Genomic DNA, 110,605 nt, shown 5'->3' with positions numbered 1-110,605 from the left:
AGATTTGTCGTGTTATAACGAGGTGTGACATCATCAAAGTTGCCGACTTGAGAGTGCACATGTTTGGAATGTCAACATTTGGTTCATGTGAAGTACTGTACACCTGTCACTCAGAACATTCCGTCGTCCATCAGAATTTGGGTGCCCGTGTCATGATGAAAAGGAAGAATATAATAGTGTGAACACTGTAATGGGACAAATATTCATATTTTGTGTATAGGTTTCCAACTTCCAATTTCATTTTGATTTTTGATGCCAACCTGCAAGAATTATGTTGAGAATTGTGCGTCTAAACATGTCTGTTCACTCATGGAAACCCTGCTGATTACCAAAACATGTAGGTGTTAAAAAATAGGGGACGTTTTTTAAGGGAAAAATTAATTTTAAAGAAAAATAATCAATGATGAAAGATACCAATAGTTTTTAGACTCGACCCAGTTTGGGCAATAAGTAATACATTACACTGACAAAAGTGTCTTGTGCAAGTTTTGACATACCAAACTTTCTGCTAGATCACTCACGTGTGAGAGTTTCCAGAAGTATACCATGAAGGAAGATGGGTACATTGCTGCTGATGAAGCACTTTCACATACTTGCCCTGTATCATTAAACTTTTAAAGACAACCCAATACTGAAGTAGAACATTTCTGGGAAAAATATCTTGCTGAGAAGACTTTACATTTGCATCCAACTGACACTTTTTTTTATCAATTTGAAGTGAAAGAGAAAACAGCGTTAGAAATTGGCACTAGTCAGAAAGTCCTTTCCACAGTGCCTAATAATTCATAAGGACTAGAAGAAATTTGCCATTATTAAGGGTTTTGCTATGTGTTCTCTTTATAAGGACTAGTGGACTAAAACAGTTAGTTTCTATCGCTGGAAAACAAGCCCATGAAATATGCAGGAGTTATGGTTATTGTTATGGAAAGCCCTTTCACTTTATTGCCATTTTGTTTCTAATTAACAATTTAAGGCACTGATGAAACATTGATGATGTTTATGCTTCGTTTTGCAGCCATGGATTCCAGCACGGAGGATTCCGATGCTTATGTTCCAGGTAGGGATGGGTATTGGAGGTTTAAAATGTATCACAATATTTGCAATGCACATGGCCGTATTGCGATACCTATCATGATATATTGTATAATTCTAAATTTTTAATTCAGAAGCAATCTGATACATTAAGGTATGAACGGAAGTTCATAAATGGAACAAAACAAGATGCTGGTTCAACATATTGTTTACTCATTTAATAAAACCACAGCCATCTTGGGGCTAAGGATGCTCGCTCCTGGACAGGGAATGCATATATGTATGATATCGTGATACATATCGGATCGTGAGTAAGGTATCGTGATACATATCGGATCGCACAGTTGGTGTATCATCCCAGCCCTACTGTAAAAGGCGCCTATGCTTCGTAAGAAGTGACTTACGGGATCAAGTGGTCATTCTCGCTGACTTGGTTGATGCATGTCATCGTATCCCAATTGCGTGGATCTTTCCTCATGATGTCACTGGATTGTGTGGTCCAGACATGATAATTTACAGACCGCCGACATATAGCTGGAATATATTGCTGAGTATGGCGTTAAACAAGAAACAAACAAGCAAATCTTTAGTGAGGCTTGTGGGGGTGAAAGCATATATTATCATGATATATGATTGTGTATCATCACAGTAATTACAACCATTTGAATAACAGATAAACCATATGTTGACTCATATGAAATCACACAGTCAACATGATGGTCGTTGAGTTGATCACCTCTCGGGGCTCCCCTCACTGAACCGAGTTTGAAGCTGGATTTTCAATTGACTACAAATGTTTCTAACCTGGTGATATCTGTGTATTTTGATGCTAGCAGGGGAGGGGCTAGATACATTTTACACACTCGTAATAAAAATAGTGTCTCACGGGGACTCGTGTAGTATTCTATATTTGTAACCAAATACTTTTGAGTCTAATAGTCTGAACATGTATTTTGGCGTTATTTTCAGGAGGGTTAAGTCTCACATATGGACTTGAATAAGCTGATCATAGAAATCTTAGATCAGACATGCGCTTTAGACAAGTGGCTAAAGTCTCAGAATGCTTTTTCACTGTTCCTCTTTTTAGTTTCTGTCAATATTACAATTTTTCAGGGTTGTCCAAGCCAGGAAACATGCGTCAGAGGGTCAAAGGTCGAAAAACTCCTGAGGTGAAGGCCAACATATCGTTGGATCGACCAGCAGTGGAAGACCTGCCCCCTGGGACAAATATCCTGCTTCATGATGTGAGAAAGTACACTTTTATTAAAAAAAAATCAGAAATACGCTCCTACGCATTTAAAATGAGATTTAACAACAAACAAACAAACAAACAGACACGTGTATATGCATTGTGTTGTTTCCAGCTGTCCCAGAGTCTTGATACCCACTCACAACGTCGCCATCAGAGGAAGGCTTCCTTCAAGGATCTTAGAATGGAAGACAAGAAGAGGGTGGCGAACCTCATCAAAGAGCTGGCAAAGTAAGTATGCTGAATTCCTTAGGACCAAGGTCCCCTTTCCACAAAGCAATCTTAGTGCTTCAACCATCCTAAGTCTATGTTAAAGTATGGGAGTTACTGTCGTCTTAGTGCTACGGTCATTTTGTGGAATGGAAGTCAACGTGGAAGGATAGTCTGGGCTCACGTATCAATAAAGCAAATAGAAAGAGAGAGGGAGGAAAATACCGGGAAATACTTCAATTCTTCTAATAACCTGTAGATCTGAAAACACATATTTGTCTTCTATGAAAAGAACCCATGGGGGTTCTGAGAAGGTCTAGGGGATTCTGAGAAGGTCCAGGGAAATTATGAGGTCCACAAGGTTCTGAGAAGGTCAATGGGAATTCTGGAAAGGTTTCTGCAGATTCTGAGAAGGTCCATGGGGATTCTGAGAGGGTCCATGGGGATTCTGAAAAGGTCCATGGGGATTCTGAGAGGGTCAATGGGAATTCTGAGAAGGTCTTTGGGGATTCTGAGAAGGTCCATGGGACTCTGAGAAGGTCCATGGGGATTCTGAGAGGGTCCATGGGGATTCTGAGAAGGTCCATGGGGATTCTGAGATGGTCCATGGGGATTCTGGGGATTCTGAAAAGGTCCATGGGGATTCTGAGAAGGTCCATGGGAATTCTGAGAAGGTCTTTGGGGATTCCGAAAAGGTCCATGGGACTCTGAGAAGGTCCATGGGACTCTGAGAAGGTCTTTGGGGATTCTGAGAAGGTCCATGGGACTCTGAGAAGGTACATGGGGATTCTGAGAGGGTCCATGGAGATTCTGAGAAGGTCCATGGGGATTCTGAGAGGATCCATGGGAATTCTGAAAAGGTCTCTGCAGATTCTGAGAAGGCCCATGGGGATTCTGAGAAGGTCCACGGGGGTTCTGAGAAGGACCATGGGGATTCTGCTTGGTGACTTGGCTGATTGTGTGTCATATTGTGCCTTCTTGAAATAGATAATTAAGGATCCCCATGCAGAAAGTAAGCATGAAAGTTGAGGGTCTTTTTCATTGCCTTAATGTTAAATGTTAAAGAGTTAGAGTGTCCCTCGATTCAAATACTGTAGAAGCAATCCCTAGGACCCCACTTAATTTTGAACACCGATTTGAAGTTTTGATAGCATTATCATGATCTTGTGTTTCTCATCGCAGGGCAGGGGATGAGAAAGAGAAGGTCTTGTCCCAGCTGCACGAGGAGCGAGAACAGTATGATCAGCAGATTCTGCAGCTGGTAGCCCAGCAGGAGGAAGTGCTCAAGGAGAAGGAAGGTAAAGTCTGGGCACAAATTCATGGGGTCTTTGTCGTAACCCTTCTCTTGATAAGAGGGGCGGTTGGGTAGCCTAGTGGTTAAAGCGTTCGCTCGTCATGCTGAAGACCCGGGTTCGAATCCCGACATGGGTACAATGTGTGAAGCCCATTTCTGGTGTCCCCCGCTGTGATGTTGCTGGAATATTGCTAAAAGCGGCGTAAAACCATACTCACTCACTCACTCTTGATAAGAGTTTTGTAAATCTAAGTGGTCCCTAGATTCAAATACTATTTGAGCAACCTCAATTACCCCATTTCCCCCTTTATTTTGAACACTTTATGCTTCCATGGCGCCTCTATGCCATGTACAGGAGATTTGGTTGTAAGTGTCCTTCAAGAAGTGCTGTGGCTGTTTCAGATGTCCACGTGAAGTTGTTCGAGACCCAGCAGCTGTTGACCAAGTACCAGGAGCAGATAATTGAGGACCACAAGCACAGGAAGCACAAGGTGAGATACACATAGAAGGGCCAGACCCGTGAAGATCCGGGGTAGAATAGGTCTCCAGCAACCCATGCTTGCCGTAAAAGGCGACTATGCTTGTCGTAAAAGGCGACTAACGGGATTGGGTGGTCAGGCTCGCTGACTTGGTTGATGCAAGTCATCGATCCCAATTGCGTGGATCGATGATGATGATATCAATCACTGGATTGTCTGGTCCAGACTCGATTATTTACAGACCGCCGTCATATAGCTGGAGTATTGCTGAGTGCGGCGTAAAACAACCAACCAACCATAGAAGGACCAGAATACAGGAAAATATGCTGGGCTTCATAGAAAGAATATGTAACATTTCCTATAGTATACATTCAGTTTACTCACGTTTCTATTTCAGTCTTAAACAAGGCCTGCCACAGAGCATGTACTGATGTAGATGTTATTGCTATTATCTCCATGCTGATGTTACCAAAGCTGATAGTACAAATATATATCTACAATAAACATGGCCCAGTAGTCGACGGCGCCAAATTTCACTGTGCAGAGTTGTGTCCCTTGGGAGTGCCAGAAACCTGTTATGAGGGTTCAAATCCAGAAAAGTCCAGATTATGTTTGTTGATTTTTCAGCCCATTCCTCCGACATCCAGCTGGCATGCTGTGATATCACTGAGCTACTGTTCAGAGCCACCTCATATCCGACTCACTCACTCTTACCACAAATCTCTCTCTCACAAACTTATATGATAGTTAGAAATCTGTCCACAGACAACACCTCCGGTGGAGGACAATCGCCACTCGACACCACAGAGCTTGGGAGCTGAGGTGGATACAGATAGTGTCTAACATAACTCACGTTTACAATGTCTCTCTCACAAACTTATCTGATAGTTAAATCTGTCAACAGACACCTCCGGTGGAGGACAGTCGCCGCTCAACACCTCAGAGCTGGAGAGACATGGACACTGATAGTGTCTGCCATAACTCATGTGTACAATGTCTCTCTTACAAACCTATATCATAGTTAGAAATCTGTCCACAGACACCTCCAGTGGAGGACAATCACCGCTCAACTCCACAGAGCTGGAGAGACGTGGACACTGACAGTGAGGTAGGACAGTACCAGGTATTCCATAGTTCAAAATACCATGATAGTCAGGTGTCAGTGTCAAAACCAGTGTTTGAAATGAACAATGAAAGACATCAGTGTTATGAGTGCAGTGCAGTTTTCCAAATCAATCATGGAAGTTAGTGTTACAACCAGTGTCGAAGGTAAGGGGTCCTTATTGTCACCCTAATGTTAAAAGTAAAATACTTAGTGGGTCCATAATTTCAAATACTGTAATGACAAGCCTCAAGGAACTCAGGACCCCATTTGTTTTCGAACACTGATAACCCGGGTGTCAAACCGTCATGATTCATATGGTCCCTTTAGGAGAACATCTAGAGGACCTCCCTTAATATCGAACAACACAGGGGCGGTCGGGTAGCCTAGTGGTTAAAGCGTTTGCTCATCATGCCGAAGACCCAGGTTCGATTCCCGACATGGGTACAATGTGTGAAGCCCATTTCTGGTATCCCCCGCCGTGATATTGCTGGAATGTTACTAAAAGTGGCGTAAAACCATACTCACTCACTCGAACAACACATTATTTTCTCACCAAACTGGTAGACTAGAGTAATTGTACTTTTTTTATGTTCATTTATAGATAATCTTAAGAGGTTCACTTATCTACTTTTTTCTACGACTACACAGTGTTACTGGTATACTGCAATAAGCTTTTCAAATGATTTGTATTGCAATAAATTATCTGTGTTGTGGTATATTTGGTAAAAAATATATCACAAATGTCGTTATTGGTATTGTTTAAACTAAAAAATTCATTCACAAATGATGTTTACCTTTGAAATTGATCAATCTCATTAAAATGAGATCTCTCGCTAGTGCTAAACAAATTTCTCAGGACCTCCCAGTGACTAACAAGAAGTCAACATTGGCCAGTCATTCAGGGATTGGGTCAGAAGTGACCATCGGGAATCTGGAGAAAGTACTCGGATAATTGCTATCTTTATCAAAAGAATGGTCTAATATGCTGAAAACCAGTGTCTATCTGTGACATAGCTAAAGCATTTTACAACTTTTGGCTACTTTTGAGATATAAATTGCGAAACAATTTATCGAGGACACTAGCCTGGTGTTATCAGTTTCAATACCTGTGCTTGTAGACCTCGGTAGGTCTTGGATCCTTTCCCCAAATTAAAACAGAGGGATTTGGCCAAAATGTGTCAGAATTGTTACCTTGTTACCTTTGTCGCTGTGTGTGCATCTGACTGCACTTCGTAACATTATGACAGGACAGGCAGACTCTAAGTAAACGTGACTTGTCGTTGTTTATCATACAATAAAACACTGCAGGGAAAATAAACCACTAAGGGATGTGTTCCTAGTGGTTTAATCTCCCTGCAGTGTTATGATAAACAACTCCCCCTCTTTCTTTGATATTGTAAAACATATCTTGGGGCTAATACACTCCTACTTTTTTCACATCTAGGAGTGTTTCAAACTGAGACCAAAGCCTGTGAGGGACATGCATGTGGACAACCAAGAAGTGCCCACACAAAGGGGGGACCCAGCACTCCCCCCTGACCCCCACAGGCCGTACACCTCCCTCATTGACCAGGAGATAGCTCTGCACAGACAGCAGGAGAACCGGCCACATGGCATGCAGCATGAAGCCCTACCTAGCACTAGGGAATATAGGCCTGTAGCTCAGGGTGGGGCATACATGCCTGTATCAATGAAGCAGGAGTATAGACCAGTACGGGATATAGAATACAGACCAATGTCACATGGGGAATATGGACCTGTTTCACATGGGGAATATGGACCTGTTTCACATGGGGAATACAGACCTGTTTCACATGGGGAGTATGGACCTGTGTCTCATGGAGAATACAATGTTATGAAACATGGTCCTGTTGCTAATTTGCCCAATGGTAGACCGAGAAACGGGAAGAAAAGTTCCAGGAAGATGTTGGGGCCTCTTCGGGAACCGATCATGTCCAGTACCCAGAAAAGTTCGCAGATTTTTGACGAGATGTCTTTCAACTCTTTGCCAACTATTGCCAGCGAAAACTATCAGCCTCTTCCTCTAGATGATAGTCCACGTACGACATTTGCCTTAAGCGGACATAATGGTTTCCATGATAACCAACCAGATAACCGAAATAGGAATCGTGTTGGTTTTGTGGATCACCCTGAAGATTTAGACAGTGCAAGGGTTCACTCTCCAGTGTTGGAGGTGGAGAAGAATGTGGCTGGAGACCGCGAGTTCATGGAGTATTACAAGAAACTGACTCCGGCAGAGAGGAAACGAGAGTTGCTGCGACAACGTGCAGCGTTGTTGGAGGAACAAATTCGACTTAAACACGTTTTAGTGGAACAAGAAACTCAGCTCCGGGAAAAACAGGTGCAGTTGAATCACAGACAGCAACAACAACTGCAGGAAAAAGAATTTCATTTCAAGCCTGTTTTGACCGACATTGATGACCAAAATATCCAAAGTAGACTTGGTGATGTGAACTTTGTGAAGGGCACAAGGAATGGTCAGACAGACAGACACAGTGGACAGCCGAGGTCAGTGACAGAGACTGTGGCGTCGGGGAACAGAGGCATAGAGGATCTGGCCAAGAGACTGGAGTACTCTGGGTTGTCCCTCTCTCGGTCTAACAGTGGCAGTGGTGAGAATACAGAACTATTGAACTTGTTGCCAGTCATTGGGGAATATATTTAGTTCTAAGCCATTTCCAGACCACGGTTGGGATACAGGCGACCCAGTCGCTTAAGGTGCCTCAATTCGCTGTGCAGGGTTGCATCCCTTGGGCAAGCCAGAAATCGATGATTGTGGGTTCGAATCCTGGTTTGCCCTGCGGTTTGTCAGCACCATACCAGTGGTAAACATCTGAGACCTGCCTCACTTCTGTCTTTCCTCCCACAAGTTGTGACATGCATAACTGGAATACTGTTAAAAAAACAACATACTCACTCACTCTAAGCCATGTTGGTATGATGTTAGAGGGAGTGAGTTTGGTTTAAAGTTTGTTTTATGCTGCTTTGAACAGTATTTCAGTCATAGTGCAGAGCATGGCAACTAAATGTGGCAGGAAAGCCCAAAGTGATGCAGGTCTAGGACGTTTGCCACTTTTGTGAAACCCACAACCACAGGTATGGTGCTGACAATCCGAGAATCCGACGCAACTCTGAACAACGAATTGCCTCTCACGACCCCATACTAAGTGATAGATGCTCATGATATTAATCACTGGATTGTCTGGTCCAGACTCGATTATTTACAGACCGCCTTCATATAGCTGGAGTGCGGCGTTAAACAACAGCAAACAAACCAACCTTACTAAGTTGCCGGGGCAGTCTGGTAGGTGAGGCTTATGCGGATCCAATTTCCAACTTAATTAGTTGCTCACTCAGAATCATATTAAGCCAGCAAATTAAATGTTCTCCAAGTAATGAAATATTTGCTATGCATTGAATTTAACACATTTCATTTGTTTTTTTTGTTCTGTTTATCAAATTCACCTGGCAAATAATCGACAGTGTACTTTGGGGAAATCTTTAATCATGTTAATCACAAAATTATCAATTTCATTCTACCCCACTGCAGCGGCAGCTGAATTGTTAATAAGTAAGGGGCTTCGATGTGATGCAAGCAGGGAAGAAAATTTGTTCTGTATGTTGTGTATTTGCAATTACATTATTTAGAGAAATGTTTGCTCATGTGCCTCATAAAAAAAAAGCTTTTGAGAAGGTTGTGCATAAGCTCTGATTTTGACACAAATATTGATCTCTGCAAGGCTTAGAACTGAATTTAATTTCTATTAGGACATGCAATCCGTAGCGCCGTGAAGGTACAGGCTATGTCATCGTATCCCAAATGTGTGGACCGATGCTCATGATGTCAATCACTGGATTGTCTGGTCCAAACTGGATTAAGTACAGACTGCCGTCATATAGCTGCAATATTGCTGAGTGCGGTGTTAAGCAACAAACAAACAAGATCGATGCTTACGATGTCAATCACTAAATTGTCTGGTTCAGACTTGATTATTTACATACACCATCATATAACTGGAATATTGCTTTGGTGAAATCAACAAACAAACCAAAACAAACATTATATTCCATAATTCCTGGTAGGTTATAAGTTATTATCTGTGTAATCATTTATAGTTTAATTATTATTTTGTACTTAGATATTTCAAGTCAGAAAGGCAGGACGAAGCAGATGAAGTCAGCAGGCACGTCCCCCATCAACAGTCGAGCAGGAGTGTCCATCGGAACATCACCGGTCAGACTGGACACATCAGGCCGACTCACACCAGACATCCCGGACTTGATAGACGCAGGCACAAGTGTTTCCTACAGACATATACCCAGGTGGGCAGGAACTTGATAGATGCAGGCACAAGTGTTTCCTACAGACATATACCCAGGTGGGCAGGAACTTGATAGACGCAGACACAAGTGTTTCCTACAGACATATACCCAGGTGGGCAGGAACTTGATAGATGCAGGCACAAGTGTTTCCTACAGACATATACCCAGGTGGGCAGGAACTTGATAGACGCAGACACAGGTGTTTCCTACAGACATATACCCAGGTGGGCAGGTACTTGATAGATGCAGGCACAAGTGTTTCCTACAGACATATACCCAGGTGGGCAGGAACTTGATAGATGCAGGCACAAGTGTTTCCTACAGACATATACCCAGGTGGGCAGGAACTTGATAGACGCAGACACAGGTGTTTCCTACAGACATATACCCAGGTGGGCAGGTACTTGATAGATGCAGGCACAAGTGTTTCCTACAGACATATACCCAGGTGGGCAGGAACTTGATAGATGCAGGCACAAGTGTTTCCTACAGACATATACCCAGGTGGGCAGGAACTTGATAGACGCAGACACAGGTGTTTCCTACAGACATATACCCAGGTGGGCAGGTACTTGATAGATGCAGGCACAAGTGTTTCCTACAGACATATACCCAGGTGGGCAGGAACTTTATAGACGCAGACACAGGTGTTTCCTACAGACATATACCCAGGTGGGCAGGAACTTGATAGATGCAGGCACAAGTGTTTCCTACAGACATATCATGCATATACCCAGGTGGGCAGGAACTTGATAGATGCAGGCACAAGTGTTTCCTACAGACATATACCCAGGTGGGCAGGAACTTGATAGATGCAGACACAGGTGTTCTATACAGACATATGTCTAGGTGGGCAGGAACTAGATAGATGCGGACACAGGTGTTCTATACAGACACATGTCTAGGTGGGCAGGAACTTGATAGATGCAGACACAGGTGTTTATACAGACACATATCTAGGTGGGTAGGAACTTGATAGATGCAGACACAGGTGTTCTATACAGACACATATCTAGGTGGGCAGGAACTTGATAGATGCAGACACAGGTGTTCTGTACAGACACATGTCTAGGTGGGCTGGAACTTGATAGATGCAGACACAGGTGTTCTATACAGACACATATCTAGAGGGGCAGGAACTTGATAGATGCAGACACAGGTGTTCTATACAGACACATATCTAGGTGGGCAGGAACTAAATAGATGCAGACACAGGTGTTCTGTACAGACACATATCTAGGTGGGCAGGAACTTGATAGATTCAGACACAGGTGTTCTATACAGACATATGTCTAGGTGGGCAGGAACTAGATAGATGCAGACACAGGTGTTCTATACAGACACATGTCTAGGTGGGCAGGATCTTGATAGATGCAGACACAGGTGTTTATACAGACACATATCTAGGTGGGTAGGAACTTGATAGATGCAGACACAGGTGTTCTATACAGACACATATCTAGGTGGTCAGGAACTTGATAGATGCAGACACAGGTGTTCTATACAGACACATATCTAGGTGGGAAGGAACTTGATAGATGCAGACACAGGTGTTCTATACAGACACATATCTAGGTGGGCTGGAACTTGATAGATGCAGACACAGGTGTTTCCTACAGACACATATCTAGGTGGGCAGGAACTTGATAGATTCAGACACAGGTGTTCTATACAGACACATATCTAGGTGGGCAGGAACTTGATAGATGCAGACACAGGTGTTCTATACAGACACATGTCTAGGTGGTCAGGAACTTGATAGATGCAGACACAGGTGTTCTATACAGACACATATCTAGGTGGGCAGAAACTTTATAGATGCAGACACAGGTGTTCTATACAGACACATGTCTAGGTGGGCAGGAACTTGATAGATGCAGACATAGGTGTTCTATACAGACACATATCTAGGTGGGCAGGGATTCCTACTCAGTCTCAAGAACTCAATGCTTGTCTTAGGGACCAACCTTCGATATTCTGTGTTGAGGGAAAGAGGGGCCTGCCGATATATTTTATTAAAAATAATTTGTACCAGAATATACAGATTTAAAAAATATTTTTAAAGAAAATTGTTTGGATGGATGGAGCGGTGTCCAGAAAAAAATTTTGTTTAACCCAAATTGTTCGGGTTCTCATTTCAATGAAAAAGCCATGATACATACCTCCCAAATATGAAGAAAATGGTGTCTTGAAGCCGTGATATACACCTCCCAAATATGTAGGTGACGTGGCATGACCTAAATACTGTTCGCGGCTGTATTTAACTATTCACACTCTTGGAGGAGAGCTCCACTGAGATTGCCATTCACAGGAAAGTTCAAGACAATGTGAAAAATGATTGGAATTGTTTCTACCTATCCATTAGTCATGTTAGCTGTGATTGATACTACAATACCAGGAATTTCTAGCCCTGAAGCATGTATTCCTTGATGAATAAATACTGGAATACAGTATTTGACGACCGTTGGACTTGGAATATTTAAGGACTTTTTTGTGGATTTTTTTACAATGGAATTAAAAATGAAACATGCGGCAGACTTTATGATGATGCGAGCAGTGCCTGAGAACCAAAACTAAAAAAATTTTCTGTTTCAGGTCCCCTCAACAGAGTAACCTCCCCTTGCCCTTCAACCGCCAGAGGACCAGTCCATCACACAGTAAAGGGGCTCCGTCTCCAGGGTAACACTGCCTCATCTTGGGCCAGCAACTAGATGAATAATTTTTGAATACCTCCACCTTATAGTTTTGTCACCGCAGCTTTCGTGCAAGGAGAAAAACTTACTTGACCCTTCCCTGACTAGAGATATATGGAGATAGCCAAGGCTTAAAAAAAGAAAAGAATTGGTTCTCAAGCAATGATTTTTGAAAATATAGTGTGGGTGGCTGTGGTTTGGGTTTTTTTTTGCTAATTCAAACTAGTATGTAACCCCAAATAAACAGTTGTATACCATCAACCTGGGAAAGGGATTCATTCACCTGATGAAGGAGTAAGCATATACTCCGAAACGTTGTGTTCCTCATTATATAGAAGTTGACATCCATAAATTCTCTTCCTTACATCTCATTGTTGATTTCCTTCATTTCAGTGACAAGACTCTGGCAATATTAGAACTAGTCAACTCCATTGAGAAGAACGAGGGTTCGCTAGATGGGAGTGTCCGCTGTAAGGAGGCGGACACGTCACTCAACATTCAATCCAGGGACCAGTCATTGTCTGGCAGAGAGGAACAGGCAGAGGATCTAGAAGAGAGCAAAATTCTAGAAGAAGTATTTTTCCTTAAGTGATACCTCCCTTGGGGATGAAGACACCATACAACAATAGCATGAAGTGAATTGCGTGTATGGTTGGTGGTGTAAAAGTGTAAACAATACTTGTTGCACATTGGGATCAGATTAGGATACTTACACCGACATCTGAGACTTAGACTGGAACCAGTTTGTGTTCGGTAATCGTGAAATCTCATTGAAATCAGATCTTACTTCTTGCTAACCCTAAACAGAGATCTGAGGACATCCCATTACGAGTCAACTTATATCCGACCAGTCAGATCGTCACTTACCAGATCAGGAAAGTAACAGTAAGTTTTCTGATCATGCAGCCTCCAAATGGTTCACCAGGGTAGTCCAAACAACAGAGGGGATAAATATTTGAAGCGGAAACGACTTTCCCAGCCCTTGGAAAGTACTGCCATACAATCTCATCCATCTATTAGACATTCCAGAATGTTCTTTTGTTCAGTTTTCAAAATTTGAATCGATATTTTTCCAAGGTAGTTGGGAATGGAAATTGCATGTTTGAAAATAGTACCGTAAAGTTTGAGGAAGCTGCTTACTGATTGGCCAATGTAAACTTCTTATTTGTCATTTCATTGGTCAGCCAAATTCGCGATAGGTTGTTCTGATGTGATGGGATGTCCTCAGATCGTTGTTTAGGGGTAGCCTGCACTAAGATCCAATTTCAATGAGATAGATGGTCGTGTTAGGTTTGGTGACGACCGATCGCCTGTAAAACATTTGTGTGTATGAAGGTGAATTGTGTTAAATAAGGGGGACACCCTCCATTGGTTATAACAAATCGAGGGCAAATTCTGAACTGTGTGTTTGTGTTTTTACCAAATCTTGTAATACATCTGGTGGTTGTGCTGTGTCTTGTGTCTCGTGTCTTACAGATTCAACTAACAGAAATAATGGAGAGTCATCTTGATGTTCAAGGTACTCATTGTAACTTATTTAAACTCTCGGGGCGGTCGGGTAGCCTAGTGGTTAAAGCGTTGGCTTGTCACGCCGAAAAGACCCAGGTTCGATTCCCGACATGGGTATAATGTGTGAAGCTCATTTCTGGTGTCCCCCGCCGTGAAATTGCTGGAATATTGCTAAAAGCGGCGTAAAACCTTACTCACTCACTCACTCACTCACTCACTCACTCACTCACTCACTTTTTAAACTTTCATTTGGGACATCTAACAATAAACACACAATGCCATTTAGAAAGTGTAAATGTTCTTCCAAGCTAGGACTAGGAATTGTGGGAATATGATAAATAATCACTCCCTTAATAACTACCTGTATTTATCCTATTTATATGTTTCGTGTGATTACAATAACCCTCCTTTCCAGTGCTACTGTCTCTTGCATGCAAGACATGTCCAGAGTACTCACTGAAGCATTGACTATTTAAGTCAATAACCATGACAAGCCTACTCAAGTGCAACCTCAGGGAGTGTGATGAAAGCGTCCTGTAAAATCCCCCAAGGTGATAATTATTGTCAATCGTAAATAATCAGGAAGTTTCACAGATTGGGCTATTTCGGCATTTACACAAGAAAGAATACTAAGGATGAAGGGGGAGAAGGGGCAGCCTAGGGGTCAAAGCGTCAATCGTCACGCCGAAGACCCTGGTTCAATTCCCCACATTAATATAATGTGTGAAGCCCATTTCTTGTGTCCCCAGCCGTGATATTGTTGGAATATTACTAAAGTGGCTTAAAACCTTACTCACTCACACATTCATTCAGGATGAACCATGATATATGCAAGCCGTAGAGTTTACTTATCACATCCCCATGTCAGAATGATGAGATCTGATTGGTTCACCGGATCTTGATAAAATATTGTCTCCCGCCTTGGAGGGGAATAAATTTCTTATTGCCCCCCATGGGCAATTCAGGCTGCATGTGGATTTCTGAGAGGTAGAATAAATCCCTTATACCCTGCTTCAAAGCAAAAAGACGCACCCTTTTTCCGAGTCCATGGAAGTCATGTGACATAGCGCAAGCTAACCTCAGCTCAATCGCACAGCTGTTTTCTATCAATTTTAATTTGTTTGAATTCTTTTACAATGTCATATTTAAACATGTCGGTAAGATAAATTTGTTGTAGCAAGATCACAAGGGGGTACGTGGGGTTTTATGCATTCCCCTGTTGGATTTGATGACACTCGCCTCTGGCTCATGGTTACAAACCTAACATGGGACGCATAAAACCCATGTACCCCTCGTGATCCTGATACAACTTATAATATTAATCTATCTAACAAAAGAAGGGTTTCTCTTTGGTCGGACAGAGTGTAAGAAATGCTCCAACTTAATGCGGGGTGGTCGGGTAGCCTAGTGGTTAAGGCGTTCGCTCGTCACGCCGAAGACCCGGGTTCGATTCCCGACATGGGTACAATGTGTGAAGCCCATTTCTGGTGTCCCCCGCCGTGATATTGCTGGAATATTGCTAAAAGCGGCGTAAAACCATATTCACTCACTCACTCCAACTTAACGCTAGCTATAGAGCCTAGGCTTCAGCGTTATGGCTACCAAATTCTACCAGTTCACCTCTCTGCATTTCGTGTATTTGCACCCATGAAAATGACCTCACAACTGTAACATGAAGTCTTGTTATCTGCTGGTTATCGTGTGTAGACAGACTCAAATATTTGTGTGGAAATGAAGCAGCATCATTATCGTGATTAGGCCAGGCTTTTTCGGCGGGTCCGTAATCTGAAAAATAGAAAATGCCTGGCCTTGCCTTCTTGTTGTGTGACAGTGATAAGCTGGAATGTTTCCTTCTGTGGTTACTCACGTAGGTTTAAAAAGTTAAAAGAATTGGTCCTCAGGCACTGGCTTTTGAAAATATAGTGCGGGCGTTGTTGCTGTTTTGCTTGTTCAAACTAGTATGTAACCAAATTAACAGTTGTGTACCATCAACCTGGGAAAGGGCCTCCCAACATAAACAAGCATACCAACTCCTATTACCGCAGGGTTAGAAACTAACAGTTTTTGTCCACTGGTCCTTATAATGAAAACATATAGCAAAACCCTTAAAACGGGCTAATTTCTACTAGTCCTTAGGATACCTTTACTATTGGGCAGTTTGGTAAGGACTACAGGACTAGTGCCAATTTCTAATGCTGTTACCGCCGTGACCATAACACGAGATAGATACACAGTAAAGGAGTGCTCGTGGAAAGGGAAGTAACTGCATGTTATGTTGGATCGCATTGTTTTTAAGTATTTTTATTTTCTTTATTATTATTTTTAAATGGAAATAAAAACAAAACGTACGGCAGACTTTATGAGGATGAGGGTGGTGCCTGAGAACCAAGACTCTTTTTTTTTAGCCTTAGTTCTTTTGATGCAGTTTTGTGCAGTCGAGAAATTATTGTAAATTGTTTCACTGCATGTTCATATGAAACAGATGTTAGAGAAAACTGATTACACATGAATCAAGTGCAATTCTCTTTTACCTCTCTCAAACTTGCATTTGTAATTTGAAAAGCATTATCCCGTAGGTTTTTCTAGCAGTTACAAAATATACTTGCTTTTACAAATTGATTTGATTGTATATATTTGCATGTGTGTATAGGTATATACTCACTGCCAAAAGAAACGCGTACCATAGAAACATGTAGAGAAGTAGGGACACTAAGAAGAGACGTTTCCAATGTGTACCACTTAATGACCAAACTAACAATCAGTCAAGTGTTACCACAGAGTGTCTTTATTATCACGATATGCTGCACATGATTTCCAAACTTTACACGTTAATACAAATGGTGCATCTCGAGTCAGGGATCTATGACATCACATGTGATGTGTTCATGAGCGTCAGTTCACACAACATACCAGTATGTTCGTTTGTGCATAGAACCAATCTGAAACCTCTTGAATATGAATAATCCCTTATATACTGACCAACATGTATGGTATTCACGTTTCTTTTGTTGGTGAGTATTTCAGCATCCATGACTATCACAATGGTTATACATGTACAGGCTTGGCTTGAAATCATGCAGTACATTTTTCCAGTATTGCAGTAGTATTCTTGCCACATGTCTTCCGCCAATATCTTTCAACTCCACTACCCTGAATCTGTATGGAGTTTTGTTAGAGACAGAATAAATAAGTATGTGTCTCAAGCAAAAGGCGTGGCAGGATGGTAGGCTGAGAGCCATGTGAGTTGTGGATAGACAAGTTATTGTTTTATTGTGTGAATCTGTGACTTTTGCCACTAGTCGGAAGTCAGAGTCTTGTAGAATTTTGTCTAGTAAGCTCAGCAAATAGTCTATGTAGTATCACTTATATCTACTGAAATTGGTGCTCTCAGCCAAGTTTGGGCTGGTAGTAGACACAAACGTTTTCCTCAAACTGGTTATGTTTCATGAAAAAATACAGGTCCTTTTTGAGAGTGTCCAAAAGTAGGGCTGGGACGGGTAACTCGGGTACTCGGGCTGGGTGGGTCCTGAGTAGGACCCGGGTACCCACAGGACTACCCGGACCCGTGGTTAGTCACGTGATATATTGTTTAATGACAAAAACTTATTGTAGCTCAGTGGTTACACTACAAGTCGCTAATGTTCGCATTTCTTTCTGACGATGCACGCATTCCTTTTGAATTGTGAATGTAAGTAAAAGTAAAGATGTGAGTAAAGATAAAGCTTCAGTCAACTTCAGTGAACACATGATCTGATTGTTTGATACATGTATCTAAATAGTTTTAGCCAGTGCTGCGGAAAAACAATTACCAATCAGACATTTTGTTTCCTACACTTGAGACTTGCAGTGGATACCTGGGTAGGGTCAGGTAATAGGGGGTCGGGTGCCCGGGTAGGAAATTTGGACTCGTCCCAGCCCTATTCAATAGTATTAATGCTGTCCAGTAGTATAGAGGGTGTCCTGTTATACTGAGGGTGTTCCATAGTATTAATGCTGTCCAGTAGTATAGTGGGTGTCCTGTCATACTGAGGGTGTTCCATAGTATTATTGCTGTCCAGTAGTATAGAGGGTGTCCTGTTATACTGAGGGTGTTCCATAGTATTAATGCTGTCCAGTAGTATAGAGGGTGTCCTGTCATACTGAGGGTGTTCCATAGTATTATTGCTGTCCAGTAGTATAGTGGGTGTCCTGTCATACTGAGGGTGTTCCATAGTATTATTGCTGTCCAGTAGTATAGAGGGTGTCCAGGGTGACCTGGCAGAATGGTGTTGTCTGTGATAGTCTACATGAAAACCTTTTGAGTCCACTAGCACAAACATGGCTCTTAAAATCATTATCACTAAATTTTAGTGTTGTTACGGACAATATTTAGCTGAGCTTACTAGACAAAACAGAATTTGACTAGACTCAGGCTTCTAACAAGTGGCCAAAGTCACAGACTTTGATGATTTATGCTAATAAAACCGGCTTCCATTCCTTGTGATATCACTTGTGCCAAAGTCAGCTGTTGAAGCTGTGACTGTGTAAGCCTATAGTGCATGTACAATCTTCTTTATACCTCCATGGCAGAATGATGAGTTCTGATTGGTCCATGTGATCTTGTTAAAATACTGTGTAACCCGCCTTGGAAGGTAATAAATCTGTTATACCCCGCCACAAGCAAGTTCTGAGAGGCAGAATAAATCCCTTAGACCCTGCTTCAAAGCAAAAAGCCACACGCTTCTTCCGAGTCAATGGAAGTCACGTGACGGATAACAAGTTAACCTCAGCTCAATCGCACAGCTGTTTTCTATCAACTTTGAATTTGTGTTAATTCTTTTACAATGTTAAAACATTAAAACGTGTCGGTAAGATAGATTTGTTGTAGCAGGATCACGAGGGATACATGTTTGTTTGTTTTTTCGTCCCTTGTTAGGTTTTACAACACAAGCCCCCAGCTCGTGGTATAAAACCGAACGGGGATGCATAAAACCCATAGGCTGATCTTGCTACAACTTATAGTGACCAAGCAGAATATTACCAGTGCATGTCCTGGTACAGTGTCAGTGTTCGAAATCAAGCAAGGTTCCAGGGTTCCTTGAGGTTTGCTCCTGTAGTAATTGAATCTAAGGACCCCCTAACCTGCAGTCTTAGCAGATGGGCAATGGCAAGACCCTTAGACTTTCATGCTTCAAAACAATATAAGGCCACGCCCACTACCGGACTACTGTTCCATTATACGCTGTTAATAGAATGGGCTGGGCTTGTGTTGCATGAAGTTATTATTGTTGACTTATTTATTTATGTTGAAGAACAGACTTCAATATGTTTTTGCGTTTATGGAGGTCACTTGTTGAATTGCCTCATAATTATGTGCTTACGATGTATGCTTAGCCATGGAAGTTAGTCTGTGTGAAAGTTTATGTATTTGAAATTTAGTTAGTTGATGATGCATCATGATATTAAAGCATTAAACTGTCTACCTCTTGCTATGGACAACATGCCATCACATGTACTGGTACCCTTGAAGATCCGGGTTAGAACTGATCTTCTGTTCAGTAACCCACACTTGTCGTAAGAGTCGTATAACAGGATCAGGTAGTCAGGCTCCCTGACTTGGTTGATGCATGTCATCATATCCCAATTGCGTTGATCGATGCTAATGATGTCAGTCACTGGATTGTCTGGTCCAGATTATTTACAGACCTCCGTCATATAGCTGGAATATTGCAGAGTGAGGTGCTAAACAACACACAAACAAACAAACAATCTGGCCTTGAAAAATATGCTCTTTATATTTTATACATTGCAAAATTATGTTAGCCCACCTCCTATTTTAAAATTCCTTGATCCGTTCTTGAAATTTACAATGAAAGGGAGCCATCAAGTGATACCAAAAGGTTTGAAGTCCTAAAGTCATGTGACCTGCTCATGGCATGCTATGACCTATGGGTAGAAAACATGAACACCGTTAAGATTAAGCAGCACTTGCAATGAGCACTCAATGGCTACCTGTAAAGCTCTGCATTAATTATCCCCCATGCAATCTTGCCAATATTTAGGAAGCAATCCTTTTGCAACAGACCTTTGCCCTGTTCAATAGAGTGATTTTACATCGAGGAATGCCATATGTATGATATTACCATAGAGTGTAATAACCTTTCAGCTTTGCACATGTGTATTTTTGTAATAGTATTTCTCCGTGTTGATTAGTCAGTTGAAGGAATATGATGTCAATTTGCTTCACTGCATACTGGGGATGTCACGATATGATATATAATGTGATACTTAATTCGTTGAAATTTTGCATACCGTAATAAGCGCCCCGCTCTAAAAAGCGCTGACAGCGATATTTGCTAATATAGTGGCTAGTGAACAATCCCAGTTCCTTCTGATTAAATTCTGAAAAAATATATCTGTCGTGTATAATACACACAGACTTTTCTTTAGTATCATTTCAGGCTGTCAGCATAAACCACAAAATTTACGATCTTTCAACTGTTTGGGGTTTTTTTCACCAAAATTTATTTCTAATAAGAGCCCCCTATTTCTAATTTTGAGAGCGCCCTGGGTGAATATGGTATAAATTTCATAGGGCATTAACACTATTAAAAAGGCTTGAAACTTCCTGAATATCGGGTCTCATATTTGAAACAAAAATCAATAATTTATTTCAGATACAACTGGAGTGGCAACTAAGCATTTTCTGTTTTTAAATACAATAATCCCCTGTTTGCAAAATACCTCAGATGCGTAACGGAATTAATTAATCAAATATGAATGAATAGGTCCATGTATGAAACCATACAGAATAAATATATGAATCGATACATTTAGGTGTGTATCGCGTATCAAACATTGGAGAATATTGTCCATTCATCGATGTATTGGTGAATCGTGACATCCCCATTGCATTCAATACAAGAATGACACTATTCACTGTTCATGACGTCATAAATTGGAGTTACTTCAGTGCGGAATATATGTAGTAGGGCTGGGATGGGTAACCTGGGTAGTCAGGTAAAATGGGTCATGAGGAGGACCTTGGTACCCACAGTACTACCCGGACCCGTGGTTAGTCACGTGATATATTGTTTTATGACAAAAGCTCACTAGAGCTCAGTGGTTACACTACAAGTCGCTAATGTTCGCATTTCTTCTGACGAAGGCAAGGGAGTTAACTGACTATGAAAGTCCAGTTTCCAACTTGGCTGAACTAGGCTGGCATTATGGAGTTATATTTTGGCTGGATTAACGAGTCTATGCATCGTTCAATCTAAATCATGTAACGAAACCGACTTCCAGTGTGTAAACTGCTGTGCACATTTCGGTTGATTGCAGGATTTGCAAAGAATGTGTGCTGAATGTATCTTTTCATGTTTTTTATCAAGGTACTCACATAATTTGATGCACTTCGCGAAGTAAGACAATATAGATTTTAATTTTGAAAATCGGACAGTATTGACTTTTTTTCGAAGCAAATGCAAGTGATAAGAGAGGTGGAATCTGATTGGTCAATAGGAGGGTGATAGAAGGGACATAACTTAATCAACACAGGTGGCTCTACGATAGAGCCCAGAAATTCCAGCCTAGTTCGGCAAGGGTGGAAACTGGACTTTTAAAGTCAGTTAACTCCCTTGCTTCGGGAAGATGACATTCATTTTGACTTGTATGTGTTTGTATGTATGAGTAAAGATAAAGATTCAGTCAACTCCAGTGTATGACCGTTTGATACGTGTGTCTAAAATGATTTTTGCCAGGGCTGCGGTAATACAATTCCCAATCAGACATTTTGTTCCCAACTCTTGAGACCTACAGTGTGTTGAGGGGTTGGTTAGGTACCCAGGTATTAAATTTGGACTTCTCCAGCCCTAATTTGTAGGGTTTTGCAGTCACTGACTTTTGCCACTATTCTGAAGCCAGAGTCTCATAAAACTCTGTTCGGCCAAGTGAGCACAGCTAATAGTCCACATAATTCAATAGTTCTAATGAAAATTATCCAAGTTTGGGCAGGTAGTCTTAAGAGTTTTTGGCAATCTGTTTTTATATATCTTTCTTCATTTTCTCTCTTTAAATGACCATGAATAACTATAGTAATGACAGATCTGGTGTATTGAATTCTTAAGGGTAGTATATATATAGAATTATCTCCACCAAACTCTGAATTACAGACTGTGAAGGACTGATGTAATCCCAGGCAGTTGAGCTTTAACCTGCTATGAAAGCATGGAGCTTCAAATGCAAATTTATTTCAGCCTCCAGATTGGATTTGCATGAATGTATGTCCGATGTCATGTTGGGCCCGATCTGAATCACCTTTATATAGACTTTGCCATGTTAATCATTCTCTGCTAACCGATATATGTATATTCTCTGTACATAAACTTATATTTACTGTTAACCAATGTTTGATAAAATGTCCCAGATATGGCCTGTGTGTTCTCTTCTTTCATTTAATCTCCTTGGAAGAAGGTGGCAGTAGGGTAGTAAGGTGGCTAAGGCGTTGGCTTGTCATGCTAATGGGTAAAATGTGTGAAACCAATTTCACATGTGAGTAAATTGTAATGGTCCAGGAATATCATGGCAGGGACACCAGAATGGGCTTTATAATTGTACCCAAGCCTTAAATTTAGGACTTCAGCTTGACGAGGCAAACATCTCAACAAGTGAACTCTTATATCAAGAACTGGGCAGAGTTGTCTTCACACATCGTCAACACAATTCATACCTGATTTTTCTATGTCGCACCTTCAGTGTGAAAGGTGTGTCAGTGAAGACACTCTAGTGAGTATGGTTTTACACCGCTTTTAGCAATATTCTAGCAATATCACGACGGGGGGGGGGGGGGGGACACCAGAAATAGGCTTCACACATTGTACCCATGTGGGGAATTGAACCCGGGTCTTCAGCGTGACAAGCAAACATTTTAACCACCAGGCTACCCGACCACCCCCCCCGACTCTGAACATCAGCCGGTAAAACTCAATAACCTCTATGTGGACTCCATGAAGCGTGAATCACTGGATTGTCTGGTCCAGATTCAATTATTTGTAGACCAACATGTAGCTCAGTGCGGCGTTAAACAGTCAAACTGTCGATTGTGTTGTTTCTTGCCAGTCGGCAACATCAAAGCTATCACAACAGCCTTTCCCCAGTGGGCTGACTGACTGACTGAGTATGGTTTTACGCCGCTTTTAGCAACATTCCAGCAATATCACGGCGGGACACCAGAAATGGGCTTCACACATTGTACCCATGTCGGGAATCGAATCCGGGTCTTTGGCGTGACGAGCGAACGCTTGAACCACTAGGCTACCCGACCGCCCCTTCCCCAGTGGGGGATTCCAGGTTAGAAATAACATGGGTCCAATCAACCTATGTGGACCCATAAAGATCCGGGGAAGAATAGGTCTTCAGCAACCCATGCTTGTTGTAAGAGGCGGCTAACGGGATCGGGTGGTCAGGCTCGCTGACTTGGTTGATTCATGTCATCGATCCCAATTGCATAGATCAATGCGCATGATGTCAATCACTGGATTGTCTGGTTCAGACTCGAATACTTACAGACCGCCATCATATAGCTGGAATATTGCTGAGTGCGACGTTAAACAGCTAACAGACAGACAGATCAACCTATGCTTGTCATACCAGGTGAGAGTTGGGTGGTCTGGTTGATTGCGTGTCATTGTATCCCGTGTCATTCCTCATATCAATCACTGGATTGTCTGGTCCACAGGCATGGTGTTACAGCTGAAATATTGCTGAGTGCATTGAACATCAAACAACACAAACCAAAAAATTCAACAAAACACCAGCCGTTTCGAATGGTTTTAATTTATCATTCTCTGAAAGAACATGACATTTTCACTATATACAAAAATACTGGAATTTAATGTTAATTTGTATATGTACAACCTATATACATTGAATATTACATGCACACAAAGATGTGACAAGTATCAATAACTGCTGATTTGCTTCCTAAATACCAGATGTGGCAGCTCCCATTGTTTAGTGGTTTTCTGCACAACAGTAGCTTTTGAGAACAGCCAACGACAGCTCCCATTGTTTGGGGGTTCTCCGCAGAACAGTAGCTTTTGAGAACAGCCAATGACAGCTCCCATTGTTTGGGGGTTCTCTGCACAACAGTAGCTTTTGAGAACAGCCAATGACAGCTCCCATTGTTTGGGGGTTCTCTGCACAACAGTAGCTATTGAGAACAGCCAACGACAGCTCCCATCGTTTGGGGGTTCTCCGCACAACAGTAGCTTTTGAGAACAGCAGCAGCTACCATGACAAGCTCCCTCTGATATTGTCAAACGAACATCAAGTAACATGTAGAAGTGTCTGAGAACCAGCACCTAGTTATCCTCTCTGATTAGCTAACAGCATTCTAATTGTAACACAATCAAACCTCAGAGATGAGTTTCCAGTTTCAATCTGATAAATAAAAAGGTTATAATCCAATACCCATACAAGCATACGTCTTAGCTTGGGTGGTTACGATGCTGCTTGGCGACAACTAATTGTGTGTGATTGACAGTGATGAGGACGTCTGTTTAAAATATGAACATTTTAGTTAGCGTGACTGAAGCCAAAATACAGGATTTATGGCAGAGATGTAATAGAGGTAGAGATTTCGTAAGAATTAAAAAGGTTATAATCCAATACCAAGACAAGCATCCGGAATCAAGTGAAGGTGTATCATATATTAACGTCTTAATTACATAAATGGTTACAATAGTAATGTTAATTTGTAGACTGGCAAACAATTCAATCAGCAACAATTTTATCATTTCAAACATATTCCTCTATCAAGAGCTACTGCTAAAGAAACATATACTGATGGACAAAAGTAAGGGAACAGCAATGTCGTAGCATATACCAAATTACAAATGTCTCGTATCACCCTAATAAGTTAATGGTTAGTTTGTGTTCACAAGCAAGCTCTGGTTATTTGAGGGGTAAATACCGGTATGAACATACCAACATGTTTCTATTACTGTAATAGGCAGTGTTTGAAATTAATGGGGGATATGTCTGGTTTGCTTTTGTATAATTTGAATCTGAGGAACCCCCTTAATAATTAAATTTTAACATTAAGGTTATGACAAGGAGCCCTTGTCTTACATTATTACTTACAAACAGTGATAGCTGTTGCATTATCCCTTAATTGTGTCGAAGAAATGCCCATCCAACAAATCAGCTCTTACGGTATTTCTCTCCATCACTATATATATATATAGGGTCTGGTTCACCAAGGATCTGATCTATCACTGGTTGAGTATTACATTGATGAATATGTGAATATAAATAATTTATCTGAACTACTGCTAAGGAAGAGAATTTACAGATGTCAACTTCTTTATTATGAGGAACACATTTCGGAGTATATGCTTACGCCTTCATCAGGTGACGAGTGAGTGAGTGAGTGAGTGAGTGAGTATGGTTTTATGCCGCTTTTAGCAATATTCCAGCAATATGACAGCGGGGGACACCACAAATGGGCTTCACACATTGTACCCGTGTCGGGAATCGAACCCGGGTCTTTGGTGTGACGAGCAAACGCTTTAACCACCTAGGCTACCCGACCGCCCCAATCAGGTGACTAAATGCTATGAGGCAGAAGACATATACCGGTATCTGTACCTGCGTATTTTCTGCCTCTTAGCATTTATTCACCTGATGAAGGCGTAAGCATAATAATCCGAAATGTGTTCCTCATAATAAAGATGTTGACATCCGTAAATTCTCTTCCTTCTGTTCATCACTTCTAAATGCCTTTCAAAGACTACTGCTAACTTGTAAGATCTCTATCACTTGAGTATTTATGTCATTAATGAACATATTACTTCATCTACAGCAATCTCAGCAAATCAATCTTTAACTTTATAAAATTAATATCACTAACTTCCTAAAAAGATAAATCAATCTTGGCAAGTCATCTAATTACCTACATCAGCAAATTGTGAAACCTTGACTGATCTACACATAAAAATCTTTCGAAAACCTTGACTATTTTATACCAAATTCCCAGTAGGCTGTGTATTTGCGTAAAATACTAAATACATGTAAATACAAAAATTCATGTAAATTTTCACAAACCAAATAGTATAACAACATTGAAAATTTACCCAATGGAACCTGTATTTCTTAATGATAATGATAATGATAATAGTAATAAAAATAATAATAATAATCCATTTATATGGTGCTGTACTCCATGCATAAGCATACTCGAAGCACATAGACATTTAATACTGGTCAATGGATCAGTGTGCACTCAACAGTCATTCTCTGCTCCCTGGGGAGTATACAACCCAAGCTGCCTGTCAGGTGCTCGAAGGTTAACCACATTGCCATCTCATCCTACCGGGTACCCACTCACTGCTGGGTGAACAGAGGCACATTTTGAACAAAGTCACTTGCCTAAGGAGACGTCACATATGGTACACTGTGGTTCAGTGTGGGGCAGGACAGAAGCCCTGGAAACTCTCAGGAGCCAAGCTGGTGAGCGCAGTCACCCATCCAAGGACCCTCTGCGACTGACGTTGCTTAACTTCATCGAATTTGTGACCTGTGCGCTGTGCATAGGACCACGTGCCAACACTGACAGATCTCTACTTACTGATCAAATGCAGCCATCCTACAAGCATGAGTGAGTGAGTGAGTGAGTGAGTATGGTTTTACGCCGCTTTTTGCAATATTCCAGGAATATCACGGCAGGGGACACCACAAATGGGCTTCACACACGGTACCCATGTTGGGAATCGAACCCGGGTCTTCGACGTGACGAGCGAAAGCTTTAACCACTGGGCTACCCGACCGCCCCTACAAGCATGAACTCCACTACAGTGAATAATGCATTAAAAAAAACATTTGTCCCGCTTACTGTTTACTAGACATGTATGTCGCTGTTGTGAGTTGGCAGCACACATACAAATCATAAGTCACCCGAAACAGCATTTTAAGAATTATCTGTAAAAAAAATGTCCACTCATTGGTGCAAAAATACCCAATAGATGCAGTAAAAAAGATATTGAATACCTACGAAACCTATTAGTACTCAATGAGAATGATACATTCTAAGTAAATACTCAATGGCTCAAAATATTATCTGTAGCCCTGTCTGTACATAAGAACATTTGATATGACAACACAACCCTGGCTGTGAGTAGGTTCATTGTCCCTCGACCTGCAGAGACAGTGTTGTTCTGTGTCTGTACAATCTTATACAAATCAAATCTTTAACTGCAATACAATACTCTCACTCTCAATCATCAGCACAATTGACAAAGCATTTAGACCAGCATATCTGATTTCTTTATTCCTAAAAATAAATAAGTAAGGATAAGATTTATGGATGAACAACTTCTATATTACAACTAAACCTACATAACCTAAAAATGAAGTTAAACGACCAATTCCGAATGTAAATAATAAAGGCCGTACAATCATATTGATGTGGATATGTTATATACGCTGTCGTTTCTGAGTCCCAGTGGAGGAATACTATGTAATGTTTGTTCTTTTTTGTTAAAATCAAAATTTCCTAAACCAAGATTGTAAATAAATGAAGCCGAATCATTCTTAAAACTGATTCTGATTGGCTCAAGAACATATGCATCCTTCATTTGGATTGGCCGGGCAAAGTTTGCTCTGGAATCACCTTACCTTCTACAGAGGGGTTGTCAGATCACCCAGCAGGGTTTCGTATCGTATCGTATCGTATCGTATCGTATCGTATCGTATCGTATCATAGTAAAAGATCATATTTTAAGGTGACGGGCGTCATCTCAACTACTGCAGCTGATATAAAATGTCTGAAGACTTCTACAATTGGCTTTGCGAACTGTACTGATCAGAATCAAACCCTATGTGACTAGCAAACAAACTAAGCTACCTACCCCTCATACTAAACCTGGCAGAGTGCGGGAATGTGGCTTAATGACTATTCAAGGAGTTTTTCTGTTCGATCAACCATGTCAGCTTAATGTGGGAGTAAAGCCGTAAGTGATGCATGTCTTAGACTTTTGTAACTTTGCTGAAACCCACGCACACGGGTACATCGCTGACAAACCTAGAAACAATCAAGGGCAAATCTAGCTCACAAACTCAAGATCAAAGGATAATGGCATGCTCAGGGGAGACAACTGTGCCAAGCAAATAAACTGTGGTGGCGTAGAAAACTGGCCTTATTCTGAATAGGAAGTTAAACTAATGGGATCCATTTCACGTGACATTTGATTCAAACACTTATCAAAAAGTCCAGAGCCCTGTTCCACAAAGCGATCTTAGCGCTACGATTGTTGTAAGTCAGTGTTAAAGAATGGGAGTTACGATCAACTTAGCGCTAAGATCACTTTGTGGAACGGGGCCCTGTACTTATACATTTATTTTGAACATTATCAACCATGCATCAACTTTATGTAATATACCATTTTCAAGGTTTTTGAAATTTGGTTTTAAGGGGAGGAGGTTTTCAGCATCATATTCTAACTTTTGAAAAAATCTCAAAGTAAACAGTTATTAGACGGCTGGATGAGAACTGAATATTGGACGACACAGTAACAGATACATGTATAACGTGAGATCTATCTGCCCTCAGCAAGCACCAATGGAACTAAATGTAACTGATGTGTCATGAAGCAAGGCAAAGCTCATTTCAAAAATGGAATTTAATAGGGCAGTTGTGAAATTTAAAAAAAATTAAATTATCCATTATATGTTAATTTTCACCAAATCAAACATATCTTGAGCGTGATGGTCGTAGAATTTTCATTATATAGGAATTTGAAACTGTCAAGTGTTGAATTATTGACAAGGCAACTTGGTGTCACCTTACACATACATGACTGTTTCATAGGACTAGAGTTAACAGCGTTAGAAATTAGCACTTGTCCTATAAGTACTTGCCAAACTGCCCAATACTGAAGGTATCTTAAGGACTAGTAGTGAGTGAGTGAGTGAGTTGGGTTTTACGCTGCTTTGAACAGTATTCCAGTTATATCGCGGCGTGTCAGTTAAATGTGGGAGGAAAGCCCGAAGTGATGCAGGTCTCAGACGTTTACCACTTCGGTGAAACCCACGAGCACGGGTATGGTGCTGACAAACCTAGAAACATAATCGGGGCGAACCGGGATTCGAACCCACAATCATAGGTTTCTGGCGTGCCCAAGGGACGCAACTCTGCACAGCGAATCGTGGCACCTTAGACGACTGGGCCACCCGTGCCCCCCTTAAGGACTAGTAGAAATTTGCCATTTTTAATGATTTTGCTATATGTTAACATTAAAGGACTAGTGAACTTAAAAAAATAATAATTTCTACCGCTGGTTAATCTGTCCAGCCATGACAGAGTCAGGTTTTCTTAACTTCTTTCGATTAGGATGTGTTGGTTTATTCTACAGAACTATCTATTGATCCCTTGCCAGAGATTAACAAAACCTTTAAGATATATTAAGTTATGTTTCTAAGTACTAATCTAATTGTTCTCATCACGATAGTTGGGATGCTAATACACAATATACAAATTTGCAAGTCACGACTTCACGTTCTAGTATGCACTACGTACCACCTATGAAAATGATTTATGGGGTGGTTGCTATTTCAAGTAACGAATCAAGCAACGGCCTGGTTCCAGCGGGAGGGATGACAGTGAGATGTCCGACCAATGAGTGTTCAGATTACATCTCCCAAACGGCAATGGTTCCTGCTTGACAACGTGTTTGACATGTGACGTAACCTCGCGGATGTCGGAGCTACATGTTGTCTCAATGTCACAAACTTCATGAACGGTGCAGGGCTCATCGATTGTCTGGGAATCAAACACTGCTTCATCTTATTCGATTACCAAAATACATGCATCACTCAGCCTTAGAAGTTCGTTATTTTAAGACGAGTCGAGAGGCCTGTGAAAATCCTATTTCATTACCCTCAGAGTTTGCTGCTTTTGCTTCTTGAACGAGACAGAAATGTTTGTTGTTTACATTTTCTGTCAGTTCTAATTTGTAACAAAATTAAAGCATTGAGAACTGGTTCAGAATTACAGCCCTCATATGCTACGAGTCAATGAGGACTGGATCATTGGGTTTTCACTTGTCCTCAGCACAATTTGGTAGCCTCGGGCTAGCAGGCTAGCGTGATTTTCGAAGTCTGGTCGCTACTACCCACACAGCGGCCGTAAGTATTTACAAGTTTGGAGGAACGTTGTGTATACAAAACTGCGAAGTCTTGACAGTGTTAAATCTATGACACAAAGAATGACGTCTCATCATTAACACATATAGAGGCTACACGTATAAATTATTCAGATCACACAACACACTCCCTTCATATCAAACGGAAAACTCAGCAAAACATTCCGCACACCATATTCGCCATGGTTACTACCCTGCTCCAATAAAAAACCCTGACCAAATAAAAACAACCCAACAAATTTTCATTTTCAAATAATTCCAATAATACAATGCCTCTTCAAGTTAGATTTTAGATTCATTATATAGGACCCAAATGAGGCCAAGATAAAAACATTCATCAGTGTAAGACGATCAAGTAAATCCTGCACAATATTTTTCCGACCTACCAACCAAATTTTTCAATGTCAAAATCCGTAAGCAAAAGAGTGAGTTTGGTTTTACGCCGCTTTTAGCAATATTCCAGCAACATCACAGCAGGGGAAACAAGAAATGGGCTTCACACATTGTACCCATGTTGGGAATCGAACCCAGGTCTTCATAGAGATGAGCGAACGCTTTAACCACTAGGCTACCCGACCGCCCCCCTAGTGCAAGAACTAGGCTGTTCGTGTGACCCCTCCTCCCAACATGGCAGTGATATGGTGGTTCTACAGCCTACAGTTGAATCAGTCAAGGCCAACCAATAACATGACACACAGATGCTGTCAACAAAATTCAGATAGTATCTGAGAAAAACAGAATCATCTTGAAAATATAACATACTGAACAAAATAAGTTGGGGAATGTGACTATTTTGGGGGGGATATATTTTTGTATTGAAGACTGAGCACTCAATTCATTTTTTTAAAAGTTTTAATTATCAATTTTTATTTCAGAATCCCCAGGACAAAAATTAGTTATTATTTCAGAATCCCCATGACAAGAATCAATTATTATTTCAGAATCCGCATGACAAAAATCAATTATTATTTCAGAATCCCCATGACAAAAATCAATTATTATTTGAGAATCCCCATGACAAGAATCAATTATTATTTCAGAATCCGCATGACAAGAATCAATTATTATTTCAGAATCCGCATGACAAGAATCAATTATTATTTCAGAATCCGCATGACAAAAATCAATTATTATTTCAGAATCCGCATGACAAAAATCAATTATTTTTTCACAATCCCCATGACAAAAATCAATTATTATTTCAGAATCCGCATGACAAAAATCAATTATTATTTCAGAATCTCCATGACAAGAATCAATTACTATTTCGGAATCCCTGACACAAGATATGGAGAGACTGGACCCGGGGTGATGCAACTCTCCTTGTGTATGAACAAATAACCACATGACCACAGATTTCATAAAAATTTCCCCCAAAATATTTATGATCCGTAACTTTTTTTTGTTCAGGATAGTACACATGAGGTATACAAACCTTCAAAAACCAATTTTAAAAAACCAGTATCTGTTCCCTCTTAATGAAAATTGAATAAAATCTGATTATGGATAACAAACGCTGTATAGAAAAGGTCCTGTTCACATCAACAAACATTCAGGTGAACACCCAACAAAAGTAAACAAAGGGAGAGAAGCTGCTTCAGTGGCCCAAGAGTGAGTGAGTGAGTATGGTTTTACGCAGCTTTTAGCAATATTCCAGCAATATCACGGCGGGGGACACCAGAAATGGGCTTCACACATTGTACCCATGTCGGGAATCGAACACGGGTCTTCGGCGTGATGAGCGAACGCTTTAACCACTGGGCTACCCGACCGCCCCCAGTGGCCCAGGAACACCAGCACTCGACAAGTACCCTGCATCAGGCAATACGCAAATTTGAAAAATGTAATGTCGAGTAGGAACCGACCATTTTATATTCTAGGGGGTTGGGGGCTAGTATTTTATCTCCCTCCCCTCCCCTCCCCTCCCCTCCCTGCCCCCACCCAAAAAAAAAATTGTGATAAATCTAGAAAGCAATAATTATGCTGTTGAAATAAAACATATTTGTCTGCCACAAGAATATATTGTCTAAGATGTTTTTTAAAAATAATACATTTAAATATTTATGCTATTAGTTTTAACTAAGAAAAATTCTGGTTTTGCAGTTATAGCTGAGTGATTGAGTGAGTGAGTATGGTTTAACGCCACTTTTAGCAATATTCCAGCAATATCACGGCGGGGGACACCAGAAATGGGCTTCACACATTGTACCCATGTCGGGAATCGAACCCGGGTCTTCGGTGTGACAAGCGAACGCTTTAACCACTAGGTTACCCGACCGCACCTCAGTTATAGCTGAAAAAATACCTGCACCAAATACCAGAGCCTCCCTCCCAGCAAACCAAATGGTCAGTCTCTAACATTAGTCCATTAAACCTCTTATTACACAATAGTTTTATCTGTACTAACTTATTTTCTTCAAATGTTGATGTCATGGCTGGAATTGCCTAGTTTTATACTCTAGAATGGTTTTGAAAACAATAAACGCAGCTTTTTCGCAGTCTTGATGCACAACTGAATGTAGTGTCACTAGGTTTTCATGTATCACATCAATGAAAAAACAATAATTTTACAGTTTATTTCCAAACCAAATACCAAATGTCTATTAGTACATTTACCTTAAACACTTCACATAAAATAAATATAAATTTCATGTAGCCAATCTTTTACACTGTTATACAGAATTGGTGCACTGTCTCCTGTTTAGTGTTGGTATTGTATTAACGTTATGAACATGTAATCATCTTACCTCACTGGCTTGAGTAAGTGAGTGAGTATGAGTTTTAAGCTGCTTTTGGAAGTATTCCAGCAATATCACGGCAGGAGACACCAGAAATGGGCTTCAAACATTATACCCATGTGGGGAATCGAACCCCCAAGACTCCAATCTGTTATGATAAATTACAATTCACTGACTCCCCACCATAGCTTCCTGTAGGAAGTGATGTCACCACCTCTATCGCTTCAATCGCAAACTCAAGGTCAAGGTCGTGAAAGTAGTATCTATTCTAATGATGATCATAAATTCAAAATAATCACTAATTCTTGCACAATCATCAGGTGATATGTACTTCATGTATGTGATGCCTCATTCTGCAAACTGTGAGTTTATAAAACAACAGATACCAACGTCAGTCTCAACTTCATCCAACACAACACGGGAAAACAAATGGAATTCTTCAACAAATATCTTAAACAGAAAACACACAACAATTCTTTAAAACTGACATCCTTTTCCCCAAACAATGATCTTCAAACCATCCTCAAACTTCATCCTCAAAAAACACTCAAAAAACACTACATGAGATGAAAGAAAGAGGGTCAATGTTTGTTGTTGTTGTTTAATGCTGCACTCAGCAATATTCCAGCTATATGACGGGTACCTGGGTAGTATATTTGGACTCGTCCCAGCCCTACCGTTTAGTGAATCGGGGCTCTGGTACAGAACAGAATATAAACCATGTACAGGAGCCACTGTCTACTGTCTACATGATATGTACTATAACGAGCTGATGAGTGATAGAGGTCCGACTTCTAGTCAACATCTGCATACAGAAACAATGACAGAACTTGAGCAAACCTTAGTGAACGGAGTACACACTCCATGTCATGTACAGCAAGTTTAAGGTGAGTGTATTCAACAAATGAAAGCAGATTCAGAGAACTCAGACCAACAAAGTAATCCTGTCACATGTCGTACCCCTTAACATTACAGCAGCCGGAGCACGACCCCTGTCGTGTGTCCAATACATTACCAAAGACTTATCACAGTTACCATGGTTACAAACGTCGTCGCTCCAATAATGCTACCCTGTCTTAGAGAACCAACCCAGCTTAACGTACTTACAACGCCAGAATTTTTTTTGGGGGGGGGGGGTCAGATTTTGGGCCCAAAAATTTAGGCCAGTACATTTTTTAAATTTTCTCTCGCAAGTCATAATTCGTTGTGTTTTGATGTTTTTAAAATAAATTATCAACTGATTTTAATCATGGTATTTTATATAATTTACTTATAGAGAAAAAGATTTTTATTTTAAATATTTTGATTATTTCTGGTCTTTGGAATAAAAAACCCTGCTTTTCATTTTTCAAATTTGTTTCAACTTTTAATTTTCAGGAGTCGGTGGATTCGTAAACCTACTTTTAAAAAAAGTCTGGCCTATGGGTACAACTGCATATCTGAAATGCTACTCTAGACCGAACTAGCATCTGTTAATATCATCCCATCACAGCAGGCTCTACATCCGTCCTATATCACCAATGTTTCACCCCACAATCATTGATTATCATGTCATCCCTCATTAAATCACCAACAATCCAAACTCAACATAGATAAGAAAACTTAGGCTAAAAAACTAATAGACATAGTTCTCAGGCACCATCCTCATCATCATAAAGTCTGCCGCACGTTTTGTTTTCATTTTCATCTTAAATTTTTTTTTTCAAAATCCTAATACTTAAAATCAAATTTATCGAATATAGCGCGCAGTTACTTCCCTTTACATGCGCATTGCTTTACTGTGCGGGGCAGTAATAGGAGTTGGTATGCTTGTTTGTGTCGGGATGCTATTTCCCCGGTTGATGGTTCACAACTGTTTGTTTGGTTACATACTACCGTACTCGATGTAATAAGCACCCCGGGCGCTCTCAAAATTGGAAATTGGGGGCTTTTACTAGAATATTATTTTGGTGAAAATAACTGAGTTGAAAAATAAATATCGTTATTTATGCTGAAATATTTATGTACGAGAGATTTTTCCATACTTCAATTACCCATAATTAAGGGTGCATATAACACATGAGTGCTTATTATACGCAAATAAATAAGTCTTGTGTACATTGATCAATCGGAAGGGGTGCTAATTGGGATTGTTTGCTAACCAATATCTTAGCTAATGTCACCGTGGGCGCTTATTAGAGCGGGGCGCTTATTACGTCAAATACGGTAGTTTCAACAAGCAAACAAACAAAAACAACCGCCCACCCGCACTATATTTTCAAAAGTCATTGCCTGAGAACCAATTCTTTTATTTTTTTAACCTTACAAACAATCTCAACCCTTCCCACAAATATAAAAAGCATTGATCTAAATCAGATTCGGTTTCCTTCTATCAGCATTTCCAGAACTATTGTAAGAAGTTTTCAAGAGAATGAAACATGAACAACTGTCATTCGACTGAAGACTCTTCCCCTAACAACTAACAGATATCAGGGGAAACTAAAATGTACATCGCGATGGTTACAGACATGTCAGAGAGGACAATATTCACATGAATCTGGGAGAGTGTGGATATATAAATAATGGAAAAAAATAAACACTGGTAAACGTCACTGGAACCAGACAGGGATTCAATAATTCAATGAAGCATTTGGGCCCAACGAAATGAATTCTTGTTTTCAAGAAGAAAAAGTATCGTACTTACCCATGCACAATACGCACCCTAATTATGAGCAATTAGTGAGTGAGTGAGTTGGGTTTAAGCCGCTTTTAACAGTATTCCATTTATATCATGGCGTGTCAGCTTAATCATGTTAATGTGTGAGGAAAGCCCGAAGTGATGCAGGTCTCAGACGTTTACCACTTCGGTGAAACCCACGAGCACGGGTATGGTGCTGACAAACCTAGAAACATAATGGGAGCGAACCTGGATTCAAACCCACAATCATAGGTTTCTGGTGTGCCCAAGGGACGCAACTCTGCATACCGAATCACGGCGCTTTAGACGACTGGGTTACCCGGCTCCCTACAAGCAGTTAAACTGTGGGAAAAATTATCTCTCGTGTATAATACGCACTTTTCTTTCTGTATCAATTTATTTCACATGAAAAATTATTTCCATTTGTGTTGTTTTCCTTTATTTACATCACATGCTATCATTGACGCCATTCAGAGAGCTATTGACACGGTCACTTTGATGTATAAATAAATGTCGACATGCATCTCACTTTTGCAGTTGTTGCATATAATTGTGCAAAACAATATGTAAAGCACCAATATGTTCTGATTTCAGCTTTTGTAAAAAACATGAGAAAAACGGTCACATGATATGCAAATTAGCCTGTGGCAGTGGAGTTATACGAAGTTATGTTACTTCTAAAAACGGCAATTAATTAAAAACCAGATGTAATTTTAAGATCTCTGCATATACTTTTTTCAGAAAATGTTTATGAATTAAGTTCAGGTAGGAAGTTGTATTTTCATTCAAAAGCTGGAAACATCGATTTAAGTAAAGGTAAGTGTTGTGATTTATGCTTATACATCAGTGGAATTAACTACCGGTGATGTCCTGTCACACCATTCCTTGTATGGTCGCACGCTTGGCTGGGGAAAGTGAGGTAACATTTGGTTCTCGTGAACAATACGCACCCCTAATTTTGGTGTTGACAAATTATGAAAAAAAGTGCGTATTATACACAAATAAATACCAAGGTGTTTGTGAAAAAGGTATAATCATATTTGACGTAATAAGCGCCCAGGACGCTCTCAAAATTAGAAATAGGGGGCTCTTATTAGAATGAGTTATTATTTTGAGTTGAAAGATCATAAATTTCGTGGTTTATGCTGACAGCCTGAAATGTTTATATACGACAGATAAATTTTTCCAGAATTCAATTGCCCATAATTGGGTGCATATAACACACGAGTGCGTATTATACACAAATAAATAAGTCTTGTGTACATAGATCAATCGGAAGGGGTGTTAATTGAGATTGTTAACTAGCCAATATATAAGCAAATATCGCTGTGGTCGCTAATTGGAGCGGGGCGCTTATTACGTCAAATACGGTACAATAAAATGTTGACTGAATTTGAGGAAGGTGGTTGACAAGGAGTTCGTTCATTTTTAATAGAAAAAAGATGGTTGAAGCTCACAGGAAACTTGAAACAAAACTCAGTTCATAGTGAACGGTAGATAATATTAATATATTCCACTTCTACACAACAATTTAGGTCTTGTCTAAAAGATTTTGAAATGTCAAAAATGTAGGAGTCAAATTGACAAAAAATATATTGACATCAACTTAATGATATTGAAACAAATTTTTAAGGTAACCCTATTTTTAAAACTAATGAAATTGGGTCCAGTACCTGAAAAAAGGTCTCCAAAATTTATAAAAAATGCTTCTCACCTAAGTGGAATACGACGTAGTTTTGGACTACGAATACTCCCCCCCCCAAATTCTCCGAAATACTGCATCCTCTATGGATGTGTGCATTATGCTTGGATGCACACTATAGTCAAGGAAATACAGTACACACAAGGCTTGTAGGAACAAGCTGTTGATAGGTTCAAACTGTTCAAGGAAAATCAATATTGAAGTAGTGGGAACTCCTGAGCAACTAAGATTCATTTCACTGTCATGAATGCAACATGACCCTGTCACCACTCGAAACCTCGGATACGCTCCTTTCACTCACAGACACTCTAAATATGTAACACAGCACTTGATTGGTTCATGGTATTCTTGGATCACCTCTGTGTGGTTTTCATTGGATGATGCGTCCAGCAGTCTCCCGGGCTGTCATTGGTCAGCTCCACTTGGGGTCGTACTGACTCCAGTTCGGGGGAGGTGAAAGGAAGACCCTCCTACCCTTATACATAAAGCTGATGACGCCTCTATAAGCTGCTCGAGGTACACCAGCCTGCAACATGAAGGGGTGAGTGAGTGAGTGAGTGAGTGAGTGAGTGAGTGAGTGAGTGAGTGAGTGAGTGAGTGAGTGAGTGAGTGAGTGAGTGAGTGAGCGAGCGAGCGAGCGAGTGAGGTGAGGTGAAATTTGGTTTAACATCGCGTCCAAGATTATTGCACTTACATAGCGACGTGCATGTATGTGTGTGTGTTTGTGTGGCTGCTTGTACTAGTCCGGACTGATGCCGATTTATAGTGCTAGCTCACTGAGATACCATGCCGCAGTTTAACATGAATACTCCACTCAGACACAGTATACTGACTCCGAGCCGACCAGTCCTTGTTTTAGCCCCTTAATGCCGATCGGCAGGCAGGGTAACAACAACTATCTTTCAACATCTTTTGGTACAATATGGTCAGGGGTCATTGTAGTTAATTTAATCTGGGCCAGAAAACGAACAATGTATTTCCCTGAATCCCATAGAAACAAATTATAAGCAAAATCTAAAAAGAAAAAGTCAAAAAAATGTATCCAAACATCTGTGAACAAAACCACAACAGCAATTTATTCACAATTGTGAAGAGTGAGTGAGTGAGTATGGTTTTTCGCTGCTTTTAGCAATATTCCAGCAATATCACGGCGGAGGACACCAGAAATGGGCTTCACACATTGTACCCATGTCAGGAATCGAACCCGGGGCTTCGGCGTGACGAGCGAACGCTTTAACCACTAGGCTACCCGACCGCCCCCACAATTGTGAAGAGATATTCACAGATGAGTTTACAATGTTAATGAGTTTGAACACAAAAAAATATTTTATACTGACCTTGAAATCATCCATGATTCCAAGTTTTTTGGCGAGACTTTTGAATTCATCTTTCGTGTTGTACTGTACCCTGACTGTCCCGTAATCACTCTTGCTCTGACTGACGACCTCGGCCACGGACAACAGCGGGGACTCGTACACATGCTTTACAAACTCAGTGTCATAACGCTCCTGTCACAAAGATAACAATAATAATTATAAGACCATTTTGATCATGGTGCCATTTCGTTCAGCAAGTGGATGTTCATGAACCTACATTACTACTATCCCTGTCAGAACCCATCCTTACAGACCGCCGTCATATAGCTGGAATATTGCTGAGCGCGGCGTTAAACAACGAACAAACAAACAAACAGTATCCATCCATGCATCCATCCATCCATCCACCTACTAAAAAGTCAAGAAGCGACCCTGAAATATTGTGTTTGTACAACACAAACTTTCTAAATACCCATAAAATTTGTTTGTTTGTTTGTTTGTTTGTTGTTTAACATCGCACTCTGCCATATTCCAGCTACATGACGGTGATCTGTAAATAATTGAGTCTGAACCAGACAATCCAGTGATTACTGTCATGAGCATAGATGTACGCAATTGGAATACAATGACATGCATCAACCAAGTCAGCGAGCCTGACACCCAATCCCGTTAATCGCCTCTTACGACAAGCATAGTCATCTTTTACAGCAAGGATGGGTTGCTGAAGACTTATTCTACCCAGGATCTTCTCGGGTTTAAAGACAGATTGAAATTTCGGTACATGGTACAATTCTACTTTAAAATACACTGCCGAGCAAAGAAAGTATAGATATGAAACCTATACACCCGTGTTTCATGGTGGTTAAAATGAAACAAACAACAAATGGTTATTAAAGCAGAGTCGCCTTTTACAAATACAAATGCCCGCGAAGACAGCAGCCAGAGATTCACGTACCTTCTCCAGATATGAAAGATCTAGTTGTGTGAAAGGCACATACTTCTGGTTTAACTTGATGAACTTTAAATGTTTCTCATAATATAACCCCCTGAAACAGAATAAACCAACGTTTAACAAGCAGTGCACATGACAATAACCAGGTCAGGTGAAATGGGCTATTATATGAGTAGCGGAACCACAACAGAATAAAGCACTGAGCAAACTCGGGGGTTGATTCGCAGTGGAATGAAAAAATGAAATCTAAAGTTTTCTAATCACCTTTTATTACCCCACAATTATATTTTTATATACAAAACACTTTAAAAAACCACTACGCGAATAAAGTAGCATTTCCTTTTCTAAATCAGTCCCAATATGACTGAAGGTTAAACTAAACCCAACGATGTCAAGCTGGCTATGACGATCATCGCCTGTTTAATGACATCTAGCCACCACTATGGTTGATTAATCAACATGCTTTTATAATGAACATTCAGGAAAAGCACATGCAATTCAGTGTTCTCCCCGAAGCTGAATGCGTTTGAGACAGTTCATTTTCCGAAAACAAATATAACAAACAGTCAAACAGTTTTCCTGAACGTTCCTCCGATACTCTGAAATCATGTGCACCTCACACGTCAATCCGCGAAGTAAAGGACATTGCTGTATTTTGGCTACACAACCGACAATCCACGAACAGTTCTTAAGTCCAGGGGTCATTGTCTATTGTTACCAATTCTTTAGAAGGGTCAACGTACTGGGCCTTGAAGACCCACTTGAAACAGTGAATAACGTTGATTTTTTTTATCCACTCTGCACATCTTTGGTTTTGTTACACTAACTGATGCCACGATTCATTAAACATGAGTCATAGTCTTGCTGGGAAACGAAAGTGGTAAATATATAACAAGGTGGATGGTGTACTCACTTGCTGACCCCCTTCTTGCCAAACGTACTTGTCCTACAGATCTCGGGGCGTATACACTCCCGGCCCTTCCGCTGCTCTGGGTGCCGCATCCAGTCATCCCAGAACCTGGAAGTACATGTCATCCAACATGTCATCCAACTCACGTGTCACCCTGACTCACGTGTCATCCTTACTCACATGTCGACCTAACACACATTTCGCCTTGACTCACATATCACCCGACTCACATGTCACACAACTCACATGTCACACAACTCACATGTCACCCGACTAACACGTCATCCCGACCCACATGTCACCCTGACTCACGTGTCACCCTTACTCACACGTCATTCAACTCAGGTGTCATCTGACTCATATGTCATCCTGACTCACATGTCATCTGACTCATATGTCACCCTGACTCACACGTAATCTGACTCACATGCCATCCTGACTCACATGTCATCTGACTCACACGCCATCCTGACTCACATGTCATCTGACTCACATGTCATCTGACTCACATGTCATCTGACTCACATGCCATCTGACTCACATGTCATCTGACTCACACGTAATCTGACTCACATGTCATCCTGAATCACGTCATCCTGACTCACATGTCATCTGACTCACATGCCATCTGACTCACATGTCATCTGACTCACACGTAATCTGACTCACACGTCATCCTGAATCACACGTCATCCTGACTCACATGTCATCTGACTCACATGTCATCTGACTCACATGCCATCCTGACTCACATGTCATCTGACTCACACGTAATCTGACTCACACGTCATCCTGAATCACATGTCATCCTGACTCACATGTCATCTGACTCACGTGTCACCCTTACTCACACGTCATCCAACTCAGGTGTCATCTGGCTCATATGTCACCCTGACTCACACGTAATCTGACTCACATGTCATCCTGAACCACATGTCACCCTGACTCACATGTCACCCTGACTCACGTGTCACCCTTACTCACACGTCATTCAACTCAGGTGTCATCTGACTCATATGTCATCCCGACCCACATGTCACCCTGACTCATATGTCACCCTGACTCACACGTAATCTGACTCACATGTCATCCTGAATCACATGTCACCCTGACTCACATGTCATCTGACTCACATGCCATCCTGACTCACATGTCATCTGACTCACACGTAATCTGACTCACACGTCATCCTGAATCACATGTCACCCTGACTCACATGTCATCTGACTCACATGTCATCTGACTCATATGTCATCCTGACTCACATGTCATCTGACTCATATGTCACCCTGACTCACACGTAATCTGACTCACACGTCATCCTGAATCACGTCACCCTGACTCACATGTCATCTGACTCACATGCCATCTGACTCACATGTCATCTGACTCACACGTAATCTGACTCACACGTCATCCTGAATCACACGTCATCCTGACTCACATGTCATCTGACTCACATGTCATCTGACTCACATGCCATCCTGACTCACATGTCATCTGACTCACACGTAATCTGACTCACACGTCATCCTGAATCACATGTCATCCTGACTCACATGTCATCTGACTCATATGTCACCCTGACTCACACGTAATCTGACTAACACGTCATCCCGACCCACATGTCACCCTGACTCACGTGTCACCCTTACTCACACGTCATCCAACTCAGGTGTCATCTGGCTCATATGTCACCCTGACTCACACGTAATCTGACTCACATGTCATCCTGAACCACATGTCACCCTGACTCACATGTCACCCTGACTCACGTGTCACCCTTACTCACACGTCATTCAACTCAGGTGTCATCTGACTCATATGTCATCCCGACCCACATGTCACCCTGACTCATATGTTACCCTGACTCACACGTAATCTGACTCACATGTCATCCTGAATCACATGTCACCCTGACTCACATGTCATCTGACTCACATGCCATCCTGACTCACATGTCATCTGACTCACACGTAATCTGACTCACACGTCATCCTGAATCACATGGCACCCTGACTCACATGTCATCTGACTCACATGTCATCTGACTCATATGTCATCCTGACTCACATGTCATCTGACTCATATGTCACCCTGACTCACACGTAATCTGACTCACACGTCATCCTGAATCACGTCACCCTGACTCACATGTCATCTGACTCACATGCCATCCTGACTCACATGTCATCTGACTCACACGTAATCTGACTCACACGTCATCCTGAATCACATGGCACCCTGACTCACATGTCATCTGACTCACATGTCATCTGACTCATATGTCATCCTGACTCACATGTCATCTGACTCATATGTCACCCTGACTCACACGTAATCTGACTCACACGTCATCCTGACTCACATGTCATCTGACTCACATGCCATCCTGACTCACATGTCATCTGACTCACATGTAATCTGACTCACATGTCATCCTGACTCACACGTAATCTGACTCACACGTCATCCTGAATCACATGTCATCCTGAATCACGTGTCATCTGACTCACGTGTCATCTGACTCACATGTCATCTGACTCACATTTCATCCGACTCAGATTTCATCCAACTCACGTGTCACCCTGACTCACGTGTCATCCAACTCACATGTCATCCAACTCACATGTCATCCAACTCACATGTCATCCAACTCACATGTCACCCGACTAACACGTCATCCCGACTCATACGTCACCAGACTAACATGTTACCCCGACTCACGTGTCTGGCCACTTGGGCTCCAGCTCCAGCCAGGTGGCTCGCTCGATCATCCAGCCCAGGCCGGGGAAGAAGTCTGTCCTGTACAGCAGCTCTGCCAACACAAGGATCAGGCTACAGAACAATGTCCATGACATGAAGTCAGCAATAAATAGATTACACATCTAGATAAACGTATGTCATGAACTGTTTAACATTCATTGAGAAACTATCCTAAAACGTGAAGAATTATTTCCATTTGAGCATTGATACTCCAAGTCCAGTCATCGAAGCCCGACAGACAGTTAGTGATATACGGCCACTTTGACGTGTAACGCTACAATGTCATGCTCCTCACTGTCACAGGTGTAGTATACGTATCTAATTTGTTTGTTTAACGCCGCACTCAGCAACATTCCAGCTATATGACGGCGGTCTGTAAATAATCAAGTCTGGACCAGACAATCCTGTGATTGACATCATGAACATCGATTCACGACATTGGGATCGATGCAATGCATCTACCAAGTGTACCTAATTATGCAACACAATATGTTAAGCACACCAAGGCTTGCATTAGGCATGTCTGTTCTAATTTCAGAATAAGTGCACTTGTTTACAAACAAGAGGAAAGTCCGGTCACGTGACAAGCCACCACCCACGTTGTCATCATTGCAGCAGAAACGGAATAAGACGAGCACAGATGAGTAAGATCTATTGTTTACAAACAAAGCGTCAGAATGGTTGACGTCCTGTCCCTTTAAGGAGGGATCCGGGGATCCTTGGAGTCTCCTGTGGTACGTATGTGAATCTAGGGAGCACTAGGTTTGTAACTTTTGACATAAAGGTCATGACATGGACCCTTAGACTTTCATGCATAATTTTCAACACTGAACGGTTTTGTTTTTGTGGCCACACTTAATTCCACAGAGCTCCAGATAAGCTGCGTATCTGCGTAAAATACGCATCAGATGTACAGAAATACGCAGTAAGATAAAATCCAAGCATATCAAATACGCAACGAACATTACAGATACGCTACAAAAATAAAACTTGTGCGTATCATCAGAATATTGTGAAGTAACCCTGTGTATTCGATCAGCAAATCAGAAACTTATTTTGAAATTATAAACGGGCATTAGGTCAACCTTGCCAAACTCCACGATGACAGTTACATCATGATCATTTGCCATCACACTCTTGTGGAAGTATCGTGGTATTTTTGAGTCCTACAAAGCTCTCGAACCCACACGACACAAGTTTGCAGGGACTAGATGAATAGTGTTTTTAAATATTTAACTTTAATACCCACATGTGTAAAAACTAGTTGGTAACAGAAATTTGAATACCCAGATAGAATTACTTATACCCAATGATTTTAAAATGCATGGGTAACGTACCCACAACACCCAAAGCTTATCTGGAGATCTGTTCCAAAGGGCACGACAAGACACCTTTATGAGTGCCCTGTGGCACACTGGAAAGAGAACACGTCTCCCTGAAGTTCTATTTACCCATCCACCTACCGGAGTTCTCAGAAACCATGTTCTCCTTGCCGTTGTCGTTCCAGGCAGACACGCACCACAACATAGGGTCAGTCTTCATCACACGGTGCGTCGCAGCAAAGTATTCAAAGAAATCTGGTGATATGTCTAAATCGTCTGCAATGAAACAAAGGTGAGTGAGTGAGTGAGTGAGTTGGGTTTAACACAATATTTGAACAGTTTTCCAGTTCTATCACGGTGTGTCAGCTTAACATGCAGGAAAGCGCGAAGTGACGCAGGCCTTAGACGTTTACCATTTTGTGAAACCCATGAATACAGGTACAGTGCTGACAAACCTAGAAACAATCGGGAAGCCAATGGAACAAGAAGACAAATGTCTCTGAACTGTTTCATGTGATTTCTTCAGGAATCTCACTTACATGCACTTCAACCTTGTTACCATGGTTACATGAAGTCCTTGAGAATAGCAACATATACATCTTGAAAAAAGCTGTTTCTTTATGTTCTGAATTTCTGTGTATCTTTTGGCAATATCGACAGAGGGCATTGATCTCATTTTGACAGATGTCTACTTTCATATGATGTCTAGTGTTATTGATACGCTAAACATAACATAGCAGAGTTTTACGTCCACTGGAGGAAAGATGTTTCAGGAAAGATGTAACACTAGAAAAGCGAGGGGATCATTAAGTAATTGAATGAATGCTGAAACGACAACCTGACAGACGACTGGAGGGACAGGCGATGCACCACGACATAAAGTCACTTGACTGTCACTGAGGCTGCTAAAACTCAGCCACTGTGTTGAGGTAATTAGTATTTATTACATCTATACTGATAGCTTCAGTAACAGATTACAGATTACAGATAACAGATTACAGATTACAGATTACAGATAACAGATTACAGATTACAGATTACAGATTACAGATTCAATGCAATGCATGGCTGTCAAACAAAGACAGTGTTAGAATGACTTATGCTGGCTGTGTGCTCTGTCAGCTGATAACTTTTTGTTTGTTTGTTTGTTTGTTTGTTTGTTTAACGCAGTACTCAGCAATATTCCAGCTATATGATGGCGGTCTGTAAGTAATCAAGTCTGGACCAGACAATCCAGTGATTGACAACATGAGCATCGATCTATGCAATTTGGATACGATGACATGCATCAACCAAGTCAGCGAATGTGACCACCCGATCCCGTTAGTCGCCTTTTACAGAAAGCATGGGTTGCTGAAGACCTATTCTACCCCAGGTCTTCACGAGACGAGCTGATAATTGGAAACCCCACCTCATCACTTCAACCACGGGGGCCACAACATCACCGACAGAGGATCTTACCTTCTACAATGATGGCTGTGGAATAGTTGAAGACCGTAAATATCTGGTTTAAAGCCCACTTGTAATGGCGGGCTATTTTATAGTAGCCAACAAACTTCTTCTGTGGCCAGGGAAGGTTGATGTTGGCTAAATTAGGTTGCTGAAACAAATACAGCTCTTTAGCATCACAAAAGATTGACAGTGTTAGTGTTTGCTTATTTGTTGTTTTACGCCGCACTCAGCAATATTCCAGCTATATGACGGTGGTCTGTAAATAATCAAGTCTGGACCAGACAATCCAGTGATTGACATCATGAGCATTGATCCACGTAATTGGGATCTATGACATGCATAAACCAAGTCAGCAAGCCTGACCACCCGATCCCGTTAGTCGCCTCTTACAACAAGCGTAGTCGCCTTTTATAACAAGCATGGGTTGCTGAAGACCTATTCTACCCCGCATCTTTATGAGTGGACAGTGAGCGACAAAAATAAACCTGTGAAGTACAGACGATGGGATGTGACTCGCTTACTTTGACATGTTTGACAAGTTGTTTCTTGACATATCCATCTATGACATCCGCCGTCTGTTGGTGGCCGCAGTCCTGACTGACCACGATCGGGAACTTGTCACCAGGTGGACGATATCTACAACGAGTGAGTGAGTGAGTGAGTATGGTTTTATGCCGCTTTTAGCAAAGTCGCACACAAGTCCTTGAAGTACCGTCCTGCATTGATGAGTTGACCAGTTATCACCGCAGGGATACAAATTTGAGATTTGTATAAGTATATTTATCAGGCTCTGAGATAACAAAACAAGCCTTAAAACATGTTAAACTGGAATATTTTTCCTCTTTTGGGGTTGCCAGATGTGTAACCATGGTAATAAAGCACAAAACATATCCTGGTTCCTCACTTTATGAGCTGGTCGAGACTGCGGCTAACAGTCACCCGGTCACACGCGATCATCAGGATGGCGATCTGGTTCGGGTGAGCCTCATCCTTGTTATCTCTTACAGGAACATTTTTTCTCTGGTCTGAAAGGCGAAAAAAACAACCTATTCTTTGTTTGTTGTCTAACACCGCACTCCAGCTACATGACGGCGGTCCGTAAATAATCAAGTCTGGACCAGACAATTCTGTGATTGACACATGACTCAAAAGTGATTTTTCTGTCACATTGTTATCTCCCCTGTACCCATGACTACAAAATGGCAGCGTCTGACCATGCTGACTTTGACAAGAGGGGAAATCATAGGTTTGGCACCACTTTGGTCTAAATAGCTCGCAATATATTGCAAGACATATCACAATACGGATATCCCAATATATCGCAATACCTATCACAATACAGATATCCCAAAATATTTCAATACACATCACAAGACGGATATCTCAGTAGATCACACTACGTATCACAATATATCACAATATATCGCAATACGCATCACAATACGGATATTGCAATATATTGCAATATGTATCACAATATATCGCAATACGCATCCCAATACAGATATCACAGTATATCGCAATACGCATCACTACGGATATCGCAATACGTATATATGTTTCACGATAAAGATATCGTAATATACATACCAATATATATAGCAATACAGATATCCCAATATATCACAATACAGATATCGCAATACAATGTTTTGGCCAATCCAGCCTTACCAGCGAGGCAGTCTGGACCCGCCCCGCCATGGATTGAGAGCAGGATTGAGGCTACATGAAGCTGGGGCAGCAATCAGCAAGGTCACTGAGTGTGACCCCCCTGTGAGACAAAAGCCAAAAGCGATCCACAAGGATTTATCTCGGATCTCAAATAAAGCGCCCTAGGCAGGCAAACTGGGAAGACAAATATCATTTATTTTTCCATAATTTAGATTTAATCATATTTTTTTAATGAAACACAGAGTATTTTAATATTGCATTACATGAAATGATGTAAATCTTAGATAGAAGCAAATACCATCACTGGTCCTGCTGACAGTGACATACAAGCCACCTCTACAAAGTGGTAATGTTATTTCCTATGTTGGTATGTTTACTGATAAGTGTTGAAGACTTGGGGCTGAATATCGGCTTCAGAAGGGGTCTAGATAGATCCCCGGATTCAGGTCTTAAATGTTTACCACTATGGGGAAACCCACAAGCTTGTGTACAGTGATGACAAAACTAGAAATATGCTACTCAAAACTAGCTGAAGAACCCCCACAATTGGATGACTGTGAGGTGAGGTGAAACAGGGTTTAATGCCGTGTCCAAGATTATTGCACTTATATAGCGACATGCATGCATGTGTGTGTGTGGCTGTTTGTACTAGTCCGGACTGATGCCGATTTATAGTGCAAGCCCACTGAGATACCATGCCGCAGTTTAACATGGATACCCGACTCAGACACAGTAGACTGACTCCGAGCCGACCAGTCCTTGTTTTAGCCCCTTAATGCTCAATGCCGCAATATAACACGAATACCCCACTCAGGCACAGTAGACTGACTCCGAGCCGACCAGTCCTTGTTTTAGCCCCTTAATGCTCAATGCCGCAATATAACACGAATACCCCACTCAGACACAGTAGACTGACTCCGAGCCGACCAGTCCTTGTTTTAGCCCCTAAATGCTCAATGCCGCAGTATAACACGAATACCCCACTCAGACACAGTATACTGACTCAGAGCCGACCAGTCCTTGTTTTAGCCCCTTAATGCCAAGAGCCAGACAGGGTAACAACAAGTACCATCTTTTAACGGCTTTTGGTTAACGCAGCTGGGATCGAACCCTGGACCTTCCGTTCTCCGGGTGGACGCTCTACCACCAGACGACGGTGCGGTCTGGATGATTGCAATACCCACCAGCCTGGACAGATTAACTATAGTCATTTAAAGAAAATACCCGTGCCCCAGGCACTTCGAACAGTGTAATACATCCTCTGTGCCCTAACCTGCCTCCTCCTTGAGATGGCGAAGCTTTTGAAGTAGCTCCTCATTTTCCGCAAGCTGACTTGATAAGTCCTTCTCAAGTTTACCAAGCCGTGATTCTAAAGCTTCTTTTCCTTGAACATCAGTGACCTGAAACAGAGACCAAGGTCATAAGGTGAAGGTCAACACTATGAGTCAAGGCCATAAGGTGAAGGTCAAGGTCATAACTAAGTTAAGGTCAAAGTCTCTTAATGGTCACTAATACAGTGTAAAAAGGGTTGAGTCAACTAACTACAAACAGCGAGTGAGTGAGTGAGTGAGTGTGGTTTTACGCCGCTTTTAACAGTATTCCAGTAATATCGCGGCGTGTCAGCTTAATGTTGGAGGAAAGCCCGAAGTGAGGCAGGGTATGGTGCTGACAAACCTAGAAACATAATCGGGGCGAACCAGGATTCGAACCCACAATCATAGGTTTCTGGCGTGCCCAAGGGACGCAACTCTGCACAGCGCATCGCGGCGCCTTAGATGACTGGGCCACCCGTGCCCCCAACTACAAACAGGAAAAATACATTTACTATTTCTGAATAGCAACAAGCATGGCATCATATGAGTCCATTATAATATTCCAGTCCCTCATTCCATCTGTGCTAATCTCTTGGTTGGTTGGTTGGTTGGTTTGTTGTTTAACATGTTTAATGCCGCACTTAGCAATATTCCAGCTATATGACGGCGGTCTGTAAATAATCAAGTCATGGCCAGTGATTAATATCATGAGCATCGATCCACGCAATTGGGATCGATGACATGCATCAACCAAGTCAGCGAGCCTGACCACCCGATCCCGTTAGTCACCTTTTACGACAAGAAACGGTTGCTGAAGACCTATTCTACCCCGGAATCTTCACGGGTCTCGTGACACAGGGCATGCAATCCCTACAATGGCCTCCATTCTGTAGCAGACCAGCTTTTATCATCCAAAACTGGCTCCATCAGGAGATATTACTTGGGTGAAATCAAGCGATATCTATACTGTAGATATCGCTGCAATGAAATTACATCACAATGCTTTGCAGCCCATTGTGACATCATTGGTTACCATGACATCACAATCAAATGACATCACTTATGGCTCTGCTACTGAAGCTGTTAGCAGTACTTTTTACACTTAAGACACCGCTTATTACTTTCTACAAACTGAAAAAGTTGGAAGAATGATGTTGGATGATAAATAAAATAGAGAATCTCTCCCTCATGTCTTTTGATATCAAATATATCAACACTCGTTGATAAAAGTGGAAAAAAACCCTTGGCAAACCTTGGAGTTTTTCAACTTTTATCAACTCGTGTTGATATATTTGATATCAAAAGACACTCGGGTGAGATTCTCTATTTCTGCCCAATTATCAGAAAGCATCTTCCCCACAACACCAAGTCAGTCACTGAAACATGCCTGCAATGATGACGCCTCAATCCATCCGCTCTAGAGGTACACAAGATCTCCCCTACTTAACTGTTGCTAATCACACGACAAAGGACACCTCACAGCCAGAGACCTCACAGACCGTCATTGCTAGACTCCCATTTCATCAGTAACTAGCCTGTAATCTGTGAACATCGGCTTTGTGTACTCATCGACATGTCACACAATATACTGGACTGTGAGCACATATGTACGCATCTAGGTCACTAGGCTTGTTTGTTTTGTTTGTATGTGTGTTGTTTAAGGCTGCACTCAGCAATATTCCAGCAGTATGACGGCAGACTTAATAGTTGAGTCCGACCAGACAATCCAGTGATTGACATCATGAGCATTGATCCACACAATTGTCAAACAGAAATAATAAATAAGCTTAACCTTATATATATATATATCATAAGATATCGTTCAATAACCATCAAATAGCAAATTCCTTTCAACTGATTTACCCACCTGAACTAGAAATAAAGGAGACCAGTGAGACCACCTCATCTGTTTCATATTTAGATAGATGAATAAAGATTCAGAGTGACAAAACACTCTCCACAAAACTACGACGAGAGGGATGATTCAACATTCCACTTGTCAACTTTCCCTTCAGGTCGAGCAATATTCCAGCAGCTCCAGCCTTTTGTGTTTACACTTCACAACTTTTGAGATGCAATCAAGCATGCTCTTTCTACCAAGATTTCAAAGAACGTCAGAGGAACAATTGACTTGCCTTTGCATGTGTTTGTGATGGGTGTCATAAACACATGCCCATGATATAGTCGGAATTGTACAATCGAGATTTCTACTGAATATGGTAGGGTTTTGTCACTTTTATTTACTGTTTACACATTACATGGTGTTGCCATAATTATCTTTGTGGTGAAAATGCTGCCTATTCCTTGATCAGGGAACTGTTTCACTTGAGGGAATATTACAGGGCACTTTAATCACACTTGCTGAGATCACAGTTACGTTGGTTGGTTGGTTTGTTGTTTTACGCCGCACTCAGCAATATTCCATCTATATGACAGCGTTAGAAATTGGCACTAGTCCTGTAGTCTTTGCCAAACTGCCCAATAGGTATCATAAGGACTAGTAGAAATTTGCCCTTTTTAAGGGTTTTGCTATATGTTATCATTATAAGGACCAGTGGATCAAACCTGTTAGTTTCTACCGCTGTATGACGGCAGTCTGTAAATCGTCGAGTCTGGACCAGTGAATCCAGTGATTGATATCATGGTCATCGATCCACTCAATTGGGATCGATGACAAGCTTCCACCAAGTCAGTGAGCCTGACCACCCAATCCCGTAAGTCGCCTCTTACGACATGCATGGGTTGCTGAAGACCTATAATACCCGGATCTTCACGGGTCTCGCAGTTCGGTTGATTTGTGATGCATGATCCCTGGTTGGTTGGTTCTTGTGGGGTTTTGTTCTTGTTTAATGTCACTCTTAGTAATATTCCTGATTTATGTCTGTAAAGAATGAGTGAGTGAGTGAGTATGGTTTTACGCCCCTTTTAGCAATATTCCAGCAATATCACGGCAGGGGACACCAGACATGGGCTTCACACATTGTACCCATGTCGGGAATCGAACCTCGGTCTTCGGCATGACGAGCGAACACTTTAACCACTAGGCTACCCCACCGCCCCTGTGTAAATCATGAAATGCCAGGCTGCCCTCGGGATCCACAAAATCTATAAGCTGCAGGCCCTGACTAAACTCACAGGCTTATTGTGAGTAATACATTGACATGTGAGTGAGTGAGTGAGTGAGTGAGTGAGTGAGTGAGTGAGTGAGTGATGCTGCCAACCACCAGACTGGATCATTTACAGTTTGTTTTAACACTGCTTTGAACAGTCATGCATCTCTTACACGTTTACCACGTTCATGAAGATTCCAGGGTAGAATAGGTCTTCAGCAACCCATGCTTGCCATAAAAGGTGACTTAGGGGATCGGGTGGTCAGTCTCGCTGACTTGGGTGATGCATGTCATCAATCCCAATTGCATGGGTCGATGCTCATGATATTTACAGACCGCCATCATATAGCTGGAATATTGCTGAGTGCGCGTTAAACAACAAACCAACCAACCAACAACTTTCATGCAACCCACAAGTACAGGAATGGCACTGACAAACCTAGAAACATAATCAGGGCAAATCTGGGATTCGAACCCACAATGACAGGTTTCTAGCACGCCTAGCATCTCTGCACAGCACCTTGGAAGACGGAACCACCCATGCCGTGTTCCACTGATGACTTTTAATTATCTAAAAGCTTGCAGGAAATACTTCGGCCTATAGCCAATCAATAAATCATCTGATATTGCCCTGCAAGCCCTCTAGAGACAACACCCATATCTCAGCAGTAAAGTGAGTTCAATTAATGAAAATCATTGGATTACACGTCAAGACATCCCGTCTGACACGTGACCAGCACTGTTCTGAGGTCCTGCCCAGAGTCCCATTCCACGATCGTAGCATTTTAACTGTCGTAAGTCAAAGTTAAACTGGTAAAGAGACAATTAAAAGAAGCCCATACATCTTTGTCAAATTCGAAACTGTCATTTTTATTTTTTTTGAATGCGACATTTCTGTGATTACGACATTATTCTGTCTTCCGCAACATTTAGAAAATATGGCAGGCACACCAGTAGTCCTGCACAATGACTGTGGAATATATTTATTTTATGAAAAAATAATAATCTAGAAACGCATACAAAAGCAAGTCTAGCCAGCTCTAGCTAGCTCCATACCACATCAGCACAAGGAATTTTGTTTTTATTTTTAGAGTCAAGAAGGATATTGTGTAATATCACCTGATTCTTTCATATTACAATACATGCAATAGTTAATCTCTCATGCCATGACAGATTAACATTACCAATATGAAAGAATCGGGTGATCCTTAACTTCTTTTGAGTAGTATATAAGATTACAGAGACTAAATGTTAGTCTAGCACACCAGTGAATCAGTACAATAAATACATCGTTTCACACCGCTTTAAGGAAAGTCATGGTGGGGAATACGAGGAAATAAGGTTCACACAGCTCAGCCATGAGCTGGGAATCAAACCCAGGACTTTGGTATGATGAGCTATATTTTTAACCAGAAAGCTACCCTCCCCTTCTTACACAGACAAATCCTGTCTAACACTTTACCAGAATTTATAAACCTCCACTGATGCCTTCCTATTGTTCTCCAGTCAGGTTAAATCTAATAAACAGGTGAGGTGAGGTGAGGTGAGGTGAGGTGAGGTGAGGTGAGGTGAGGTGAGGTGAGGTGAGGTGAGATGAAATTGGGTTTAACGTCGCGTCCAAGATTATTGCACTTATATAGCGGCTGCTTGTACTAGTCCGGACTGATGCCGATTTATAGTGCTAGCTCACTGAGATACCATGCCGCAGTTTAACATGAATACCCCACTCAGACACAGTATACTGACTCCGAGCCGACCAGTCCTTGTTTTAGCCCCTTAATGTCGAGCGCCAGACAGGGTAACAACAAGTACCATCTTTTAACGTCTTTTGGTATGACGCGGCCGGGGATCGAACCCCGGACCTTCCGCTCTCCGGGTGGACGCTCTATCACAAGACCACAAAGGCGGCACCTAATAAACAGGGAGGTTATAATATCCCCAGGACATTTGCAATATAATATGTTATAATGTGGCCGGATTTTATATAATATTCTGGGTTTTATTAATACAAGTTCCATTTAGATTGTAACATAAGAATCTTTCACGATAGAAACTTATTTTGCATTTGAACATAATATAATGAAATGTAATATCAAATGACAAATGTTTTCATTAAAATCCTGAGCATTGAACATCTGTAGCCTAGGTTACAGAGGTGCTGATAAATCCCAATTCTTTTAAACATGTCTTTTTCAAGTACTGTAAGCCAGCAACAGATATTTAACACCCGTTTCCAAATAAATGTTGTTTTAAGTTACTTTTTTTGTTTAAAAGTGAGACTAAACACGCACCCTCAGGTTTTTTATCATATCTAAAACCCTTTTCCAAGGATGAAAACCTCGGGGCTGACGTACTTTTGTTCTATCCCGCAAATATCATGGGTTTAAATATCATAAAAACCCTCTTTATCCTACACATAAATACTGGTCATCTGCTACTGCCCTACAAGTCCCCTGAAGACGACAGGCATATTTCAGCAGTCAAGTCTGAGTTCCATGGGATGGGATGGGATGGGATGGGATGGGATGGGATGGGACTAGGGACGGGACGGGACGGGACGGGATGTGTGTGTGTGTGTGTGTGTGTGTGTGTGTGTGTGTGTGCGTTATGTGGTGGGGTGGGATGGGGATGGGGTGGGGTGGGGTGTGGGGTGGGGTATGTGGTGGGGTGGGTTTGGAGATGTGGTGGGGTGGGGGATGGGTGTGGGTGTGGAGGGATGGGGTATGTGGTTTGCGTGAGAAAATATGTCCTTGACCGTGACAGAAAAAACATTCCGTAATATCCGTCAGTTCGTCAAAAGCGGGTTCGCTATAAACATAGTTTACTGCATTATTTAATAATCATGCAATTTCTCTTACATGTCTTAAATCCTGGCGCTTGCATTTCATTTTGAAAATTTAGTTTATTGAAACTGACATAGTCATTCTTTCCGAGATTTTGCGGGGCTGCACTGTGTTAATGGGAAGCTATCATGGCGGAGTAAATCAAGTCAGATTATGGGCGGCCTAATGAAAAGAGGACGCTGTCAAGAGAGACGCCTGAAGCAATGGCTGTGTCTTCTCGCTATAATCAGGGCAAGATGGTCTATTAGTTAGATAGAGTTAGTGAAATGAATACTAAGCATTTGGAGCAATCACAACACAAAGTAATCAGTGTGTCGACAACAGTCACCGAGCAATCATTACTTCCAACAATGTTGATTCCTTGTATCACTGCTTGTCTCATATGACGATAGATGATCTGAGGTGAAATGGGTTTTAACGTGACTTTCAAGATTACTGCACTTACGTAGCTACAAGTGTGTGTGTCTGCTTGTACTAGTCCAGACTAATGCTGATTTTATAGTGCTAGCCCACTGAGATATCATGCTGCAGTTTAACGTGAATACCCCACTCAGACACAGTATACTGACCATCTTTTAACGTCTTTTGGTATGACGCAGCAAGGGATCGAACCCCTATCTATCTATCGATCCATCCATCCATCCATCCATCCATCCATCCATCCATCCATCCACCTATCTAGTCCCACTAAGCCAGATTCTAGACATCACTGCATCAACAAGTCCTGGGAGACGTCTATCAGAGGAGCTACAACGTGTCTGCAGCCAGCACACTATCTATCTATCTATCTATCTATCTATCTATCTATCTATCTATCTATCTATCTATCTATCTAGTCCCACTAAGCCAGATTCTAGACATCACTGCATCAACAAGTCCTGGGAGACGTCTATCAGAGGAGCTACAACGTGTCTGCAGCCAGCACACTATCTATCTATCTATCTATCTATCTATCTATCTATCTATCTATCTATCTATCTATCTATCTATCTAGTCCCACTAAGCCAGATTCTAGACATCACTGCATCAACAAGTCCTGGGAGACGTCTATCAGAGGAGCTACAACGTGTCTGCAGCCAGCACACTATCTATCTATCTATCTATCTATCTATCTATCTATCTATCTAGTCCCACTAAGCCAGATTCTAGACATCACTGCATCAACAAGTCCTGGGAGACGTCTATCAGAGGAGCTACAACATGTCTGCAGCCAGCACACTGTCTGTCTGTCTGTCTGCCTGCCTGCCTGCCTGCCTGCCTGCCTACCTACCTACCTACCTACCTACCTACCTACCTACCTACCTATCTATCTATCTACCTACCTATCTATCTACCTATCTACCTATCTACCTATCTATCTAGTCGCACTAAGCCAGATTCTAGACATCACTGCATCAACAAGTCCTGGGAGACGTCTATCAGAGGAGCTACAACGTGTCTCCAGCCATCACTCCCTCCCCAACTCATCTCAGATCGGATTTACTTCATTGCTAATGACTCCTCTACCTCCAACAATCAGGACTTATCTCTGAAAGGGTTAATTACCCAAGTCCCCATAGAAGTGATGAATCCCGAGTCCTGCCCCTCTCCGCCGTAACGCTAAGCCTTGTTTCGTGAGTGTTTAATAAGCAAGTCATTGATTTATTCCACAATCTCCTGAAAAAGCCTCCATTTTTCAACCTCCCTCCCAGCAGGGTCCAAAGCTTCTTCACTGCCTCCCAGGGAGACGATCAAGACACAACGTTTATAAACGCGATACGTGCTTCCATTTCTTATGCCCCGTCCTTACAGGCAACTTGGGTTTCTTTCTTAATGATGGAAATGGAGAATGCATCGTCCCGTGGGACACTGTAGAAAGGTTGAGCTGGATAAGATGGCTCATCAATACTCGGGGTAAATTTAAAGAGATTGAGAGCAGTGGGCAAGAGGCAGTTTGAAAATCGGGGAAAGATTGATGGGAGAGGCATCAGAGGGAGGTCAGCGCTAGTTGGTCTGTAGAAGGTGACCCATTAATAAAAGTGTCACTTCCAGGGTTTCCGGGGGACCGTGGTAAAGTGACGAAGTAGGTTTATGGTGGGTCTGATGAAACACGGTGAATGCGCTGAGATTATTTTGGACATGGCTCCTGTAATTCTGATAAGGATTTTAGAGATAGAAGTGGAGCTGACTGGACATGTTCAATAATTCCCCCTTGTGAAACGTGTCTTTTATTTTTGCTGATATTAGAACATGACTGTTTGTATCACATATAAGTGTACATTGATCAATCGGAAGGAACTGGGATTGTTCACTAGCCAATATATTAGCAAATATCGCTGTGGCCGCTTATTTAATACGTCAAATTCGGTATGCAAAATTTCCAAAAATTAAGTATTGCATTATATATCACATCGTGACATCCACAGTATGCAGTGGAGCAAACTGACATCATATTCCTTCAACTGACTAATCAACACAGAGAAATACTATTACAAAAATACATGTGCAAAGCTGAAAGGTTATTACACTCTATGGTAATATCATACATATGGCATTCCTCGATGTAAAATCACTCTATTGAACAGGGCAAAGGTCTGTTGCAAAAGGATTGCTTCCTAAATATTGTCAAGCTTCTTGTGGAAACGACTGGTTAGATAGACGGAGGCTTTGACTCAAACTTGAAGACAATCCACAGAAATGGCAAGATTGCATGGGGGATAATTAATGCAGAGCTTTACAGGTAGCCATTGAGTGCTCATTGCAAGTGCTGCTCAATATTAACGGTGTTCACGTTTTCTACCCATAGGTTATAGCATGCCATGAGCAGGTCACATGACTTTAGGACTTCCAACCTTTTGGTATCACTTGATGGCTCCCTTTAATTGTTAATTTCAAAAACGGATCAAGGAATTTTTAAAATAGGAGGTGGGCTAACATAATTTTGCAATGTATAAAATATAAAGAGCATATTTTTCAAGGCCAGATTGTTTGTGTGTTGTTTAACACCGCAATATTCCAGCTATATGACGGCAGTCTGTAAATAATCGAGTCTGGACCTGACAATCCAACGATTGCCATCATGAGCATAGATCCATGCAGTTGGGATCGATGACAAGCTTCAACCAAGTCAGTGAGTCTGACCACCTGATCCCGTTAGTCGCCTCTTATGACAAGCATAGTCGCCTTTTACGGCAAGCATGGGGTGCTGAAGGCCTATTCTACCTCGGATCTTCACGGGTCTGTTTGTTGTTTAATGTCGCATTCAGCGTTTATGCAACCAATAAATGTAAATAATGGACTAAGGGTAAGACAAACCAGTGACTGATATTATAAGCAACACCCCACGCCACGAGTGAGTGGGTGTGAGTGAGTGAGTGAGTGAGTGAGTGAGTGAGTGAGTGAGTGAGTGAGTGAGTGAGTGAGTGAGTGAGTGAGTGAGTGAGTGAGTGAGGTTTAACGCTGCTTTTAGCAATATTCCAGCAATATCACTACAGGAGACACCAGAAATGGGCTTCACACATTGTACCCATGTGGGGAATTGAACCCGGGTCTTCGGTGTGATGAGCAAACGCTTTAACCACAAGGCTATCCCCTCCCTATTTGTCATAAGTATTTTCGTGATAAAAGATGCAGCCAATGACCGGGACCGAAAAAACAGTTCGTTATATCCGTCAGTTCGTTTTAACCATTTAGCCTGAATTCCATCACTGTCTTTGTCGCACCTCAAAGAGGGTTAATTGAGGGTTTAAAATGAGAACAAGTGTCTTCAATTGTTAATTACTGCTTTGAACAGCAGAAACTGCACAAATAGACATGCGTGTAAATGATTTTCACAATGTTGTGGAAATTTTTTTTTTAATTCCACCCCTGATATCAAAGTCAACATCCAAACGAAAGCAAACGTATTCCATCAATTCTTTGAGGTGAAGTGAGGTGAAATGGGGTTTAACGTCGCGTCCAAGATTATTGCACTTGCATAGCGACGTGCATGTACGTGTGTGTGTGTGTGTGTGTGGCTGCTTGTGCTAGTCTGGACTGATGCCGATTTAGAGTGCTAGCTCACTGAGATACCATGCCACAGTTTAACATGAATACCCCACTCAGACACAGTATACTGACTCCAAGCCGACCAGTCCTTGTTTTAGCCCCTTAATGCCGAGCGCCCCTGGGTAACAACAAGTACCATCTTTTAACGTCTTTTGGTATGACGCGGCCGGGGATCGAACCCCGGACCTTCCGCTCTCCGGGCGGACGCTCTACCACTTGACCACGGAGGCGGTCTATCAATTCTATGAAGTTGTATACTCACTTTTCCTGGTTGCTTAGAAACCAGCATGTAGTATGTGAGAATATTCCAGGAGAGGAAGACACCGATGACGACGGTCACCAGGTGAGTACGTTTCAGCCGCATCCTCGACGTCCCACAGTCCGGCCATGCACATCAATTAGAGGTCAAGGCCATCTGAAAAATAGAGACCGCACATTATCACACATTGCGCTGTAATTAGCAAGCTGGGTCAACAGTGAAATCTGGTAAACTAAAAACAATCGGAAAACTTATCTCAGATTTTAAGACATGCATACATATGTTGAAATGCTTCCATTTCCGGCGACTATGTTTGTCGAGGAGCCTAAAGGGATCGGGTAGTCAGGCTCACTGACTTGGTTGATGCATGTCATCGTATTCCAACTGCTTGGATCAATGCTCATGATGTCAGTCACTGGATTGTCTGGTCCAGACTCAATTATTTTTCAGACCGCCATCATAAAGCTGTAATATTGCTGAATGCAGCAATATAAGGGTAACGCTATTTTTAAGGGCATTATCATTTGCAGAAGCCCGAGGTCTTCCATTAAAAGTTGAAAAGACCTAGGGCTTCTGCAAATGATAATGCCCTAAAAAAGAGCGTTACCGTTATTATAGCTAAAATGGATGGAATTTGTTTTTAAATAAAAAGAAACAACAATATCGGTTTTGAAACATTTACTGCAATCAACAGGAATGCCACTGACCCACTTTTACCAATATGGAAACTTCATAGAACAAACCAGATGACGTCACTTTTGAATGTGACGTCACCTATCCCTACCCTGTGACGTCACCTAAAAACAGGCGTGATAATGGCCCGTCGTCAAGCAATATGAGGGCATTATCAAGTTACAGTCGCCCGCTCATTTCTGTTAACAGGCAGGTGGTTTAATGATAATTCTATCCATTTAGCTATAATAAACAACAAACAAACAAACAAGCAAACAAGCAACTCACACATCATGACACACCATCAATCAAATAACCAAACCTCAGACATCTGGGCACCATTCAACAAAGTGACCTTAGCATTAAGATGATCGCAACTCCCAAACTTACTCATTGACTTAAAAGAATCGTAGCATGGAGATCACTTTAACAGCGGTAGAAACTAACAGTTTCAGTCCACTAGTCCTTATAATGATAACATATAGCAAAACCTTTAAAAATGGCTAATTTCTACTTGTCCTTAGGATACCTTTACTACTGGGCAGTTTGGCAAGGACTATAGGACTATTGCCAATTTCTAACCCTACTTTAAGTGAGTGAGTGAGTTTGGTTTTACGCCGCTTTTAGCAATATTCCAGCAATATCACGGCGGGGGACACCAGAAATGGGCTTCACACATTGTATCCATGTCGGGATTCGAACCCGGGTCTTCGACGTGATGAGCGAACGCTTTAACCACTAGGCTACCCGACCGCCCCCCTGCTTTAAGGAACAGGGTGCTCACCAACCATAACAATCCATACGATCTGAGTTACTATGAATGAGTGAGTGAGTGAGTTGGGTTTAACGCTCTTTTAACAGTATTCCATTTATATCACGGCATGTCAGTTTAATGTGGGAGGAAAGCCCGAAGTGATGCAGGTCTCAGAGTGAGTGAGTGAGTGAGTTTGGTTTAACGCCGCTTTTAACAGTATTCCAGTTATATCACGGCGTGTCAGCTTAATGTGGGAGGAAAGCCCGAAGTGATGCAGGGGTCAGACATTTATCACTTTGGTGAAAGCCACGAGCACGGGTATGGTGCTGACAAACCTAGAAACATAATCGGGGCAAACCGGGATTGGAACTCACAATCATAGGTTTCTGGCGTGCCCAAAGGACGCAACTCTGCACAGCGAATCGCGGCGCCTCAGACGACAGGGCCACCCGTGCCCCCGAGTTACTATGATGATCCAAAAACACATTCAGACAAAAAAGTCGCAAAAAGAAGGGGAAATAACTCTCCCAGTACATGGTGAAAATTAGCATCACATACAGCATTATTTTCACCTCCGACACAAAACATGCTAAAGGTTAATCAACAAATAAGTTGTCTGCTGTACAGAATCACAGAAAGGAGGTTTATAATGACTGAGTGAGTGAGTGAGTATGGTTTTACGCCGCTTTTAGCAATATTCCAGCAATATCACGGCGGGGGACACCAGAAATGGGCTTCACACATTGTACCCATGTAGGGAATCGAAACTGGGTCTTCGGCATGACGAGCGAACGCTTTAACTACAAGGCTACCCGACCGCCCTTTTCTAATTATTGATGTGACTTGGCCGAGCTAGGTGCCTGGACACAGCAACATGGCTGCTGAAACTGATAGTCATCAAGCGTCTGATTAAACACCGTCTGATTGCCAGCCTCATTGGGAGCGTCTACACAGTGGGGACGCATTGGTGTTAAGTCATTTGTGCTGGGTGAACTCACGAAATGGCACAGATTGAACTTGGTGTTTATCGGCAAGACCAGGCGACTATCTGCAATAAAATTTTGAAGGCTTTAATATGGAGACTGTACTAGCGATAAATATACTAATCAAAAGAAGTTAAGAACGCTCAATGTTTTCAAATCTTCTTAGGAGATTATGTAGTTACATGAGTGAGTGAGTGAGTGACTGAGTATTCCACCTCGGATCTTCACGGATCTGTTTGTTGTTTAATGTCGCATTCAGCGTTTATCCAACCAATAAATGTAAATAATGGACTATGGGTAAGTCAAACCAGTGACTGATATTATGAGCAACGCCCCACGCCGCGAGTGAGTGAGTGAGTGAGTGAGTGAGTGAGTGAGTGAGTGAGTGAGTGAGTACAGTTTTACGCCGCTTTGGGCAATATTCCAGCAATATCAGGGCGGCAGACATCAGAAATGGGCTTCACTCATTATATCCATGTGGTGTATCGAACCCGGGTCTTCGGCATGACGAGCGAACACTTTAACCACTAGGCTACCCCATCACCCCCTTATGTAGTTATGGGATGTTGGCACAGATAATAAATACTGAAAAATCGTCATGCCTTTGTATCAGTCTTATTTGCATCAGTCACTGGGAACTAATTCAGTATCTGAAGTCCATCCTTCTCATAAGACAAGAAACCTGTGAAGATCAGCTTAGAATAGGTCTTCAGCAACCCATCCTTGTCATAAAAGGTGACTATGCTTGTCGTAAGAGGCGACTAACAGGTGGTCAAGCCCGCTGACTTGGTTGATGCATGTCATCGTATCCCATTTGGGTGGATCGATGCTCATGATGTCAATCACTGGATTGTCTGGTCCAGACTCAATTATTTACAGACCGCCGTCACATAGCTGGAATATTGCTGAGTGGGGCGTTAAACAACAAACAAACAAACTAGTGTAATAACCCTAGAATGATAAAGACAGAATGTCAATGCTACAGGGCCAAACATTATAACTCCCACAAACACCAGGCCTCATTGAGCTATCATCCTTGTGGTATTTTAAGCATCATTAGAGACCTAAAATGTTAACCAACTGTCAGGTAAATAATGTCACACCAAAGATCCAGGTTACATTGTGTGAAGCCTATTTCTGGTGTCTCCTGCTGTGATATTGCTGGAATACAACTTTAAAAGCGGCATAAAACCTCACTCACTCACTGTATCGCCCAATTCTACCCAATGCAGAAGAGGCATTAGACCTAACAATACTGATACAAGTTGTTAAAAATCACTTTGTGTTCAAGAACTGACCCAAAGTTGATGTCCCATGTGCCCAATAATTAATAATTACCATAATTACACACCAACTTTTCATTTTCACATGGCACTTATAACAAGCTTGGACCTAGACTTGCTACAGGCTCCTTTAACTTCATTTCAAAATTCTGCCTTTTTATAATTTGAAATATTCATTTCTGACAGAACAATTGAACTTGTAGAACTGCTCACTGCTTGTCTTTCGTGAAGCTTGAGATGATCTAGTGTGCTTGTAAGTGTGGAACAGTAATCACGTGTACAGATGTATGCAACAAAATTTTTCCTTGTTGTCATCTGGACACACAGGAAAGAAGTGAGAAGATTCCCTCACAACTATTAGATATGTTGGCAGTGAAGAGGACGTCTGTTGAAAATTTCTAAAAAAAATTGTAGTGTGGTTCTCAGCATAAACAGGAATTTATGGCAATGATGTAATAGAGGTAGGGTATTCACAAGAATTATTCATTTCTGACAGAACAATTGAAAATATGATGTAATCTTATCATCAATCAGGTAAATTAATAAAAAAACTTCAGTGCAGTCCATTAGTAAGTTCGTCATGAGGAACCATGTCCAAGCTCCCATATTCATCCAACCCCCAATTCCCTCCAGGTTTCCTCCCGCCTGTGAGACGCCAAATCTGAACATGCAATCATCAGTATGGAAACTTTGTCCTCAACGTCATTTCAGACAAGTGCCCAGAGCAGCTCCGTGAACAGATCTAAACCCAGGGAGAATCTCCCTCTGGTCAGACGCCGAAGTGGCAATAAATTATTCAACACTGCTCAGCATTTAACACACGCTGGCCAATAGCTAAATAAACTCTGAATGGGTAAGTAAAATGAGCGACACCAGTGCCGAGCATCATGAAATTGATAACTTCATTAGTCCTGTAGAAATGCCGGGCCATGTGTGCCCATTCATAATTCCTGCCGAGGCAGTTGACGAGTTTCGTGATGGGACGGAGTAGCATGTGCATCCTGTATTGATTCTCCATCAGAACGCGACAAGAAGATGCTGCAAGCGCATGACGGAAAGCCAAATAATCGCTAACTCAATTTGGGCGGTATTCTTTGCCCATTACACCAGACACTTCTGGGGCCTGGGTATATATCCTTCAAACCAACTTCCCTACCTCAAAATAGTTAAATTACACGCTAAAGGATTTTTTATTCGGTTGAGTTGACTATTGTATTAATTTGCCACCATCCGGAGCCAGGCAAATGGCTCTGGAACATGTTAACGACAATGAGGCAACAATGGGGCAGTAAGAAGGTGATAGAGACAAGCCCCTGCATAGTACGAGAAAGCCATGGGATTACTCTGCTCCTCGCTGTTTTAATTGTCTGGTCAGGGTAACTCTTGACATGCTAGCTCTTGCACCAGCTCTTGTACTTACAGCTCTTGTTCCAGCTCTTGTACTCATAGCTCTTGCACCAGCTCTTATACTCATAGCTCTTGCTCTTAAAACTTGCTTGTAGCTATTTTTCACAATTACTACTAGTGAGTGAGTTGGGTTTTTAACGCCACTTTTAACAGTATTCCAGTTATATCCTTGCGTGTAAGCTTTATGTGGGAGGAAAGCCCGAAGTGATGCCATTTACCACTTCGGTGAAACCCACGAGCACGGGTATGGTGCTGACAAACCTAGAAACATAATCGGGCCGAACCGGGATTCGAACCCACAATCATAGGGCCCACTTGCACAAAGTGATCTTAGCGCTAAGATGATCGTAACTCCAACACTTTAACATAGGCTTGCTGTTAACTTTTGGCTCTTAGGTTAGCTCTTCATCCTTTTTTGTCACCTTATCATATCACTTCATCATGCTCATATTATGGCACATATCACACAGGGTTAGAAACCTACAGCTTTTATAGCAAAACCCTTAACATGGGCCAATTTCTACTAGTCCTTTAGTACTAGTACTAGGAAACCTTTACTATTAGGCAGTTTGGTAAGGACTACAGGACTAGTGCCAATTTCTAACGCTGTCACACATGAGCTATCTTAAGTGTAACTTATCATAGCATTTGGAATACGAAAAATGGATTTCATATTATTTAATTTCCCACTTTACATATTGATAAACTACTACCAGTATGTATCCTGCCTTGGAGGGACATACATTTCTCAGCGGGAGAATAAATCCCTTATACCCCGCCATGAACAAAACAGACACATGGATTTCTGAGAGGGAGAATAAATCACTTATACTCCGCCTCGAAGCGAAAAGCCTCACATTTTTTCCAAGTCTCTCTCTAAGTGACAGAAATCGTGAACTAGAATAGTATAAACAAGAATAGAATAGAAATAGTTGAGAGCGTTATCCAATGACATTGTAAATATACCCTAATTGAACAACAACTTCACTTCAAGTTTCAAATTCATTTCATTGTATCTTATTACATTTCCATTCCTTATCACGTTTAGTTGATTACAAGGAGATTTCAGGTTTAGTTGATTACAAGGAGATTTCAGGTTTAGTTGATTAAAAGATTTCAAGTTTAGTTGATTACAAGATTTCAAGTTTAGTTGATTACAAGGAGATTTCAGGTTTAGTTGATTAAAAGATTTCAACATGTTCAAGTTTAGTTGATTACAAGATTTCACGTTTAGTTGATTACAAGATTTCAAGTTTAGTTGATTACAAGGAGATTTCACATTTAGTTGATTGCAAGCTAAGTTCATGTTTAGTCAATTGAGTTAAGTTTCCACTGTGAACCAACAACTGATTTTGAAACGTGATCAGTCTGATATATATATATATATATACCATTCAAAAGTGGCGATAGGAGGTATCGCTACAAAGAAACTGCATCACAATGCTTTACAGACCATTGTGATGTGACACTGGCGAATACTGTGACGTTAAAGGTGAACGTGGTCCTTTTCATATCCCTAAGGTGACAAGATTCATATACAACAGCAACAAACAGCATGGGTGTGGTTAATGGTAGAACAGCTAAGAAAGGCCACCCATGGAGTGAGTGAGTGAGTGAGTTGGGTTTAACGCCACTTTAAACATTATTCCAGTTATATCACAACGTGTCAGCTTAATGTGGGAGGAAAGCCCGAAGTAATGCAGGTCATGGACGTTTACCACTTAAGTGAAACCCACGAGCATGGGTATGGTGCTGACAAACCTAGAAACATAATCAGGGTGTACCGGGATTCGAACCTACAATCATAGGTTTTTGGCGTGCCCAAGGGACGCAACTCTGCACAGCGAATCACGGCGCCTTAGAAGACTGGGCCACCCGTGCCCCCGCCACCCATGGAGGAGGCCCTGATAGATAATAACTGCATACCATGAGACTAAGAAATGGTTTTGGTGACAAGGGTTTAATGTCGCATTCAAAATTAATAATACTAATCAAAAATCAATTTCAAAACCTGTTAATCTCACAGATTATCAACATGAAGCAATGATACACGCAAGCAATGGTATACTCAAGCAGTTGTACACTCTGGCAGTGGTTCACTCAGGCAGTGGTACACTCATACAGTGGTACACTCAGGCAGTGGTACACTCATACAGTGGTACACTCAGGCAGTGGTACACTCATACAGTGGTACACTCAGGCAGTGGTACACTCATACAGTGGTACACTCAGGCAGTGGTTCACTCAGGCAGTGGTACACTAATACAGTGGTACACTCAGGCAGTGGTACACTCTAGCAGTGGTTCACTCAGGCAGTGGTACACTCAGGCAATGTTTCATGCTAGCACTGGTACACTCAGGCAATGGTACACTCTAGCAGTGGTACACTCAGGCAGTGGTACACTCTAGCAGTGGTACACTCATACAGTGGTACACTCTAGCAGTGGTACACTCAAGCAGTGGTACACTCAGGCAGTGGTACACTCATACAGTGGTACCCTCTAGCAGTGGTACACTCTAGCAGTGGTACATTCAGGCAGTGGTACACTCGAGCAGTGGCACACTCATACAGTGGTACACTCAGGCAGTGGTACACTCTAGCAGTGGTACACTCAGGCAGTGGTACACTCAAGCAATGGTACACTCAGGCAGTGGTACACTCAAGCAGTGGTACACTCAGGCAGTGGTACACTCAGGCAATGGCACACTCAAGCAGTGGTACACTCAAGCAATGTTATACTCAGGCAGTGGTACACTCAGGCAGTGGTACATTCAAGCAGTGGTACACTCAAGCAATGTTATACTCAGGCAGTGGTACACTCAGGCAGTACTACACTCAGGCAGTGGTACACTCAGGGAGTGGTACACTCTAGCAGTGGTACGCTCATACAGTGGTACACTCAGGCAGTGGTACACTCTAGCAGTGGTACACTCAGGGAGTGGTACACTCTAGCAGTGGTACACTCAGGCAGTGGTACACTCAGGCAGTAGTACACTCTAGCAGTGGTACACTCAGGGAGTGGTACACTCTAGCAGTGGTACACTCAGGCAGTGGTACACTCTGGCAGTGGTACACTCAGGCAGTGGTACACTCAGGGAGTGGTACACTCTGGCAGTGGTACACTCAGGCAGTGGTACACTCAGGCAGTGGTACACTCAGGCAGTGGTACACTCTGGCAGTGGTACACTCAGGCAGTGGTACACTCAAGGAATGGTACACTTTGGCAGTGGTACACTCAAGGAATGGTACACTCTAGCAGTGGTACGCTCAGGCAGTGGTACATTCAGGCAATGGTACACTCTAGCAGTGGTACACTCAGGCAGTGGCACACTCAGGTAATGGCACACTCAAGCAGTGGTACACTCAAGCAATGTTATACTCAGGCAGTGGTACACTCTAGCAGTGGTACACTCATACAGTGGTACACTCAGGCAGTGGTACACTCAAGCAATGGTACACTCAGGCAGTGGTACACTCAGGGAGTGGTACACTCTAGCAGTGGTACACTCAAGCAATGTTAAACTCAGGCAGTGGTACACTCAGGCAGTGGTACACTCAGGCAATGGTACACTCAGGCAGTGGTACACCCAAGCAGTGGTACACTCTAGCAGTGGTACACTCAGGCAGTGGTACACTCTAGCAGTGGTACACTCAGACAATGGTACACTAAAGCAGTGGTACACTCAGGCAGTGGTACACTCTAGCAATGGTACATTCAGGCAATGGTACACTCAGGCAGTGGTACACTCAGGGAGTGGTACACTCATACAGTGGTACACTCAGGCAGTGGTACACTCAAGCAGTGGTACACTCATACAGTGGTACACTCAAGCAATGGTACACTCAGGCAGTGGTACACTCAAGCAGTGGTACACTCATACAGTGGTACACTCAGGCAGTGGTACACTCATACAGTGGTACACTCATACAGTGGTACACTCAGGCAGTGGTACACTCATACAGTGGTACACTCAGGCAGTGGTACACTCAAGCAGTGGTACACTCAGGCAGTGGTACACTCATACAGTGGTACACTCAGGCAGTGGTACACTCAAGCAGTGGTACACTCAGGCAGTGGTACACTCAAGCAATGGTACACTCAGGCAGTGGTACACTCAAGCAGTGGTACACTCATACAGTGGTACACTCAGGCAGTGGTACACTCATACAGTGGTACACTCAGGCAGTGGTACACTCAGGCAGTGGTACACTCTAGCAGTGGTACACTCAGGCAGTGGTACACTCTAGCAGTGGTACACTCAGACAATGGTACACTAAAGCAGTGGTACACTCAGGCAGTGGTACACTCTAGCAATGGTACATTCAGGCAATGGTACACTCAGGCAGTGGTACACTCAGGGAGTGGTACACTCATACAGTGGTACACTCAGGCAGTGGTACACTCAAGCAGTGGTACACTCATACAGTGGTACACTCAAGCAGTGGTACACTCAAGCAATGGTACACTCAGGCAGTGGTACACTCAAGCAGTGGTACACTCATACAGTGGTACACTCAGGCAGTGGTACACTCATACAGTGGTACACTCATACAGTGGTACACTCAGGCAGTGGTACACTCATACAGTGGTACACTCAGGCAGTGGTACACTCAAGCAGTGGTACACTCAGGCAGTGGTACACTCATACAGTGGTACACTCAGGCAGTGGTACACTCAAGCAGTGGTACACTCAGGCAGTGGTACACTCAAGCAATGGTACACTCAGGCAGTGGTACACTCAAGCAGTGGTACACTCATACAGTGGTACACTCAGGCAGTGGTACACTCATACAGTGGTACACTCAGGCAGTGGTACACTCAGGCAGTGGTACACTCAAGCAGTGGTACACTCAGGCAGTGGTACACTCAAGCAGTGGTACACTCAGGCAGTGGTACACTCAGGCAGTGGCACACTCAGGCAGTGGTACACTCAAGCAGTGGTACACTAAAGCAATGTTATACTCAGGCAGTGGTACACTCAGGCAGTGGTACACTCAGGCAGTGGTACACTCAGGCAGTGGTACACTCTAGCAGTGGTACATTCAGGCAATGGTACACTCAAGCAGTGGAACACTCTAGCAGTGGTACACTCAAGCAATGTTAAACTCAGGCAGTGGCACACTCAGGTAATGGCACACTCAAGCAGTGGTACACTCAAGCAATGTTATACTCAGGCAGTGGTACACTCTAGCAGTGGTACACTCATACAGTGGTACACTCAGGCAGTGGTACACTCAAGCAATGGTACACTCAGGCAGTGGTACACTCAGGGAGTGGTACACTCTAGCAGTGGTACACTCAAGCAATGTTAAACTCAGGCAGTGGTACACTCAGGCAGTGGTACACTCAGGCAATGGTACACTCAGGCAGTGGTACACCCAAGCAGTGGTACACTCTAGCAGTGGTACACTCAGGCAGTGGTACACTCTAGCAGTGGTACACTCAGACAATGGTACACTAAAGCAGTGGTACACTCAGGCAGTGGTACACTCTAGCAATGGTACATTCAGGCAATGGTACACTCAGGCAGTGGTACACTCAGGGAGTGGTACACTCATACAGTGGTACACTCAGGCAGTGGTACACTCAAGCAGTGGTACACTCATACAGTGGTACACTCAAGCAGTGGTACACTCAAGCAATGGTACACTCAGGCAGTGGTACACTCAAGCAGTGGTACACTCATACAGTGGTACACTCAGGCAGTGGTACACTCATACAGTGGTACACTCAGGCAGTGGTACACTCAAGCAGTGGTACACTCAGGCAGTGGTACACTGATACAGTGGTACACTCATACAGTGGTACACTCAGGCAGTGGTACACTCATACAGTGGTACACTCAGGCAGTGGTACACTCAAGCAGTGGTACACTCAGGCAGTGGTACACTCATACAGTGGTACACTCAGGCAGTGGTACACTCAAGCAGTGGTACACTCAGGCAGTGGTACACTCAAGCAATGGTACACTCAGGCAGTGGTACACTCAAGCAGTGGTACACTCATACAGTGGTACACTCAGGCAGTGGTACACTCATACAGTGGTACACTCAGGCAGTGGTACACTCAGGCAGTGGTACACTCAAGCAGTGGTACACTCAAGCAGTGGTACACTCATACAGTGGTACACTCAGGCAGTGGTACACTCATACAGTGGTACACTCAGGCAGTGGTACACTCAAGCAGTGGTACACTCAGGCAGTGGTACACTCAAGCAGTGGTACACTCAGGCAGTGGTACACTCAGGCAGTGGCACACTCAGGCAGTGGTACACTCAAGCAGTGGTACACTCAAGCAATGTTATACTCAGGCAGTGGTACACTCAGGCAGTGGTACACTCAGGCAGTGGTACACTCAGGCAGTGGTACACTCTAGCAGTGGTACATTCAGGCAATGGTACACTCAAGCAGTGGAACACTCTAGCAGTGGTACACTCAAGCAATGTTAAACTCAGGCAGTGGTACACTCAGGTAATGGCACACTCAAGCAGTGGTACACTCAAGCAGTAGTACACTCAGGCAGTGGTACACTCAAGCAGTGGTACACTCAAGCAGTAGTACACTCAGGCAATGGTACACTCTAGCAGTGGTACACTCAGGCAGTGGCACACTCAGGCAATGGCACACTCAAGCAGTGGTACACTCAAGCAATGTTATACTCAGGCAGTGGTACACTCAGGCAGTGGTACACTCAGGCAGTGGTACATTCAAGCAGTGGTACACTCAAGGAATGCTCCATGTGAACCATTAGCTAGATTCTGTGCGGCTTCTCACCACCATGAATGGTGCCCACACTCTCGGTCTGTGATGTCAAGGAGCCTTAAGCATTCCAGACTTTCAAACACCAAGCCACGGCCACAGCTTCCAGTCAATGCAAAGCAAACACTCTCCATACCATTCTTAGAAAAAGGAACAGAAAATAGAGAAGAAACATACCGATTTTCTGTCAGAAAGATCACATCGCATTCAATCTCTGAATCAATTACTGCAGCATCAGTGACACCACAGGTTCAACAACATCAGCAAGAAACATCAGCACCGCAACAGCGAACACACACTCACCAATACTCAGTCCCTCGATGGTGGAGTCATAATGTTTATGAAACACAAACTAGTGCGAGAATTCATGACATCAGCCCGGCAATTTCGGCCCATTCAGCCCACTTCTCATCATCTCCAAGGGAGTCAATCGTCGGGGATGGCCGGCTCTTGAACCGTAGAATCAAAGCCAAATAGTAGCAGTGTTGATTCTAGCCACAGCGTTCGTGACAACCAGGCAGGGAACAGACTGCTTCATATCACTAATGGTTTAGTCTCAATATTCAAAATGGTGGAATTTCCATAGCAGAATCATGTTTTCCACGTCATGCTTCCATTGATGCAGCAAATACGAGAATTGGGGGAGCGATGGAGATAAGTGTGGAGACGAGGTTAACGTAATTGATTCTGTAAAGTTTGACACCAGGGAATGGCCTGTCTGTGTTAACTGGTGGACATCGGCATGAACTGGGTCTGTTAACCTTTACCTCACGTCATTTCTAGATGGTTTATTCTCCTGATTTCTGCTCCATTCATCATTCATTACCGGGATCGGCAACTGATGACTTCTTAATGCAATTTCATCTTCATCGCCTGGTGTTCATGAGTTCCCTTAAAAACTGTGAAGCTTTTTGCTTCTAACATTTTTAATAGAATGTGTCGTCATTCAACAATTCACGCTGCAGGCAACCAGGGATGCCGGATAGAATATCTCCTCTGTTTTCTTGCCTGTCATACAAGCCAAGTAAACTGAAGACAGCATTGACTGACTGACACCAAGGATCAAATGTTTACTAGCTCCAGACTATCTCTTGATTTCATTTTGAGTAGATTCTGATGTTATTATATGGAGTTGCAGTAATAATAATAATAATAATAATGTGGGTGTGGTTATTGTTGTTATGACGATGATGATGATGATGATGATGATGATGATGATGATTATCACCATCATCATCATCATAACAACAACAACAACAACCACACCCTAAAGCCTGCTCAAAGCTTTACATAATTACCCCAGTCAATGGAGATCAAACTCAATTTTCATTCTCAGCTCCCTTGGAAGTATACAAACCAAGCTGCCTGTGAGGCCCAAGAAGGTTAAAAGTCAGGTTACCATCACATCCTGCTGGGTACCCATTTACTGCTAGAGGAACAGGCATATTTTGAAACCAAGTCACCACTGGGACACCATGCTGCAGTTAAACATGAATACACCACTCAGACAGGGAAACAACATGTACCATCTTTTTACAGGACACTGTAATATAAATGCCTTTTATTTCTGCCAACATATCCAACAGCATGGCTGCCTTTCTATTCATCAACTACAGGTTGACTTATCTTGTCCAGGCTGTTCTGACAACTGTAGTGAGTGAGTGAGTTTTTGTTTAACGCCGGTTTTAACAGTATTCCAGTTATATCACAGCGTGTCAGCTTAATGTGGCAGGAAAGCCCGAAGTGATACAGGTCTCAGACGTTTACCACTTCGGTGAAACCCACGAGCACAGGTATGGTGCTGACAAACCTAGAAACATAATCAGGGCGAACCGGGATTCAAACCCACAATCATAGGTTTCTGGCTAGCCCAAGGGATGCAACTCTGCATAGCGAATCGTGGCGCCTTAGACGACTGGGCCACCCGTGCCCCTTCATACCAGCCAGAATTAGACTTTTAAATGATTATCTGTTATATAAATGATTATACTTTTTAAATGTACGCTGTACACAAATCTTATTCTGTCCTTATCCCAATTATTAAAGTTTACTCTTGCTGTGATATAAATACATATATCTAAAAATACCATTCCTGGTAACTGTGATAGTGTTCGATTTTCTAGTGTTAAATAATCTACATGTTCATAGTCATCAGGGTTAGAACTAAACTGAAAAGCTTTACAGGCCGGGGAAAGATAAAATGCGCTTGTAAAGTGATGTTAAAACAATGGGGAAATGGGGAAACTTGTACTAGTCCGCAGGAATTTGTACTAGCCCCGGACTAGCGGGCTAGTGTTAAGTTCTAACCCTAGTTATATCAGTAAATGTCTTAATTTCTAATGTACATATTTTAATATCTTTTTTTCATATTTTGGTGCTGATCAACTGGGCAATATGAATTTCCCTTGGGAAAATAAAGTCTTTGTATCGAAAATAATTTGTTCCTGCAAATACTCGAAATCATGATTTTCCCTTAGGGTTAAAAAAATATTTAATTGTTCATCTGACTATGTTGACATGCTATGTTATGAAAATATAAAATAGTTTGGGGCGTCCTTTCAGAGAAAAATATTGTTTGGTGTGACTGAAACAATATCTTAAATTGATATAACGTTAAATGTTTAACACCGCACTCAGCAATTTTCCAGCCATAATGTCAGCCTGTAAATAATCAAGCTTGGACCAGGCAATCCAGTGATCGATATTGTGAGCAACGATCCACGCCATTGTACAAGGCATGCAACCAACCAAGTCACTAAGCCTGACCACTCGATCTATTATGTCGCCTCACGACCAGCATAGGTTGATGTGCTCCAGTTGTAATCCAGAATCCCTAAGACCCGTGAAGATCCGGGGTAGAATAGGTCTTCAGCAACCCATGCTTGCCGTAAAAGGTGACTATACTTGCCGTAAAAGGAGACTAAGGGGATCGGGTGGTCAGGCTCGCTGACTTGGTTGATACATGTCATCGATCCAAATTGAGTGGATCGATGCTCATGATATTAATCACTGGATTGTCTGGTCCAGACACGATTATTTACAGACCGCCGTCATATAGCTGGAATATTGCTGAGTGCTGCGTTAAACAACCAACCAACCAACCAACCAACCAACCAACCAGAATCCACAAGGGGCGTGTCAATATGAGAAATTAACTCAAACATATTAAGATCAGTCCATGTCAAACTGACCCTACGTTTGAAAAATGGTTTAGATTTTTCCAAAGCTACACAATTAGTAAGAAAATCCCTTGAAGGGGCTGTATACAAGAGCTCTGATTCCTTCTCTATGTCACACTTTGTCTAGGAGCAGAAAGCGAATATCAGAATCAATATTGTTATTCTTGTAGCAATTCTTTTGACAAAAAATTCATTCCACTAACATGATACAGATCAGACCAATTATATTCCTTGGAGAGCAACAAGGACAATATATTTCTTTTCAAAGCATCAAACTTTTGAAGTTTTTTAAACAAGATTATCAATATTGATTTATGTAAATTCATTACAGTCAAAAGTCACTGCTTGACATGACTGTTACTTTTTAAAAAACAATAATTTTAAGGTTTCCATGGTTACAGATCGACTGACTGGAGTAAAAAAACCAGCAACAACAAAGAAAGTATAAGACATTACCCTTGTTGCCATCTGTAGTGACGGATCAGAGATATAAAAACAAACAACTTCAAAGGTAACGAAATGTCGACATTACGAAAGCCACTGCAAAAACCTTATAACAATTTACAAAGGGAAAAGACCTCTGTGCTGAAAGTGGGTAGATTCTAAAAAACCCTGGCCTTTAAACAAAGTCAAGCAGGTTTTTCACCTCAGTCAGCAATCTTCCCCCTAAACCATGGTCTGTAACACTACAGCACAGTGGTGTACCTTAACATAACAGACCACCTCTGTGGTCTAATGGTAGAGGGTCCGCCCGGAGAGCGGAAGGCCCGGAGTTCGATCCCCGGCCGCGTCATACCAAAAGACGTTAAAAGATGGTACTTATTGTTACCCTGCCTGGCGCTCGACATTAAGGGGCTAAAACAAGGACTGGTCGGCTCGGAGTCAGTATACTGTGTCTGAGTGGGGTATTCATGTTAAACTGTGGCATGGTATCTCAGTGAGCTAGCACTATAAATCGGCATCAGTCCGGGCTAGTACAAGCAGCCACACAAACACACACACGTGCATGCACATCGCTATATAAGTGCAATAATCTTGGACGCGACGTTAAACCCCATTTCACCTCACCTCACCTTAACATAACACCATGCACTGCCATACACAATTCCTATATCACGTGACCAGACTTGTTTACAAACAAACACGCATATTCTGAAATCGTGCATGGCCTTAAGCAAGCCTTTCGGTGTGCCTTACTCATTGTTTTGCATAATTATATAGATATGCTACTACAACTGTTTTGTTTGTTTGTTGTTTAAACCCTCACTCTGCAATATTACAGCTATATGACGGTGGTTTGTAAATAATCGAGTCAGGACCAGACAGTCACGTGATTGACAACATAATCATCGATCCACATAATTGGGATTGATGACATGCATCAACCAAGTCAGCTAGCCTGACCTACTGATCCGGTTAGTCACCTCTTACGACAAGCATAGTCGCCTTTTACGGCAAGCATGGGTTGCTGAAGACCTATTCTACCCCGGAATCTTCACGGGTACAGTGACAATTATTCAGAGGTGCAAGACAATATATGTCTTACACATCAAAGTGACTGTATCGCTAGCTCTCCATAGAGCTCTGATGACATCATGTGGTCATCCGAAAGTAAATGCCTCTAGTCCTGGAATTTTACTAGTTTCAGACAAAATGGACTGAAATCCAAGTTAGAATTAGTCTTAAATGAGTAGTAAGTAATTTTTTTTTGCAAGGGTATTGTCTATCGATACAGAAAAAACATATCATTTATTGTATCGTCACATGGAAACTCACGATGCACCTGTGCACCAATGTATAGTCACCTTTTACGGCAAGCATGGGTTGCTGAAGACCTATTCTACCAGGAATCTTCACGGGTCTGATGTAAAAGGCGACTAACGGGATCGGGTGGTCAGGCTCAGAGTCTCTGACTTGGATTGATGCATGTCATCGTATCCTAATTGCGAATATCGATGCTCATGATATCAATCACTGGATTGTCTGGTCCAGACTTGATAATTAACAGACTGGAATATTGCTGCATGCGACATTAAACAACATATAAACAAACAAACATGGACTCAATGACTTATGCCATCAAATATGTCCAAAACATTCTATCTCTGTGTTCAAACCCGGCATGTGAGGCAGATTTAAACTAGGGCACTAGGCTCTTTCCTGTAATCAACAGTGTGTTTAAGGTCCTTCCCTGATAATTAAATCGAAACACTTAATCAAGTTAGCCAGGAAGTTGATATCCCACAGTTCACTTGGAAATCAAATTTGCTCCACATAGACGTCTGCCTGACAGAATCTATATGAGGGCAATCACACAACAATCAATTCCTAATTGATGGGAACTCGACAAACTGACTCCCATCACGTCCCAGCACCTGTGGAGGGTGAGGCAGCCATGCCAAAACTTACAACTCAGCAAAAAACTTGACCTTGCAGGCTTTGCAGAGGCTGATATTCGTCCCAAAGTCTGCAGCAAATGTCAGTAAAAATTCCCAAATTGGAATTAAAAATATATCGTATTGAAATATTTATGATTAATGTTATGGCTTTGTAGAGGTAACTCTCCCATCACTAATGACAGGACCCATAATGAGGAAGATTTTAGCATTAATGTTTATTTTAACATTGTTGCAATATTAAAATATCTCAGAATTCAGGGTGAAAAAAAACTTTTAAGAGTTCCCAATTTTGAACAAAATAAATTCTTGATTTTTAAACACACTTGATTTAGAGTGAGCGGTCAGTATGGTTTTACGCTGGTTTTAGCAATATTCCACAATATCACAGCTAGGGACACCAGAAATGAGCTTCACACATTGTACACATGTCGGGAACGAAACCCGTGTCTTCAGCATGACGAGCAAACACTAGAACCACTAAGCTACCCGACCGCCGTCACTTGATTTAAAATCCTAGATACATCCCTGTTAGTATGGAACTGGATAGTCCTGTGCCATGACTGTGGAATTTATATATATTTAGAGATACTTGTTTTACTGAACATGCTGAAAGCCTCGTCAAGTCTAGATCAACATAAACCAAGTCTCCTTGCTTCCATTGAAAATTCCTTGAAAACAGCAGAAGAGGAAAGGTTCTTTTGAAGAAAATAAATTATTATTAATTTAAAGATATGTTTTCATTGACTAAGTGTTAGTCTAGAAACTGGATCAGTGGAGCTGGATTGGTATGAAATGAGACACCTCATCCTGGCCATCTGAAACTGGTCAACAGGGAAAGACTGGCGGAAAGACTGGCGGCAAGTCTATCCAGCAAGATCATTGCAAGATATACGTGTTCAAGTGAGCTGCGAGGTCTGACCTGCCCTGCTCTAAAACACCAGTTTATCCTCCAACTTGTCTATAAGGCCACTCAGAGGCTGGTGTGCAGTACACTGCCTGCAACACCCACTGACACAACACATGTCACTCTTGTGGAATTGTGAGAGTACTGCTGAATACCCAACACGACAACAAGGCTTTGTGAATAATTTCGTCCCCAAAATAGTAGCAAAACTTACAGTAAAGTAGGGAGGTTTTATGCTGCAGGGGGGTTCTACTTCTGAACTCCTAGTTGCACAAACAACTTTCTTCTCCAACTGCCACGACAGAGTTGCAATATTGCTCACTGAAATAATACACATTCACACACTCGCTCATTCCAAAAGATACCCTTCCAGAACTCCATGAGGCAAGCTCAGACACACTACCATTTCCGGCCTTCTAACTACAAAAACAACTTTATCATCCAAAACTGGCTCAATCAGGAGATATTGCTTGGGTGAGATCAAGCAATATCTACACTGTAGATATCGCTACAATGAATTTGCATCACAATCTTTGCAGACCATTGTGACATCATTGGTTACCATGACGTCACAATCGATTGACATCACTAATGGCTCTGCTACTGAAGCTGTTAGCAGTACTTTTTACACTTAGACACTGCTTATTACTGTCTACAAACTGAAAAAGATCGAAGAATGATGTTGGATGATAAATAAAATCTCACCCTCGTGTCTTTTGATATCAAATATATCAACACTCGTTGATAAAAGTGGAAAAAATCCTCGGAGTTGATATATTTGATATCAAAAGACACTCGGGTGATATTCTCTATTTCTTCTCCAACTGCCGACATGGTTGTAACATTGATGACTGAAATTCAATCATTCACACACTCACTCACTCATTCACAATGACACTGTTCGAAAACTCATCACAGAAACTCAGCCAAACTTCCAATTCCAAACTGACTACGCAACCTCCAACCTCCTCCTCCTCCGATGACCAAACAGACCCAGTTTCCCAGTATAGGGGTGGAATGGTGAAGTTTAAACAAATTACGACCATTGATCAGTAATGGCAGCTCCTCTCGGGGCTGCTCGTCCGACCATCCTCGACGCACCAGCATGACAGAGATGGCAGGAAGGAATAAATACCCCGGTAGACGCCTAGTTGAAGTTGCAAAACTGCCAGCTGATTAGGAAAAGCAATTAAAAGAAAAGCTAAGAGGGCTGATTCAAACTGTGAGCATTTACACCGACCATGCCACAGCTCTTTGTAGCTTGGTTTCTATTTTTGCTGATTCGGCAAAAATACAAACTCACAGCTGATTCTTGAGAAATTGTTCCATTTAAAGCTTGAGAGTGAAAGATTTTTGCTCATCTGCACTTTGAAACTCCATCATCTTAAATGTTGAAATGTTTTTTTGTAAATGTTCCGATCACATTGCTCCACAGAGTGTTAATCCTGTTTCGTGTTTCATTATCGAACTCGAGATATAATCGAATAATGCCAATGTGCGTTAATCTGAAACGATTCCCCAATGGGCAGGGTATTCGGTTTTTGAAACAGATGTTATTCCCATCTGTCTTCTCACTGATGATAATGTTTGTTGTTTCACTCGTTAGTTAGAAAAATTGTGTTAATAAACAAGACTGGACCAGACCATCCAGTGATTGATATCATGAACAACGATTCATGCTGATGGGGTACTTAACATGCTGTAAACCAAGTCACCGAGCCTGACTACCTGGGTGCCGTTGTACAAAACAACCTTTACTAAGGTTGAACTTAGTTACTAAGGTTAATCTTAAGGTAACCTTATCAAAAAGTTACGCCCGTTGCACAAAACTACCTTTGGACAACCTTAACGTGGACAGGATACTTAGCGGCAACCTTAACTAAGGTTGAACTCTTTAGTGTGGGAGACTCAATTATGTCCGTAGTTACGGTTGAGAGTTATCGCCCCTGCTCGCACCTGCAGACGACTAATATTGCTACAGCCGTCTACCAGTGCACAGAAACGGTGTCGGCAATCAAACTTTACATCAAGTGAGCTGACACTCTTGGCCGATGAAGTCAAGTGTCGCAGCCATGTTTTATTCGGCGCATTTTCTTCAACAATCACCAATCAATCCAAAATGAGGGAGTTGGATGCAATAGCCGCAAAGTAAGTTTTACCATACATTCAACCTAGCTGATGCAGCATCGTTACTTTGTAAATGAGATCAAATTTGTGTATCTATCATTCCTCACACGTCAACAAGAAAGTAGCCATGTTGAAATTCAATGAAGTATCAACCTTAGCGTGGCTAAGGTTGGGTCTGACCAACCTTAATATTTTCACCTTAACTAAGGCTACCTTAGCGTAAGGTAGTTTCATGCAACGGGGGTCAACCTTAGTAAAGGCCTAAGGTTAACACTAAGGATATAAGGTAACCTTAGCGCTAAGGTTGTTTTGTACAACGGCACCCTGAACCATTAGTGTCGGCCAATTCTAAGCAGATCGAGTCCCCACGTGGCAACCAGAAGACACATCGTCAGTGGTTGTTGACTTCCAAGCTCAGTAAATTACCGAGAGGAGCTGGTGACAATACTTCTTAAATGAGGCCATAGTGGCAAACACCAGAGAATTTATCATGATATTTGTTTGTTTGTTTGTTTGTTGTTTATCGACACACTAAGCAATAATCTAGCTACATGACAATGGCCAATAACAATTGAGTATGGACCAGACAATCCAGTGACTAACATCATGAGCATCGATCTACAAAATTGGGATACGATTGAGTGCTTGTTTGACAAATATTATAACAAATGTTATATTTGAGATAACACTTTCTTAGTCAAGTACAGATTCTAGTGTCTTAGGGGGTTCAGTCCCGTCCGGGATTTGAACCCACACTGCCAGAGTGAGGCACCTAATCGCCAGCACACAGAGACAGCGATCAATTTTACCCACTCAGTCACTGAGGCTTCCACAAAAATGAACGTCTGACAACTGGTAGTCTAGATCATATACTTTGTGTACCCCTCAGCCAAGTGTAAATTGGTGCCACACTCTAAAAGTGTAGGTTCGAATCCCAGATGGGACTCAACCCCAAAAGGTACTAGAATCTGTACTTTACTAAGAAAGTGTTATCCCAAATATGACATTCATCATGGCATTGTGTATTCAATCCTGTTAGTCGCCTCTTGTGACAAGCATGGGTTGGTGAAGACCTATTCTAACCAGATCTTCAGAGGGGGCAACTGGTTGTGGCAAGAGTCAGTGAGTCGGGTTTAACTCTGCTCTGAGCAGTAGCTCAGTGATATCACAGCATGCCAGCTGGATGTCGGAGGAATGCGCTGACAAACCAACAAACATAATCTGGGCCTATCTGGATTTGAACCCCGAAAACAGGTTTCTGGCACTCCCAAGGGACACAACTCTGCACAGTGAAACTTGGTGCCATCGACTTCTGGGCCATGTTTATTGGAGATATATATTTGTACTATCAGCTTCGGCGACATCAGCATGGAGATAATAGCAATAACATCTACATCAGTTCATGCTCTGTGGCAAGCCTTGTTTTAGACTGAAATAGAAACGTGAGAAAACTGAATGCATACTATATAGGAAATGTTACATATTCTTTCTATGAGGCCCAGCATATTTTCCAGTATTTTGCCAGTAATCTGGCCCTTCTATGTGTCTGACCTTGTGCTTTCTGTATTTTAGCAGTAATCTGGCCCTATGTGTCTGACCTTGTGCTTTCTGTATTTTAGCAGTAATCTGGCCCTATGTGTCTGACCTTGTGCTTTCTGTATTTTAGCAGTAATCTGGCCCTATGTGTGTGACCTTGTGCTTCCTGTATTTTAGCAGTAATCTGTCCCTTCTATGTGTCTGACCTTGTGCTTCCTGTATTTTAGCAGTAATCTGGCCCTATGTGTGTGACCTTGTGCTTCCTGTATTTTAGCAGTAATCTGGCCCTATGTGTCTGACCTTGTGCTTCCTGTATTTTAGCAGTAATCTGTCCCTTCTATGTGTCTGACCTTGTGCTTTCTGTATTTTAGCAGTAATCTGGCCCTATGTGTCTGACCTTGTGCTTCCAGTATTTTGCCAGTAGTCTGGCTCTTCTGTGTGTCTGACCTTTTGCTTCCTGTATTTATGCAGTAATCTGGCCCTATGTGTCTGACCTTGTGCTTTCTGTATTTTGCCAGTAATCTGGCCCTATGTGTCTGACCTTGTGCTTCCAGTATTTTGCCAGTAGTCTGGCTCTTCTGTGTGTCTGACCTTTTGCTTCCTGTATTTATGCAGTAATCTGGCCCTATGTGTCTGACCTTGTACTTCCTGTATCCTGTTAGTCAACTCTAAATATGACAAATATGGAAATAATAACCCATGGGGAATTTATCATAACAAATTAGAGATTTAGTATACTGGATAGTCGGGGATGGCATTGTCCTATTCCTGCTTGAATATCAACACACATTTTACATTCAACAAGAAAGAGTCACAAGAATTTTTTATTAGTGATTGTGATATCAGGAGAATTCCAGAGACTCTTAACTCTGGATGAAAAAAGAATCAATGTATTATTGGAAAGGCCACAGGGGTGAGAAGCAGGGCTACAATGTATATAACGTTACAATAACTTCAATTAAACAACACCTGACAAGCCAGTCTGAGACTGGTAGTTACCATAATTAGCGCCGTGGGTGTCTGCAGCAGAAGACAGAGATTTGCCGTTTTTTGTGAAGAGGCTGACCTCGCTCACTTCCCAAGACTGTCTGTCACATTTCCGGGTTGGAATTGGTCTCCAGCAACTTATACTTGTCCTAAGAGGTGACTAACGGGATCGGTGGTCAGGCTTGCTGACTTGGTTGACAGCGTGTCATCTCAGCGTGTTGCTCACAAAACTGATAACTGGATTGACTGGTCCTGACTCAATTATTGACAGATCACCGTCATATAGCTGGAATATTGCTGAGTTTGGCGTTAAACAACAAACAAACAAACACACAGCTTATTTGGAGGTCTGACCTATGTGTTCTGAAATGTGACTGTTTGTTGTTAACCGAGTCACTTTGGGCTTATGATACTAAACACTGACTTCTGCTGGCTTGACTTGGCTTGTTTTCGACATTGACATTGCTTATTTTCCATAAAAAAACACTCACAGTGCATCTTCCCGAGGCAAGAGAGTTAACTGACTATAAAAGTCCAGTTTCCACCCTTGCCGAACCAGGCTGGAATTCCTGGGCTTGATCGGAGCGCCACCAGTGGTTATTACGAGTTATGTCCCTTCCATGCCTCTCCTATGGACCAATCAGATTCCACCTCTCGCATCACTTGCATTTGTTTCAAACAAAACGGCGGCGCCCAGTCAAGACGATCTGATCGATAATCAAGATCTATATTGTCATAAAACGAGTTTTACATCGCGAAATGCATCAAATCACGTGAGCACCTTGTTTAAAAACATGAATAGATTCAGAAAATATCTGTTGACGAAGTAGTGGTGCACATGCTTTGCAAATCGTGCAATCGACCGAAATCTGCTGGCAGTTTACGAACCGGATTTCGATTTCTGTGTGCGATTTTGATTGGACTATGCATAGACTCGTTAGTCCAGCCAAAATGTAACTCCATAATACCAGCCAAGTTCAGCAAGGGTGGAAACTGGACTTTTATAGACAGTTAACTCCCTTGCCTCGGGAAGACGCTCACAGTGGTACATGGCCATGAGCACAAGAATGTCATTAGAATAACAGACACATTCGCATAAGTAAGAGTATGAGAGTATACACGAGATGGGTTTAAGTCTACAGGAGACAAATCTGTTGAGGTTTCTTGGGGCGGTCGGGTAGCCTAGTGGTTAAAGCGCTCGCTCATCACGCTGAAGACCCAGGTTTGATTCTCGACACGGGTACAGCGTGTGAAGCCCATTCCTGGTGTCCCCCACAGTAATATTGCTGGAATAATGCTAAAAGCAGCATATAACCATACTCACCCACTCTGCTGAGGTTTCTTCACACTGAGACTTTAGTTGCTGAAGTTAATGGTGATTAGGCTTGACATGATAGTACTTTTAAAAAGCGCTCAGTTTCTAAATGTGTACACCAAACAAGTAGTGAAACTAGTGCACAGATCCTAGTGAGTGAGTGAGTGAGTTGGGTTTAACACCGCTTTTAACAGTATTACAGTTAGTGCGGAGTGTCATCTTAATGTGGGAGGAAAGCCCGAAGTGATGCGAGTCTCAGACGTTTACCACTTCGGTGAAACCCACGAGCACGGTATGGTGCTGACAAACCTAGAAACATAATCGGGGCGAACCGGGATTCGAACCCACAATCAAAGGTTTCTGGCGTGCCAAAGGGACGCAACTCTGCACAGCGAATCGCGGCGCCTTAGACGACTGGGCCACCCGTGCCCCCGCACAGATCCTATCAACATCGGGTAAATCTTTCCATCATCCCTCCCTCTCAACAGGTACAGAGTGATTGCTGGTTCTAAACTTGGCTGATTAATGTCATCGATCCCAATTACGTGGATCGATGCTCACGATATTAATCACTGGATTGTCTGGTCCAGACTCGATTATTTACAGACTGCCGTCATATAGCTGGAATATTGCTGAGTGCGGGGTTAATACAACAAACCAGCCAACTTAGTCAATGGTAACAAGTTTATATTACTTAGATGACTGTGCCTGACTATCCCATCCATTTGTTGCCGTTATGACCAAGTTCCTGGGGACCAAATCTGACCCGGTAAATCCCCACGGGTTCTGTGTATTTATGTAAAATATTAAAACAATTCCCCATTGCCACAATGATTTTGAGTTGCTTGCAAACCAAAACACATTAAACGATTTAAATATACCAATAGCATACGCAAGCCCCGATTGCAATACAAACTTTGGTATTTGCTAAAAAAATAGCCTAATGCTGAATAAGAGCTTATCAAATACCCTAGTCAGTATTAATCACGTGGCTCCAACAAGCACCCATGACCTACTTCTATACCATAAGCGCCCATACTAAGGTCGACTTTACATATCTTTCCAAAGAGAACAAAAAAACTCTCAACAGCTGACTAAATATTGTGTGTTTGGAGAGGACTAATTGTTTGTACAAAGATCCTGAATAAACTCCACTGTTGAAGAATACTGATAACTTCAGCATTTTTAATACCAACAGCTAGGGAAATATGACACAGAACAACCCCACTCTAATGACGGAGACAGTCTCACAATATCAGTTTCCGTCTCACCCATATCAGTTTTAATCTCACCCATAACAGTTTTAATCTCACCCATAACAGTTTTAATCTCACCCATATCAGTTTTAGTCTCACCCATATAAGTTTTAATCTCACCCATATCAGTTTTAGTTTCACCAATATCAGTTTTAGTCTCACCAATATCAGTTTAAGTCTCACCCATATAAGTTTTAATCTCACCCACATCAGTTTTAATCTCATCAATATCAGTTTTAATCTCACCCATATCAGTCTCCCATATCAGTTTTAATCTCACCCATATGAGTTTTAATCTCACCCACATCAGTTTTAGTTTCATCAATATCAGTTTTAATCTCATCCATATCAGTTTCCCATATCAGTTTTAGTCTCACCCATATCAACTTTAATCTCACCCATATCAGTTTTAGTCTCATCAATATCAGTTTTAATCTCACCCATATCAGTTTTAATCTCATCAATATCAGTTTTAATCTCACCCATATCAGTTTTAATCTCACCCATATCAGTCTCCCATATCAGTTTTAATCTCACCCATATGAGTTTTAATCTCACCCACATCAGTTTTAGTCTCATCAATATCAGTTTTAATCTCACCCATATCAGTTTTAATCTTACCCATATCAGTCTCCCATATCAGTTTTAATCTCACCCATATGACTTTTAATCTCACCCACATCAGTTTTAGTCTCATCCATATCAGTTTTAATCTCACCCATATCAGTTTTAATCTCACCCATATCAGTTTTAGTCTCATCAATATCAGTTTTAATCTCACCCATATCAGTTTTAATCTCACCCACATCAGTTTTAATCTCATCAATATCAGTTTTAATCTCACCCATATCAGTCTCCCATATCAGTTTTAATCTCACCCATATCAACTTTAATCTCACCCATATCAGTTTTAGTCTCACCCATATCAGTTTTAGTCTCACCCATATCAACTTTAACCTCACCCATATCAGTTTTAATCTCATCAATATCAACTTTAATCTCACCCATATCAGTTTTAGTCTCACCCATATCAGTTTTAGTCTCACCCATATCAACTTTAACCTCACCCATATCAGTTTTAGTCTCATCAATATCAGTTTCGGCCTCACCCTATCAGTCTCACCCAATCAGTTTCGGCCTCACCCTTATCAGTCTCACCATATCAGCTTCGGTCTCATCGCCAATCAAACAGCCAACCCATAAGTGTATATCATCAGATGATCATAGCTCAGGAAAGTCTTAACAATTTCACGCTAAGCCGAGCTCCCGCTTCCAGAGCGACAATGCAATCAAGACCCTGATACGACCATCTACCAAATGACAAGCCAACTATTAAATGCACATGATTTGGACACCGGGGAAAAGTACATGTCTGGGGATGGACGTTTCAATTTCACACCCTGCTTACACAATGGAGGCTAGAACTTATATGCTGATAAACCGAGGCGGGGTGAAATGGGGTTTAACATCGCGTTCAAAATTATTACATTTATATAGCAACGTGTGATTGTGTGTGAGATAGCCTACTGAGAAACCATGCTGCGGTTTAACATGAATACCCCACTCAGGCACAGTATGTCTGACTCCAAGCCGACCAATCCTTGTTTTAGCCCACGTTAGTTCCCTCATACGACAAGCATAGTCGCCACTTACAGCAAGCATGGATTGCTAAAGACAAATTCTAACCCGGATTTTCACGGGTCTAGTGTCTATGAAAATGTAGTCATAATAATTTTTTATACATTGGCCTATTATTTCTTGAACGAATTAAGGAAGAAATTGTATTTCTGTTTCAGTTGCAGATTAGCAGCTATGCATGTACAACGCAGGGGTCCAGCCGGACAGGCGGCATAGTGCAGCCATGGGTTAACATGGTTAGACAAACATCTCTGACTACCGTATTCGGCATAATAAGTGCTCTCAAAAGTAGAAATAGGGGGCTCTTATGAGAATGGTTTTTTTTCACCAAAATAGCAGAGTTGAAAGATAAATTTTGTGGTTTATGCTGACAGCCTGAAATGTTTATGTACAACAGATATATTTTTTCCAGAATTTAATTGCCCATAATTAAGGGTGCATATAACACACGAGTGCATATTATACACGAATAAATAAGTCTTGTGTACATTGATCAATCGGAAGGGGTGCTAATTGGGATCGTTCACAAGCCAGTATATTAATAAATATCGCTGTGGGCGCTTATTAGAGCGGGGCGCTTATTACGTCGAATACGGTACCTCACTCAAGTCCATGTTCCTTTCTGGTCTCAACAGAGTCCCTTGTCTAGCAGCAGTTGATGCTGTGTGCAGGCAGATGAGGCAATTGATACGTCCCTGAAGATGGATGGTCAGGAAGGAGATAACTAAATGCCATGGCCCGAATTAAGTACACATGTATGCAATACAAGCACTCATTCTTGTCTTGACCCTCAAAACTGAATATACAGAAGTAAAAATGTGGTTTCATGTGTGCCATGGAGGGGGTGGGGGGTAGTAGAGAATGGACGCAGAAAACAAAAACTGTAAACTAAGGTTATAACGTAATAACCATAATTCGTTATAAGCATACCGTATTCGACGTAATAAGCGCCCCGCACTAATAAGTGCCCACGGCGCTATTTGCTAAGAATAGTAAGATACTGGCAAGTAAACAATCCCAATTAACACCCCTTCTAATTGATCAATGTACACTATTTATTCGCGTATAATACGCACTCGTGTGTTATATGCACCCTTAATTATGGGCAATTAAATTTTGAAAAAATATATCTCTCGTATATAAACATTTCAGGCTGTCAGCAAAAACCATGAAATTTATCTTTTAACTCTGTTTTTTTCACCAAAATAATAATCTAATAAGAGCCCACTATTTCTAATTTTGAGAGCCCCCTGGGCGCTTATTACTTCGAATACGGTATATACAACATATATACAGCAAATGGCCGTGAATAAAAAAACAGTTTGTTATATCCGTCAGTTCGTTATAAGCGTGTTCGTTAAAAACAAAGTTCACTGTATGCTGCATCTCAAGGGATACACAATAATATTCACAGTGTCATCAAGAGCAGCAATGGGTGTCTTGCATCAATTATGACCACTGTCCACATGATTATTGATTCATTCCAGGCTCTAAAGTAATTATCTAAACGTACAGTACACTACACCATTTCATTACTTTACCATTGTTTACAGGACCCTCATGTTGCCTGAAAGGACCCTTAAAATTCATTATTGGGGTCCCAGGACCCCACGTGTGTAAGTCAAGGTAAAACCCTGCATATCTTCTACCCAATAAACCTGTACACAGAAAATACATTTCAATAAGTATCGTTTGAAAAGTGTATCAGTTGCAGTGTACCGATAATACCAAGCATTCATAGTACAGTGTTCCCTCGTTATTGCGACCTTCAATATAGCGCTAACTTGGTTATAGCGCGCGGTAAAGCATGGCTGCCAAAATTTACTGATATTTTCAATTAACTCAAGTTTTCCAATGACACGATGTTTTCCCCCATCTCAGAAAACATTATCAGCTGATCACCGCGATCACGTAACACCGGAAATACCTGTCAACAAATCCAAAAGTATGCAATTTAATCCTATTATTATAATATCTGGCAATAAAAAAATAATTCATTGTATATCTGGACTAATGTTTGCAATATATATAAATTATATTCTAAATTTCATTCCATAATTATAATAATGTTTACAATAAATTCGGCGAAATCGTGGGCGAAGTGATTGGTAGATCGCACAACTCACCGTTATTAGTGAGTGAGTTAGGTTTAACGCCGCTTTTAACAGTATTCCAGTTATAACGCGGTGTGTCAGCTTAATGTGGGAGGAAAGCCTGAAGTGATGCAGCTCTCAGACGGTGAAACCCACGAGCATGGGTATGGTGCTGACAAACCTAGAAACATAATCGGGGTGAACCAGGATTTGAACCCACAATCATAGGTTTCTGGCGTGCCCAAGGGACGCAACTCTGCACAGCAAATCGCGGCGCCTTAGACGTGCCCCCTTCACCGTTATTAACATACGGTATTTGAATTTGAAAGTTTGCCCCAGCTGCCTGCATGGTAATGAGCTAGCCATCTGACTGTTTTCTGTCCTGGATCAATGCTAATTTCAATTCTGACAGTTAAGGTTGATTGTTTTTAGTTTCCCATGCCCAATGTTAGAGTCAATATTGATTACAAGCATCATGGGTTGAGGCCCTCATATCTCAGCCTGTGTTCAACCAACACATGTTTAAGGCTTCGTAGGAACTTTATTTACATGTCGCTAAGGTGAATTGCATCAGATTGATTGACAAGCTGTTGATTTCTTAGGACAAAATCTCCAGTTAGGCCAATAAAAAGTATAAGGCTGCAACAGACAGACCTGTTAATTGCAACACTTTTGACAACAGTGCCACAAATGCACCTTATTACAACAGAATACCCAGCAAATTGCAGCCAGTGTTTGAAATAATTCTAAAACCCAACAAGAGTGAGTGAGTATGGTTTTACGCCCCTTTTAGAAATATTCCAGCAATATCACGGCGGGGGACACCAGAAATGGGTTTCACACATTGTACCCATGTTGGGAATCGAACCCGGGTCTTCGGCGTGATGAGCAAACGCTTTAATCACTGGGCTACCGGACCGCCCCAAACCCAACAAGAATGTCGGATGGGTGACTCATAAATGTTGCTTGCCCCTCTACAAAGTTACCTGTCCGCATTCCGACATTATAAATATTGAAAAAATAAGAGACAAATCGCATATTGATTCGGTAGAAATAATGCAAAACAATTACTTTAGAATCTACAAGGAGTTAGTATAAAACAGAATATGTAAGTAGTTTAAAAAAAATCTTTTCCGTAACTTTCTGACAACAAAAATCAAAAGATATATGTAACTTTCAAACCTATTCACAAAATATGAATGTTTGTCCCATGATAGTGTTCATACTATTTTACTTTTCCTTTTCATCATGACATGGGCACCATGATTCTGAATCCCAACGGCATGTCCTGACAGGTGTACAGTACTTCACATGACCACAATGGCAAGTCTGTTAGAAAATAGGTGTTGTACATAGTCTTAGATCTTTTACTAGTGATCAAGGGACCGGTATATTTTAACCAGGACCTGAATTTGTGACCAGCAAATAAAAATGTCACCGGACACGGCCACATGCCCCTGACTGCGAGAGAATCCTTGACACGGCTTGATCAACCTTCAGATGTCAAAGTATCAGACCATCGCTCCTCCATCCTATTGACATATCGGCTGTGATGAACCAAATCATTCTGCTTCAAGGCAAAGAATAACATCTTCCCATTATACCACTGTTGAATACAGCACCTAATCGCACCTACCTCCATCCTCACGGATGTACTATCCTGTCGTGTACTATCCTGTTCGTGTACTATCCTTGCGTGTACTATCCTTGTGTGTACTATCCTGTCGTCTACCATCCTTGCGTGTACTATCCTGTCGTCTACTATCCTTGCGTGTACTATCCTGACGTGTACTATCCTGTCGTGTACTATCCTTGCGTGTACTATCCTTGCATGTACTATCCTTGCATGTACTATCCTTGCGTGTACTATCCTGTTCGTGTACTATCCTGTTCGTGTACTATCCTTGCATGTACTATCCTTGCATGTACTATCCTGGTGTGTACTATCCTGTCGTCTTCTATCCTTGCGTGTACTATCCTGTCGTCTACTATCCTTGCGTCTACTATCCTTGTGTGTACTATCCTTGTGTGTACTATCCTGTCGTGTACTATCGCACCTACCTCCATCCTCACGGATGTACTATCCTGTCGTGTACTATCCTGTTCGTGTACTATCCTTGCGTGTACTATCCTTGCGTGTACTATCCTGTCGTGTACTATCCTTGTGTGTACTATCCTGTCGTGTACTATCCTGTCGTGTACTATCCTTGCGTGTACTATCCTTGCATGTACTATCCTTGCATGTACTATCCTGTTCGTGTCTTATCCTGTTCGTGTACTATCCTTGCGTGTACTATCCTGTCGTGTACTATCCTGTCGTGTACTATCCTGCCACTCACAGCGGAAAACAAAGATTCATACACTCCTCCTAACAGGAGGAACCGCTTCCTTACACAGAGTCCTTGGTAACAGAACTCACTCACAGCGGAAAACAAAGATTCATACACACCTCCTACAGGAGGAACGGCTTCCTTACACAGTCCCTGGTAACAGAACTCACTCACAGCGGAAAACAAAGATTCATACACACCTCCTAACAGGAGGAACCGCTTCCTTACACCGAGTCCCTGGTAACAGAACTCACTCAGAGCAGAAAACAAAGATTCATACACGCCTCCTAACAGATCAATACCTAAACACGGGCCATCTCAAACAGAAAGAAATATTTGAACATTTTCAATCATGTGGTGTTTTTTCTGTAATGTTCAGTGTCAGTGTGTCACTTGAGAAATACTGATGCAATAAACAGCACAAACAGATCAATAAGCCACAACGAGGGCGATTGAAAGTTCATAAATGTGGTGTATGGTTGGGCTCCACTTGATCAGAGGATGAGATTTATACCGTTTCAGTTTGTTTTTTGTTACAGGCGAAAAAAAGACGGCAACAAAATTCTATGATAAATCGATACAAAGAAGGGAGCATCTCATAACTAGAAAAATGAAATATATAAAATATATAGAATCTGTCATATTGAATTAGACAGATCATCCTTGAATTAAAAAAATGAAAAGTGTTTGAGGTGAGGTGAAATGAGGTTTAATCTTGTGTGTGGCTGATTGCCCTTGTCTGGACTAATGCTGGTTTTATGTGCTCGCACACTGATATACTATGCCGCAGATTAACATGAATACCCCACTCAGACATGGTATACTGACTCCGAGCCGACCATTTGTGACCAACTTGTGTTATTCCAGGACAAGCCGAATAGCGACTCGTGCCCCTCTCATGGCCATTTTTGCGACCGGGTTCCGTCTTAGCTCAAACGGGCAAACCTAAAATAATTGTCGAACAGTCAACTCATCGCGTAATTGTTCACATATGATATATTTCCCCATATATTATATATATTTCAGATGCAATTTAAAGCACATCTGGACATGCAGAATTATACGGTATGATTGAACACATTTAACTGTGCCTTGGGTATATTTTTAGATGCAAGACATATGTAAAATCAAAAATTATTTCAGAGGAATTCTTTGACGAAGAACTTGAAATCATAAACGCATTCTGATTGGTTTGTCATATTTTGTAACTTATTGTAATCTATTGTTTTCAGCTTCTGTCCGACTTGTAACTGATGCAATTGAGCCAAGGGTCGATCATCGAGTCTGGGCAAGACAATCCAGTGGTTGTTGTTATGAGCAAAGACCTATGCCGTCAAGGTACGATCACATGCATCAACCAAGTCACCTGCAAGTCTGGCCATCCTATCCATTTGGTCACTGGGGACCTATTCTAACCCGGAATCTCCAAAGGGTCCAAACCGTATTCAAGAAGCATGATGGCAAATAGCACAATGACTCATTATATCTGTAGATGCACAAACCTCCATTCTTAACTGCTTGTTTGTTGTTTAACGCCGCACTCTGCAATATTCCAGCTATATGACGGCGTCTGTAAATAATCGAGTCTGGACCAGACAATCCAGTGATTGACGTCATAAGCATCGATCCACCCAATTGGGATAGATGACATGCATGAACCAAGTCAGCGAGCCTGAACACCCGATCCCGTCAGTCGCCTTTTACGACAAGCATAGTTGCCTTTTACGGCAAGCATTGGTTGCTGGAGATCTATTCTACCCCAGATCTTCACAGGTCCTATTTTAAACTGAACTGAAAAGCCATCAGCTGTCTTCGAATTTGGCAGTAATAATTTGTGCTTAGTGTGGGCGGTAGTGAGGGTGTCTTTGGAACATATGGCTCAGGTAGGCCAATCTCTAATCTCCCACACCTGTAGTGTTGCAGTTTGCAATCTTGCTGATAAGGGATCACTGGCAGTGCACATGATTAAATGTGCTGGGCAAACTAATTATGTGGAAGATCCGCTTAAAGTGCAACTATTATCATAGAAATAGGCTCGGGACTGCTTTTCACTGACCAATCAAATAATGGCCATTCTGGGCCACTCATTACCATTACGCTGCTACATGGTGAAATCAAGAAAAAACCTCAACAAACGAATTCTGAGGCATGTATTTGTCTGAGAGAAATATACTGAAACACGATACGAGCAACTAATTGTGTGGAAGACCCGCTCTACAAGTGCAAGTGCAACTATAATTATTATGTACAGATTAAAATAAAAAATGAGCAAAGAGGGTTTGGGTGATACTGGCAGTCAGGCTGGTTAGGCTCATCATCAGCTCAGGGCCCTTCCCCCCTCTACAAGATCAGGTTTGTTGGCCTGGATACGTCTGAGGCTGTATACGGGCCTATTCCGAAGAGTTTGGTAGTTATCATTTTCCATGACGCCCTCTACATATTCAGGGTCGTACCATGGATGGAACTCTGTGTCAAAACCACAAGCGAAGACGGTAATAAAATGATTGAGCTACACCTTCATGTCGCTTAACATGCTTAAGATTATATCATCAATCAGAGTTGTCAAGACGGTTACAGTGTTTTTCCATGCATAACATGAGGGTCAGTCGACATGAGCAGACAAAAGCCTTGATCCAATCTCATTAAAACCAGATCTTAGTTCTCGCTATCGCTAAACAAAGATCTGAGGACATCCCATTAAGGGTCACGGCAGAAGGACCTTTCATCCAACCAATCAGAGCGTCACTTACCAGATCATGAAAGTGACAGTCGGAATGTGTTTTCTAATCATGCAACCACGAAATATTTAACACGGGGTATTCCGAACGACAGTTACAGTTTTTATGATTATATCAATACAATCTAGGCCATCTATTAGCCATTCCAGAATGTTCTTCTTATCAGTTTTAATTTATTTAATCGAGAATACGTCAAGATATGTTTCGAAGCGTAGTCGCCAGTTTGAAACTAGTGTCGTAAAGCTCGAGAAAGATGCCTTCTGATTGGCTAATGTCAAGTTCTTGTCAGTCATTTCATTGGTCGGTCAAAATTCGCAAAAGGTCGTTCTGACGTGACCTGTAATGGGATGTCCTCAGATCTTTGTTTAGCGGTAGCGAGAACTAAGATCTGATTTAAATGAGATTGGCCAGGACCTGACTTGCATTGTCACCAACATCTACCTACCTTGAATATGTTGAATAAAACACAGATATTTATTGTATATTTTTGGCATTATGTGAATATTAATATATGGTAACACTTGGTGACATACAATGAGAAAGAATAACCTAATGAAACGGTTATTATGCTTATTGATGTAAGAATGATGACAGCTGTTACATTCCCTGATAGTGTTCACTGTCTGGTTTGACTGCTTTACTTAGCAAATTGTGGACCAGGGTGCCGTTGTTCAAAGCGATCTTAGCGCTAAGGTGATCATAACTCCCATACCTTAACATAGACTTACTACAATCGTAGCGCTTAGGTTGTTTTGAACAACGGCACCCAGGCAATATATAGAGAATCTCACCTGAGTGTCTTTTGATATCAAATATATCGACACGAGTTGATAAAAGTGGGAAAACTCCGAGGCTTGCCGAGGATTTTTTCCACTTTTATCAACGAGTGTTGATATATTTGATATCCAAAGACACGAGGGTGAGATTTTATTTATCATCCAACATCATTCTTCCAACTTTTTCAGTTTGTAGACAGTAATAAGCAGTGTCTTAAGTGTAAAAGTACTGCTAACAGCTTCAGTAGCAGAGCCATTAGTGATGTCATTTGATTGTGATGTCATGGTAACCAATGAAGTCACAATGGTCTGCAAAGCACTGTGATTCAATTTCATTGCAGCTATATCTACAGTGTAGATATCGCTTGATTTCACCCAAGTGATATCTCCTGTGGGAGCCAGTTTTGGATGATAAAGTGCCTTACATTAAGTCATAAATAATATTTATCTTATTCATAAAGATATATATCTACAAAATACAAATATACAATCCAATGGAGCCCAGAACAATCTTTAATTTCAGGCTGAAAGTCTGTCATACAGACCCTGAAACAAAAATATCCAAATTAGCCCATGCAAGTCTAAAATGTTTGGCAAGTCTAGATTACTCTGAAAATAAAGACAGTTTGTGGGCTCCTTTGTATTATATTTTTAAGACAATTCAACAACTGTTTTTTTTCTGTAAGATATGTTCATTTCAGAGACTAGATGTCAGTCTATCAGGGTGAGGCAATCTAGACTTGCCAAAACATTCTACACTTGGGTTGGACACCTTTTCTAATTTATTCTCTCGGGTCTGGAAGACCGACCACTATCAGACAGCAAACCCTCTACACAGAATTGCTATGCATTGAAATTGTGGACTAAATTTTTCACAGGTGGAACTTTACTTTTTAATTTCATGTTTCTTTTAGGGTTGGCAGAATCCCTTTCATTCAACATGGTAAACACTCACATTTGTATGAAAAAGCATGACCAGATAACCTCCCTGTTTACATACTCAATCATATTCATCACAATTTATTAGAGTAGAATTTGAAAATAAAACATAATACATGGTCAAAATTACTCAACATGCTCAAAGTAATACTTAATACATCGATACAACACAAAATAAAACTCTCCAAAGAGCAAATTGCATTATTTGCTTTTGAGACGATCCCTATTCATGTCTTGAATGTAACTGTATCATAATATGGAAAGCAGAAGGGCACCATTGAACACATCTATTCCATTACATCACAGGGGCTATATCCCCATCATTATTACAACAAAACCTGCAAGGATGCGTCTCAAGTGGCGCTGGCAATCAGGCTGTAATACCATCAACCCTGGGTGAAAGTAGTCCATAGCTTTCATATGTAAATGCATTGCCAACTATTTGAGAAAGGGATCCGTGCTTTATTGATGCTTACAAAGGCAGGGTTGAGCAAACTATGCGAGGCGATATCGACGGCTCGGGACTGCTTTTCACTGACCAATCAAATAATGGCCATTCTGGGCCATTCATTACCATTATGATGCTACATGGTGAAATGAAGAAAAAACCTTCTCCAGCAAGCGAATTCAGAAACATGTACTTGTCTGAGAGGAATATACTGGAAGTCTGAAACACGATACTAGCACGAACAATATGGAATTTTTAATGTCTTTGTTTCAACAATAGCCACAAAATCAATAAAAATGGTACAGTGAAATATTCTAGGTGCATATAGGTCAATGGAACTGTCTGGAGACTGAGACAAGATGATGAGGGTATTTCACAAAACAAATGTTTTGTGGATGTTTTGTGGATGGAACTCAGAACAGAACAATATGATCATAATGCATGGGTGAAATGGGGTTTAACATTGAGTTCAAGATTACTTCAACTATATATATATAGCAGTGTGTGTGTGTGTGTGTTTGTGTGTGTGCATGTGTGCGTGTGTACTTGTCCAAACTGATGCCGATGTATAGTATCAGCTCACTGAGATACCATGCCGCAGTTTAACATGGATACCCCACTCAGACACAGTGTACTGACTCCGAGCCGAACCAGTCCTTGTTTCAGCCCCTTAATGCTTAATGCCGCAGTTTAACATGGACACCCCATGAGCGCCAGACAGGAAAACATCAAATATGGTCCTTTTATGTATTTTATTAAGACATGCCCCGGGATTGTACCACCGACCTTGTACACTCCGAGCAGACGCTCTATCCCTTAGACCAAAGGGGTGACCGATGCATATATATATGTGATGAATCAAACATAATTGTCATATCACAGAGTGTCAGTGTGATGCAGAGTTTAGAGACATCACCACTTTGGTCAAACCCACGAGCCTGGACCTGGTATGTCAAGCCTAGAATCATTATTAGGGTGAATGCCTAGGGACGCAACTTTACATTGAGTGCCTCAGGCCACCCATGATCCCCCACCCCCTTCGACACTGCATGACACAGGGTTAATCAAGACAATCAACTGTTATCACACAGGGTTAATCAAGACAATCAACTGTTATCACACAGGGTTAATCAAGACAATCAACTGTCATCACACAGGGTTAATCAACACAATCAACTGTCATCATGGTCATCACACAGGGTTAATCAACACAATCAACTGTCATCACACAGGGTTAATCAACACAATCAACTGTCATCACACAGGGTTAATCAACACAATCAACTGTCATCACACAGGGTTAATCAACTGTCATCACACAGGGTTAATCAACACAATCAACTGGCATCACACAGAGATAATTAACACAATCAACTGTCATCAAATAAGAACAAGCAACTGTAATCAGACAGAATGTGCAACAACAATGACTGCAATCACACAAGTTTACACAACTCAGGATTAATCACCCCTCTTTACTGCCTACCTGTACACACAGACCATATCTGGAGAGCATTGCTTCATTATCGTATCGTATCACGTCATTACGCCCTACACTCAAGATGAAATCCCTACAACTTGTGTCTCTAGGCATGCTGGGAACTACCAACGTGTAAACGCCCAGCAGAGCCTAATCGGTGTAATATCCACAAGTACTCAATGATCTCATTTGTAATCGGGAACCAGGGAGGTAAGTGCATGTGTACTCATTCAATCAGCATCTCCATCACCACAGCTACAGAGCTCAAACAGCAGAAAGGGCAAGCGCCATCTAAGTCCCATCAAACATATCCACATATCCAACCCGCCCTTTCTGGAGTGAGTGAGTGAATTTGGTTTTACGCCGCTTTTAGCAATATTCCAGCAATATCCAGCAGGGGACACCAAAAATGGTCTTCTCACATTGTACCCATGTCGGGAATCGAACCCGGGTCTTCAACGTGACGAGCGAAAGCCTTAACCACTAGGCTACCCGACCGTCCCCCACTCTTTTTGGAGACTAATTTGGTAGCCTTCTATATTCTATATAGGCGCCCATAATTTATTACGAAGTCACGTAGCAACTGTCTCCTGTCAAAATGACTACAATTAGTACCGTACATTCAAACAGCAGCAACGCTGTTACCATGTTTACCAGGGCTTGAAAATAATTCTAGTGTGTAATGTCAAGGACCAGTGAGTGAGTGAGTTGGGTTTAACGTCACTTTTAACATTATCCCAGTTATATCTCGGCATGTCAGCTTATTGTGGGAGGAAAGCCAGAAGTGATGCAGGTCTCTGACGTTTCAAGGACTAGTGATATCACAAATGAGCAATGCCGATCCACAAGTTCAACATTCATTACTATTTCCTGGATTTATTTTATATTTTATTGATGAATCTTAAGCCTTCGAAAATAGTTGACGTTGTTTACAATATGAAACCTGTGATAAATATTCTCTTGAAACTAGATTGGAGAAAACAGATGGAAATTGATAGTGATGGGACGATACACTGATGCACATTGATTTTATATTTCTTTTTGAAGTGAAGTTGACTTTTGTATTATTGCTTACCGAAAATAGCCGTGGAAAAGGTAACATTGAAATGCCAGCCACAAGCCACACAGGTGCAAACTATGAAATTCACGAAAACCAAGCTTAACAGTTTGCAGATTTATCAAAATTTAGTAGCAGATTTTACAAAAATCGATCACATAATTTGTATTTTTTGGGTCGCGAAATACAGCAGGAAATGATGCCATCTGACTCGGTTTTCAAAAGTATTGTCAAACACATTAAAATATTTAATATCAGGAAGGACAGAGGATTTACTTGGAATCCATAACAAGAACAATTATTTAATGTAAACGGATATTTATTTGTTTAGAAGTGAAGTTACTGCAACATGCTGCAATGCATGCCTGTAGGTTTACACTAGTGATCTCCAGATTCACTTCAATAAGCTATTCTTGCCGTGGAAAAGGTATCATAGAAATGTCTGCCACATGTCACACAGGTGCAAAACTATGAAATTCACGAAAACTAAACTAAAACGTCTGCTGAATTATGTGTAGAATGATAAAAATTTAGTTGCAGAATTTACAAAAAATGAATTTTCATATTCTTTTTGGACCGCGGAATACCACTGAATGCAGCAGGAACTGACTGTAAACAAATACATGTTTATCCCTGTCATCACTATTGGGCATGTCGAGGTCAGAAAACATTTCAAATTAATTTCTACCCCTGAGCTACATTGCTAAAGGTCAGGATGTTCTCTATTTCTCAATCATGTTAGGGGGCACAGGTGACCCAGTCGTCTGAGGCGCCTTGATTCGCTATGCAGAGTTGCATCCCTTGGGCACGCCAGTAACCTATGATCGTGGGCTCGAATCCCAGTTCGCCCCAATTATGTTTCTAGGTTTGACAGCACCAAATCACTGCTCGTGGGTTTCACTGAAATGGTAAACATCTGAGACATGCATCACTTCGGGCTTTCCTCCCACATTAAGCTGACACGCCGTGACATAACTGGAGTACTGTTAAAACCGGCATTAAAACCAATACACTCACTCACTCAATCATGTTAATTGATAAATTATAGTTATCCGTCCCAGGCAAAGTGAATCAATATACATCAGATAAGAACATCTATGTTATCATTTTTTTGCATTGAACATACCGTATTCAACATAATAAGCGTCCAGGGCCCTCTCAAAATTAGAGAAAGGGGGCGCTTATAAGAATAATATTTTGATTTGAAAGATCGTAAATTTCGTGGTTTATGCTAACAGCCTGAAATGTTTTCATATGACAGATATATTTTTCAAGAATGTAATTGCCCATAAATAAGGGTGATATAACACACGAGTGCGTATTATACACGAATAAATAAGTCTTGTGTACACTGATCAATCGGAAGGGGTGCTGATTGGGATTGTTCACTTGCCAATACATTAGCAAATATCGCTGTGGGCGCTTATTAGAGCGGGACGCTTATTACGTCGAATACAGTATTAGTATTTTGCTGAAATTGATGCATCACATATTATCCATGGGAGGGGAGGGGAGGCACAGCTGTTATCATGGTTATGTAGACCTGCATCACTGTGTTATATAATCAGTTTGAGATTGCATTTACACTACACAGAACACACAATTAAGCCAGAGAGCCATGAACATTGATTAACCAACAGAGATAACCATATTACATTGTTGTTACCATGGTTACGGGAACATTATTTATTCATATTTGCATCATAAATTTCATGTTACCTGTCTGTATCCAATTCATGACAAGTTGATATACATGAAATCTACCATATGCCAAGTTACTGAGAATTCATTTCATACTTCTTATTCTCAGATCTAAACCGATCATTATACTGATTCTTTAAAAACATCCTCTTTGAAAAAAACAATGCAAAGAGGGGTGATCGTTGTGATAGCAAAACGAAAAGTAAATTCAGAAAACTAAAACGGACATATATTGCTTTATGTTTGTTGTTTAACGCAGCACACAGAAATATTCTACCTATATGACGGTGACCTGTTATATCTGCCAGACAAACTTGTGACCAATACCACAGGCAAAAAGCCATGCTGTCGGGGTATGACGACACACAGCGAACCAAGTCACCAGAGCTCTAGATAACTTTTTGAGCAATTGAGTTTTTACTCTAGGGTTTCTATTTTAATTGGGTTATTACATTTTTCATTGGGTAACCAATACTTTTTCACTCATCTATGCATCACTTTTTGAGGTATATCCCCAAAAGGGTGAACATTTTAAGATTTAAAAAAATGAAATAATGTTTTAGATGTACATAACCATGATAACCAAGATAACTGTTCTAAATATATAGGCTTGACTCGGAAAGTAAATTAGCTTGTAATTGTGTTTCGGAAATAAGCTCCTTTGTATGCATGCTGAAAAAGCTTCATTGGGCGTTTACGCGTGCTGTTTTTTTCATGTTTATAATCTGAGTTTTTCATTTAATGCATGCGTTTCTGTACGCAAGTTAATTGAAAGTAGTTGTTATAATTGGGGGGTGGGGGGATATTTTTAAATTTATCGAAATATGCTGCTTTAGTCTGCTTATCTGTAGCTCTGAGTCACCAAGCCTCACCATGAGATACACTGAGCAGCATAGATTTCTGGAACTATTCTAACAGGAATGAAATCCTCACAAAATTGCAATTTAAACATGAAATACACCATGTCCATAAAACGGCAGACAAATAGCCATTTAATCCCCGACAAGTAGACCTTTAGTGTTATTCGTGTTTGAGGACAATTAAACAGTTTTTGATTTCTTACCTCAGGACGTAAAACCATGTGACCAAGTTAACATGGATAAAAACTGGTGGGTTGTGACAGATGAGAAACCTTCACTTTTGTGCCTAAAAAAACCACCAACTCTTGTCTTCGTTGAAGCAGACCTCGATAAAGAATAATTCTGATCTAAACATGCTAAATGGTATTTTATTCTGGGCATTGGCAAGACATCGCCAGGAATCAATATAACTTGGCACATGAAAGAGGCATGATATCGGCTCACTATGATAGGCTATTTATTTCAAACTCAACTGGTAGAAAGGCATCAGTATCATTGAACGATCATAGCAATAGAGTACTGTAATTCAAATCATAACATTTACAAGGCTTGCTGTAAATATGATAATTTGGTCTAGTTAATATGCAATGGAAAATATTAACAATTCAATAACTTTTTCAAATTTGCATTGGTTTTCAAAATATGAGATTATCAAATAATAATTATCATGTTTATAACTTACTGGCATTTTCTCTCATTTCCTCATTACTTATTGGAGTCACATTTCTGGACATAAAACACACACAAACATACACACACACACACATCACACATAGTGACATCTCCGGACAAGACACACCCTCATGGTCACATCTCCTGGTGTACAAACTTTAATCTCAAAATTATTAATTAATATCAACATGATCAACATGATCAAGACTGAAACAAACTTTTCAGCCTAATATTTAATTTTTTTATTAAACCTAATGCCACTCGTCCTTATTGTATCTAGTCCTGCTTGACTGAGACAAAGATGCCACATTTTCTGTCAATTCTTTTCAGTTCCAATTTGTAACAAAATTGAAGTATTGAGAACTGGTTAAGAATTATAGCCCCCAAATGCAACCAGTCAATGAGGACAAGCATCATTTGATTTTTACTTGCGCAGTTTAGTAATCTCGGGCTAGCGGACTGCAAGAATTTCGAAGGCTGCCGTTTACATTTTCCAAGTCAACTAATCAATAAGAACATCCAGCAAGAAGATATCACACCGAATGACATTTCTTTACTGTTCACAATTGGCCCACAACTGTTTGAATGATGAAGTGAGCCTTGAGGGGTACACGATAATACGAGTTCTACACAGTTAAAAGCAATCACCCAAAACCTGTGTAGGGATTAGCAACTGTAACTCATGGGTCATGGGCGGATACAGAGGGGGGGTCGGGGGTGCAGCCCCCCCCCCCCCCCCCCCCCCCCTTTTTTTCGAAAAAAATCTTTATTTCTGTATAAATTACCACCAAAGACAATAAATAGATCTTAATTGTGCACACCCCCCCCCCCCCCCCCCCCCCCTTTTAAAAAAAAATGTATCCGCATATGTGGGTGTTGTATCCATAGAGCCAAAATGACCACCTCTTAATATATGATCATTTATTTGTAACACTTGAAACATTTTAATGGGACAATAATTATATGGACTATAAACATGATAAACCAAGTGCATTCTCATAATTCTGTGAATACTGAGGCCGATTAGATTTCTACACTACTGGTGCAGCAATAGACTACTTCTTGGCCTACCTCAAGGGAATAAACATAGCTATCGATGTCTTCCGTTGTCCAAACGTCACTACAATTATTTCAACAAAAATATGACCACAGAGCGTGTTGGATATACATACAACGTATCACAGTACAGTGTTGTCAGTGTACACAGGCACTCATAATGACACTCACTGAAGTCTAGGTCATGGGTCACGGAGGCTCGCTGGAACATGAAATCCGGCGAATGTTTTCACTAAAAGTAGGAAAAAACTGTCTTACCTGTACTGTAAAAGTCAATAATGTGCAGTCGAGGGTTGCAATGTCGACAAAACGGCTGAGGCTGGATGTTCAATATACCCAGGAAATCGAGCAAACAGTAAAATATTGTCTGGTTTATCTGTTACACCGACTATCATCCGCCATGATGAAAATGTGGCATTTGATGAGGGCACTTCCGGTAGGGAGCAGTTATTGCAAGAAAACGTCTCACCCCAGTTACATCAACGACAAGACATGGATATTTGGGCATGTTACGCTTTGGGGATTTTTATATAATGACATTAGCAACATACTTTAGCTCATAAAACAATATCTACAGTTTATTAACATGTTAATTCTGCTTTTCTGTAGTTGACATTTATTAACAATTATTCTCCCTCGTTTACACGAAAAAGGGGTGTGACAGGGTAGGGGCGTGTCGACTAAAATAAGTTTGTCGGTCAATAAACTGGATGAAAGCCACTTGACGTGTACACGTAAACGAGTGCTGGAATACATATATTTCTAATATTTATGAATTTTCATAATGACCTTTCACAATACTATTGAGAAGATGATTATGTATGAAACGTATTTTAAAACGTGTACCAGTAATATGTTCCTGTACATAGTGTATTAATTTAACATTCACTAACAAAATGAATGATAATTTATTGATATCTTGTTGTATAGACGATATTACACATACAGTTTAGGTATGTGTATCACATTTTCTTAAACAGATCTAGCTTGTGTTGCTGTTTTGTTTCGGCGTTGTTGTTTTGGGGATTTATTTGTTGTTTGGCGTTGTTGTTTTGTTTTATGCTTGTTTGTTTTTGTTTGTTTAGGTGTTTTTTTGTTGTTGATTTTGTGGAGGGGGGGGGGGGGGGGGGGAGTTGTTTTTATTTTAGTTGTTTTTTTTGGCTTTTTTGGATGGGTGGGTGGGTGTTAATTTGTCATTTCTATTTACATTTCTATTAATTGCTTATACATAAATAACTGATTGGTAATGAACATACACAGTACGGATGTGCCGTCACACTTTGGCATTTGTGCGGCTGTCTAAATGCAAATCTCTTCCGGGAACGTTGTAATTGAACAGACCGTCGTTTATATGCATACTGGGCGTACGGTTGTCTAGTTGAAAGTTTCAGATCCAGTTTCTTCAAGTTTCTTACCAGTTTAGTCCAGCCTTCATTTACATGCACATCAGTTTGCATACCTACTTACTTCCAGTATGTAAAGGTCTCTTATAGTGCTGGCTATCGATATAGTTCATAGATATCGATAATCGTTAACTAAATCACGACCAATTATCGATAAATATCGGAGAAGTAACTTTGAGCAAATATGCAAAAGCTCAGAGACAAAACAACATATTTCATGTCGGTGAGTGGTGATAGAATTATGCATGGATTACTTTGTGGACATTTAAGATATAACAAAATCAGGTGCTTGCCGTCTTCGGCAATGATAAAAAAATAAGTCTGCTTCGGTAAATTATAACTTTATTTCATCAAAATAATCTGTGTAAGATATTATCGAGGACACAATTTCCATGTCAATAATCGTCAATATTTCTTCCCATCGACAATAATTCCGATCATCGATCTTTTTGTTTAACTGTAAATGCGTGGGAAGAAGTCTAATTAAAACAATTTCAAACAGTTTCTATTTTATTAAATATAATTCAAAATAAGAAGAGCATTCGTTGAAGTAATGGCGCGACATAGTTCCTCTGATGGTACAACACGATTCTATTGACAACCCGATTCTACTGACTACACAATAGTATTGATGAAACGATGATACTCATAACACAATGGTATTGACAATACGATGACACTGATAACACAATGGTATTGACAGCACGACGATATGCATTAACGCCGCACTTGATAAGGGTGTCAGAATCTACATAGAAACGTCGCTATGTGCTCTGTTTGTTGACATGCATCAATAAGTCAACGATCCTGACCACCCGATCCCCTGCGGGCCACGGTCCGCTAATGCTGTGTTCGAATCCTTGAACATTAGAGCACAAGGTCTGTCACGAATGGCTCACCACGTTTGGAGGAAAGCTACGGTGGCCCATAAGGGACACGGAGTCTGTTTTTCAATATTTTGATATTTCACTTACTGTTATCGTAACCTTTTGAAAATTTTGCAAACACCATTTGTCATACAAATATGTGATAAATCATGTTTAAAGATGATACTGAATCGCTGAAAAGTGACATTTTCGTTTTTGTTTTTGACATTTTCATTTTAGTTTTTGACCTTTTCGTTTTGGATTTTGACATTTCCATTTTAGTTTTTGACATTTTCGCTTCACATTTCAGCGACTCAATAGCTACTTGAAAGTACATTTTCCATGTTTTCGGTTTTTTTATACATGATTTATCACATATTTGTATGACAAATTGTGTTAATTTGCAAAAGGTTACGATAAAAGTAAGTGAAACATCAAAATATTGAAAAACAGACTCCATGTCCCTTATGGGCCACCGTAGAAAGCATATGCGAATGAAAGGAAAGTCCTCGATATCTTCACATAAATTATTATCCTACACGAGGCCGTTTCATTCTATACATATGTGAGTGAGTGAGTTGGGTTTGGCGCCGCTTTTAACATTATTCCAGTTATATCGCGGCGTGTCAGCTTAATATGGGAGGAAAGCCAGAAGTGATGCAGGTCTTAGACGTTTACCACTTCGGTAAAACCCACGAGCACGGGTATGGTGCTGACAAACCTAGAAACATAATCGGGGCGAACCGGGATTCGAACCCACAATCATAGGTTTCTGGCGTGTCCAAGGGACGAAACCCTGCACAGCGAATCGCGGCGCTTTAGACGACTGGGCCACCCGTGCCCCCTATACATATGTGAACAGCCTACATGTACAATCAAGCGTTGTGTATAACTGTGGCTTTTGTGAATACACTGATATTTCGAACGAAAGACAAAGGCTGAAGGGCCTATAATGTTAGGTTAAGGAAAAGGACGAGTGGTGACGAATAGCCTTGTAGGATTTGTTTGTTTGTTTGTTGTTTAAAGGGGAAGTGTACACGCAAAAATCACTTTCTTTCTTTTTCTAAACAAAACGCAATTTTAGAATTAGTTAGTATCTGTGTTTGAAAATATACGCTCATTTTTTTTCACAGTGAAAGTAGGAAGCTCACAATAGTGTTAAAATGATATGTCGTTATGAGGCCTTCGTTTTACGAGCGAAATAGGCCTGAGTTATCCCCCTTAGATTATGACGTAATTGGTGCCAATTCAACTGGGTCCCTGTCTATTCTCAACGCAAAAGATATCAAGGACCAGTTTGCGGTAAAACAACATGGTCTACGACACACTCCGGCGCAGTGATGACTCAGCATAACACAATTCTGGCTGGCATCTGAGACGCTAGAATCACAAAACTGTACCTACACCACGTGAAGCGGCTCTAACAAAGCATGATGACGTCATAATGTTTATCAATTGGCACCAATGACGTCATATTGCAAGGGGCATAAGCCATGGTGTTTTTGTTATGGAAATAGAACACTTGGTAAATGTGAAAATATAAATCGTTTTAATGCAAAAAATATGTTAATTAAATATGATGTTTTTATATTTTTGTCTATGACACTTCTATATTAACACTTTTAATGTGGAAAAAGTACAAGAAAAATTGGTTCATTTCCGTGTGAACTTGCCCTTTAACGCTGCTCTCAGCAATATACCAGCTATATGACGGCGGTCTGTAAGTAATCGAGTCTGGACCAGACAATCCAGTGATTGATATTATGAGCATCGATCCACGCAATTTGGATCGATGACATGCATCAACCATAATCATAATGATCATAATCGGACAGCATCCGGAATTTGAACCCACGACGGATGCAGCGTAACACTTATTCAGCTAATTTAGCCAAATCAACAGATCTTTTCATCGCTAAGCTGTTTTCTCGACAATGCCTCTGTTTCATTAAGCGCGATACAAGCACTCCATTAAACAGACAGTCGCCTCGGCCATCGACACCAGACATGGCGGCTCCGCACCTCACTGCTAGGGACGCTGGAGCTATTCTGGAAACAATCCTTCTCGTGCAGCTCTCTCCATGTGAACATCACGTCCTGCAAAACGCTCCTACTCAGCGGTTCAAGGCAAACTTTAGTCACATATCTAGCTAATCGTAGTCCTGTCAAAATTGTTTGTTTGTTTGTTGTTTAACGCCGCACTCAGCAATAGTCCAGCCATATGACGGCGGTCTGTAAACAATCAAGTCTGGACCAGACAATCCAGTGATTGATATCATAAGCATCGATCTACATAATTGGGATACATTGGGCGACTTTGCTTATCGTAAGAGGCGACTAACGGGATGGTCTTACTGCTGACTTGGTTGATGCATGTAATCGATTCCTACTACGTGATGTCAATCACTGTATTGTCTGGTCCAGACTCCATTATTTACAGACCACCGTCATATAGCTTGAATATTGCTGAGTGCTGCGTTAAAGAACAACAAACAGAGTATACAGCAAAGTTTCGATGTAGATTCTAACAGCGTTATCAAGCTTGAGAGACTATATGACGGCGGTCTCTAAGTAATCGAGCCTGGACCAGACAATCCAGTGATTGACAACATTAACATCGATCCACGCAATTGGGATTGTTAACAGAGCCAGTGAGAGAAAGTAATTAGTGTCCTTGGGGGCAAGTTACGTGTACGTTTCAAGAATCATGCACTGTAGTAAAACGACGATCACCAAGTTGCAGGATGACTGGCAGAACTAGAGTCATGCCATGAAGAGGAAGACGCCGCGTAACAGCCGCCATTGAGGACCGCTATCTCCGCACCTTGCACCTACGTCACAGATTCGTTACTGTGACGTCATCGGCACATACTGCTCTTGGACGTGTCATCATTCGTCACACCGCACGTCGCCGACTTCCGGAGCATGGTATCGGTGCCTGTCGACCATTCAGAGGAATGACATTGACGTGGCAGCATCGGTTTCGGCGTTGACGTTGGTCGCTCCAAATTCGACGTTGGCAATGTCGTAACTGACAATGTGTGTTATTTTCTGATGGGAGCAATTCCAGCGGGACTGAATGGACGAGAGAACACGGAGATTCCGACCTGTGATTGTGTGTTTTATTCAGGAGATTTACGGTTTGGTGGAAGCAGTGTGATGGTTTAGGGAGGGATATGTTGCCGACAGAGGACATAAGTGGTTGTCACTGATGGAAATCTAAATGCCCAGCATGGCATCGATCTTGTGTTACGTGTTACATCAGACGCCATCGCACTTAGCAATATTACAGCTATTTGACGGCGGTCTGTAAATAATCGAGTCTGGACAAGACAATCAAGTGATTGACATCATGAGCACCGATCCACGCAATTGGGATACGATGGCATGCATCAACCATGTCAGCGAGCCTGACCACCTGATCCCGTTATAGTCGCAAGCATAGTCGCCTTTTACGACAAGCATAGTCGCCTTTTACGACAAGCATAGTCCATAGTCGCCTTTTACGACAAGCATTTACGCCTTTTACGACAAGCATAGTCGCCTTTTACGGCAAGCATAGTCGCCTTTTATGGCAAGCATAGTCGCCTTTTACGACAAGCATAGTCGCCTTTTACGACAAGCATAATCGCCTTTTACGACAAGCATAGTCGCCTTTTATGGCAAGCATAGTCGCCTTTTACGGCAAGCATAGTCGCCTTTTACGGCAAGCATAGTCGCCTTTTACGACAAGCATAGTCGCCTTTTATGGCAAGCATAGTCGCCTTTTACGACAAGCATAGTCGCCTTTTACGACAAGCATAATCGCCTTTTACGACAAGCATAGTCGCCTTTTATGGCAAGCATAGTCGCCTTTTACGGCAAGCATAGTCGCCTTTTACGGCAAGCATAGTCGCCTTTTACGACAAGCATAGTCGCCTTTTATGGCAAGCATAGTCGCCTTTTACGACAAGCATAGTCGCCTTTTACGACAAGCATAGTCGCCTTTTACGACAAGCATAGTCGCCTTTTACGACAAGCATAATCGCCTTTTACGACAAGCATAGTCGCCTTTTATGGCAAGCATAGTCGCCTTTTACGGCAAGCATAATCGCCTTTTACGACAAGCATAGTCGCCTTTTACGACAAGCATGGTCGCCTTTTACGACAAGCATTATCGCCTTTTACGACAAGCATAGTCGCCTTTTACGACAAGCATTATCGCCTTTTACGACAAGCATAGTCGCCTTTTACGACAAGCATAGTCGCCTTTTACGACAAGCATGGGTTGCTGAAGACCTATTCTACCCTGGACCCTCACGGGTCGACCAGTATCCGTCCGATCAGCATCCCCCTGCCCTACACTGGCAAGGCTTCTCATCAATTCAGCTGATTACTTGAGCACCAAGCAGGCATCGATACCATCTTCACCATCTCTTCGTACCACCCTCCAAGCTAATGGCCGCGACCCTCCCTCCAACAAGCAACCCCCCAAGGTGTGATCTATAAGATTAATTGCGACTGTGGTGATTTCGATCATTGGTGAAACCTCCCGCCCAGTAGGTACAAGCATCAAAGAACATAAGACTTCAACAGCCAACGCTGACAGCAAATCAGTCCTCTCAGACCACCAGCAAAAATTCCCTGGCCATCAAATTCAGTTTGACAGAGTCCAAATCCTCCCAACCAAAGTTTAGGACTTCACTGAAAACTCGACAAGAAGCTATTGAAATCCGCCGTCACAAACCTTTGATCCACAGAGATCAAGGGTATTACATCTCTCTCTGCCTATTAAGATCTAATCAAGCAATAGACTATTTCAATATTAGTATAATCAGCTTGTCGCTACCTTTTAATCCTTTCAAATTCCACCCTTACTGAACCGACTTCATAACCTGTGGACTTCATTACACGTGTGCTATTTGTTATTCAGACAGTAATCCACCTTCATCCATTTGCTGTATTCTACTTGTTATCCATAACCTGTTTTTGTTCATGTAATCTGCTTTTCACAACTTAGCATGTTTATATACATCCCTTCACTTGGTTGTGGGACCCGTGAAGATTCCGGGGTAGAATAGGTCTTCAGCAACCCATACTTGCCGTAAAAAGCGACTATGCTTGTCGTAAAAGGCGACTAACGGGATCGGGTGGTCAGGCTCGCTGACTTGGTTGATACATGTCATCGATCCAAATTGCGTGGATCGATGTTCATGCTGTCAATCACTGGATTGTCTGGTCCAGACTCGATTATTTACAGACCGCCGTCATGTAGCTGGAATATTGCTGAGTGCGGCGTTAAACAACAAACAAACAAACTTGGTTGTAGTCCCTCTAGCTTGATAACGCTGTCAGAAACTACATCGAAACTTTGCTGTATGCTCTGTTTGTTGTTCAACAACCGACAACACCACCACCAACAACAACTACAAGAACCACCATTAAATGTCGAGACAACAACAACCTTTAGATGCCGAGACAACCACAACCTTTAAATGTCGAGACAACCACCACCTTAAAATGACTAGACAACAATAACCGTAAAATGTCGAGACAACAACAACCTTTAAATGTCGAGACAACCAGAGCCTTAAAATGCCGAGACAACCACAACTTTTAAATGTCGAGACAACCACAACCATTAAATGACTAGACAACAAGAAGAATCTTTGTTTGTTGAAAGTTTAAATCTTCACCAAAGACAAACCCAGTTATGCTGACCCAGACATGCAGTCGCTATTTGTTTGCTAAGCATGCATAGTGAATATGCCTTAAACTGTTGAAGTCTAGAAATTCCCTTAATACAGCTGTTCTATTTCAACTAATCGAAAACATGAGCCAAAATAAAACCTCACGA

General features: G+C 41.6%; 2 protein-coding genes across 3 annotated transcripts in view; one reads left to right on the top strand and one right to left on the bottom strand.

Moving 5' to 3' along the window:
* The window catches only part of LOC124151633, a 16,827-nt gene extending 884 nt beyond the window's left edge, over positions 1-15,943 (top strand). Inside the window, exons 2-11 of the mRNA XM_048380868.1 lie at positions 1,016-1,057; positions 2,146-2,276; positions 2,397-2,512; positions 3,674-3,789; positions 4,188-4,276; positions 5,304-5,372; positions 6,814-8,002; positions 9,530-9,713; positions 12,309-12,392; positions 12,800-15,943. Of these exons, the coding sequence (XP_048236825.1) occupies positions 1,016-1,057; positions 2,146-2,276; positions 2,397-2,512; positions 3,674-3,789; positions 4,188-4,276; positions 5,304-5,372; positions 6,814-8,002; positions 9,530-9,713; positions 12,309-12,392; positions 12,800-12,998 (2,219 nt within the window). The 3' untranslated portion in view covers positions 12,999-15,943. The remainder of the gene's footprint in view (positions 1-1,015; positions 1,058-2,145; positions 2,277-2,396; positions 2,513-3,673; positions 3,790-4,187; positions 4,277-5,303; positions 5,373-6,813; positions 8,003-9,529; positions 9,714-12,308; positions 12,393-12,799) is intronic.
* A 21,213-nt stretch (positions 15,944-37,156) lies between these two features.
* Positions 37,157-102,905, bottom strand: LOC124151631 (alpha-1,3-mannosyl-glycoprotein 2-beta-N-acetylglucosaminyltransferase-like). 2 transcript variants are annotated; one of them, XM_046524197.2, is made up of 12 exons: positions 102,759-102,905; positions 59,154-59,306; positions 48,873-48,999; positions 46,833-46,953; positions 46,450-46,564; positions 45,938-46,076; positions 44,618-44,752; positions 43,116-43,206; positions 40,392-40,496; positions 39,482-39,572; positions 38,548-38,718; positions 37,157-37,736 (listed from the first exon to the last, which is right to left on the bottom strand). In XM_046524197.2, exons 2-12 carry the CDS (start codon positions 59,253-59,255, stop codon positions 37,623-37,625), a joined length of 1,311 nt encoding a protein of 436 aa, XP_046380153.2. In that variant the 5' UTR covers positions 59,256-59,306; positions 102,759-102,905; the 3' UTR covers positions 37,157-37,622. The 2 variants fall into 2 exon arrangements, with proteins under 2 accessions (XP_046380153.2, XP_048236810.1); XM_048380853.1 differs by lacking the exon at positions 102,759-102,905 and adding an exon at positions 61,575-61,622.
* Between the last annotated feature and the right edge of the window lie 7,700 nt (positions 102,906-110,605).

The sequence above is a fragment of the Haliotis rufescens genome, unplaced genomic scaffold (genome assembly GCF_023055435.1).
Source record: "Haliotis rufescens isolate VD_foot unplaced genomic scaffold, xgHalRufe1.0.p SCAF_33, whole genome shotgun sequence".
Classification (NCBI taxonomy): domain Eukaryota; kingdom Metazoa; phylum Mollusca; class Gastropoda; order Lepetellida; family Haliotidae; genus Haliotis; species Haliotis rufescens.
Note: the sequence above shows the minus strand (reverse complement) of the source record. Positions and strands in the feature narration are given on the sequence as shown.

Coding starts and splice junctions, on each gene's coding strand:
- LOC124151631 (XM_046524197.2), bottom strand. CDS start 59,255: ATGCGGCTGAAACGTACTCACCTGGTGACCGTCGTCATCGGTGTCTTC. Junction 46,954..48,872: donor CCATCTCAAGGAGGAGGCAG/GTTAGGGCACAG, acceptor TTCGCCTTTCAG/ACCAGAGAAAAAATGTTCCT. Junction 40,497..43,115: donor GAGCCCAAGTGGCCAGACAC/GTGAGTCGGGGT, acceptor ATGTACTTCCAG/GTTCTGGGATGACTGGATGC.